Below are 141988 nucleotides of genomic sequence, written 5' to 3'. Positions count from 1 at the left end.
GTTTATATTGTATCCTCTGAATTCACTGGATGTATTAACTTGCTTGAATTCAGCCAGCAGAGGGCGCTGCATCATCACACATAAGGATCATGTGAAAACATCCTTTGCCAGTGATGCAGAGTATAAACATGCAGCACTTCGATTTAAATATATTTGAACTGTTAGCCTTTTTTGGTTTGCATATAAATGCATATTTGTTTTGGTAATTGCACAGTAATATGATAACATTTTCACTGTTATAAACAAGTAGATTGTGATCCCCTCTGCTTTTTTCCAGACGGTGGTTTCTGACTGTTCGTTTGTGGCGTCGCTCGCCATCAGCGCGGCCTACGAGAGGCGCTACAACAAGAAACTCATTACCAGGTACTGTGTGTCGCCGCTGTGTGTTGACTGGGAGTAGTTGAGGGCAGATACATGTTCATACTTTAAATTGAACTCAGTTCGGGCTGAAAAAAGTAAAGTTTTCAGTGTTGAACATTTCAAGTGTTGTTGGAAACAATATCATGTTGTTATGTCATCTCAGACACGAACTGAACATCTTAATAAAACAGAAAGTCTCCCAAGTTATTCTGGACATCATGTAGACAAACAGTAAATTTGACTTGTGTATCTACACACTCCATCTCTTCACTGCAGCTGCTCACCTTTGAATTCAACCTTTATTTAAATCTTAAAGATCTCAGAGAGCAAAACAAGCAGCAGAACAGTTTAACATTCAGGATTTCACTATTTTGGAATCATGGTTTTAAAATGACCTATTGGTGCAGTTGAGTTAAACTTTAATGTGTGTTGTTGTGTTTTCCCAGATTTTGTGTCTTAATACAAGATGCAATGATGAGTAAAATCACTGTCACCAGTTATGAATCTGAGGGGGAAAGTGATGAATTTGAAATATGCATATTAAAAATGATAAAAACCAAACATGAGACTTTAATTGTGTGTGTGTGTTTGTTCTGTTGTTACAGTGTCATCTACCCTCAGAACAGACGAGGGGAACCAGAGTATAACCCCTGTGGGAAATACATGGTCAAGCTGCACATCAACGGAGTTCCCAGGAAGGTAAAAGACAGACGACCAGCCAGAGTAGAAGACGGCACGTTATAAATGCACCTGTCATGACATTTTCAGTACCTGGCAAGTTTAACATCCTTCTTTCTATCTGTACAACCTCCCGTCTTCGTCTCCGCTGCAGGTGATTATAGACGACTACCTGCCGGTGGATCATAACGGAGAGCTCCTGTGCTCCTACTCCAGCAACAAGAACGAGCTCTGGGTCTCCCTGATAGAGAAGGCCTACATGAAGGTGATGGGAGGCTACGACTTCCCCGGCTCCAACTCGGTGAGTGAAGGTGGAGGGAACCAGGACAGGAAACTATTTTTGAATTAAAGTAAAAACTTTGAGCAGGGAGAACGATGCTGAGGGTGATGAGCAAATATCTGTGTGATTTAAATAAAGTTCATGTTGTGTCAGACAGGTTTGGCAAGTCTGAAAGTGTGTGATAGAACACATCTGATCACAACACCAGGTGTTTTGGAAAGTTTTGGAAAAAGTTTTCTGAAAGGGTTGGCGGCCGTTTTGTGCAGCAGACAAAAAAAAACAAAGTCTGTGTCAAGATAAAAGTTTGTGAAGGAAATCCAACTTTTTGTGTTTGTTCTCTGCTACAGAACATCGATCTGCACGCACTCACTGGCTGGATCCCTGAACGCATCGCCATGCACTCAGACAATCAGTCGTTCAGCAAGGACGACACTTTCCGTATGCTCTTCCAGAGGTGAGCAACACACACACACACACACACGCACACACAGACAGAAAAAGTTAGTTCCTCTTTTAAAACAAACCGTCCTTGTTTTTCTGTGATCATCTGGGTTTTTTCTTTCTTATCTTTTCCTTCCCTTTTTTCATCTGTGCATTGTGTCAACTTCTCTCTCTCTCTTTCTCTGTTGCCAGGTTTCACAGGGGTGACGTCCTCGTAACCACGGCAACAGGGGTGATGACAGAGGAAGAAGGGGAGCGATGGGGTTTAGTGCCAACACACGCCTACGCCGTTCTCGACATCAGGGATTACAAGGTTAGCATTAGTGTGTCATCTCGAGCACTGAGATTTACCTGAGAGCGAAAATGGAAAACACAAGCTCTAATGATACAGTGTTACCAGTAAATACAGGTGTTTCAGTTAAAACCTGCAAAGGGCTCTGAAGAGAGATCACATTGTTCCCAACACAAAACAGAAAACGATCCTTTGACATTATTCTGTAAGAACAATGACTAATTTGACACTCAGCATGCTGCACTATCAGCAAACTGAACACTCAGATGAAAGATGTTAGTCCGTCTGTTGACTCCACAGCCTGTGTGTCCGTCCATCATCTGTCGTGTGTTGTTGTTGTTGTAGGGAATGCGTTTCCTGCAGCTGAAGAATCCGTGGAGTCACTTGAGGTGGAAGGGTCGTTACAGCGAGCGTGACGAGAAGAACTGGACGCCAGAGCTCCTCAAATACCTCAACTTTGACCCAAAGACGGCACAGAAGTTTGACAACGGTATTCCCTTTATTTTCTACGGAAGCTTATTGCATTCACTTGAAAAAACTCCGGTTTTTCTGAGTAATTTATTTTTTGGTTTGTTTTTTTTGAATATTTTTTTTCGGTTTTTCTGACAATTTTTTTTTCCTTTTTTTCTGACTAATTATTTTTCTGTTTTTTCTGAGTAATTTTTTTTCTGAATCACCGCGATAATTCGAACTCCCGCGAGAACCTCTGTCCTGCAAGTGACGCCCATGGGCCTATAGTGACTCCTGCCCGCACATTCATGCCCGTGGAGCATGCCATACTGTCCAACTGATCCTGGAGAAACATTGCTATGTCTAGCAGATCTGAATGGGCTTTCCTTCTGAACAGCCACAAAGTCCTCAGGTGCCTGCGTAGAGTCGACAAACTAATGGTAATACCACCGATATGACTTAAAGACAGGACTATCTCCCAGTGTGTTAAACCCAGCTCAAAGTAAATCTTGATTAAACTAAACAAGTCGGTCATGATTGTTTCCATCGAGCTCTCAATAAAGGAATGAATATGGCTATTGTTTCAAATGCTCTCTAAACTCATTATTCAGAAAATCAGAAAAAAGATTACTCCGAAAAACCAACCATAAAAAAAAATTACTCAGAAAAACAGAAGAAAAAAATTACTCCGAAAAACACACCAAAAAAAAAAAATTCAAGTGAATGCAATACGCTTCCGTAATTTTCCTTGATGCTGTACATGCAGAAAAAACACAATTTGAAGTTGATATTGTGACACTTAAGTCACTTTTTGAGCTCCTGCTCTGAATGATAAATGAAATGCAATTACAGAGAGCATTTCTACAAGCTGGCATTCACTCATTCACACACACACATTCATGCACTAGTGGCAGGCAGGAAGCCAGCTGCTCGTCAGGAGCGATAATGAGCCACACAGACACTGATGAGCCCGGGATCAAACCACCGACCTCCTGATTAATGAACGATGTCCTGTGCCACAGCTTATCCTGAAATCTTTCATTATGTCTCAGGTTGTTGCTCATTGCGACAACAGCATGTCACATTATCGCCTGAAATTACGGAGCATCAATCAAATAATCACAAAAAGGTTACAAACTAAGCAAAATCTGCCTTATTAATGTACACAGCCTGTTCCTACTGTTGTGTTTCTGTTTGAAAATGTGATTGATGGGGCCTCAAAGTTGCACAGAGAAAAGATGAATCACCCACCGTGTAGTTGATGTACAATCCCCCGCAGCAGCGCTTCAGATGAGGCATGCCGCTCCGTCAAATGCTAATGATACATGTTACACATATTCCAGTGTTTTTCTAGTGTTTGTAGAAGACTTGGGTGAGTGTAGTTTTATATTTCTCATTGAGAATCTATGCAGTTAGACGTTCGAGTTAACCCATGAATTCTACTTCCTCCTATAGGCTGTAAGACTGCTCAGTTCACCCTCCACCGCAAATATGTTTCTGTTTTTATGGCTTTTTGTTAATAAACTGATTTATGCAGTTTAATTGTGCGAGGAGCATGAAGGGACTGCTTCTGACACTTTGTCTACAACCCTGTGTTGTGTTATGTAATGACTTATAAATGGAATCTCGTATCTTTGTGTGCTTTGCAGGTGTTTTCTGGATCGCATGGGAGGACCTTTGTCAATACTATGATGTCATCTACCTGAGCTGGAACCCCGCCCTGTTCAAAGATTCCTCCTGCATACACAGGTGTGTGTGTGTGTGTTTACTTGAAGTGTTTATTCATCATGTTTTGTGAACATCAAGATGGAAATGTGGGTGTAAATGAAATTCTCTGTACCTGAGGAGCTGGCAATAGATCAAAAAAACACTGTTTTTATCAGAGTAAACAGACTGTGAAGTGTTTGTGTTCTGGGTTGTGTGCCGTGTGCAGTAGCTGGGATGGGAAGCAGGGCCCGGTGAAGGACGTCTACAGTCTGGCCAACAATCCCCAGTACAAGCTGGAGGTCCAGTGTCCAACAGGGGGCGCTGCTGTGTGGGTGCTGCTCACCAGACACATCACTGACAAGGTAGAGCTGGGACAGAACGACAAAGTCATGGCATGATGAATTTGTGTTTTATTCACTCCTGAACAGCAGTGATGTTACGATGTGACGCTGTGAGGCTTCAATTTGTCTGATGACCGTTTCCTGTTTGTTTATTCAGGATGATTTTGCACAAAACAGAGAGTTCATCACCCTCGTTGTTTACAAGACAGATGGGAAGAAGGTTTACTACCCGGGTAAGTTCTGATCGATGCCGCAGGAGACTTTCTCTCTCTCTGACACTGAGCTGGTTCTGCTGTGGCAGTCTGAAGGCAACACTCTGTTATAACTTTATACCTGCCTGTCACAGTCAGGAGCTTTAAAAAAATATATCAAACCCACAACTTCTGTGATACATTACTCTATAAAAACAGGCAGTAGAAGAACAAGTTCATTGTTTTAGATTTACTCCCACAGTTTCACCCGTCTGCTGCTCTCTGGTTTGTTCACTATCAATAAACTCCATCCACAGCCGACCCCCCTCCTTACATCGACGGCATCCGCATCAACAGCCCACATTACCTGACCAAGATGAGGCTGACCAGCGCAGGGACACACACCTTCACACTGGTGGTGTCCCAGTATGAGAAACAGAACACCATCAACTACACACTGAGGGTGAGAAGGACTTTTGTCTGGTATTTTATTTTGTTTGTTTTTTTTACAACAAATTGTAGAGAGCAGCCACAAAAAAAACAAACGCATCCCTTTTTTGATTCATATCCACAAGTTTATATCCAATACTTGATATCTGGTGGTTTGAAAAGGTCTTAAAAAGCATTGAATTTAGTTTCCTCTAAACTCACGTGACTGATCAGCTGTTTCCGCTGCGTGCGTTATAATCATTGCATTTCTTCTTCGTCTCCAGCAGCTAGCATCACGGCTGATGCTAGCTGACATTGCAGAACAGTTACAACTTGCCCTGTTGAATGTAATTCCAGACTACCTCTCTCCATTTTGTTTTACCGCCAGCCTCTGTTTACTTCAATATCAACGCATCATGTAGCCACGTAGCCTACACCGCGTCATCCTCTGACCTTACGCCCTGTAGTTACTACAGCAGCTCCCAGCTCTCCTCTGTTTCCTCCGTCCTTGCCAGAGGATGTGAGCGGAGCTGAGCAGCGAGAATTTCCGCTCCCCCCTTACATGGGCGTTCGCTCCTTCGCTCCATCGCTCCATCGCTCAAAGTCATACCAGACCGCTCCGCTCAAAGACCGCTCTCCACTCACCTAAAATTTCATTCAGCTCCGGTGAAATCGCTCCACGCTCGCTCAAATTTAAAAGATGGAGCAATTCCTGACGTTGCACCTATATGACCTGTCTGCTTGCTTTTCAAAATATTCTACAAACTCCATCTCTCAACGAATGACCTCCTTGTGGACTTGTGCATGCCCTAGACTCGTGGAGAGCGGTATCGGAATGGAACTGGAGCGAAATGGAACCATCGCTCTGGCCTTTGGATCAAAACCTGCTCAGCGACTATATTTCGCGTGCTCCGCTACACTCACATGCCCTGGTCCTTGCTGACTTTAGAGTGCCGTCAGCTGATGTAGTTCACCTGGACCTTCTGGGCCATAAAAACCTGTCCATGTGCTGACTGTGTCTCACTCTTCCTCGAGCTGACACCCATCAGTCATCTTCCTTGTTCTGTCCCTCAACATGCCCGTGCACCGCTTGCATTGCAGACCCACAAACCCCCATTCTTCATTTACATGAACTTTTAGTTGCTGTTTTTTGGTCCCCAGTGCATCCTGTGACGTGGTGTTTGGCTTCATGTTCTGGCGCTGTCCCTGGAGGATTGGCATTCACCGCCTGCTTTCGTTTGTCTGTTCTGGGTCACTGTAGAAAGATGGCGGACTACACCACACATGGGACCTTTAACATTTAGTAGTAGACACCTAACATTAAAAAAATAAATGTATAAACCTGAAAAATAGTGAAATATGGGAATATGAATTATGTTTTTTTGAAGTTAATCTCTTTCAAGAAAGTCCCACGTTCCCTGAGCCAGTTTGTAATATCTTCTTCTTTATTTCTGTGTGTGTGTGTGTGTGTGTGTGTGTGTCTGACCCATATATATTTTTTTCTCATTTTTAATTCATGCCCTCTTCTTGCTAACTGCAGCGAGGTCTGTTTATACTGAACTCGCTCGTTAAAAGAAAACATGCAGCCTGTACACGTGTCTGCTGTATGTTTCATGTGTGTAACAGCATCTGAACTCCTGTAACAACAGCAGTCTCTCTCTCTCTTTCTCTTTCCCTTTCTCTCTCTCCTCTCTCTCTCTCTCTCTCTCTCTCTCTCTCTCTCTCCCTCTCTCTCTCTCTCTCTGTCTCTCTCTCTCGGTCTCTCTCTCTCTTTCTCTCATCATTGTTTCTCTTTGAAACTCTTTGAATAACTGATCGTCTCTCTCTTGTTTCGCCGAGTTTCCAGCTCAGATCAAAGCGAGAAACGTGACGTTCTTTGTCCCGATGTTTCCTTCATCAGCGCCGCTCTCTGATGTGAAAGCTCTGCAGTCATGAATAAATTAACAGCTTCTGTTTCAAAGCGTTTCACTTTGTCTTACAAAATTGCTGTTAACGAAAAAGTAATATTTGTTGGTCTTATTGTTTTTACTCCTTTTTTTGTTATTTACTTTTTAAACCAGCCAGATTTTTTTGTTAGAGCAGCTCGTGTTCAGTTTAAAATACCTTTTTTTTTTTTTTTTTTTGAGTACATTTTTCTTCTGTTCTTGCTGCTTTTGTTTTCAGCTGGTCGTCTTTCTGTTCTTTCATAATGACCCGGTTCTGTTTCCTTTCACAGGTTTACTCTGGATGCAAGTTCACCTTCTCCAAGATCCCGAATCCTTTCACTCAAACCAAACGGGTCTGTCATCCACACACCTTCATACATTATACGTTTGTTATTGTGTGTGTGTGTGTGTGTGTGTGTGTGTGTGTGTGTGTGTGTGCACTTTAATCTTAAATATTCATGTTTGTGTTTCTGCTTCTGTCCTCAGATTAACGGCCAGTGGAAGGGAGTCAGCGCTGGAGGTTGTGGGAACTACAAGGATTCGTACAAACACAACCCGATCTATCAGATCAACCTGGAGCGCTCGGGACCGCTGCTCATTGAGCTCCGAGGATCCAGGTGAGGATGATAATAACAAAAACATATAAACTGATATTTTAGGCCGACATCAGCCTTTAAATCATTTGTAAAATGCTCGAGCACAACCGTTCCTCAGGTGCTCTCCAGGGTCCTCTGACTGTCCAGCTGTTAAAATCCACACGAGGGACTTTTGTTTATTTAGCAGATGTGAAATGTTAAATAATTCCTTTCTTTGTATAAAGATATGATTCCGATGGTTCTGGCTTGTTGCAGAAGCAGCCTGATACAGTATAAGCTTTGTTAACAGCAGATCAGCTGCACAAATGAGTCACACACACAATTATTTCTTACTTACTATTATTCATTTTCGACGTGCATCACTTATTTTTTCATGCCGTCCTGTTAAATGATGCAACTTTCGGCGCTTCCATGGAACACGACATTGAAATGAGTTAATAAAAATACAGGAAACAACTCTCACATTTTTTAGGTGTTAAGACTTTATTGCGTCCCTAACTGGCCTTGTGTAAGTGATCTTTATGTTATTTTATATATTTTGAGAAGTCACAGAGATATTACCACTGATTGCAGGGAATATTTTAGTGATCTTAAACTTTGACTGGTTCCTAGTCTGAGTTTCCAAATGCTAAAAACATAAAATCAACAAAACCATTGAACGTTTTCTGTGTTCGTCACAAATAAACCTGTAATGTTGCTTATAACCTTAACGAATTCATATCAGTCATGTCTCAGAATGGCAGTTATGACTGTAGATTCTTCTTTCTGACATTTAGATGGTTGTAAGATATAAAACGGTGCCGCTGCTGCTTTTATTTAATTTCACCTCAGTTCAAATAAATCTGGCCGACTCATTAAATGACTCACTAGGAAGATGAATCAGTGACTTTTCCACACTGTGGCATTAACACTTAATGATTTATCTGGATTATTCTCTCCGTCTGTTTCTCACACACACACACACACACACACACACATTAGATGACTCAGTGAGTGCAGTGTGTCGGTCTGGTGACAACTCAAAATACTCTGTTGCACATTATATATTTCACACTGTCTGCTGTTGTGTCTGCGCTGAATATTTACACAACTGTCATTAACTGTCATGTCATATTAACATAAACACAGACTTCATGGTTGTTGACAAACGAGTCTGACTGTACAGTGAACTGAGGCTGTGACGTCAGCAGCATGTACAGACAGTAATGAGGTCAGGGATGTGTGAATGATATCTCCTTGTTTTGTACTTTGTAGCAGACATGAGACGGTTCTGAAATGATCACAAGCAGATCTTTGTGATTTCTGTCCTCTTTGTCTTCCATATTGACCGACCTACATATTAACCAGTGCCACTGTATGTGTGGTAAACATAAACACCATAAATCGACATTAATTTGTTGGTTCTATGCATGAATACAGCTCAACTTAACTTTAGGAGAAAGAAAGATTAACAGTGAAGAAGCAGGAGATTAATCCACGTTAAGTTTGATTTTAAATGCAGGATTAGATACGCTGCAAATGCACAAGTGAAAGTACATAAATACAAAATTTAACGATGGGATTTGAAAGGGAAGGACAAACAACAGGCTACATGTAAGGTTTTGATTTTTGACAACCAGCATCGGAGCCAAACGATGTGTCAAGAAACTGTGTGACTGTAACCTGACGCACGGCGGGATTTGGCCAAGTTGGACGTGTTCCCTGGATCAGCACGGCAACACCGGCACTGCAGTCTTGCAAACAAAACAAAAAGTAGAGCTCTTATATCATCCTCACACTTTAATGTTAGTCAGCAATATCCAAGCTTATTGGAAAGATTCCTTATTAGATTCACCCACAAAGCTTCAACCCTGCATAGCTCATAAAGCCACAGATCTGTGGAGGTGCTGGACAGGAAGATCACATATTAAAAACTTAAAGACAAGCAGTTAAGGATTCTTCAATTTGGTAAACTTGTCTTACCTCTGAAGAAGCAAAAAGGTATTTTAAAAGAAGATCAGGAGCAGCACACTGATGATGTCAGTTTTTCTTATCGGCTAAATCTGGTGTGTGTGTGTGTGGTGTGTGTGTGTGTGTGTGTGTGCGCGTGCGTGCGTGTGTGTGTGTGTGCGTGTGTGTGTGTGTGCAGGCAGTACAGCGTTGGGTTTGAGATGGTGATGGTGTCGACGGTCGGGGATCCAGGCCCGGCTGCCTTCCAGAAAAAGAGCAGTGGAGATTACAGGTACAGATAAAAAACACATTATAAAATGTCACAATATAGAAACATCTGCTGTGGAGCTGCCGAGGCGCTGGTCACAGATCAGCCATCAGTCGTTAAAGGCACAAGATCAATAACGTGAAATGAATTTCCCACCAGGCTGCACAGACACTGAACTGTTACAGACAATAATAGAAATGGTTTGTAACGAGTGATTACAGATTTTAATGCTTGTAGAGAAATCTAAACGAGGGCGTTCACATAACCCAGTAATTAAATTACATCATTATACAAGAGAGACAAAGTGCTGCTTTCATCAATGCATTCTTCAGATGTTTGCAGGTCGCTATTGTGGGTCATGAGGAAACTGGTTCATGAAGGAAGTCTGAAGAGTTTTTTATTTTTTATTTAAAAGTTTCAAACCTACGGAAGCGTATTGCATTCACTTGAATTTTTTTTTTTTTGGTTTGTTTTTCGGAGTAAATTTTTTTTCTTCTGTTTTTCAGAGTAATTTATTTTTATGGTTGGTTTTTCGGAGTAATCTTTTTTCTGATTTTCTGAATGATTATTTTTCTGAGTTTAGAGAGCACTTGAAACAATAGCCATATTCATTCCTTTATTGAGAGCTCGATGGAAACAATCATGACCGACTTGTTTAGTTTAATCAAGATTTACTTTGAGCTGGGTTTAACACACTGGGAGAGTCCTGTCTTTAAGTCATATCGATGGTATTACCATTAGTTTGTCGACTCTACGCAGGCACCTGAGGACTTTGTGGTTGTTCAGAAGGAAAGCCCATTCAGATCTGCTAGACACAGCAATGTTTCTCCAGGATCAGTTGGACAGTATGGCATGCTCCACGGGCATGAATGTGCGGGCAGGAGTCACTATAGGCCCATGGGCGTCACTTGCAGGATAGAGGTTCTCGCGGGAGTTCGAATTATCGCGATGATTCAGAAAAAAAATTACTACGAAAAACAGGAAAATAATTAGTCAGAAAACAGGGAAAAAATTGTCAGAACAAAACGAAAAATAATATTTAAAAAAACAAACCAAAAAATAAATTACTCAGAAAGAGTTTTTTTTTTTTCAAGTGGTATTTTTGATTATTGTGATATCAATTCTTGGAGTATCTATGAAATTATGTCATAAATTAGACTTTCTCATAAAGTAACACAACCTATTCGAAACTAAAGTCTGAGCTTTCTGTTGCAAAAAGAATGAAAGTTTCAGCTGTAACAGTTTTTATGTTAGATGTGTTGGAACAGGATCATGTAAACAATGTTTCCTGCGGCCATTTTGGGGCAATCCTGTCACGCCACTGCCCGTTATAACATGATTCCTTGGAAGCTGAAGGTCTGAGCTTACTGCTGCAGAAAGAATTCGAGCTTTAGCTGTTGTGGTTTTTATTTTAGATCGATATAAACAGGATGATGTACGCAGCACTCTGCACCAGGTGTGTTTTTATAGGGTTAAAAATGATCAAACCTGTCAGATACAGTTAGTCTGTCGCTACATGTTAATAAGATACAGCTAACATCGTATTTTACAGTCGAACTTCCGCTAACTAAAGTTTCTCTTTATGACTAGATGTGGCTTCTGCTACATGGAGGCGGAACACGTCCCAGCAGGCATCTACAACGTCATCCCCACCACCTTCTTGCCAAAACAGGAAGGACCCTTCTTCTTGGACTTTGCCAGCACCTCGCCCCTCAAGGTGTCCCAGCTTCAATGAAGGTGGAGCTGGGAGGAAGAGGAGGAGGAGGAGGAGGCGGGGGCGGGGACTGGAAGAGAGGTACTTTCAAGGACACGATGGGATTGTCTCTGGAACTGTACCGTGGATGTGACGAGGCCTCAGTGACACAAACTGGCAGCACCGACGAGTCTGAAACCTTCACTGAGGTACCGCAGGCGGACGGATTGACACGACTCTGGTGAAGGAATAACTTATTAAATAAAAAGGAATCTTCAAGAGGAACTTCAGCCCATCAACAGCCAACATGTGTTGAGCGGATTATAATTCAACAAAAATAAAACGGCCAAAAGACGAAGTAGTATCGGTGAGAGCCAAATAAAAAAAAATCACATACAGTATCTACAGCGCTGAGCTCGCGACCATCACACGGAATAATCAGCATCAACACTCACGCTCTGATCCGATACATCTGAGGGATTTCATGAAATTACAGTCAACAGTCGACCGCATCAGTAACAGAGTTAAAATGAGCACCAGCCAAAAGATAACAGCTGAAACGTCGACGTGAAGGCAGAAACTTCTTCTCAGGTTCTGTTTTGCTGCAGTGAGCACCTCAACAGTCCAGTGTCAGTGCGTCAGAGTTTACAGTAAACCTTTTTTCTTCTCATGGCTGTCAATATTACAGAATTCCAGCAATATGGAACAACTACAGGACAGGTTTTAGATATCTATATATACATAGTCGATGTTACACAGGCAATAAAACACACAAACACTGAGATCTCTCACACAAGTGCTGCAGAACATGTTGTCTGTCCGGTTGATGGTTGTTGTGCAGCACCAGATCGATGTCTACTCCATCTTTTTTACACACATTGCTGCTGATTTTTCTCAAAATGACGCCCCTGTTTACACAGAACATGCCCCTGATATGACGTTTAAAACCAGACGAGTGGCGGCTGTTACAGCAGCACCTAATATGTTAAACCTTCACGTATAGAAATGTTAAGATGTCCTCACACTTTTGGCCAAGTTGCAGATCTTTGTTGAGAGTTTAGAGATAACTTGACAACGTTTCTGAAACAGACACCTTGTTTTCTTGTCAGAAAATCAGATCAGTGACAGCTCAGTCAGTGGTGGATGATGTCTCAGTGAAACAGACACGTGTCAATCACAGCCGATGTGAAGTGACAGCTGTCTCCAGTAGAGTCATACATGTAGAAACGGTCGGGCTGCTCTTCCTGGTTGTCGCTTCAACTGTGTCTGTACGTCACGTTGTTGCTTCTCCACAGGGAGCAAGAAGAACAACTGTTCAATCAATCAAGCTGCTCCAAAGTATTTACACAGTCAAACAATTTAACATACTAGAAACTAGACAGGTGTATAAATGTAGGTGCGTGATGATTACTTCTTTAACAGGATTGAGATGCTCGTTGCTGCAGAACAGCCTGATAAGAAGAAGTTGTTTGATTCTTGCAGCCACAAAACACAACTTCATTTCGCAGCGTGGATGGAAAACGGTTCCACATGTTCTCCCGATTGGACTCGGCGACCTCTCGTCATTCAGTTGGTCTCCGGGGAGTTCAGCAGTCTGTCAGGTGGAAGTGACGGTTATTTTCCGTAAGTGACCGTGAAGGTGTTTCTTATTCTCAGGAGCAGTGCGGCGCAGCGGCACCACAGGGAATCCAGTCTGGCAGCGGTTGAATGATGTCATGTTGTGTCTGTATCCGCCTGGTTTACTGACAGGTGTCACACACACTGTTTGTCTTCTGCCTGAATGTGTGTGTGTGTGTGTGTGTGTGTGTCACCATCCACCATCTACAAGTGGAAATGTAAATGTATTGCCAAGTACACATCCTTTTGTTTACTGTTTTCTTGATATATCGCACTTTGTTTTATCGTTTATCATTTTGTTTTATTGTCGAACACAATATGTGGAAGTTATTGTCACTTTGGCAGTTTGAGCAGTGTGGAGATTTTCCAACCAATCAGCAGTCTGTCGTGTAGTTGCATCACTAATTGCTCGGCAACATCGTCTTGCTGGATTCGTTGATTCGCTGATGAGATTCAGATCCGTTGCTGGATGTTGGTTGTGGCGTGAGCACGTGTATCAGTGCTGCACGAGGAATAACTGTAAGCTTAACGCTGAAAACATGCGGATAATTTAGCATCACGGTCACAGCTGAGGGTCACATCTCCACAATGTTTGTGCAACTGACCAAAGAATATTCAGTTTATCTAAAAACACACACAAAAAAGCAGCAGATCACGTCTGAAGCTGGATGTTTTTGTTAATTTGAGCTGATCATCTAAATGAGGGCTGCAACTATCTGTTATTTTAGTTATGGAGTACTTTGTTGATTATTTAATCCTTGAAAATCTTCTAAAAAATGTGACTCGTTTTGTCCTCAACCCAAAGAGATTCAGTTTCACTGTCACAGGAGGAAAGAAACAAGAAAACATTCACGTTTGAGAAGCTAAATGTGTCAAAAACTGCTTGATTGATAATCAGAACAGTTGGTGATAGATTTCTCAAATAACTGTTGAAGCTCCAACAACAAAAGTCAATATGTTTATTTCTTCCCGTCGGCCTTTACAGTTAATTTATTTTGAATATTTGAAGTCATACGACGACTCGACGTGTCCGAAAAGAGTTTATCGTGAAAAACTGACATTATTACATCTGCAGTTTCTTTTCAATCCAGCTGGAATATTGATGAACTGGTTCATAATGAAGCTTCCAGGGTGACAGTTTCTCTCATGATCAGTGTAAACAGTGATTCATATTAAAGCCGGTGCTGACGGTCTAATAACGCTGATATGCTAAACTGTTGTTAAAATATTCTGTTTAGAGTCGAACATAGCTTTAAATATTCATTGCCAAGCACTTCTGTCAAGTATCCACATGTTGATTAATGATGAATCATAATTATTATGAATGCCACGTCTCTCTGTTTCCATACTCACTCATGTCTTTTTAATGTGCAGCGGGACGACGTCGCTGCAGCAGCCTGCTGTGTGAATGTGGATGTAATGTTTGCAGAACTTGCACTAAATGTCGGATAGACTGATGTGTTCAAATGTTTGAATACAGGAAATGAAATCTGCTTCTGCCTCTGCACTTTCATTTAATTATTAAGGGAAAGGGGGGGTTATATTTAGGAAAGAGCAACAATCACCATGTGATGTTTTTGTCACAGAAGCTAACAAAGGCTAATGCTACTTCCTCGGGTTGACATCTCTGTTTTTGCGCAACCAAAACAGGAAGAGGCATTGTTTTCCTCGGTCACCATCAACCTGAATAACTGTGGAAATCAAAACCACAATGCAAAAGAACAAGAACCCGCTGATGGAGGAAAGGAAGGTGAAGAGGTGATCGTCGTTCACTCGACGCAGAGCGCTCTGGTGTCGCGTCAGAGTCTGTTCCCCTGTTGATTCGTGTTTTCTCATACTGCAGGGACTTTAAAAAGGTTCAAAACCTGCCCACTAATTAAAACAATCAGCTGTTTCACTGTTTTCACAATCACGGCTGCTCAGACTGAAGCGTCTTTACTCCATTAATATTTATAGTTATTAGTGATTAATAGTGATTAACGCTGTATTAATACGCATTAATCTGATTTCCTAACACTCACTGAAACTACAGAGCACAAGGTTCAGATGTTAACTTGTAGACGTAGCGATTGTTTCAGACTTACTTCTTTCTCTTTCTTTTGTTTTGGGGGGATTTTCAGAATCTCACTGGACATCAGTCGATGGCAGTGATTCAGATCACCTGTGTGCAGGTGGTGAGACGTGCTGTGTCTAAATTCAGTGTCTGCATCCTTCAGAGGAGCATTTGAAGGCCAATTATGTCACAACGCCACGTGAAGTCTGTCCCCATCTGAAGGCTCCTCCAGATGCTCCTTCTTCTCCCTGTGTTTGGAGGATGCACCGCTACGATCCTTCGTGGCCTCACATATCCCAAGATTCGTTGCACACCCGAGAAAGAAGAAAGAAAGAGAGAAAATGGCGACATCGCGTAGCATAGATCGTCTCTTTCGCGGGCCTGGGCGGCAGAAATCGTGACTTAATCGTAAAACATCTGGTGACGCAACCAGGAAATGCTCCAAAGGCTAGACCGTCACATTTAACAACGGCTGACGAGGTTAACAAGGTCTCTCTGAAGGACTCGCCTTCAAAGACCAGAAAGACCGAGTCCTTCAGAGGAGGCAGACCCTGAACTGACACACAGCACCTGAGAACCTCGTCCCCTTAGACTGCCAGACAGAAACTCATCTGTTGATGCCCTGTTGAGTTCTCTTGGCCGCCTCCACGTCACTGAACCCCTCGAAACTCGAAGCCTCTAGACATTTTATTTCACTGGAGCTTGTAGGAGCTCATTTCAGTTTGATTATCCCTGAAGAAGCATGTGTTTATTGGTTTAATCACCGGGCATCCCCCCTCTAGATTTACATGTTTGTAAGCGTTTTACTGCCAGTGCCGCCACAAACAGATCGCAGCGAAACCATTTCCCAGTTTAAACACTGAATAACTGATAATTTAGTATCTTCCTGAGCGAGGCGGCACACTGTCGAGACACATGTTGATGTCACTATCCGTCTCTGTCAACACTGTCAAGAAAAAAAAAGGCTAAAGACAAAATTAAAGTGTGTGAAAATGAAGACGGTCATGGGAAAATCCATGAAAGGAAGACTTATACGAGTGTGTTAGTGAGCTGACCGGGCTGTTGGAAGCTCGAGTCTGACAAAACAAAACGCAGCTAATCTTCTGACAGGGAACGTCACACAAAGACCTTCAAAATTAGACATTTACAGTTTAATTTTCAGACTTCTGTGAAGCACAAATAGTTCTTAATACGGTTGTAAACTTTCTTCTGGAAGTGCAGCGGCTTATAAAGTCACAGGATTAATATGATTGAAACTTTTCTTTAGTGGGAAATTAACTGAAGAGCAGCTTGAGGATTTGCTTCTATCACGTCTTCTTTCAGACAAGTGGAGAGAAAATACAGAAGTGAGGCAAGTGAAGACTGTTTTTTTTGGGTGAAACATTTTCTTGTTGTTTTCTCTCCTGTGTTTATGACTTGAGAACTCGTGGATAAACAGTTTTCCCAAGATATTTTTTTTTATGTTCTTTTGATTTTTATTTCCATCGATGAAAAACAGGCAAAAAAAATTATCTTTTTTTTTTCATTCGGTTTCACAGAGGAAAAAAAAATCCCAATTTTTTTATGTTTTTACTTTTTTGCACTTGAGTTTTCCTCCTCGGAAAAAAGAATCACTTGGTTTTAGAAATGTGAAATTCAGTCTTTTATTTTCATTTGTTTTAACTCAGTTTCAGACAAAGAAAAAGAGAAATCTGTTTTTGTCACATGAAATTAAATTTAAAAAAAAAAAAGATTTCTTTCGTCCTGAAAAAAAATGTTCACGCTGAAAAAAAAAGAGAGAAAATTATCTGGATTTATTTTTTTACAAATTTGAAGAAATTAGAAAAAGAAATAAACGATCCTTTTTTCCCGACTTGGTTTGACACATGACAAATAAAGATTCTCCATTTTTTTCTGTTCAGATTCAGCAATCTGATTAATTTTTTAAAATTCTTTTGCACTCAGAATTCATGAAAAAGTGAAGTGTTTAAAAAAAAAAAAAAAAAAAAAAAAACGTGGAAGAAATTTTGAAAAATTCTCCCGAAATGTTTTTTTTTTAAGTGAAGCTGAGTAGAAATATAAATGAGAGAGAGTTGGGTTTTTTTGTTTCATTTAAATGTACATTTATCAGACGCTTTTGTCCAAAGCATTTTACTGATGGCGGTGGCTGCCGTGCGAGGTGCCGACCAGCAACATCAGGAGCAGTTCGGGGTTCAGTATCTTGCCCAAGGACACTTCAACATTCAGACTATGGGAGTTGAACCTGTGACCCTCCGATAACAAGACGCTGGCTCGACCCCTGAGCCACAGCCGCCCTCAGATGAGAACATTTCAGGAGACATTTTTCACACATGAAAAAAATGCATGAAAAATTCTTTGCCTGAACTTTTATTTCTCAATGTTTTCACAGATGGAAGAAAAGTTCAAGAGCTTAGAAACATCCTGGAAAATATTTCTGAAGTCATAAACAGGAGAGGAAATGGATCACGTGAACAAATTCTTAATCTTAATGACATTTTTACCCAGAATGGGGTCATATGAGAGATCCGACTTTCCCTCTGTTGACTCCAACAAGTCAACAACATGAAGGATCTGAAGTGTCTCCTCTGACATTTGAATGCACTTTAAGCCTGCAGCTCCTCGTAAATGCAATTTTATATCTGATCCTGTTGTTAATGTCAGACTCTTCGGCACCAGTCGCCGATCTTGAGTTCACAAGTTTCTGCACATGAGCAAAAGAAGGTCCTTTACTTAAGTTAAAATCAATGAGCACATCACTTCATCTCTGCAATGCATTTTGTCCTCAAAGGTCACTGTAAACGTGCCTTCAGTCTAAAACAAGTTGTGGAGTTTAAACCTCAGCAGCTCTGTGACGGCTGTCGTGTCTGTAAACAACTCCAGATGTAGGTCAGTGCCAGCAGAAGCAGAAGCAGCTCCATGTGATGAGATCAGTGCTGTTCTGTTCTTCAGAGCCCACTGAGCCTCAGTGTCTCGTCTTTACAGGACAAGACTGGTGTAATTCTCTGTTTGAATTATTTAGCCCATGAAAAGACTAACGCCAACAATCCTCTAATCCCCTAAAGAGACACTAGGAAATCTGGCCAAAAAAAAAGGATGTCCTTTTTATGTATGAAACTGGGACTGATTGGGGAAATAAGTCTGATAGAAAGAAGTACATCTTCTAGAATAAAAATAATTCAGATTTTTTTTTTTTCTAAAAAATTTGATTTATTTGCTAGGATGAATAAAACTTGTAGGAACAAAACTATTTATTTCCAAAAAATCATTTTCTTTCCTAGGAAGACACAAATCTGAAAAAGAATTGAGATTTTCTCTTTTTATGGAATTCCTTTTCATGTATGAAACTGGTACTGTGTGGAAAAAAACTATTTTCATATGAGGAAAAACATCATTTAGAAATTAAGAATTCTGATATTTATTTATTTTTTCGATGAGGAAAAAATTGAGCAAATAAATTCTGATTTTTTATTTTATTTTCACAAATTTTAGATTCCTTTTCTAGGATGAAAAAACATTGAGGAAAAAATACTTTTATTTCCAAATTTATTTATTCATTTATTTATTTATTTATTTATTCCTTGGACAAAAAATGTCTAGGAAAAAAATTATTTCTTCCCAAAAATTCAGATTTTTTTTTCAAGGAGGAAATCTGAAAAACAAAATCAGATTTTCTCTTTTTATAGATTTCCTTTTCATGTATTAAACTGGTTCTGACTGTGAACAAATTCTGATAGGAGGAATTACATCTCCTATTAAAATAATTCAAACATCTAGGAAAAACACTTAAATTTTCTTTTTTATAGATTTCCTTTCTATAATACAATAAATCTGATGGGTGTATAACGTTTTCCTAGAGAGAAAATAATTCAGTTTTTTTTTCTAGGAAGAAAAATGTCGTCAAAAGAAATTCCAATTTCCCTTTTTTTAATAGATAGAAGTTAAAAAAAATGTTTATGCTTGGAACTGAAAACTATTTTCAACAAAATTCTCCAGAATTTCTTTTCCACCCCGTTCCACAAAAGGTTCAAAAATATTTTTGGTTTCATGCATAAATCATTTTTTTTCCTCATAGTCATAAACACAGGACAGAGAAACTTGAGAAAAAAATGTATCACCAAAAAAAAAAAAGAAAATCTTCCCATTAGCACTTCTCACTTTGTGACCTCAGTCTCTGCAGATAAAGTTCATCATGAGCTCGAGCTGCTTCTTGAAGTCAAACACGTGAACTTGAAATAAAACCAGGACGGCGGTGAAGTGAACATCAGTTTATTTTACTCTTAATCTGAAAAACAGGCACAGAAGCTGCTGAGAGACGCTGCAGAGGACCGAACACACACTGAGCTACGAGAGGGAGGCTGCTCAGAGCCTCGGCTTCTAGATTCACATCAAAAAGTGACACAGATACAGAAAAATACAGATCACAGTTTGTTCACACGCACGATACACAGACTGGAAAACAGCTGCAAACCAACACTTGTTCCGCCTTTTGTTTCCTGACAGCTGATTCTACGACGCTGGTGAGGAAGAGGTTGAACACTTAGTTAAATCTCAGCCTGACGGTTTTTTTTCTGCTCTGTAAAGCTTGAAAGAGTTTATGATGATTTGTTTCCTTGATCACTCAGACTCACAACTCGAGGCCACAAACAACTAAATTGTGCTTTGTAAATACTGAACTCGCCCCTCCAGACAGCAGATAAACCTCGTCACCTGTCTGCAGATTCACAGGTCACGTCTGCTCATATCTGTATTTTCTTTTATTGTCAACAAATCCAATTTAAAGACCAAAACCACCAGTGAACAGATCCTACAAACAAGTATTGTCTGATATATCTTCTTCTTTTGACTCCTTTTTTTAATGAAACTGAATATTTGAAGTTATTTTTTTTTTCTCAAGATTTAAGTTCTCAAAGGATCTCATAGTCGACTAAACACATGATTGGTTTCGGTCTTTTAATTCTATTCGTTGACTAAAACAAACATATAGATTATTGCCAGCCTCGTCTCTTTAGGGCGCAAGTGGGGAATGTTTTTAGTCTGGTTTTATTTTCCAGCCTGATGTCTTTCAACTGCAGGAACATTTTGTTCATTGCTTTCCAAAAAAAAACCCTAAAATATTATTTCCTAATCAATTTCAGTCGTTACTCAAAACAAAATAATTCCCCGAAAACGTTGGCTATTTCAGTCACAAACATATCGTCCATCTATTTTTATTACTTTGCATTAAATCCACAAAGTGCATTTAGTAAATGTGATCTACATCAAAGTAATGAATTACACTAGAATATGAACTTCAGGACTGAAATGCAAAAGTCAACGTTTTAGGGAAATGATCTTTTGAGTAGGTGAAGCTGAGAAACTGAATTTACACCCTTTATTAAGCCAAATTCTTCACTGTTGCTTCTAAGTGTTAGCATGCATCCCGTCTAAAGTCCTCTGGAGATCTGGATTATGTCGGACTGTTCCTTTAAACACAAACTAAACACCTCCCAGCCTGTAGGTTTCAGTGGTTTCACAGTTATGCTAATTACCGTCTTCTTCTCTTAATTTGGCATCCGAACATGTAAGAAAAACAACAGTTACATTTTGAAAAAGTCAAATTATTCCTTTAACATCCAACTCAAAACCGTTTTTCATTCACCTCGATGTCAGAAGCAATCCTGTAAAACTTCAGTAACACAATCCATCGTTGATTTTAGAAACAATGTGTTTTTCTCTCCACATTCAGAAAACTCCTAACTTTTAAATCACGTCCAGAAACCTTTACAGTACGTGTCCGTCAGGTGACGTAGTGTAAAGTTCCAGAGTTGCGTCCTCGTAGTGCTTCGACTTCCAGTCCAGCTGATGGTGTTTTGTTTTTTTTTTTAATTGGAGAAAAGCAGAGAAGGAAATGAAATCCTCGGTCGTCCAGTTTTACAGCTCAGGTATCAGTTTGTGATCCACCTCTTCACTTTGTTGTGCAGCTAGACTGAACTGGGGTCAGTATTCTGAAGGGTGATCTCAACATTTATATTTTTCACATTTTTGCCAGAATGATGATTGATTCAAAATGTCACCACATATTTCGTTATACAGCTCAGGAGTGCTGCTGTCTGATAAGTCAAGCGGAGAAACTGAAAGTAAATAATTTTGCCTTTAAAACAGTTTTGAGATAGTTAGCATGATTACAGAAGCCCCGAGGGGGAAGTCAAGACATTATTCATCATTTTTTGACATCCATTTCTCCTTTTCATGTGTGAAACTGGATTTTTAAAAAAATTCTGAAGAAAAAAACTTTTTCTTCGGAAAAAAAAATCTGTTTCATATATGAACAACAAAAAAAACATTCTTTCACTCATAAAAGCCATGTATGTAAAAAAAAAATCTAAATAAATAAAATTTTAAAATCTAGAAGGTTTCAAGTGTGATACTGAGGGGGAAAAAATGTCAGGAGAAAAAAACATTTTTAATCCGCAGATATGAAACATACGGAAGAGGATTAGGGCCACATGTGATTTTTTTTTTTTAGTTCTGACTTTAAAGTCAGAATTCTGACTTTAATCTCAGAATTCTGAGATTAAAGTCAGAATTCTGAGAAAAAAGTCAGAATTCTGAGATTAAAGTCAGAATTCTGAGAAAAAAGTCAGAATTCTGACTTTAAAGTCAGAACTAAAAAAAAAAAATTAACATGTGGCCCTAATCCTCTTCCGTAGAAACAAATCGATTTTTTTTTCCAGGATTCGTTTTTTTTTTCCTGATTGAAACTGAGTGGGAAAAAAAAAACTTTGGCAATAAAACTTTGGCAATACTGCTCCAACAGGGGCGCGTAAAACTATTGTTATGGTACCCATGATTTAACAACAACAATTATTTACAATGTAAAAAAAAAAAAAAATCCACTTGAAATAATTTTTGTCTTCGGTAAAAAAAATTTAAAAAGTCACGTGTTTTCACTGACAGAAAAAAAAAAAAAGAATTAAAAAAAAAATTTGAAAAAAATTTCCACCAGTTCTAAAGTCACAAACATTGAACAGAAACTGGTTTAAATCAGATTAAATAGAAAATGGATCACCCTAAAACATTTTTTATAAATCTTAACTTGCCTCTCGGGGCTTCCGTACGTAACTGTATTGGTGAGAATTATAACAGCATGTTGGCAAAAGCTTAAATCAACCAGAGTAACACTGTTCAGAAGCTGGTGTGGAAAATAAACAACTTTCTAACTTCAGCAGGTCCATCGTGGCGTCACTCGATCACTTTACTTGCATAACTTGAGGAAATACAAAACAGTCACAGATCAGATACAGGCGCGTGTCGCAGACGGTTCAGAGATTTAAGTTATTTATTGAACATTTCCACATGTGTGACTTAAACTTTTAAAGTAAGCTGAACATCTGCTCTGCACGGCTCACAGCATGCCAAGTGCCATTCAACAGTGACGAGCGCCGGCAGCTACTCGTGTCGCTTCTAGTGGAACAAAAACAAAAATAACGGGAAGAAATTCCTCCATCTTTTCTCTTCCATCACCCTTTAACATTCCCAACATACCAGTGCTCTTTGTTCCTCAGACAGGAGAGTCCTAAGGTGCGATGTCCTTCAGAAGGGGAATGGGAGTAACGACGCTGCCGAGATGAACGGGACGTTTACGACACACCGACGATGACATTCAGAGTCCATCTGTGACCGCGGAGGTTGGAAATGGAGTGCAGTTGTTGCAGGTAGCTTATAAACAGCTCAGAACAGTTTGTCAGAGAGTTTTGAGTCAGAATCCCTCCGTTTGCTCCTCGGACTCATTTGACCAGGACCACAGTCTGCCCGGCCTCGGCCTTCTGGGAACAGTTGTCCGTGTTTTTGGCGTTGTCGGCTCGCGGGCGGCGCAGGTTCAGGAAGCTGAAGCGAGCCTCCAGGCTGAAGCTCTTCTTGGTGCTGGAGGCGGAGCTGCTGCTGTTGTTGTTGGCGGCTGGAGCGTTGTCCAGATCTCCCTCTGCACCTTCTGCCCGGTCACCTGCACAGGAGGAAAACACAAAGGATGATTTGTTGGTTTTGATTCATTAGTGTGAGATTGTTAACTGAATCTGATACAAGCAGCCGCCTCAAAACCCTCAAAAGTAGTTTGTTTTTAGTTTTAGTCCAGATGTTAAATTGCTAAATGCTAAATTCAACATGAAACCACATCTGCAGTGAGACAGCAGGTGGACACAAACACACCAACAGCTCACACTTCTTCATTAAAGCCAACTGAGGTGTGATGAACTGCTGCAGATGTGTTTGGTCTCTGCAGGTGAGGCGCCCGGCTCGCTGTCACTTTGACTAATAGGCTCCCGCGGCGGAGCAGGTGTGAGCCGAGCAGGTAGCACGAGATCGTACGTCTTCCCCAGAATAGATTCTCAAACATCATCCATCTCACTTCCTGGTTCACTTTCCGTCTCGCCTGCAGCAGCGCGTGCTGCACGCAAACGCTCCAGTTTACAGTCGACACCCGATATTCATTTATTTACCTTTTTAGGTTTCTGTTCATTGTTGTCGCAGTGATGTTTGAAAAGGTGAAGAGACAAGAAACAGTTTGTCTGACAAGCGGTTAAAATGACAAATTCTGTCTTTATATTTGTACCAGTGTCACAATTTGAATTTTGGTTAGCTACATAACCGGGACATGGAGTCGTCGTCTAGTAGCAGCTGCTTCTCTGTTTTTTCTCTCACACATGGTGAAAGCAGAACCACACCAACAACACGACCTCAAATACAGAAACACACATCAGTCTGATCAGGCACAACTTTGTTGTTTAGTCTTTTAGTTTTTGTGTTGAACAGTCACTTAAAATTTGGCAACATGGTGGTTATATCGCTCTTTCTACCACGTAGCCTCTTTTTAAAAAGGACGTTGGGAATGAGACTCAAAAATCAGCTTTTCTTACAAACGGGACCTTTAAAGAAGAATTTGAAAAGGTAAATGACAACTGTCGATCTGTTGGTCTTGCCAACATTGGCAGAGCTGTTAGCGCTAAAGAAAAATGTTTTGTGACCTTTAAAATTGAAAGTCAAATCAAATCTTGTATTTAGAGAATCCTGTCACAGCTACAGATTTGAGAAATGAGAGCAAATGATAAACATTTTTATTTATTATCATTTCTAGTTTTAGTATTTCTCTGTTGATCGATCAGCTGATCGCTTCAGCTCGAGCAAACGGCTCTTTGCACAGCAGTCTGTCCAGAAACACTTTATTATCTCACCTCTCTCCAGGTCACATTCAGGTGACGACGCTCCGCTGCACTCGCTGCGAGGCCCGAGCACCGGCGAGATGAGGCCGAAGTCCGACAGCGACACGGTGCTGGGAAGGTCCAGGCTGCAGGGCCGGGACAGAGGAGACGGGGAGGAGGAGGAGGAGGACGGGGTGGGTGACGGGGAGGCGGAGGAGGACGTGCAGGAGGAGGAGGAGCTGGCGAAGGGGCAGGGCGACAGCAGCTCCTGGGGGCTGCTGGGAGACGAGCCCAGGCTGCAGGTGGAGCGAGTCTCCGAGTCTTCCTCCGACATGATGCTGCTGCCGCCACAGGCCTCGTCGTCGAAACACACCGACGCCACTGCAGAAGATGTGGAGAGGAAAGAAAGTGTGTGTGAGCTAACAGAGACATTAAAACAACCGAGAGGACGTCACATCGCTCCCAGCGGAGGCGTTTCATTTTCCCCGACATGAATCGCAGCACACGAAGGCACCACGAGCGTCTGTTCTCACGTTCCTTCTTAACAATTGTAATCACAGCGTCTGCTTTTACATCAGACGCCGCCACTGCTCTGTTGGTTACCACGGTAACGCCGGCCTATTTATTTCAGAAGTCACGGCCAAAGTGATGCAGAGGAAACATTTTCATTGTATTCCACTGAACTGTTGTTTCTTCTCTTTCTGCAGTCGTAGTCTGTTCATCTGTCTGACATCATCTAGACCCCCAGATTTTATTTTAAGACCAGTCAAATAAAAAGTCTGAGACTCAAGGTCTCAAGACTGACTGAGTGCTGCACCTCTAATGCTAGCTATGTTAATATAACAAGTGGCTGTCTAACATTACGGGTTCTTACATCACTTTAAAATATAATGTGTGAGAATTCTGCATTTAAAATGTCTGTAGAAGTTTCTGCCGCTGAGTCTGAGACCTCGAGTGACAGAGTTTCAACGTGAGCTTTCCTGGTTTAGAAACTCATGAGTCTGTCTGTCTGTGTGTTTTACTTTCCTCCGGTCCCGTGTCATGTTTAAACTAATGTGAGGTTGATGTGTTTATCTGCCGTCCTCCTCTTGTTTGTCCTCCTCCGTCTGATTTCCTTCAATTATTTGACTCTTATCAGACTTTCCAAGAACCACAAACCAGTAATTCAGGGAAGAGCTCGCGGTCCGTCTGTGTTTTCTCAACGTACGCTGACGTAAACGCAGCTGCTGGAGAGTCCGTCTCCGCTTCACAAGAGCTTCCAGGTGGAAAACCAGCAGACCCTTTCAGAAGTTCATCTGTGCTTCAGGCTTTTGTTTGCCGCATGAGTTTTTCTCTCTAACATTTAAAACATCGTCTGTGTTATTCTTACAAAGAGGCAAATAAATCTAATTACAGCCCAGGCTGACATTTAGAGAGTCACCAGGTGTGAAGCTGAAGCAGCGAGATGTGAAGGTTCAACATTCACGACGCAGACGATCGTGCTGATCAGAGAAAAGGCCAGTTGCCTTTTCTCTGATCAGCACGATCGTCTGAGTCGTCCCTGAGCAGAGTTTATTCTCTCTCAGACGGGTCGTTCAGTACTCACTGGATATTCCGTCGGACTCCATCTTAAAGTTGGAGATGTCGTCCCCGGAGACGCTGTCGCCCTCGGCGCCCACGCCGCGGCCCCGGGGGCCCATGACGGAGCTTCGCCGTCGCTCGTGGATCTCGTCTGAGATCATCTCCAGGTTCCTGAGGGCCGTCTTGTATTCGCCTTTGGCCTGAGACAGTTTGGCCTGCCGCTCGTCCACGTTCTTCTTCAGGTTCTGGAGGGGAGACGATCAGAGAGAGAGAGAGAGAGAGAGGAGGGTGATGATGAAGAACATGAAGACTGAGAGACGATATTTATATTTAAGGAAAAGTTCAAGCAGATAATTGACTGAAAACATGATTGAGTTCACTGATGATTAGAGGACGACCACACTTGCATACTAATACACTACTGTGTGACATGGATGCTGTGTATTAAGCTCAGTTGTGGACAAATGGATGATTGTTTAAAACATGTTGAAGCACTGGATCAATAGAAGAGAAACAGATTATGCTGGCTAAATAAAGTTCTGACGCTGGGTCTGTTTTTTTTCTTAAATCGATATAAAAGTCGGAGCTTTGTGTTGCACAACACTCCCACTGATGTTTACAGTCAGGATGCTCTTTGCTCCCAACAGTGCTAACAGCTGCATTACGAGACAAAACAAATCCAGTGTGATCGCAGCCTTTAGCACTCAGACTCAGCACAGTATCAACACTGCGAGTCCACAGATTGTGAATGTTTGCGGTGAAGGTTTAATCGAGATGGATGCAGACACAGAAACCTTCGGAGCGGATCTGTGGGGAGCTAAATTACAGCCGAGCGTCCGTCACGTACCTCCAGCTGCAGATAGTACTTCGCCTTCATCTCAAAGTAGGGCCTGCGGAGGAGGAAGAGGAGGGTCAGGAGAGAGGGAGGGAGGGAGAGAGAGAGAGAGAGGGAAAGATTAGATCATAGGGGAGAAAACACAGAGTAACCCAGAAAAAGAGCAGCACCCACATCGTCACCATGGCAACCCGGAGGAGGAGAGGGAGATAAAGGGGTCGTGATGTCGGACGAGCGAGCGATGCAGAGCGGATTAACAGTCTGCCGAGGCGCCGCGCCGCGAGACTGCAGCTGATAACGCGGGCAGAACTGGATCCAGAACCAACGACCGTGAACAGAACCGAGTGCTGATAATCGCAGGAGACTGTTGAGTTAGAAGAAAGAAATTCTAGTTCTATATTTCACTTTTTCTTCATAAAAACTCGGCACCAAAACCGGCGATCAAGAGTGGAATGAAAAGTTCGCCATCGTGGTTCAGATCACAGCGCCTCTGTGTTCTTACAGTACGATCGGAGACACGAGTTCAAATCCTCAGCTACAATATTAACGAACGTCCACAAAATACATCCGGGGGTTCAGCTTCCTCAGCTTCCCTCGCGCTCGAGCTGCTGCAGCTGGACGTGCTGAAGGTCGTCAGGTTGAGTCTCGTAAATCCTGGCAAAACATTTTTTTTTATTTCTCACCAGTTTCTCGAGTCATAAAAACACTTTTTATCGCCAGAAAAACAGAAACAAATCCTTGCTGTCCCCTCAGGGCTTCTTTAGCAGCTCTTCTTCTATTCATCTTTTCCAGGAGAAATGTTTCTTTTCAAGGGTGAAAAACTGAGCAGAACTTTTCTTTAAAGCGGTTTCACACGTGATAAGAAGGCTAATTTTCTCCGCTTCTCAAGTCAGGGTGTTTCTGTAACAGATGAATGGGCTCGTTAGCAGCTAACAAACGGATCACCGGGTCAGAACGACGCTGCTGATGAGTCGTATTGGACCCACGTGTTAGTCTCGTGCAGAAATACTGAGAGGAAGTTAAACATATCGCTGGTGGGAAATCTGCGTTCTGGAGTTTTGATTCATAACATTTTTCATTTCAGATGTCACCTGAGACGTGACTCATTCTGAGGTTTCGCTTAACAACCACATCATTTCTCTTAAATGATGGTAAAACCGCCTCGTGACAGCAGCAGATGTAACCCGACTTCCTCTTTAACACCTGACTGCCTCAAATAAACACGCCGGGTCAGATGTGGTTGTGATGGAGTTTCACTGCTGGAGGGAGATGCCACTTTTACCAGAATAGAGAAGAGCAGCCTGCTTTTAAACAGATACAAGTTGAAAGGATAAAACTACATCATGGTTTGTTTCAACCCGCTTAGAAAAGCAGAAACGACATCGTCCGGTAGGAGAAACACTTTGACTTCATCAGAGGGAGGCTGAGATTTGTTGCTGGACAGAATTATTGTCCTGAATCTCGAGGGGTTTACGATCAATCCTCGGGTCTGTAAGCGAGACTCGATACTCTACAGATGAGACGGCGCTGAAGGGGATTTTACTTCTTCGTCTGCAGCTCAACATTTGGCTCGACACCACCCACCAGCAGTCAGTCGTGCTCTGACAGTCTGGTTCAGCAGCTCGGCGCCTCGCTGCGACCGCATGCTGCTCACAGAATAAATAGTCCAGGATAAAAACCGGGCTCCGGATCAGAACGCTGCTGTATGACTGCAGTATCACCACATTCAGTTCAGATTCAGATCTGTTCTCTGCTTTCTCTCCCTCTCGGTCTCATCATGAAGACGCAGCGAGACCTGACGAGCTCGTTAGAAGCCGACCGAGTTTCTTACTTGGACTTGTTGATGGTGCGTTTGAGTTTCTTCTCCAGCTGCTTCATGCGGCCGATCGCCGCCGTGTATTTGGCCGCCGTCTCCTTGTGCAGCAGTTCGCTTCTCGTCTTGGTGTGCTCCGCCTCCATCACCTGTAACGGCCAATCAGAGCTCACAGTTACTTCGGTCAGCCAGCGACCCTGAAGATATACAATTTAACAACAAGTTAAGAAATAAAATGCCACAAAATAATAACAATAAAAGACAGAATGAAAACAGATGATGAAAGAAAAAGTACAACTAAATGTTCAGCTGCTCCCCCTCTCCCCCCTTCCTCACCCGCTGGGTGGCGTGATTCAGCATCTCCTGCCAGGCCGAGTCAAACTGCCGGTTGTCCTCCTCCAGGAGCCGCTGCTCGGCCAGGGAGATGGTCTCCTTGGCTGCTCGGAGGACCTCGGTGGCTCTCTGGAAGTCCTGAGTGGCCTTCTGGGCCTCCAGCTGAGCCTGGAAGAACACAGGGAGACCGTCTGTTAGCAGAACCGCTGATGGATAATCTGTCATCAGTCGATTCGTTGACTATCATCTTCCCCGACCCCTTCGGTATAACACATCACTGATCAGCTGTGGAGGAGTTATTTGCAGTTGCAGTTAAGCCTCTTCTCATTTCACCGAACTCAACAACATCTCTACTGATCCGCTCAATAAAACATCCACAGAAAGCTTCCTGGAAAATATAACTTATTCTTTTTATGTTGAAACTGTTTTTCTCCAGTGGAACTTTTCAGCCAGCTTAAACTCTAGAATCTATTTTATCAGATTTATTCTCAAGTAAGAGCTTAAAACATCCTTTATCACTTACCAAGCTAAAATATTCATCCGTGCACAACATCAACTCATCCTTCAGTCGTCCATCCTTCTCTAAAAAGAGTTGGTTTAAGCTGACCGACTTGTGTGGATGCGTGTTTGGCGGTAGATGGCTGAACAGAGGTTTGACACGGTATGTGTGTAAAATCTTATTACTGCATGCAACAGGTTGCTGCTGGAAAAACAAAAACAGCCTGAGAAGAACCTGAACGTCTTGAATCTGCTGCGGAGGACAGCGGGTCAGCTGAGGAAACACCGTCCATACTCACTTAAAAACATGAGTGACCGTGATTTAACCTCTGTGGTGTTTACAGTTTCTTCTCAGCGTGGAAAATGCAAAGATTTTCTCTGGTATGCATCTCAGACACATTTTCCAGATAAACTCCAGAACAGGAAATATCACGTTTGAGGTTCGGAGGCGTCACTGCTTCTCGCTCTGTATGAAGTTAAATTCTTCAACCATCTGCAGACGTGTTTTAGTATTTATTCTGTCATGTGAAGGTGAGTTGTGCAGGGGATCATTTCATGCTGCGACCAGCAATTATTTTCAAGTTTTCCTGTGTTGTTGTTTGATCCCATGTTCGATAAAATGTCTGCAAACAGTGACAAATGTTTCCGTAGCTCATATCGACGTATTTAAATCACTTGATCACCGGTTCAAAACCGAAAAGATTCAATTTATCATCACAGAAGACGAAGAAAGATGTTAATGTATTCTAAAGCATTTGTCGGGAAGGCTGGAAATGAACCTGCAATAGAGGATGTGAGTTTAAAAAGATGACGACAGCGAGAGTAAAAGGTGTGAAAGAGTGGAGCTGCAGAGCACTGCGAGCCAGTGAGAAGCACAGAGAGACTGTAACGACTCAGTGATGCAGCCGTCTGCAGCTCTTCGCTCCAGCTGTGAGAGCGACGCGGCGGCACAATGAAGGATCCTGTTGTCTGTGATTCTGTGTGAGGAGATACAGAGACGCAGGCTGTGTCCCAATTCAGGGACGCCGACGTCAGAACGGGTCGACGCGACCGAGTTACGAGCACTTTTCAAGGACGCTCTGTCGTTTCGTCCTGTGCTACGGTCAGGACATTACCGCCGCGCTCATTTTAATGTTATTTTCTGACCTATATTATGATCGTAAATTAAATTACAGATTATTTTCCACTAAGGATGCATCAGAGCACTTAGAGTCTCCTCAAAAGTGGCATTATAAATACAGATTTTAGCCACAGTTACGGTCGACTCACACGCTGCTTGTAGATCAGATTGTGAAATGTTTGAACGTTAATTGGTTTAGAAATAAACAGTGAACAGAATATCTTTGTGTCGTGGACAAAACAAGATATTTAAAAGTCGTCATGCTGGGATTCTGGAAGCACTGATCGACATTTTTTGTAATTGTCTGGCATTTTAAAGACCAAACAACAAATCGATTAACTGAGAAAATCACCAGTGAACATAATCTTTAGCGGAAGCCCTAATTAACAGTTTAGTGCTAGCTTTGTGTTAGCGCTAGCTTTGTGTTAGCGCTAGCTTCACAGACTCCAGGTTCAGAGCTTTTATCACTGAAAAACACTGATGTGATGAAATGATGTGAACACTTTCCTGTAGCTGTTCGTTATCAACTTGATAACCACCAAAAATAACGATGCTAAAACTAATTTGTTTATGTCGACAATAATCCCGCAAAATCAGATATCATTTTTCGGAAAGAGCAACAGAGATGGCTTCACCACTCTCACAATTTAATCTGATGGTGGGTCCAACGTCAGTTAGCAGCTGTTGCCTCTTCAGCCATTATTTCACCTTTGTAAAGACATAGTTAATAATGTGATGGCAGCCTAATTAAAGTGGAGGCTCTTGTGGTTTGAAAAGTCTCTGGAAGTTAACTGGATTTAATCTCAAATAATTGCATCCGGTACATTTTCTGCAACTTCTCCGTCACTGAAACTGTAAAAAAGTGAACTGATTAGTGTTGGTTTGCATGAGGCTGAAGGCAGGATGTGCTGCGACCAAAACCAAAGAGTGTGTGTGTGTGTGTGTGTGTGTGTGTGTGTGTGTGTGTGTGTGTGTTTTGGATGGTGTCAGCAGCATTAAGCTAATCCTCCTCTCTTCTGATGTGTAAGCTGGAGCTGGCAGCACCAACTTTAACCCAGAACAAGGCGTTTTCCCGTGACAGAACGAGCGAGAGAGGAAGTGCGAGCGAGCGAGCAGCGTATGCAAATATAATGTACAGTACGGATGTGATGAATCATCACTGATGTGTTGCAGTAAACTCATCTTCCTCTCTCTCTGTGTGTGTGTGTGTGTGAAAGGTTGACTCGCGCTCCTGAAGTCCTCTGAAGTTTTGCAGCAAACACATCGACTCAGAGGAAGAGCTCAGCGAGAAGTGGGAGGAAAATAAACCAAAGCAGGCCAAAAGGAATCTGCACGCCGGCTCAGCGACAGCAGCTGAAGACGCTTTACTGAATATTAAATCAGACGCTGGCTGACCCAGTTTATACCCACAAACTTACTGTACAACTTTACTTTCCTGTAGTTCCTCAGCAGGGACACGTGTACAGCTGTTTTCCATAATTTTGACGATTTTCATGATTAAATCAATTAATAATTCAGTCTGTAATATGTGAAAGAAGTGTGAAAAACACTCATTACAATCTCAACTGGAAACTGGAAATGTTTGTTTGAAAAATAACTGAAACGATTAAAAGATTATCACAATAGTTTGCACCTTATATTCTGTCATCTAACTAATCAACATACATGTTTGTTTGTAAAATGACGGATTATTATTTCCACGTTTACAACATGACCGATCCATGTCGGTTTGTCATTAAGAATCTTTTAACCAGAACTGATTCCAGTTTCATACTTTTACTGTTCTATTTACACAATCCTGCGCTGAATGTACTTAAACAATTTGCCGTTTATGAGCAGTTTCAGTCCACAGGTCCAGCATCAGTCATCCATTCTCCAGCCTGCAGACGCTCTGACATCACCACATGCTCGCTCTAATTTCATTATCGATGCTCATCAACATGCCAGCACAGCAAGAAGCGAACAGCCTCTGCCTTGTCTCCGTCATGAGTTCGGCTTTGTGTTCCACGCCGTCTGAATGCACATGCTGCCTGAACGCTACAAAGAGCCGTGTGTCACCTACAGTAGGTCTGACATGAAGGTCCTTCTACAGCCGACATGTGTCCACCGACGACTCCTCGACCTTCGAAAGCGTTGCTGAGCAACAAAACTCGACTCATCACGTGTTTGTGTTCTCAAACAACGTGCTGACCGCTGGGTACGAGTGGTGACGTGTAGCTTAACGTTTTTTAAAAAGAAACTGCCAGAACTGATTAGGCACGCTGAGGCTAGCATGTCCAATTAGCATTTAGCTCAAAGTAGAGCTAAGACTCATGGGTACTGCTCTGTACACACATGCCTGTCTTTAATATGTGCTCAGGTTCTGCACAGCTTGAATTTAGTTTGTCTGTAGGATTGGGAACAATGGAGGGAGCTTGTTGTGGACTTGTGTCCAACAATAAACAACGAGGATCAAGATAGCATTGTATCATGCTAACTGTTAGCATGCTAAGATACCACAGCAACATTGTGTGATGCTATAAAACTGCATTTTTTTGCATGTTAACCAATTTTCCTGTGTATATTTGATGTTGGTAGGTGTCGACATGAGCTGAGGCCGTTTAGTTCTTCTTACGTACTTTTGGACAAAGATCTGGTACCACATCAATCATATTGACCAGAACCAATCCCTACTGGCTGCTGCTATACTTCAACCTAGCTTCCAGTAGAAGTATCTCACCATATTTCATGAATAATAAGATACAATAGCAAGTTTTTCTACAGCAAGTTTTGCTAAATAACATTTTGACATTTTCTGGAAGCCTCCCTCGCTTCTTGCCACTGATGTGAACTTCGGCGTAAGAGCTGCCGTCATGTTTACAGAGGAAGTGATGAGGAACTAGTCTGACATGTCCTAAATATATCTGCCACACAGAGGCTACTCTTTTGATTTAGGTAAAACTGTGACCTTTTATTTTGTCTGATCCAGAAGTAAAGAAGTGTTGGATTTCGATTCGTCATCCCACTGATGAAAAACAGCCTCACAGGGACACTCATGCTGCAGTTTTTAGTCTTGTTTTCCTCCTCTTCCTCCTCTTCCTCCTCCTCTCGTGTCACGTTGTCCAGGAGATTTTCATCCCACACGTGCTCACTCCCGCCTCTCACCCATCCCTCCCCTCCTCCCTCCTCCTCCCTCCTCCTCCCTCCTCCTCCCTCCTCCTCCCTCCTGTCAGCACCGACATTAAAACACTCCACTCAGGGAGAAATACAAACATATCAGTGAGCTTTTCTTTGGCCCGTCAGTTTGAATTCCGTTGTTTACAGAATAATTTAGCTTTCAGTCCAAGCTGAACGTGTGTTTATGTTCCTCGTGGTTGAGCAGAAAATAAAAGCACATGTGAAGGGAAGCGTGTCAGTGAAGCAGACAAACAGCTGAATAACAGCGTGCAGATAAAGCTGCAGCCTCTCTGTCCTCGTTTCAGCGACAGTAAAAACAGTGACACATCAAGAGAGAGACAGAGAGGCTGGACAGAGTGAGAAGAGATGAAAGATGTTAAAGTCGCCCTCATTCATATGTATGATTGTGGAGTTTGGATGTGTGATTTCAAAGCTGCTTTAACGGCCTTCAGTCTCCTGCTTTCAGTCCAGATGTTGAACCAGATGCAGAGATTTGATCCCGATCAGACACAAGAGCATCAGGTGCATTCCATTTCTTTATGGAGCCGATTTTAGCTGCGTACGTACTTTTAATACATTAAAGCCAACAAAGACAAGACAGTCGGCGAATAACAACCGTTTCCACCGAGATATTTTTAGTCCCGGCAGCCAGAAAAGGACATGAGACATCTGAGTAAACATAAAACGACTTCTGTATCAAAAAGAAACTGAGTCAATGATTTCAGACAGCTGAAGCTTCAAAAAGACCTTCGGATAGACTTTAAAACAACTTCACACGGAACAAAGAGTTTAGATTTCGTGTCAATCTCTTCCATTGGAAGATCATTTTAAAAAGGCATCTCTTTAGTCCCCCGAGGAATCTGCAGAGACAAAGTTTAAATTCCGCGAAGAGCAATTCTTGATTCCGCGGCAGCAATGTTATGCCTCGCGATTCTTGTTGTTATGGTCGTCTGTCTTTTCAAAGCAATGTCCGCGGGAGTTTCAATCTTTCGCTTCAGATGATTAGCGGAAGACAAGTGGTCTCTTATTGTTGAATTTCTTCTTTGATCCACGACTTTGTTGCATGGTGTGCAAAATAGCTTGCCCCCACCCTCGTGTAGTTCTTTATACTGTTTAGCTCTTTCAGCCGCTGTAATATTTGCGAGCTTGAAGTTACTTGCTGTCGGGGAGTTGGGTCGGATAAATCGCATTTCATTGAGATCGCTACCTGGTGGTCGCCGGTCGCTAACCGCGGCCGGGATGAAAACTACATGCAAAATGTGATATTCCGTGGAAGGTCTTTGACTCCGCGGAAGGTCGAGAAATCTGCGGTAATTTCCGCGATCGCAGAATCATGGATTCCTGGGGGGACCATCTCTTATGGTCAATAAGGAAAAGAGAAATGATAACAGCCAGCAGAAACTGTTTCAGTGCCCGTACAGGAAGATGGCTTTTGTTTAAAGTCAGACTCAATAAAATCTGTATTGTGTTTTCTAAGAAACGTCCAGAGAGTCGAGCATCAGCAGCAGGAGGTGACAAACAGACTGTTTTGGCAGGTTTTTATTTCATAAATGTAGAGTTTAACGAGAGGTTGACGAGGCATTTAAGCTCATCTTAGTTCAAGGAAAGAGAGAAACTTGATTTCAGAGGGTGTACAGTTGTATTCTTCAGTTTTGTAAGAAAATACGTGATTCCTGTCTGATTTATCGTCATCCCGTTCAGATAATACTGATCAACAGCTCAACACGAAGCACTTTAGTTGCGATGGCCTGAACTATACAAAGCAGACGAAAGTATAAAAAACAGGGCAGCTTATTTAAAGCTCGCCGTGTGGCTTCACAGTTCAGTGCCAGCAGCAGGCGAGCTGTCAGAGACGCAGCAGGTCAGTTCTGCTTTTAACTGCGTGTTCCCGTGCACTGCATCCATCTTTGAGCCGGCGTGACAGGAAAAATTATCTTCAAGTTCCCTATTTTCTAACTCTTTCGTCGCTCACTGCTTTACAATTCTTCCTCTCCATCTCTTCAGTCTCTGTTTCTCCAAGTCTTTCTTTTTCGACTGCCCTCTCATCTCTCAGCCTGTCTCTTCAACTTTGTCTTTCTCCGGCTCGGTTTCTATCTTTATCTACCCGTCTCCTTCCATCCATCTCCATCCCTCCCTCCATCACGTTCTCTCTGCGCCGTGCTGCTGCTTCATCCATCTCCCCCTTTCCTTTCTTTCTTCTCTCCTCTCTCTCTGTCACCTTCTATATTCCACTTAATCTCTCTTGCTTGCTAGTTTTCTGCCTTTCTGTCGGCCTCTTTTACATCTCTTTCCGTCCGTTTGTTGGCTAATCTTCCCCCTCTCTCCACCTCCGTTCTCAGCGTCGTCTTGACTCACCTCCCTCGCTCCATCTTTCTTCCACTCATTTGCTCGGCGACTTATATTTTAATCACTCCGCATGCGGCCCATGAAATTTTCAGAGAGACGATCCTCCGGAGGGAAGCCGCCGTGTAAGTAATGCAAAACTTCAGAAAGCGAGCTGCTCTGTGTGAAAAGGCAATTTGGCTCTATAGGCGCTTCAATTATTCAAGAACACTTAAAACAGAGAAAACACGCTTTGTTAACGTGTTAACTGAAAGAAGAATGGGAACAGATCGATGACGGCAAGGGGAAAAGGGATATATTATGTGTGACTTGAGCTTTAATGGCCTTCCAAAACCTGTTATCGGTCAGAGCCCGGCAGAGAGAGGAAGACATTAAAGGAATAAAGATGGGAGGACAGACAGCGAGGACAGTTAGACGTCTCATCATCAGTCAGAGCTGTCGACGAAGACGCTCCGGCGAAACGAGCCTTTAGATCATGAAAGACTTTCCGCTGACCTTCACATTGTCATCATGACGATAAAAACAAGACGCGCTCAGACTTCACAGTCAAATGAACTGAGCTGCCATGTACAACGTATCTTCTTCATCCGTCTGGGGAGGAATGGCTCGAAAACCCGTCCAAAGATTCATGAGAGACACACTGATCTCGGAGGACCATTTGTACAACAAGTCCAGTGATTCAGACAAACCATAAATCTGATTCTCTGCCACGATGAACACAGGAGAACGAGGAGGAGGAGGAGGAGGGGGTTTGGAGGAGACCGCATCTGTGTTCAAAGGGACCTGAATTGGCCATTTCTCTAGGAAATCCAATCTGAGGTTCTTTTATTAAGTATGCCAATTATTTTCCACCAAAGAGGAAGCATGATCTGAGACAATGGCAGCGATTGAAGGCCATAAACCTTTCTCTCCCAGCATGCCCGACTAACCCCGGCCTTCAGCGGACCCACATTCGGCGTCGGCGTGTATTCCAGGAAAGAGTCGAGCAAACTGCGACTGGCCTAGATATGCGAGGGAGCTTCAGGGTTGAACGAGCCACAGATGACTTCGACAGCAGGGAGGAATTCTCGGCCTCTGATGTCCGCGTCACGGTCCTTAATAGGGAAATTAACCCAGATACGTCCGGGCGTAGAAGTAGGACTGCTGCGGTTGTCAGTTCAAAGGGAAAGTTGAAGCGAAGACTCAATAAAAAGGGTTTTGTTTGGCTGGTTCACACGTTTGAATATGAATCAGATTATTGGAATCATGGGAAACAAGAGCTTTGTAACATACAGCACAATTTATATTTGCAGTTCTTACGGAGACTGTAAGGGGAGTATAACCACTCGGAAACTCTAAATTCTAGGGATTAAATTTTAGGAATGGCATTTCCCAGTAAAACACACAGACAAGAACTGGTTGGAGTTGTAAAGCCATCTGGTTGCATGAAGATTAAGACCAATCAGTGTCCTGTGAGGAACTACTGGCAGCTGGTTTAGGTGTGACGACCAGCGAGAGAGGCTGAACACAACAATGGCGGCCAATCAAGAGGTTAGAGTAGCTGGTAAAGCGTCAGTTAAATCTGGACTGGAGAGTATTTCTTGTTCGGAAGAAGAGCTATGGACGGCAAAGGGATAGATGGTTTCTGTCTTCTCTCAGCTGGATTTGGTAAGAGTCAGATTTACCGACTGGCTCTACTGGTGGTGTTTGGTAATAGTTAACCTGTGATAGACGGTGGTGAACAGACGGTTCGTCCAAAGTATGTTTTCAAAGTGGCTGCCCTAAATATCTGGAGCTGGTGAATCTTTCTTCAAATACGTTAACTTTGCTGCAAGGAAGACTCGAGCACTGCTGGATTTCTTTATGCCAATGAGATGCTGATATTGTGTTTACAGGACCAAACACACATTTTTAAAGTGGTTCGAAAGCATTTGAATATTAAGAACTGTCACCCAGATGTTTATAGAACTGAACTTGTGAGAGGGAACAGAAAGCCCGATCATATTTTGAGTTTGGATGTGTGAACAGGAAGGGAGGGCGAGTCGGACCACGTCGGAAAGGCACAACTGGCCGCACTTCAAGGCAGAATGAAAGCCGGCCTCATAAATTATAAAAGTATAAACGCATGAATGGTTTAAGTAAGGGGATAGCTTCTCAGAGTCTTTCCTGGAAGACAGCCAAAGTGTTGCACTTAATCAAAAGTGACAAAGAGTGGTGTTAAGAATGAAAAAGGAAGCTGAACTTTGGCGGAAAGTAGCAGAAACTGTTTAACACCGACCCGACAAGCAGTTCTGACAAACCACAGTTAGCAGCTTAAAACTCTGATTGTATTCTGTTTGTATTAAGTTTAGGGAAAACCGCTGAAGTGAAAAACCAGCATTTGCTGAATGGAAGCCAGTGAGGGATCATGTGATGTCACAGCTCCATCGACAGGTAAAGGTTGGATGTCTGCGAGGAAACGGGGTTTATTCTTTATTAATTAGGCTTCTCTCATATTAAATCCGTCAAACTTTGAGCCACGTAATGGTGAAAAACTTGAGTCTTACAAGCCAGAAAGAAAGGAAAAAATGACACAGGCTCACACGATCACGTACCATCGATTGTTCTCACTGAGTCATCGTCAAAAGTAAAGAAAGGAAACCTGCAGCCAGCCACAAAACGCTGTCAGAGCTGCAACAACGACACGCCTCCCAGAGGTATTATGCAACAAATGACCGGCCAGTGGCGAAACACACAATAAACACACACACACAGCGTCCCAGGTGGTCAACGCAACACCAGATGGCTTTGACCTTGCAGCAACTTCCTTTGCCTCGTTCACATAAATCTCCACATCCCTCCATCTTTCACTCCCATCCATCAGCGCTGTTCCCCGTGGCTAATGTCTGGTGTGACGTGCACTGCCTGCCAAAAACCCTTCACTCCAACAGGGGGAGGGGGGAGATAAAGAGACAGAAAGAGAGAGAAAGAGAGGGAGAGAGGGGAGGGATAGAAAACAAACTTGTGAAAGAAGAACAAAGAGGAGGAGAAGAGTAAGAGCCAGAGAGAGAAAGCCTGATTGACGGGGGAGAACATGAAAATGTCGTGTGATTTCTGGCTCGTTCCCCAATTTGATGTTTCCTAAATGATGTTATCCAACACTTATGTAACAGAAGCGGAATATTTTTCGGTTTGACAATGAACTTTACGGTCCAAAATGACACTGCTGCACTAAAGCAATAAACTCCACTGGGAATTCATGATTGTAAATTACCCCCGGGATCATTTTCTGGTAGGTTGACAATAAACTGATCTGTAATCAGTGGATTTGTTCACTTTTCGAGTTAATTTTCAAGTGTTAGTAGAAAACCACGCAGACCTTTGTAAATGAAACTGGATGATTCAGCTGTCAAACAAGAGAAGAATGGATTCCAGACAGAAGTCGATTGTACAAATGTGTCTTTTGTATAACTGTGGATTGATTGTACTGTTACAGGCCCAATGAGTTTGCTAACTGACATTTATAAAACTCGCAGGCCTTGGGAGCTTTTTCACTCTTCAGTAACTAAATTAAATGAACTGATGTTCAATCCTGAGAATTAAATGTCAGGGAGAGGAAATGGCTCCTGTGGCAGAATGTTCCCAGTTAGCATATTAGCCGTTAGCTCTCCAGCAGCAGTTGTTCAAGGACTTCTCGGACCCACCTTGATAAATTCAGCTGTGCCACTTTCTGATGTGACTTCTGTTGGCCCAGCACGTAATGCTGCCACACCCAAACCTCACCCCCATCTCCTCCCGGGCCACCAGACCTCACCCCTCCAATAAACCCATCTGTCATTTATGTGAGAGGACGGGTGACTGCACAGGTTCTGGCATCGACTGCTGACACAGAGCCAAAACAATCAAATTCATCAAGTGAAGCGTGTCCGTGCTGCTCTCGCTTTTCTGTCCATGTCTCACGTCTACCCCGTCCTTTTCCTTTCCTCTACCTCCTCGCAGCTTCCTCTTTCAACTGAATCAAATCTTCCTCTACAAATGTAGCGTATCATCATCCGAACAGCCGGGATTTGCTCGTCGTTCCCCCCCCCCTCCGCTTCTCTTCACTAATCCCCTGACATCTGTTCAAACTCAGGCCACCGTCACGGCCACTGAGGATTTCCTCGCATCCAACATCTGAGCATCGCGAGCAGGAGGTGGTCACGTGTAATGTCGACCCAAAAGAGCATTTATTCTATCACTCACAGTGTGACATTTCCCCAGGTTTACAAAATAAAATAAAATCATCAGCACTCAGTGGTGGCAGGAGGTCAGCGTTGGTGTTTGTTTGGTGTCCAGTCCTGCTGGTCTTATCTTTATTAAAGAGCTACACTTGTTAGTTTGTGTTTTCTTATCTCGACTAAAATATTCAAGGTCACATTTTATGTGCTGAATCTAGCTAGTTTATAGACTAGAATCTCTAGTTTATCTAGCTGAATGAATGGAAAGGAAACACTGCATTATCGATAAATCTGCTGATTATTTTCACTATTACTTGTTTGTCTATGAAAATGTCAGAACATTGTTAAAAATGCTGAATATCAGGCCAGATAAACGGTCTATCTTCAGTTGCCGACTGTCATTTCTCAGATGTTATAATGACCTGTGGATATCATATATATTTATGACGAAAAGCCTGAAGCAGCAGGTATGTTCGACGTTCAGGTAGACCACTGCACGTGTCTTCAGCAGACTCAGCCTGCATCTTATATCAGAGAACCGAGGCTCGTTTTGCATCACTGCCTCATCGCAAGAGATGTCTTTACCAAAAAATCATCCTCCTTTCTGCAGCTTTCCTCCACGCCTGCTTCATCCCTCATCCAAATCATGTGCATCCCAATCTCTAACTCAATCTGCCTTACTGTCTCTCAAACTCCCTCCCTTCCTCCCACCCTCCTCATCCTCCTCCTCTCTTTCTCAGCAGACATCAGCTAACCTGCAGACAGACACTGTGGTGCTGCTGGCTGAGCGGCTGCTGCTTTCAATCAGCTCCTGCAGTTGATGAGAAGGCACTGAGTCATCCACTCTCAGAGACCTTAATGCTCCACCCTAATACAAAACTAGGAGATTTAGAGTGGTCACTGCAGCTCAGCCCAATCATCTGACCCTCACACTGACAGAATAACCAGCAAGGACTAAATATAGTATAAAATAATGCCTCTTTCACAAACTGGGTTCAAAGGAAAGTCTTCAAATGTTTGTTGTTGTTTTTTTAACATTCCAGTGCATTAAAATGCAAATGAAAACACAGAAGAGGTGCAAACGCAAAAAAACGAACACACATAGCCTCATTTCCATCTGCAGCCTTGAGTCGTGAGAAGTGAAGTGGAACAAAAAGAAAAGTGAGCCCGATGCATTTTTCATTGCATTAAAAGAAAAAACCTCCTGCTGAGGATTTAAGTCGGGGTACGGCCGGCCTGCCTCGCTCCGTCCCACCGGAGTCAGCACTTAAAAACGTGCCTCTCTGAAGCGATGTGCACTCAGGCAATCACTCTGCTAACTTTTCTGCCTCGTCACCGTGACCCACTTCCCCCTCGACTGCAGCTCAGGTCATCGGTAAGTGCATCTCTTTATGTCTTTCTGGAAACACCTGACGTAGCTTCACCGGAGAGATTCAGGGACGCCGTTACAGACAGGTCGCAAGTTTGATTGGTGAAATTCTTTAGAGTTGTAGCCCAAAAGTGTCCTTGAGCAGAAGAATCCTGCTAGCAAACTCTCTGAGGGTTTTAAGGGTGTGTATTCACGATCAAAATAAAGGCAAAGTTTGGAAATAACGTTGGTCTGAGCAAAGACAGCAGAACCACGGAGGTAGGAAGTACGGAAGGCGATTTCAAAGATGGGCGTGGTGTGTAGTAGTGGTGAGTCAGAACAACAAACATGTGGACAGGCTCGTTAATCTGTTGTTCGTCACGACAAAGAGAAAGATTTAAGAGGCTTGAAACAGCAGATTTCAGGCTTCTCTGCTTGTAAAATTAGTTCGTTAAATGGATTATCAAAACTGTTGCCGATTCATCTTCTGCTACTCATTTATTATTCAACAAATTGTTTTTTCTTGACCTTGTTTCTCAAAACTAATTGGTGGTTCTCTCTTTTTTTTGTTCTTTTAGTGAAAACTTTTAGGTCCACCTAATATTCATCAATGTCCCGTCATCTCCCTCTCTTGCTTCATCTATTTGCATATTTCACTTATGGGCTCCTGAATCATTCATAGGTCGTATTAATATTCAGTGGCCCAACACATCACATGGACATCAAATGTGAGGATGCTGTGATGACTTTCTGGAAGATTCAAGACAAAAGCCTCCTTTATTACTGACTGTTTGGCAAATCAAGAGGAGCTGAGAACAGTCCACCTCCTGTACAACCAGCTTTTTATAAGTATTTTCAGCAATTATTTGAGGCCCAAATAGAACTGAATGGGAAAGGCTTGTTGTACTTGTGAATAATGACTGAATCACGATGCCTGATATGCAAACTTTATTATCCAACACTTACAAGTCTGTGTTTTATCGTTTATCTGGAGTCAAGGTCAAAGCAAATCGTTTGTCTCCACCCGCACCTGCCATCGCTCCCTGGGCGCCGCCTGCTGCTTATCTGCAGCCGCAAATAATGTGTTTCTTATCAGACCGAGCGGGAGAGCGATGGAGGGACAGAGGAGGGAACAAAACAGTGAGTCAAGCTAAATATTGTGTTCACAGCCGGATGATGTTGATGACTGTGATGTAACAAAACCGAGCTAAGTTCAAGAAATGAAGAAGAGGATGAATGCAAAAGGGAAAGGAAGAATTGGAAATGAAATGTACAAAGTTAACACAGATGGGGAAAATGAGATAGAAAATAAAGGGACTGAGGAGGAGTTTTAAGATGGAGAGGTAAAGAATCGAAGATTGATGAAAGAAATGCAAATGAAACAGAAGGTAAGAGGGGAAGAAAACTGTCAAGTGCACCAAGAAAGTGAGTCAGTAACAAACGAAAATACAATTAAAACACCAATAACATCATCTAACCTCTGCAGAAATCGAGCTGTGAGCCAGTCTTGTTAACCGAGTCCAACAAAGAGACCCGGTGTGTCTTTAAACTGAGATATTTTTAGCCGGCAAATCATTAAAGCAAATGACTTCGAGGCGATTTGAGTGAGTTCTGCCTAATTGTGTCAGGAGCCATTTACAAGATTCTACAAAAACGTTCGACACCCTCAATGAGAAGAGAAAAAAACATTAACGGCCTCCGACAAGCAACTGTTTTACTCAACATCAGCTCTTTCTATTTCAGTTCCAGAAGCCTCCATCTGTTCAGAAACACAGAATGTGTATCACAGTAAACTGGAAGGATTCCTTCTGAATGTCTAGGATTGCACCGTCTTGTTAAAGATCCGACTGCATTCAGGGGGCCAGCGACTCATTCATAGAATATAAATGACAAGGCAAACAAGACAAGACAGACGGATACTAAACACTGCGGAGAATTTCAGGGCCAATTTGTTCACGTTGAGCAAGAGAGTTCAGAATCCATCAGCTCTGAACGATCCTCCAAATCACACCTCAAACAACAGCAGCCCACATTTATCACAGCAGGAAGTGCCTTCACACAAATACCTTCATGAATCGTACTGACCAACAGGAGGTTTTTATTTTGAATCGAAAACCGATTAAAATGAGCGCTCCATTTTGACACTTGTATTAAAATGCAGTATACAGTATTTACATCTTCATCAGCACACTTATTTTGTTTTACCATCACCCTAATAATGTCACGCTAAACTGCACTGATCCCTGCCGCAACATTTTATTTTACTTTTCCACCTTCCACTGCAAAGCAATAGTGCCGGTTCTGCTTTGATATTCCATCAATACAGGACATGGCAACAGGATGGTTGTTTGCTAAAAACAAGACGGTTTGCTCCAGTCTTCCAGTATCGTTAACCACAAACCTGCCTGCTTCCCTTTTGCAACTATAATACCAAAAACATTTAGAGGTTTTCAGGTTCTCATTTAATGAATGAGTCAGAGGTTTGATGAGCAAAAACAGCAGACAATGTTTCTGAAAATAAAGATTTGCTGCTTTACTGTTTTATATCATCAATTGTATTTATTTGGGATTTGGATAAAAGCAGGTGTGGCCAATAACCATAAGATTGATCAACTGATAAGCAATATCCCAGTTGTAGCCCTATATATTGAACTCTGGGTGAAATATTTTGGGCCCAACTCTAACCCAGAACGTTCCATCCCCTACTTTGTGTATGCAAGGCCTCAGCTTGGAATGCTTAAGTGGTAGTGAAGCATTGAATTACTGCAGAGATCTGAGATCTCCACTGCAGTCTGTCGCCATCACAGAGAGGGAAAGACAAAAGGAAAAAGTGAGTATGAAGGACGACAGAGAGAGACGAGTGATGGAAAGATTGGAGAGCAGAACAAGGCCGGCTTACCAAAACTGACGTTAATCCTTCTGTGTTGATAAAAAAAGCAAAACAAACGCTAAATCTGCTCTTGGAGGCATTTGGAGAGCAAACATAGAGAAGTACACCAGATGGAAAATGTTTATGTAGGTTATGAAAGCTGGCTGTGATTTCAAAGTCAGTGGTTTCAAACAGCAAACCTGCTGAGAACACCTCACACAAAAACCAGCAAAGTGCCCTTGAACAAGATGCTTCGACATAAAATATGTCAGGGTAGAGACATTAACAGATTGTGTCAATTGATGGGGTGAGAAAGCGTATAAAAGGACATCACTACTGCTGTGGTTATCCACACAGAATATCCGACACTTTCTTTGTCAGGCAAGTCTCAATGAATCATCATCTGAGTCAGCAGACGTCAGACTATCAACAGATAATTGGCTCTGCTTAATAGATACTTGATCTGAGGAAACAGACGGGTGCATATTGAATTAATGTGAAGACGAGACATGTTGTGGAGCTCAGAGTCGCAGATTTCTCGTTGCAAGCACAGATTTAACACATTCATCCTTCATCTGGCTGCACAAGACGTTTCAAGGAAACATCCTTTCGAGGTAAAGCCAATGAAGATCATTAGGTGCAGATGTTCTCAACTTAAGGTTTTTCTGAACCTTTGACTTTCCTCGACTGTCTCCTAATGCTAATTACATTTTCCGCTTCACCAGCATCCGTTTTGACAATTTAACGATCCCCCAGCAGATCCAGAACAACAACAGTCAGGGAATCAGGAGGATTGGACCTGAGCCTGAACTTGCCAAAGGGTCCAGATCAGCTTCAGAACCGAACAGCATCCTTAGATCCTTTCTTAAGGACCCTTTAGCATGAAAGATGATTCACACAGCAGGATACTTTCCCTGTGTTGTTCGGTTAAGTCCCAGGAGATTCTCTGTAACTTAGCAAATATAGCAGAAGTGGGTCGTCTGAATGAGGAGAGGAGCTCAAATCTCCCCTTAAACTTCAACTTACCATTTTTGTCACACCAATTTCAAGCTAATTTAGTCTGTCTGGTCAAGCAGACAGCATAACTGTCAGCCAAGTCCGAACTGTGTTCATAAAGAACTTATCCAGATCGTATCCCTCAGAGTGTTCAAGAGTGATGGTGGGTAAAAATGTTCTGCTTCCCTGGAGGAAAACACGAACTGCCTCAGTCTTCTGCATTTCTAATTTTCTTCCCTCTCACATTTGTCTGGTTCTTATCAGTCCAGAACTACAAACCATCACCCTGGTTCCATTTTTATTTTTTGCTTGAACACCTCCGTCTATTTCTGCACTTCCCGACCATGAGTGAGACTTCTCAAGAAAGGGGGAAAACGTCCGTAATAAAGTTCAGTATTTTTATCTCTCTGAGCAGTCTAACCAAATCTTAAGTTGTTCCAGATACATCATTAGGAAGTGAAAGTAAATGTCGAGAGGAGAAATAGAATCAGGCCAGCAGGTGAGCTGACAGGTAAAAGGAACTAGAGCGATCACATGCTGAACATCCTCATCTCAGTTTCACAAATCGAGATGCGCACACCACAGGCATAAGAGACAAATCTGTCTTATTATAATTTACTCTGACTCTATTTTTGTCTTCATCTGCAAGCGATTTGTAGAGCTATTTTAATTGCAAAGCGATTCAAGCAGCATGCTTTGCACGAAGGGTTTCGCATAAATGGAGAAGCGACGACTGAATGGATTGTCTGATGACCTCATGGGGTTTTCTGATATTATCAAGTTTATGTTGTTCCTAGAAAAACATAATTTAATTTGGTCCTGGGCCATCACTGAAACTAAACTAAACTAATCGGGTCATACAGCAGCTCTGCGACTTGCGTTTTTTCCTGGAACATTATGATTCAACTTATGAAACGGCAGCAGAAATGCCCCTCTAGAACAAGGCCAACTTGTCTGAATCAAGTTTACAACTCTCATATCAAGGTCAAGGTTTCTATCTCATTTGGAACATATTGTTATACTGTTCATTTTTACTTTTTACACAAAGTTCATATTATGTTATTCTGGTCAATTTGGTTACGTTTAGGTAACAAAACTGCTTGGTAAGCTTTAGAAAAAAGACTCTTTTACAACATTAACGATACTAATCAAATATGCATAAGGGATCATTTCTCCCTGGTACATATTTGTCCGTTCTTTTTTTCCAAAGACACAAAGACTTGACATCACAAAAACACAATTAGTCAGAAGCAAATATCTTCTTGTGTGGACGCTTATGACCTCAAACAAAACCAAAGTATATGTCAAACTTTATGAGTTTGAATGTCATTGATATCATATTTTTGGTCACAAATGTGCTCAATCTCTCCTTTAACATTCCCATGTGATCCTTACTAAGAATAATAGTAACAGTGGCAACAGAGAACTTGGGTTAAAAAAGGACATAACGCTAAAAAAAAGGGGAAGTCCAACTGCAGTGTCACTTCACAGAAAATGCTTTCACCATTGCTTGTTTCTCCGCACACGGCAGAGAAATTACTCCTCAATTCACAGGAATTACATTTCTCCTTGTGAAAACCTGAACACGGCTGATAGCTGTCCTACACGAGCTCCATCAGAAGGTGGGGAGGCAAGAAAAACGACACAATGAAGCCTTTTAGAGGTTCAGTCGATCCCCGCACTTCCTGGGCTCTTACAGCTGTGTGGGCTCTTATCGAGACGTGCAGGTGGCTGCTTCCCCCTTTATTAACAGTGCACAAACACACACTAACACACACACACACACACAGCTGAGGCTGGGTTGAAAAGGGAACCGAGATGTGGTCTGAAATGTGTGTGTAGTTCCCTCACCAATTTAAGCTGTGGCCAGTTTCTGCATTTTACTGATCAACTAGACCATGAGTGATTTAAGTTGCATAAAAATGATCCTGTCTCTTCAGCGTGCAACTTCTAAAAGCTGGGAAAACATCAAATAGGAAGGCTTTTAACGAGATGTAACATGCATTAATAAATTGTTTAATAGATGGATCACAACACCTGCCATGATGGTCCATATATCACAAGCAGCTGTGGTACAACTTAGCAGAATGTAAATTAATTGTTAATGTGCTTTAAAGAAATAATAGTTCCATTTTCACCTCCTCCACCAATCATTTTGGAGCTTATGAATGACTGAATAGAACATAATAATTTCTTGTCATTATCATTTAATGGCATATTTTTGATACAAGCTGCTGATTTCATTAAATATTTGATTGATCTCTGCAGAGATAATGACCTCAGATCAGAGCTGATACTGAGAAAGCTTGTACCATTCAGATCCATGCAGGTATTGGACATGCTGACACACTGAGCCAAGATCTTTGGCAGGAAAACAAAATCTGATTAGAGTGAGTATAATAATTTGGACCTGGTGCAACTCAGGTCCCTAGTCATTTCCTGGTTCTTGAGAACAAAGTGGACATGGTGCTCTACATAACACCTGAAGTGAACATGTCCAAAAAGACTTAAAACCTGTTTCCCTTTCCCTCCAAGAACTGTTGACTGACCTGTCTGGCCAGCCTGCGTGCCTCCCAGTAAGGCTTGGACTCGTCCACAGCCTTGCCGATCTTCTTCACCAGTTCGTCCAGCTTCACCGTGGCCTCAACCAGAACCGAGCGGAACTTCTGCCTCGCATCCTGGGAGAGAGACAAAGAAAAGCTTCAGTAATTCAAGTCATCCCACAACAAAGAAAGGATACAGCATAACATGTTGAATTTTTGAGATCCTCTGCAAAAACCCCAATCACGATAATCAACAGTAAGCAGACAGCAGACAGATCCTGCTGCAAGCTACACATAGTTCTTGTTTTAATGATTTTGCCTTCTGCTTCTGAATGAAAACATGCAACATGTCTCGACAGGGTGTTGTAGCTTTCGACCCTTAGCCTTCATCTTAGTAGCTACTTGCAATAGTCAAGGAAATTAAAACTTGCTCTATTGGTGCCCCGTATGAGTCACAACCAATAAAAACTCAAATATTGCCAGTCTCAAGATAAAACAAAAGTAGGTCTAAATAAAAGGATAAGAAACATCAACTCCCAACCAATAAACTCAATCTAATCTGTGCAAAGTCTTCACATCATGTGCCAGATGAAGCTTACACAGTTTTTCTGAGAACAAGAGTGTCCAAATAAACACAGATTTATGGCAATCTGTTGACAGAGGCCTGCGAAAATCTATAATCCAATATAATTCTGTTAGCGAGCCGTTCCACCTTACACAGATTTGTTTGTTCATTCAGACTAGTGAAGGGGAATTTCTCAGGCTGATAATCATTCAGCTCCGGCATACCCAAATCAATGTCTAATTGGTGTGAAGGGCACAGAACTCTCAAAGAACAAGAACAAATACAGAAAAACAAGTCAGAAACTTCATGGATCCATGTAGGGAAATTCTCCTCTTTGCCAGGGTCAGTTACAAAAGATGTCAGGATGATTTGGTGGCACTGGGCTCGATCCAACATCCTGTGTCGGCAAATTAATTCCTTTGACCACGAAAGGTTGCATTTGATGCAACAGGCCAGCAGAGGAAATACTATTAAAACTCAAATGGCAAGACAGAGGAACCCATTAAGACGAGATTTAGATTTATAGAGTAAGTAAGAAGACATATACTTGTTGTTGGATATCTACAAATACTATGTCAGTCACAAATGGATTTGCCATTTTAGATGCTCATATGTTGCTCATTCAAGAGGCTTCTTCAGTACTTGAGGCTGGTGAGGAGTTCCAGACATGTTAATCTCTTGGGTCATAGGTTTCAGGAGATACTTGTTGACATTTGGAACAGGAGGTCAGATTCCTCCCCACCCATAAAATCTCTGACCTTGCTGGAAAGATTATCAAAAACAAGCTCAGTTTTCTAACATGACCCAGATCAAAAGAAGCGGCAATGGTAAGTTGATGAATCAATTACTCAATTGGAAGAAAGTTAGTTGCCAACTATTTTTATAATTGATTAATCCTTCAAGTCATTTTCCAAGCCTAAATGTCAAACATTTGCTGGGAGCAGCTTGTTAAATGTGAAGATGTCCAGCTGTATTTGGTCATTTGTGACAATAAATGAAGAATCTTTAGATTTTCGACTGTTGGTTGGACAAAATAAGCAATTCTAACGTATGACTTTGGGTGAACATAATCGGCAGGTTCATCAATCTACTGATGGCCTGGTTCCAGTCCTCTGAAACATTTCTGGGATTGGGCTCTGATTCAGTGTTTTGAGCAGTTAGTAAGAAGACTCAATAATGGGTTACCTAGTTATGGGTATCTGTTTGCTCTGAGTATATTTGCTGTGTTTGTATTCAGTTTTGATTTTGATAGTATCTCTGTGCTGGGTGATTTCTTTCACATTATTTTTACTCTATATTGTTGGATAGAACTTTGTAAACTGGGTTTAGAAATGTTTTGTATGAAAAGGTATACTTCCTTCTACTTATTACTAATGTTCCAACATGGCTACCTGACTATCTAGGCTACATCTTTAAAAAATAAACTACCAGATAAATGGTGAAAAGCATGGATAAGATCAAAGCAGCTGCTGTTTATTGAATCACATGCCTGTGTCACAAGTGCGGAGCTTTCTTTGACTCTTGAAACGTGTCAAATTGGGTGAGAGGAAATCTCATGTTGCAAATTTGGTGACGTCAATGTCGCCTTGCACATACAGAGTGCACAACTGCTGAATACCATATTGGTTTTCATTGCCTTTCTAATGTTATTGTTTGTGAATGAGCACTTGCATTATTCTTGTAATGAATAAAAACATTGTACATCTTGTCTGCTTTGTCTGTTTCCATCCAAGACAAAGTACCATCCTACTAAATGCTTCGACAAAATATCCTCAACTAATTAAGAACAATAGTACTGTTGTTAAGATATCAGACAATAACTCCTCACAACTTCAACCCCCTTTGATCATTATTGAGATGTAATCAGCCATCTTAGATCTGAAAAAAGTTCTGCAAGTTTGTTGTTAGCAACATGCAGTCCTTTTTATAAAACCCACAATGTCACACATATGTGATACTTCCCCAAACATGATGTGGAGTGAGAATACAGAGAAACAACTTGTGTGCTGAGGCATTTCACGTTCATGCAGATTGCGAAGTGTTTGTTTATTGCTCGAGGTATATTAAAAAATCTATTGATATTCGTTGTGGCTGAGAGACAACTGTTCTCACACTGTGTTAAACAACCTTTCGGTGAACTTTAAAACTCAGAACTGAGTAACCCTCTGAGGCCAGCGACTGGGGATCTCATTATAACTGAGACTTGAGACTTGATATATAAAGGAAACTGCATTTGGAGAAAGCGTACAGTATTTTCTTGAGGGTCAAATTGATGTGTGTGGTCACAAATCAAAGATTATATGATTTACTGCAACTTGTAATCGATGCTTGTTGACCATTAGTCATTACTGTCGTAGACTGCATATGCTTAGTGAAGGGTCCACCGGGTGCAGAACAGATTACTGTGAGTTGTTTACACAAATGTTTGCACCATCAGGCATTTTGCAATCCACTTTGGATTGGTTCAAAGGCTGAATTCAATCACAAGTGCTCAAAAACAATCTCCAGTTAATTTGTTGGGCGGCCTAAAAAAAGAAAGCTCAACCCAATTTATCCCTCAGGAGACCTCGGCCAAGGCCCACTTAAAGAAATCGCGTTAGTGTTTCATCAGAGTAACAACAGGCTGCAACTGCGAGGCTCTCAAACCCAAAAAATACTAAAGATAGCTGGATTTCACCCTCTGCTACATCAATAACTTCGATAGGTCTCTGTTTAAAACACAAGTTCCTGCGTCTTACTAGAAAGAAAAGTATTCTAGGAGTAACTGTGCAACCTTACAATATGCAGGTCCTTTTATCTGAGACCTAACAGAACACCTTCCTTGTGATGAATTTACCCAGAAGCCCCGAGGCTACGTGGTGCTGCTGCAGTCAGAGGTGTTAGATCCATGCAGACAGCTGAAGCCATCGTCACTGTACAGTTTGATTTCAGTCAAGTATGAAGTTTGGGATCTCTACTTTGATCGCATCCTGCCCTCCAGACTCCGACATCAGTCAGTCCTTTCGTTTCTTCACCAATTTAAAATTTGAGTCCATAGCTGATCTGTTAAATTGATGTTTCCACCCTTCATCTAACTTTTATCTCCATCACTTCTTCAAAGAGACACTCTGTTCCACCCGTTTATCTTCTTTTAACCTCCATGCATGACCTCCATTTCTAAGCCAAGTGATGCATTAATACTGCATCGACAAAGCAATTTGTTCCTTGACCACAGTGATGCGATGTCACTGTACTTTGACCGCATCAGTTCAGTCGAGCCTAAAACGTCTCAACAGCCATTAGAGACATTGGGCCTCATTCATGAACCGTTCTTACGAACAAATTTGTTCTTAAGTCGTACTTACGAAGATTTTACAAAGATTGTGGCATTCATGAATTTTTTCTTATCTAGGATTTTTTCTTAGGCAAGAACAAATCCTACGAACACTCAGGAGTGCTCTTACGCACATTTCAGTGCCGAAATGTTGGCATGGTTGTGTTTTCTTCTCTTGCGTAGTTCAATAAAATGCAATATTACAGTGATAATTCTGTCACATTTATTCATTTATTTATTCATTTAATATTTTTGGTAATTTACAAAGAATTAAAATGTTAAAATACATTAAATGTGCCAATGATTTAAGATAAATCAAGTAAATTGGAAACATGCCATCAATTAGTAACCCCCCCCACCCTATTTATACGTGGCATTTCTCCATCCAAGGCCCGCAAAACAATGGCATATATATTGCTCCTGCGGCTTTCATCAATGTAGGAACACAGCTGCGAACAATTCTGAGGCTTACGAACGAGTTGGTGAATCTGACGTAGGGTTTTCTTAAGGAACCTCTTAAGAACAACTTAAGAAAGAATCTAAGAAGATTCTTAAGAAGATAATGGTGAATGAGGCCCATTGTGATTAAAATACAGCACACAGAAGTAAATACTCGTGCTGCCCAGAAGACGGATCGTAGAGACTTTGATGATTTTCTCATTAGAGCTTCTTAAAAAATACAAATGTTTAAAACTGTGTAAACATTTTTTCTGTTAGTTGCAGCCATAGTGCTATTTATCAGATGTTAGCACATTAACACACTAAACTAAGATGGTGAACATGGTAAACATCCCTACTAAACATCAGTGCGTCATCGCTGTAAATACGAGCCTGTTGGCTAGCATCGGCATTAAGTGAAGATTCTCAGATTTGAGTTGTTTTGTTGTGCCCAACAGATAAAATCCAGAGTCATTCATTCACAGTGAAATAATCTTCGCATTTTAGAAGCTTGAACAAGTGAATGTTTTGCATTTGGCTCGATGTACGAGTCAAATGATTCAGCAAACCTCCAAATGATTGCTGACTAATTTCCGGCTGATTGTCTCATAGATTAAACAACTCAACACTACCTTACAAACACGAAGAGGAAACTAGACAGATTACAGTACAGTTGTTTTGGCTCTGGAGTCCTGCACCCTATGGGGGTTAAAGTGCTGACTTTTAGCTTTTAAAGGAAGGAAGGGATCCCAGCCCTTTTTAACCTTGGTGAATGGCTCACCGTTTCCACTCAGTTTGTTATATCTGGATGACAACACCCTCAAATTCAAGCTGAAGGCAGCAGTTTAACATCAATGTCATTGTTTCACTTTGACCCCAACAGGACTGTTGAAATGCTTAGACTTCTCATTATGCAACACATGAAATGTGACAAAGGTTATGAAGCGACACAAACAACAATTATGAGAAAGAAAGCTTTTAACTGAGTCATGAACACATATCCTCGTCCTCTCCTCCTCTCTGTCCTCTCCTCTGTTTCTCAGTGATGCTGATGCAGACTGCAGTGCAGAGTCTCCGACCTCCAGCTCAATAGTCGGACACTCACACTGTGACGCACTTCACCTTGTCAAGTCATGTATGTGTCCTGAGGCGTCATGTTTAGAACTTCTGCTACATTAAACAGAGTTTGCATCACTGCTATGACAGTGCATTAGGACACAACACTCCTCTCATCAGCAGCATGAAGGCTTTAAATCAAAAGCCTCTTTAGGTTGCATGATATGATGAGCTCACGCTAATGCTGCTGCAGACGATTTCAATCCCTGAACTAAACTACAGGGAGCTCCGTCAAAACTCAAGCGGAAAATGGGAAATTTGGAAAGGATTAATCCTGGATCCCCTGTCAGCTGAGGATTTAAGCACTCTGCATGTTTATGTGGGCAGCTGATGAATAAAAAGAGGCAGAGTTTAGCAGGAATATCAACCTTTTAGGTCATGCCACTAAAAGTATCTGTGCTCCTTCAGTGTTCCTGAGCAAAACACTAAAAATCAACACTAAAAGAAAAGTAAGGCTGCAACGAACATTTCCTTTCAGCATCCGTAATCTGCTAATTGTTTTCTAAATCCAAAAATTGGTGTCGGATTATGGCACAAAGGAAGCGCATCTGCCATTGTCCAACTAAAAGAGTCAGAGGTATTGTTTTCCCCGGTCACTATCCCCAGGTAATGATGGAACAACTGGAATAACTGTGGAAACTCTACACTGAAACAAACAAGAAGGTGAGGAGGGAGAGTGATAGAAACCGAGGTGAAACAAGAGTGAATGGACTTGCATTCACTCAACATAGAGAACTCGGGTGTTGTGTCAAAGTCTGTTCCCTCGTTGATATGCGTTTCCCCTTAGTAACAAAATATGACCTTGTGTTTTTCCTCTGCATTTTTCCATTGGTAGCCATGCTGCTAACGCTGTCTTTGCAACAGCAGCAAGAAAGAAAAGTTGTCCAATTCAGCTTTAAATAATCAATCGATTATCAAAATTCTTGCTGATGGAGTCTCATCACATACTATCCATAAAAGGGTTGATCTAAAAGTGCTTTGTCAATTAAGTGAAGGACTGCAACTAATGATCATTTTCATTGATCATAAACTGATTTTTCATTAGTCACATAGAGGACCAAGAAAAATGTGGTCAGGTTATTTTCTGTCCATAGACAATTCAATGTATTGTCTTTTCAGCTGTAAAAAATAGAAATTCAGTTGATTGATTCTTTGCATTTCTACTGGTTCTTTGTTTCTTTATATTTGGAACAAATCCTTCTTTAAGAGCATAACTAAGGATTTGTTTGAGGGTATTTCTTGATGTTGCTGCTGTTAGACTGCGTGGCGTCTTTACACTTGATCTTGGAGTGTCCCTGGAGAGATAACCATCAACAAAGAAAGACTCAGGGACTATTATTGGGCTGTTCTCCCTCCCGACAGTGGATGGTCATAGTCGTGTGGACAGTGGACGTCTTTGTCAGACATGAAAACAACTTGACTTGATTTTGCAATCAGTGGAGCCATAAAGAAAGGGCAGAAACAAAAATCAGTCACGGTTTAACAATAGTGTCGAATACATCAGGCACATGGCCGGTTATCTACAGGAGGGATGAAAATAGGTTCAACTGTCACGAAAATAAACACAACATAAGGGACACAGATGGAGGAGACTCTGTACTCACAACAAACCACGGAATATTCGATTTTGTCGGAAAAGTTATTTTCAGAAGTCCGCAAACACCAGAAATAGCAGCAGATAAAGCAGCGTAGGCTGCTGGTGTGAAATCTGCAGAGCACAGCTATGGTATGGACAAGATAATCCACCTGGACGTTTGTTGTTCACAAAAATCATTCATCATCTGGATCGTCTTTGATTTAAGACTGTCACTACCTCACTCGTTAGATAGCTCCATCATGTACAACGTGAGGCTATGTGCATTTGAAAAGGGAATATATTTAACCACACAGAAATATCCAAAGGGCCGAGGAACCTTAGGAAGAACTCAGTGTGTTTCCACCACAGGGACCAGGGTCTAAATTCATTTTCATTGATATTATTCTCCCCTGCAAAAAGTCCCCGCTCAGGAGGGTACTTTCCAAGAGTGCATAAACTCCGAGGACGGGACTTTCAGTGCTGAAGCATTTTATTTCAGCCACTATTTTTCTTTTTAATCTGCAGCCGCAGACGCATCCATTTCATGAACATTTCTGCTTTGACACTTGAATTATGGAGTCACAGGAGAAAGCAAACCAGTGATGGACTGAAACAAAGTCAAAGGTTGTACACTTGACGGTGAAAAATGCTAAATTCTTTAGCGATAAAGAAAAGACAACAACGGGCTGCAGGAACCTTTTTGTTCCTTGAAAGATTGTTCCTAACAACAGAAGCTTTGGCTAGAAGACGGAAGATCCGATCTGCTCTGGAAAAACCCCATTTCAACAAAAATAACAGAGAAATGTCTTGTTGAATAAAATACCTGTCATTCAGGGTAAAACCCTGTGCAGACACAAACTAATGAACTTGTGTTCACTTCAACCTCTCAGCTGCCTCATTAACACCATGTTCAACATGACAAGAATCTGGACTTTCACCTCTATAAAGCTGCATATTGCCGACCTACATATACAGTATGTCAGTCATCAGACTTTACTGGGATTTAATGGGATTCAAAGATCAGTTATGCGATCAGTGATGGCCCGAATAACTGTCTTGACCTTGCAGTGCATTACACTGTTCTCTGCAAGAGTCCATACCTTTATGAAAAAGTCATTTAGTGAGACTATAAACTTTGCATGCTTCGCTCTGAATACAGCAGCCAGTAAAATTCCTTTAAATACCCAAATTAGTTTATTGCCTCACAACATCTCAGTTTCTCTCACAAAACTAGATGCAAGCAGATTCCTTGAAGGTTTAAATCTGCTGACAGAGAACAAAATGTGAACTTTACGAACAGTTTGGCCTGGAGACGGAGCAAAGGTCCTGCTGTAATTCAGGAGAAAAGCTGCTGAATCTGCACAGTGATGCCTTCGCAACAACACGTAAACTGACAGGTTGATTTCACAGAGCTGTCAGTGAGCAGAGGATGTGGAGGAGTCTTATCTGCTGGCAGCCGTTACGTGACTGCGACTTCAGGCTCTATCAGTCAAACTGGTGAAAAAAAAACTGACCCACTGCTCGAACACACAGATAACCTGCATACACAGTCAATGCACAGCTCTGAACTCTGTATGGGACTGACCTCCAGCTCCGTCTCACATCTGTTGATGTCATCGGTGGACTGGTTGAGTTTCTCCAGCTCCCCCTGGAAGATATGAAGCAACACAGTGAGGGGGAGACAGGAATGTGATATAATATGTGATGTGGAGGTACAGGAGGAGGAATGAGCAACATCTGGAAACAATTAGAAGTAACACAGGACTCTGTGGAATTTGAAAATATTCATTTTTACCTCAGGCAACTGTCTGAAGTTTACATTAGCCCAAAAACAACTTCAGAGTTCAACATCAAATATCACATTAACTGTTAAATAAACTCTGACTGAGAGTACCGAGAGGAACTCATTGAATAAATACTGACTTTCTGAAGCAGAAACACTGAATGTGAACACTGGAGACTTCACTCTGGGCTCTAGTTAAGTATGAAGAACATTTCTCATATTTTTGTCTATTCATAACAGAATAATAAATAAAGCGATGATCCAGACAAGTCCTGCAATGATTAATCGATTCAATCTGCAAATATTCTGACAATCAATTTATCGTTTCAGTCATTTTCAAACAGTAATTTCAAACACCGACTGGTTGGGACTCTAAATTTAAGTATTTGCTTAATTTATTTGTCATTTAGTCGCAGGCTAAGTTAAGGGTTTGGGGGTCTTTGGTAGTGTTGCCAGATTGGGCAGTTTTGGGTTACATTGTGCAGTAAAAATGGGCTTGGGCAGGAGAACAGAACTCGGCCTATTATGAGTTGAGCAGAGTACAATGAATTATATTACAATTACATTCATAACGTGTTTGTATTAGTGCCTCAGAAACAATCAGTAACTCCATATTTGGTCTTTTTTGGGCAGATTTTTGCAATTATTGAGCTGGAAAGCATCCAGCCAACCTGGCAACACAGGTCTTTGGGGTTGTGGACTTTTGGTCGGGCAAAAGAGGGAATCAGAAGACGTCACCTTCAGCTCTGGGAAAGTGTGATGAGCATTTATCTTCTGCACCAAACAACCTTAATTACTGATATAAAACTGAATATGTTTAAGTTTTGGACGGTTGATCAGAATATTCAAATACGTAGAAGACATTCATTGATACTTTCGGACAATTTGTAGACTGTTCCCTAGAAGATTCTCTGCAGATTAAACCATAATAAAGCAAAAATACCACAATCATGAATTACCTATATAAGAGCGGATGAATCAATGAACATGCAACTCGCGATCAATCGATCAGTTTGGTGTATAAAATGTTGATCAACCCAAATATCCTGTTTTCTGTCACAGCGGAGGAAGGAAAACAAGAAAATATTCATGTCTAATAAACTGGAATAGCACCTGAAATAATTACTCAAAGCAAATAATTGATTATCAAAATAGATGCTGATAGATTTAATAATTGGCAATTAATTGCAGCCCAAAATCTTTATTTCTTTTTGTCATTTCTCAGAACCTGAAGTCATTAATACTTATTTTCGTCCACTTCCTAGTCCATTACATTACTCACTCTGTCTTCTTCACAGTGTTTATACTTCAGACTTAATATTATTCATCATTTTCATGTTTTTTACCACATTTTAATTTGTATTTTGGACAAAAACTGTAACTTTATATTGAAAAGCTTTTCATAAACACACAGTTTTGACTCATCTTTAACCCTGTGTGGATATTAAAATGTATAATACATTCATGTATGACTAACAATAATGTCTTCTTCTCTGTTTATATCCAAACTGGAGATTTAAGCCTCTTTTGTTTGTTTTTTAACAGCATTAGCATGAACCGAAGTGATTTCAACACATTTGCATCAGCATCAGATTCGCCTTGTTCACATCACGTACACCAACATCCAGCTGTCACAGCTGTGGGAGTTAATCCAGATGTAAAACAACATCTAAGCTAAAGAAATGTTGTTTAAAAGTTTATTACATTTAAAAAGAAGAGACACTGGTGCGTTTGAGGACACTGATGATGTGTTTGAGGACAGGCAGCATCATGCTAGGACTTTGTTCGCTGTTAGCTTACAGCGCTGCACTACAATGAGACCGGATCAATTAAAAATTAAATAAAAAACTAATCGATATCAGCCTGGATGTCAGGAGTAGTTACCTGGATTCTGGGGTCCACCTCCTCGTCCTCATATTCGGCCTCGTCGTCGGACCGGTGCTCCTTCTCCGGACGGTCCATTCCGGAGGTGAAGGACAGATGTCAGAGCCGAACAAAGACGCGTTAACGTTACACCGGCGGACTCACAGACGCCAGTGTCATCCGTCTGAGCCGCTCACCACACGTTAGATTCACCTATATTCACTTATATCACCAGCGTGAGGGTCATTTGTTCTAAAAGGAGGGTTTTAGAAGACGAGCATCCTGCGTTTGTATCCACCGAGGGGACCGAGCAGCAGCAGCAGTAGCGGTGGCAGCAGCAGCGTCTCTCCCCGCTCAGCTCTCCCTCCACACTGAGCCCGATTCTGAAATGACCGGAGCTCCGCTCAGACCGGGAACGCCCCCTTCAGAGAGGCTGTGAGTGTATGAGAGGTCATCAGTGACACGCAGGAGGAGGAGCTGGCTGTCATACAGGTGCAGCTAAAAACATTAGAATATCATAGAAAAGTTAATTTTTTCCCCTTAATTTTACACATAAGATGACAGTTTCATATATTCTATATTCATCACCAGTGTTGGGGAGACGTAAACAACATGTAGTTGAACTACATAGCTTAACTACAATTTACTGTAACTTGCTGGTATTTAAACTACATTCATATTTTGTGCTGCGTCAAGTAATTCAACTACTTTTTGGGTCATTTTTTGTAGTTTAACTACTCAATATACAAACTACGATTTTGACCGGTAACATGAAATACTTTTTATTTAAAAAAGACCTATACAATATACATTTTATGTTATTTTTCTTTGAAAAAAGGCATGAAACATGTCATGCCAACACTGCCTCTGATTGGCTTGCCCTGGCAGCACTCAAATACTGGCAGAGCTCATATGGCACAAGCATGTCATGGACAACCCTCCTGTTACCCCCGATGTGCTCCCAAACGCGCCAGCCTAACCACGGCCATATTTGAGCATGTACATGTTGGATATAGATGCATCTACAGACACGACCCACGTGTTCACATGTGAGCCCTGCAAGACAAAAACAACAAATATTTTGACTTTTTTCGGCTTTTTCCTCTCGAGTTGAGAGGCATATTTCTTCTGGTATGTGAATTTTTTGTAGGCTATTATATTTTGTTTCATATACACCATATGTTGATTTATTCAACACTGAGTTAAATGAGTATAATGAGTATAAGTAGTTGATAAAGCTACTTTTTTTAGCAGTAGTTTTACAAACTACATTTCTCCAGGGGTAGAAATGAATCAAAGTAGTTTCCCCAACACTGTTCATCACACATAAGGTGACATTTTTTAAGCCTTTCTTTGTTTTAAATTTGAATGATTACGGCTCACAGCTCATGAAAATCAAAAATCCAGCGTCTCAAAATTATTAGAATGTTACATAAATCAGAAAAAAGTATTTATGATACAGAACACACCATGTACTTGTAGTTTGGACAGTGTGGGGAGGTGCCAAGTCAAATCAAATCAAGTCAAATCAAATTCATGTTCTAGTATGCCACAGACTAAAGAAAATGACAGCTTCAGTTTACACGAAACTGGCAACATAGAGAGAGATGTGATATGTGTGGTTGTGGCTCACGGGTAGAGCCAGTGTCTTGTTATCAGAAGGTTGCTGGTTCAGTTCCCCTGGTCTGCATGTTGAAGTGTCCTCGGGCAAGATACTGAACCCCAAACTGCTCCTGATGTGCTCGACGGCTCCGTGCATGGCAGCTGTAAGATGCTTTGGAAAGAAGTCTCTGAAAAATTCTAATGGTGTTCACAGTCTGACAACTAAACAGATCCACATCAAATAAAAGAGAAATGTCTCACACAGGAATGTTGCCTTTATCTCCCAAAGAGGCATCAAGAGCAGTGGCATGCACAGACTTTTTGAAGGGCAGGGGCAAAAAGAAGGGCGCGTTTTGGCTCCCAAGAGGGCATTTTAGCACGTGTTGTGGCTCCCAAGAGGGCACTTTAGCGCATGTTTTGGCTCCCAAGCGGGCACTTTAGCGCGTGTTTTGGCTCCAAAGAGGGCACTTTAGCGCGTGTTTTGGCTCCGAAGAGAGCACTTTAGCGCATGTTTTGGCTCCCAAGAAGGCACTTTAGCGCACGTTTTGGCTCCCAGGAGGGCACTTTAGCGTGTGTTTTGGCTCCCAAGAGGGCACTTAAGTGCGTGTTTTGGATCCCAAGAGGGCAGTTTATCATGTTTCAACCAGCCAAGGGGGCAGTTAAGTGTGTTTAGCCAACCAAGAGGGCACTTTGGCACGCTTTTTTGGCTCCCAAGAAGGCACTTTAGCGCATGTTTTGGCTCCCAAGAAGGCACTTTAGCGTGCGTTTTTCAACAATTGGACCACAACAATTGGGCCCCCTTGTGCACATCACTGATCAAAAGGTTTGTTTTCGATCATTGGAGGCACCAGCGGGCTTTTATCCTGATTATACTGACAACTTTTATATAAAAATGCAGAACTTTTACTCACACCTGACCTTATTCACAATGTGGTATTATAATATATACATAAGCCATCAAATCAGGTCCAGCCATGTATGAATATATATGTATACCCTGTCACATAACACCATGTCACTCTAAGATGACAGGTATCTCTGTCACCTCCTCGTCCTGCCCTTTGGACTCACTGACGGTCATGTTGTCCTGTGTTTGTGTGTCATGTCCCGCGACACGTCTCTGCACCTCTGACAAGATAAACTCCTCAACACTGTCTGTGTATGGAAATGAATTCTTATCTCTGAGTAACTAACACATGAAATCCCATTAATTTGTGATGAATGCTGCCGTAACTTTTCCTAGAAGAACCGACACAACAATGTTGTTTTATTAAGTTACAGATCACACAGAGAAATAACATGTAATGTAATTATGGACGATGATTTAGTTATATGTAACAGATATGAGGCTGTATGCAGTTAAAGAGACTGACAGCCTTATTTGATGTGTGAATTGCTAAAGAGTTCCCCGTCAAAATTAGGCCCACATTGAGATCACTCTTCCCTAATTCCTAATTTAAGCAGCTGTAAATGTTGTTAACACAGTTTCCCAGAATAATCTGCAGTTTAACAAAAGTGTGTTTGTTCAGAGATGAAAGAGTTTTCTCTCTCTGAACAGCAAAAAACCCGGCGAACCCTGATGTTTTCCCAGGCAGTCGTTATGAAACTGTGAATTTAATCAGTTTTTGTCAGTAAAATCACGAACATCCGAGCTGAATGTTTGTTTTTGTTTGAGCACAGCTGATCATCACACATCAGAGAGGTCAGCTCATGAGATCGAAACTATGTGCACGTCTGATGTTGACAGAGACAAGCTGGAATTTTCGTCCTGCGCTGTAATTGATGAACTCTGAGAACATAAGAGATTCATCTTCAAACCGAATATACCAGAGTCCTCAGGACGGCCTCTAATCTGCTGTCAGATGGAACAAAAAACAGCCGAATCGCCTCTAAAATATTTCAGATATGTAGAAGGATGCAGGCTCTCTGCAGAGATAGACACACACACTTTCTCTCCTCACACTCGAATCACCTTTTACATCTTCTGTTTTCATTCCTCCTGCTCAGCAGAGGAGAAAGTACTGAAAGCACAGAGATTGAAAAGACGGCAGCCCGAGGTGACATTAAAAAACCGTTGCATAACCAACACAATGAGCCTGCTTCACCTCGAGGAGCAGCTCAGACAAGAAGCCATCAAGGTAGCGAGGCACTGAGGAGGGAGGAGACAAGCGGCACAGGAAACAAACCTGAAGTGGCTTCTCCAGCAGACCTGCTGTCAGATTTCTACTGCGTTCCCCCTGAAGGACGCGTCAGGACACAGATGGAGACTTAAACATATTCATCACCATCAGGTCTTTTGTAACAAAGCAGGAATGCGGCCTCTATTCAAGAGACCAGAGCGCCCACATCTTCTGTCCTTCACACACAAAACACAGTCTGTACAAATGATACTGGAACATTCACTGAACATAGAGGGTTGAAGGAGAACTTCGGTCGATTTAAACATGCAGCTTCATTGCTCAAGCTACCCTTGACTTGCCAGTACCGAAGACGCGAACACATTTAGTCCAACCATTACAGAGCTCCGTGAACGCAGATTTAGCGTTTACAGCTAACAGCATGGGGTCAGAACTTTACACTGTGTTTTAAGCATCTTAACATGCTCAACATCTCACACCAAAAGTTATGCAACAACAGCAGACACCTTACAACACAGCACTGTAGCGTGTATGACTCAAAATGAATAAAAAAGTAGTTAAAACAGCGTGTTTGTGCAAGGAGCTACATATCAGTTTGTTGACATCCGTGTGTTCCGGTAGCTAGACCAAACTAGTCAATCTGTCAAGCGTGCACTCAACAGGCTTAACAGGCTATTGTAAGGCTCATGGCTCATGACAGGCTGTAACATGGACATGTACATTATGAACAGAAACACGAAAATGCTGGATTACGTTTCCGTCTCCGCCAGTGAGGGAGTAAGTGCACGCTCGACGGATCGACTAGTTTGGTCTAGCTACCGGAAGACGCCGATGTCAACAGACAGGTACGTGGCTCCTTGCACAAACACACTATTTTAACTACTTTTTTATTCATTTTGAGTCATACACGCTACAGTGCTGTGTGCTAAGGTGTCTGCTGATGTTGCATAACTTTTGGTGTGAGATGTGGAGCATGTTAAGACGCTTAAAACACAGTGTAAAGTTCTGACCCCATGCTGTTAGCTGTAAACGCTAAATCTCCGTTCACGGAGCTCTGTAATGGTTGGACCAAATGTGTTCGCGTCTTCGGTACTGGCAAGTCAAGGGTAGTTTGAGCAATGAAGCTGCATGTTTAAATCGACCGAAGTTCTCCTTTAAAGGTCCAGTGTGCAGGATTTAGGAGGGTTTAGCAGCCAAGATGCAGGAGAAAAATGTTGGCAATTTATGTTTCTGCACACCACAGACACACATTTGTACAATAGTTGTCATATCACGGTCACGTTACATTCCCAAAAGCATCCGCACGAATTACACTGGAAACATCAGGGGGTGGACATTTAGTTGTCGTATCCCCATACTACATCTTTTTTTTTTTTTTTTTTAGTTTTATTTGTTAGTCCAAAGGCTGCAAAAATGTGTGTGTGCTTTCTGGGGTGTATCTGGGGGACGGTAGAAGGCTTCCAAGCCACTAACCACTGTTCAAGACTACGGTTCATCATTTGAAAGTTTGAAACCACTGAATATTTTTAACAAGCTTTTGGACATTTTGGAGTATCTGAAGCCAAATCGTGACGTTTTCTGATTCGTAACCGAGTGTTTTGTGCCTTTACCTACCCGGACAATTTCAGAACGAGATGTACGTCCTGTCTCGGAACATAAAGTCAGCTCTAAGTGTGACTCCAGATGCTTGGGGTTAAATTCTTCATGTCTTTCCTGCCCATACTATCTAATAGTAACTAATTTGGCAGCGCTCCCTCTCGACCGTCCAGGCATTTAGCTGACGCTCTTATCCGGAGCCACTCACAACGCGGGCCTCACGAGAGTGAGCTTAATTTAATTTAAACAGCTGCGATCTGCTTCTCTCCTGCTGTGAATACAACCACTGTCTGACTGCTACGTACCACACACAGCACACTGTTAATACTCCGCATTGAGTTACACTCGCTGTTTAGCCGTTTAGCTGACGCTCTCATCCAGAGTTAGAGCGGGAGCTTCGTGTGTCTCAGGTCGGCGACATTACGAGGCAGACACCAGAGTTAAGAGGCTGATCAGAAGAGAAAGACGCGTTCAGAGGCAACGTTCTCTGTGAAAGTGTGCGTTCATTATCACGACAGGATAAAACCTCCATGTTTTCAGTGGATATCAGGAATCTGCCGGCGTCGTCCAGCCCGGCTGAGACCACATGAGGGCTGGAATGTTTAAAATGTTATGCATATATGTGTCTTATTCTGCAGATAAATGTCATATCGCACATTGTTTTTCTTTTCTTTCTGATCTGGCTTTAAGATACGGGTGATACTTTACAACAAGGATACATTAATTAACATTAGTTAAGGCAGTAAAACTAATGTAACTAATGTTTGAAGCAAATTATTAGCTGAAGGTGTTCATGTTAACTAAGGTGAAGGTGACTTTTTACATGACGTATGAGTAAAATTACTAAATTGTGATTATTTATCTGTTAATTTATTCTTAGTTAATGCATATTACTGCAGACAGCTTAATGTGAGGCCTCGTATTTTATCCTGCAAATGGAAAAAGACTTTAATGAGCAGGAATCTAAAACTGTAATTTATATTCATATATTTAAAAATCAACATGTATGCGAGTATATATCATGTTTCCCAGCAGCCTGCCCAAATGTATTTTCCATACATCACTGTCAGTTTACTCTGAGAAGACAGATCCTCCTGTCTGGAGCAGCAATACATCACGCTGACAGTAAACTAATAGCCACACTCAGGCTCACACACACTGTGGTCAGGGTTGTGACCGAGGTGCAGGAGCAGCGAGAGGACACCGCCGTCCGTCTCCGTCTCCTCCTCTTTTTTTAAAAAGGCTCTGACACATCCTGTTATTCAGATAAATCACCGCCGGCAGCTCGAGGAGACACGCAACATGCTGATGTGACTCTGGATATCCTTCAGGGTCCGCGGGGCGGCGGTGGGCTGTCAGCAGGCGCGTCATTCGGGTTGCAGAATAATGTGGCGTGTCAGCAAATCTGCACTTTCACCTTCAGAGTTAAGAGGAGGCCTTTCAGGAAGTGCAACCCACCTGACCAGATCACCTGATACAGCATCATCACAAATCAAGACTGATAACTGAACCCAAAGAAATGTAACTCTGGTGATTTGAGTTGCGGCTGAGCTTACGGAGATTTTGTGGTCATGGCTCATAGAAACCATCGTTCAGTGTTGGTGGGTTTCTTCAGTGTACCACAGATTCTACATTATTACTGTTCAGGAAGTTACATAACAGCGCGGAGGCAGAAGTTCATGAGGTAGACCTCGATTCAAGGCTGAGGCACCTGACCTTTCTGTCCCCGTTTCTTTGACTTCCTCTCTGCTTCCTGACGACAGGAAGAGGAACTGAGGTGGTGCTGTTCTGGTCACGGACATCTCTCCAACAGCAGCTCATCAGTCTTTAAGCTTCCGGCTCAACCCGTCCAAGGCAACGTTAGAACCAAGCTCTGTTCTACTGGGTCTGGAGAGACTGTTTTTCACCCCACAGTGACGATGTTGGACAGGTAAAAGAGACTTTCAGGCAGGTATAAACAGGGACTATATGAGAGAGCAGTGTCAGTTTTGGAGCATTTTAGAGCATTAACGTTTCAGATGACTGATTCAATAAATTACAACGCTTAATAAATATTTGTATTAGCATTTTCAAGGCTCAGCTGTTGAGACTTCAATCAAGAAAACATTATATTTCAAGTTAGCCCGGGACTCAAGGATATGGATCTTCAAGATGACCTTCGGTGAAATATGTTGTTTTTGTAAGATATCTGTATCTTTATTTGCTCATCCCTGCACACGTTCAGGAGTGGTCCTCATACTCCGACAGTTTCACAGAGGAGGTATCTATGTGACTATGTTCCAACACCCTGCACTTACACGTGTTTTTATTACATATTTTAGCTTTAACAATTAGTTTAAAGACATCATAGGACCAATCCAAACACTGTTAAAGGAAAAATGCCACCATTAGTACACATCATCGTGGTTACAGGTCTCTACTGCATTTTAAAAAAGTAATGTAAAATCTTTCGTGGCACGTAATCTCAAAAATTGGACTCAAGTGATGTCACTTGGCTAAGTTGTATTGTGGGTAATGTAGTGCCGCTGGTCTAAAACCTTCAGTCTCCTCAGAGAAACAAAGAAGAATTACAGCTAAAGTTTTGATGTGAAAATCATCAGAATCAGAATCACAGGCTTGTCTGTATTTCATGGTCAAAGCCATCTTTATTGCCATGTTAGAGTATAAGTTAAACAGGATAATACGAAAGTGATACAAGACATATATAGTAAACTAAATGCTTGATGCGTGGCTTAAAGCTGCTGTAAGCATTGTCGCTGTTTCAGCTAACATCCCCTCTGTCTCCTCTCTTAGGGAAAGGACCGCCCCTTCATGGAGTTCTCTGTCCTGATTGGATAAAGTGGGCAGGGATGACAGAATAATGTATTTTCTCTTTAATTGCATGAGCAGCAGGAGGAGAGACATGTCTTCCAGACCAAATATAGAGCTATTTAATCCTTTTTTGATATAAAAAAATAACAATAACAACTTACAGCTGCTTTAAGTCATTTAAAACAATTCCAAAGAGTTTAAATTCTGTCTTCATTATAATCAAAAATACATTTCATTGAGGTTGAGGGTTTAGAGACATAATGATGCTCTGCAGCTGCTCTGTAGAGGACAAAAGTATCAAAATAACACCCTCTAGTGGTCGCAAGCTGTTAGTACAACTCCATTTGAACAAAGTCTTTCATGAATTAGGTATTAAAATAAAGCATCAACAATTACAACAAACAAAAGCCATGAATATATGTACATATTATATATATGTATTGTGTGTGATAGAGGGTTAGGCTGATTACAGATGTGTTTGTTGTATGCGGTCAGTTACAGATGTTGCGCTCACACATCCAAAAGCGCTGGTCTTCACAGCTGCCCAGGAACCAGTTGTTCCTGGATGACGAGTCCTTGTCAGCATATGCACAGTACTCATTTGGATTATGGTTGGAACGATACCGCTGATTATTCCAGTTTCTACAAAACAAAACACAAGACACTGTGTGGATTTGGTGAGAGTGGAACTGTGCAAGACAGACAGTCCGAGTTTGCCAGTATAACCAACACCTTCTCCAAATAATAATAATAATAAAATCAGAATGCAATCATTAACAATCTAACTGTGTTTAGTGAGTCCGTGTGGTAATATCTGTGACACAGTCGTTTGTTCGACAAAGCGGTGGTTGTATCTGTTTAAAAAAGTAAAAGTTTTGAACATTCAAGTCAAAATCAAACTTGGACGACGTTACATGAGACCCTTCCGCTATTACATCAACAACAACCCCTAATAAATCTCAGCAGAATCACCCAGGAGGGATTTATTTAATGCTGTGCAGTTCTAAAAGACGTCTGGATGAAATCTTGAGTTATTTGGGCTTGACAATTTGAGTGGAAATGTAACTGCTTCAAAAATGTGCTTGAATTTCAGAATATATTAGACATCACAGGAAGCTTTGTGGAGCACTGTCAAATCATGCTGGGATAACGTGACTTTGACACTATGTGTGGAGTCCATGCCGGACCGAGTGCATGCTGTCATTAAAGCAAAACTCTCGCCAAAAAGCAACCTAGGGTCTTTTTGTGAATGTACCTGAGTCAAACCTTCGTGTAAAAGTATAATTACGATAAAAGAGGCACTTTTAAGATTTACCGTAGTTTCGTTTTTGGGTCAAACTCATTTTCAATGGGAGTGCTACGAGCACTTTTACGATAGCATCAAAATCGCTATTTTTAAAACAGTAAGAAGTCTCGACACAACATGAAACTTTGCTGGTAGTATCACCAGGGTCTCTACACATGAACACGAGCATTGAGAACATTGTTTGTGTACACGGAGTTTACTAAAAAGAACGTTTTTGAACAACTCACGTTAGCAGTAGCTTGTTCTGCTCGCCAGTGGAGAAGTGTCAATCTCAGAATGGGACGTAACCTGGAGGACAGTTAAGGTGGAACTACTGTCAAGTCTGTCTGACAACAACTATCCACACGATATCTCGCGTGACTTTTCTGGCTTTTGAATTTAGTATTGTTTCTTATATGAGGCTCCTTTTTCAACTTCAAGGTCAATATTGTTTTTCGCGACAAAACAACTAATTATCCTGCATTTAAATGGAACTAAGCTTTAGGAGCGTTCCACCTTAACTGTCCTCCAGGTTACGTCACATTCTGAGATCGACACTTCTCCACTGGCAGGATGGCGGCGAGCGGAACAAGCTACTGCTAACATGAGTTTTTCAAAAACCTTCTTTTTAGTAACTCTGTGTACACAAACAATGTTCTCAGTGCTCGTGTTCATGTGTAGAGACCCTGGTGATACTACCAGCAAAGTTTCATGTTGTATCGAGACTTCTTAGTGTTTTAAAAATAGAGATTTTGATGCTTTTCGTAAAAGTGCCCGTAGCACTCCCATTGAAAATGAGTTTGACACAAAAACGAAAATACAGTAAATCTTAAAAGTGCCTCTTTCATCGTGATTATGCTTTTACATGAAGGTTTGACTCGGGTACATTCACAAAAAAAGCCTAGCTGGCATTTTGGCGAGAGTTCACTTTAAAGTAAAATGGGGACATACCAAAGACATACCAGACACCTTTCAAAGATTACAAATAAGACATCAAAATGTTATACAGCAAGCTAACATGTTGAAAGAGTACATCACTGTTAGTCAGGCTCATTCTATTCACAAACATTCAAAAAGTCTTACTCATAACGCAGCTGGCTTCCGTCCTCCAATGTCCAATCCCAGGTCTGGCAAACTTGTTGCAATCTCAAGCCAATCCACATTTCTAAACTGCATCCAAACATATTGACTACTGCCTGCTGGGAAAGAAGTGAAATTGTAAAACGTCAATCACTGTGGTTAGTCAAGTGGCTGCAGGGTAACACAGTGTACAAGGTTTATATAAAACAGCTTAAAAATACCTCTTCTGCTTGATTATTGAAAACTACCAAATGAGCTCCATTCGCCTCACAGTCACGTCTGGCATAATCCCAGGTGTTTGTCTCCGGGGAAAGCAGGTAACAGGCGCCCTTGTATGACCGCCATCCTGGAGGACAGCCTGGGGCGGTTCCCTCTGAAGAGGAACAAGCACAAGACGGGAAGCATCAGGACAAGATGGAACATTACAGAACAGGACGAGGTGGGACGGGACCAGACGGGTCAGCTATATGTCAGAAAATAAGGTGCAAATGCACAAAACTGATCAGAAGAAAAATAAAAACAGGACAGAACCAGAGAGCGGACTGAACAGCCTGAGCAATGACAGTTCAAGGTGCGGTCCACACCATCGTTGCCATCATCACCATGTTGATCCAGAACCATCACTGTAATCACGACCCTGAACAACAAGGACCGTAATGACCATGGACAGGTTGGTATATAACAATATTTGATAGGTCTATAGTAAAGTTTGATTATGTGCGACCATCTTGGGTTAGCTTCCATCTATTTTTGGAAAGCTTTGGCTCCATGTCATGTCACCATAATGGTTCAAAGTTAAAATCACTTTATTTACTGATGATGTGATGATTTATATGATGATGGTTCTGGATCAACATTTAAAAAATGCTCCACGGTCGACCTGGCTTTGACAATCACAGATCATTTAAGGTCATCATTTGTCTGTAAAACATTCCAAAACTGCTGTAAAATGTTTCTAATAACTGCCACATTAGAATTAACACCAAATGGACTGACGTCCAATGTCACTGCCTCAAAATATATGAATTAAAAAAACTCACTCACTTATTTGTTGTTTGCAGATCTTCTCATTTAACATCCTATTGTCTTCGATCAGTTGATCTTTCTCTCGTTTCAGTTTGTTATTATCTTGAACCAGATGATCTCTCTGATGGAGCAATTGATCTCTCTCCTGAAGAAGTTGATCTTTCTCTCGAAGCAACTGGTCTTTCTCTTGTTTCAGTTGGTCTTTATCTTGATTCAGTTGATCTTTCTCTTGAAGCAATTGGTCTTTCTCTCGTTTCAGTTGGTCTTTATCTTGATTCAGTTGATGGTTCTCTTGAAGCAACCGATCTTTCTCACATTCCAGTTGGTCTTTATCTTGATTCAGTTGATCTTTCTCTTGAAGCAATTGGTCTTTCTCTCGTTTCAGTTGGTCTTTATCTTGATTCAGTTGATCTTTCTCTTGAAGCAATTGATCTTTATCTTGATTCAGTTGGTCTTTCTCTTGTTTCAGTTGGTCTTTATCTTGATTCAGTTGATTGTTCTCTTGAAGCAATTGGTCTTTCTCTCGTTTCAGTTGGTCTTTATCTTGATTCAGTTGATTGTTCTCTTGAAGCAATTGGTCTTTCTCTCGTTTCAGTTGGTCTTTATCTTGATTCAGTTGATGGTTCTCTTGAAGCAACCGATCTTTCTCACATTCCAGTTGGTCTTTATCTTGATTCAGTTGATCTTTCTCTTGAAGCAATTGGTCTTTCTCTCGTTTCAATTGGTCTTTATCTTGATTCAGTTGATCTTTCTCTTGAAGCAATTGGTCTTTCTCTCGTTTCAGTTGGTCTTTATCTTGATTCAGTTGATGGTTCTCTTGAAGCAACCGATCTTTCTCACATTCCAGTTGGTCTTTATCTTGATTCAGTTGATCTTTCTCTTGAAGCAATTGGTCTTTCTCTCGTTTCAATTGGTCTTTATCTTGATTCAGTTGATCTTTCTCTTGAAGCAATTGATCTTTATCTTGATTCAGTTGATCTTTCTCTTGAAGCAGCTGGTCTTTCTCTCGTTTCAGTTGGTTATTATCTCGAACAAGATGATCTCTCTGATGGAGCAATTGATCTCTCTCCTGAAGAAGTTGATCTTTCTCTCGAAGCAACCGATCTTTCTCACATTTCAGTTGGCCTTTCTCTTGATTCAGTTGATCTTTCTCCCAAATCAACTGATCTTTCTCTCTTTTCAGCTGGTCCTTCTGTCGTTTCAGCTGGTCTTTCTGTCGTTTCAGTTGTTTTTTCTCTCGAACCAGATGATCTCTTTGATGGCGCAATAGATCTCTCTTCCAAATCAGTTGATTTTTAGCTAGTTTCAGTTGGTCTTTATCTCGAAGCAGTTGATCTCTCTCTAAAATCAGGTTGCTGATGTCACTATCTGACATCCTGGTGATATTGCTAGTCGAGTTGTGGTCTGAACTGTTAGAACATTCAACTGCAGGGAAAGAAAACAGATGAGAAGATAGTGGATACCGAATCAGAAACACTTTAGTGATTCCAGACGGGGGTAATTGGATTACATTACAGCTGCTCCACTCAGAAACAGAAATATCCGGCATAGAGAAATTATAAGAGAAGTATAAAATACGGAATATATATAACAATATATAACACACTTACATTCTTGTTGAGAATTCAATGAGAAGATCAGTATCCTGCCATTAGCACTGAGCGAGAATCAGGTGGTAGCCAAGCCAGGATTACCACGAATGAGCTAATCTGCTAGTTGACCACTGTTGTACAAGCTTTACTACTGTTATCTCCAGTAACAGATTATCACCAGGCAAGAGGAAGCATGGAAGTACTCATGGATGAGAGACTCAAAGACATGATGTAAACATTACAGGTCATCCTCAGCTGAGCCGGGACGTTAGCTTAAAGGGCTAGCCTCTAGATTCAAGCTTCTTCCTGCGCGGTGACACGGTTGGTAGGTGTAGTCGAAAAGACACCTCCTGTAACCGGGTCGAGATTTCTTTTGTAAATGTATGTTTGGAGCTTTGAGCATCACAAGCTGAGTGACATCTAGCTCCATTATATTCCAGGGAGGACCAATATTTCAACAGCCGATCACTGAAAAACTCAACAACTCAGAGGGGAAATGTGTTTTTTTCTGATTTTGTGGTGAACTGTCCCTTTAAAAATGATGACACACATCAGCAGGAGCTGAAAATTACCTATAGTGTCAATTTCCGGTGGAAGTCTTTCTGTGTTGTGTATTCATCTTGTGGTGTGATGTGGTGGGAGGTGTGGGCTGATACTCACCGGCTTGGAGCCAAACTGAAACGTTGATGGTGGTCTGTATGATGCACAGCAGGCTAAAGCTGAGTCCAACAAAAAGGAGAAGTTTTGACCTCCCTACAGGAAGATAAAAATACATACCACCCATCATAATTATATTAATAACATCGGGAGAAATGCAGGTGTAATAACCGCCTTTCTGTCATTTAGAGCCAACCCAGCTGTGTGTCTATAACCAATTGCATTTATTTCATAAACAGAGATGTTTTTTAGAAGATTAAACTCGACTGGACTGAGGTTTTGCAGAAGAGATACGACATCCTCAAAAAAATAAGAGGAAGTGGCTGTTTGAAAAGGTTTCTATGACTATTCCTGAAAATGGTACTGATGTAATATTAGCAGTAAGCTAACAGCTCATATTTAAATATCTTTACTTCAGCAAATCTTTAAAGTTTAAAAAAAAAAAAAAAACACTAGCGCTTTACAAGTGTATTCAGCCATCTATCAAATATTAAAATGAAGAGTTTCTCTAGACAAGCTTTATGAAAATCACTTACTAGAGAGGCTGCCTTCTAACCAACATGTGATGTGTCGGACATGGAAAGACAAAGTTAAAACTGTTAAAAACTCCAAAAAGAAGAACAAAAAAATGCATAAATCGCAGGTATATTTGTCTGTTGGGAGCTTTTGCTGATGGTTACAGTCTCTTCGCACTCACGATGAGCTTACAAACCAAACCAAAACATCGAAAAGTATAAAAAAAACAAAAAAACATTCAGGTAAAATATTCTTACCTGATGGAGAGTTTCCTCTCTGCGGCTCTCCATCGCTCTGATCACCAGCTGGTGAATTGATGTATGGGTTTATCTCCATTCAGCTCAGAGCGTCTTGAAGCTTCAGTCACCAGCTACCTTCTCTGTTATCAGTGTGTGAATGTATACGTTTAATCATTCCCTATTTATGCCTTTTGATTATGAGGCAATACCACAGTGACAGATGTGTCATCAACCACAGATAACGAAAAAAAAAGGTGCAAAACACAAAGATAGTTTTGACGGAAGCAACACATGCCTGTGGAGTACAATCATACTAACTGATCCCCCAAAAGACCGTTTCCACCTCGAGTATTTAAACCAGTCTAAGTGTTCAGTTAGTGTGTTAAAGTTCTTTCTCTAAGATCAATACATACAGGAAGTCATGCTATTTATGTGTTGTTATAATGGCAACAAACAGAAGAAGGAAGCGCTTGCTATTCAGCGTCACTTGTGGAAAGTCCTGGGAAAACAAACATGACGCAGTGTCTCCCATGCTGAATGACAGATCACAGATCAAATCAGTATGGTTTTCCTTGTAAGTTGTGTGTCATTTTGTTTTAATACATTAAAAACTTGTGGGCAGTGCGGCAGGAAGTTGTTGTGGCTTCTCCCCACGTAGACACAGAACTACATCCAGTGTTTGGACATCTATCCAAGATCTATCGGAGTTTTCATTTACAGCCAAATGTTGGCATGGTAACACATCAAATGAAGACGATCAAATCAGTTTTATTTGTATTTCCACAACCTGTATCGTGCACGATATCCTCTGTTCTTAGACCATCGACTTGAGTCTGGAAAAACTCAATCGCTTTGATAAATCGTCACATCATCAATAAATAAAATGATTTTTTAGTTTGAACCATTATGTAGTCAAAGCTGCCCAAAAATAGATGGAAGGTAACCCAACTCAATTACTTGACACCTCCATTTGGCTACATTTCAGAGGCAGGTATTGTACTTTGTAATCCATTACATTTATTCTGATCACTTTAGTTACTATGAAAATCACCGCGTCAGAGCCAAAGAAGTATATTTCGAAATGTATTTATACCATCAGTGTTCAGATTAATAAACAAACAATAACACTGATTCAAACAATCATATCAGTTCTGATTATAGGCGAGACTCAGCCTTTTAATTATACACATCCATATAAATATGAATAATTGACTTTTACTTGTACTTTTGATGCATAATAACATTTATTATCTTTAACTGACTCGTAAACACTTTCAACATGCTGCTCAGTCTCCACAGAGGGGAGCTGTTTGCATTCGTCATCAGTGAAGACACTGACTGCATGTCCTCACAGACGGTGACGACATATTTTACAGAATTTTCTTTTTGATAGTGGTTTCCTCTGAAAACAGCATCCACACCCACACACACACGACTACACACACACTCTACAAGTCAATACTGAACTGTCGCGCTATTTTAACTTCCCGTATGATTTCACATCCTGCGTTAAAAGTATTTAAAGTTCCCAGTTTTGCACTTCTGCTTTAGGGATGTATATTTTCTATGTTAATCCTACCACGCTTCCTCGTCAGTTCTCGTCTTATTTTTAGTGTTTTAATCATCATGTTTTGTGAGTTTATCTTCCTATTTTATCGCTGTTCTCCAGTCTCGCTCTGGCTCACTGCGATTTTATTCCGTACGTGGGCATGAATTCAATCATTTTTGCTCATTATTTCTTTACGGAGAATCAAATATCAAACAGACACTTCCAGAAATGATTTATTTTAAAAGATGATCAAGATCAGTCAACATTTCCTCAGTAGTTCGAGTCAAAGCACACAACATCACAGAAAAGGTTTTTGTCTCAGGAACCACAACAACAACTTTGTCAATTGACCGATTTACCTTTAAATGTATGAAATCACACACAAGTCATGATTTATATTCAGCAGAGGCATATTCTAATGAAAAACTCATTAAAGTCAACAAAGAATACAAATCACATGTCCACTATCATGTATATTTTGCGTCTTAGTGTGTAGGAGCGACTTTAGGGGACAGGGAATCGTCTTAATGGTTGTTATGTGAATGTTACTCAGGTTTCAGGTGTGTCACTTCAGTTCCTTCTCACACATCCAATGGTTTTGGTCCGTACAGTCAGTAGCATCCCAGGTCGATTCTCCAGATGGGAATTTTCCCAAATAGGCACAGTAAGGATGTGGTTTCATTTCACGCAGCTGAATCCTGCAGCACACAACATTTCACATATTCAGTATCATGTAATGTTAGCATATATTTCAGCAAACCACAGATACGGCCAAAGTTAACATTTATAGAAAGAAACGAGCCGTATTGCGCTCAAACCCTTCACCTATTAGCTGCCTTCCACATCAGAAGGTGGACGGGAAGGTGGTGACTCTATTAACGCACAAGGCTGCCAAACGGCCGGTCTCAGTTCGAGTCTGTCGGGACGTTTCTAGACATTTATGGGGCAAAAATAACTGGCTACTTTTCAGGGGAGGTTGGACCATCTCCAGACAGTTTTGTGGCGACCTAACAGGGTTTTTTAAAGAAGAAACTGGAACTTTTCCATCTGTTTTTGTGGCGACTAAAGTTGGTTACTTTTCACTGGAAGCCAGACCATCTCCAGTCGTTTCTGTGGTGACCAAAATGGGTCCTTTAAGCCAAACCATGATGTTTTCCAAATCATTACCAATTGGTTTCTATACCTAAACCTAAGCAGGGCTTAAGCACAACGTTGCGACAGCAGAGGAATAGAACATTTAACCTAAACAAAGCTCTACATTTTAATGTCTCTGTGGTTTTGCAGAAATCTACTTAGCTAATACCTAATTCGGTGTTTGGGTTTGACTTACTCCATACAGTGTTTGTTTTGTGTATTTGTAATGGCCTAACCAGTTTGCACATGAATGGGTTTAGAAAAATCATGGTTCCTTACGCGTCACTCAGCGGGATTCCGTCCAGCCAGGTCCACATCCTCCTTCCACGCTCTCGTTTGGCCCTCAAGCCGATCCAAATCATATAAGATCCCGAAGAAAGGACAATTTCCTGTTGGGAGGAATTTGTGATTTGATATGCTTTATTTAAAAAGTGGTTAATGAAGCCATTAAGATAAGATGGAAGAAGGTTTTGTTTATACTTGATGACATTACATGCAGTGGCAACGTTCTTGAGAAACAACCTGCTTAACTGGGATGCCGTGAAATGATAATGAAGATCATAAAAACCATTTCTGTTTCATCATCAATGATCACCAGATGACTGTCCTTTGCCTCACAGTCTTGTTTTGCGTATGCCCAGCTCTGTCTCTCAGTGGAGAGCTGGTAACAGCTGGACTTGTATGGCGTCCATCCCAGAGGACAGCACTGGGGTTTTAGTTCTGCTCAGAGATGAGGCGGAAGGAAACAACGAGACAGGAAGTGGCAGGACACATTTCTTTAAAGAAACTGGGAAAAATAACTGCAAATGTTTTAAACTTTGAGGCAAGAAATTGCCAAAAGGTGTCGTTAAAAAACAGATTCCGTATTTAGATAGAAACTCACCACATTCAACAAGCCTCTTTTCCAGCCTGTCTTTTGCATTTTGAATTTCCTGTATGTGATCTTGTCGTTGGCTCAGTTGGTCCTTTAATATCTTATTATATCTGATCAGGTTGATGTTTCCCTCCGCCAGTCGCTCGTTCTCCAGCAGCAGGGTGCTGACGTCAGCAGGTGACATCAGGGTGACATTGGCCGAGTGGTTGAGCTCAGACTTGTTACAAAACTCAACTGGGGAGAAAAAAGACAGAAAGACGGCAAGATGTTCCCATTTTTGAGTCAGAACATTTTGAAACTTTCCTCTGAATCGACATTGACTTCTCTTTCTGCTGTCGGATTACTCACATCCTTGGATCCGAAGACAGATGTTGATAGCTGAGTGTATGATGCACAGCAGGCCGAAGCCGACTACAGCCACCCGGAAGACCCGTGACAAGCCTACGGCATGACACACACAACGTACAAGCTGTGATGATTGTGTTACCTGCCACTTATTTACAGAGGCTGTCCTGTTACCATAAGTTGGAGGTATTAAAAGGACATATCTCTGTCAGTGTGTGCACTGATAGGGACTCTCCACAAACTTTAGTTCGTGTTTGTCCTGCTAACGATAAATTCCACTTTTAAACTTCCTGATAACTTTTCTCTTCTTCTTCTTCTACATAGTTTGCTCCTTCTCTCTTTCCACTCAGGCCTCTTTGCTGGGCCATCTACCATCGTGCAACCCCTAACTCTCTCTCTGTCTCTCGTGGCTGTTCGGATCCGGATCATCACCCTGGTCTCTTTCTAGTTTGCATTGTAATCCTGCTCTCCCTCAATATGTTTGTCTGTCTCTCTTCTGTATGAATGCTGTGCAGGCTGTCCTAGTTCCAGGTCTCCGTGTTGAGACGAGGTAAATAATAAATGCAAAGAGTCAGAGGCAACACAGATTTTAGAAACCTTAAAGGATGCAGAACAAACAAAATCATTGTTCTGACCTGAGGTGGATTTTTCTCTCTTCTCCGGACTGTTTCTCCCTTCAGCAGCTGGTGAGTTGACGTAGTGTCCCACATCCATTCTTCTGAAAACTCCTGTTAGAGAGCGACGTGCTGTCCTGCAAAATGTCCTGTATTTGTAGTCACCAGCTGCTTTTCTGGTGCTGGGGGTGGGTGTGTGTGTGTGCTAATCACTTAATCAAATGCCCATCTATGGTTAGCAATTTCACAATCACAGTCGCGTCACAAAACTGCGAATAAAAAATAAGTGACTCTCAGTGTTGCATCATAACTATCAGGATGGAAAAAGCAGAGTCGCTAAAAATGTCCAGTAGAAAGATGATGCAATCATCTCGGGAATGCTTTTGTTGAGTACTGATGTGATGCAATAACTGGAATAAATTACCACGTTTATGTTGAAACATCATGTTTCTTTATTTAGAAAATGTAGGTTGCAATTTGACTTTGTGTCTTGACAACTCTGTGCTTTCATGGGGTTACTATTGTTATCGTGTGCAACATATTGTATTGTATCATATCGTAGGGCATCATATCTTTGAGTATCATATCGCAAGACATCATATCGTGTTGTATTGTATCTTGAGACATCGTATCATGAGACATCGTATCTTTTTGTATCCAATTGTAGTGTAACGTAAGACATCATATAGTTGAGTATCTTATCCTAACACTCCGTATCGTATTCGGAGACATCATATCGTATTGTATCATATCGGGAGACATCGTATCTTGTTGAATCGTATCATGAGACATCGTATTGTGTTGTATTGTATCGTGAGACATCTTATTGTATTGTATCGCATTGTATCGTATCATATCGTGAGACATCATATCGTGACACATCATATCGTGAGACATCGTATCGCGAGACATCGTATCGTGAGACATCGTATCATATTGTATCGTGTTGTGAGACATCATATCGTATTGTATCGTATCGTGAGACGTCGTATCGTGAGACATCATATCGTATTGCATCGTATCATATCATATCTTGAGACATCGTATCGTATTGTATCGTGTTGTTAGACATCATATCGTATTGTATCATATCGTGAGACATCGTATCGTGAAACATCGTATCGTGAGACATCGTATCGTGAGACATCGTATCGTGAGACATTGTATCGTATCGTGAGACATCGTATCGTGACACATCGTATCGTGAGACATTGTATCGTATCGTGAGACACTGTATCATGAAACATCGAATCTTATTGTATCATATTGTGAGACATCGTATCGTGAGACATCGTATCTTATTGTATCATATCGTGAGACATCGTATCGTGAGACATCCTACTGTATTGTATCGTGAGACATCGTATCGTATAAAAACCCAAAAGTGAGTCACAGTGTGACAGTGTGTTTGCAATGAGCATTTTGAACCGCTTTGACAATAAATATAAACTCAAATTGTGCAGCAAAGCTTTGTGCACACCTAAACAACTTTATCAAACAAGACTCCATTGTGGGAAAACTGGTACAAAACTGTGCCCATCTAAAATGTAGTAAGTTGGAGTAAAGGTTCAGCAATGTAAAAACACACAAAAAAGATAAAAAACATAGGTACATGTGATACTCTCAGGCTTTTCCTACATCTATTAATCTAAATATCAACATAACAGAAGTGTGAAAGAGAAAATCAGGGCCCAAGTAGTTTAAAAATGTTTTAAAACTTTATTTCTATTGAACTTTGAAAACACCAAGTTGCCCAGATGTCCTCTGATTCACAACCAGCTGGTCAGTGAGTCAGATTTCTGCCTTCGAGGCAACATAAAATTGTTACTGTGTGATGGATTTTAGTACCAAACACAAACTCAAAAATGTAAAGGATATCTGTGAAAGAGGAAGAGGAAAGTGCAAAGTCTCTGGTGGTCAGGTCGAAGGGAAACACTGCTGTACAACAAAGCACAGAGATGCACAACGTATCCTCCACCCACACGTCTGCACACACACACACACTTACATCACACACACCAGTGACGGTGAAATCAGTACCTCCAGCTCGTCTCTGCCATTTTGAACTCGTGCTGCCGTCCTCGTGTTCATCTTCAGTGTAACCTTCTTCCACTGTGTGCTGGAGAATGACTCGGCTTTCTCTCTCTCTGCTGCTGTCGTTGGTGACTCTGTGTGTGTCGTCTGAAGAGGACAACGGTGAGCGAACAATTTCTGATTTGTAGGCCCCGTCACGCGTTTCTTTGAGATCAGACATTACCGGAAGAAAAACTTTGTGGGCTATTATAAGAAAACACAAGTTGCACACAGTTAAGTCCTAATTATACAGCAAAGCATATACAGTGTGACAGTTTTTATGGTTTGAGGGGAAACCAAGCTTAAAGCTAAAAATAAGTTTAAAGTATTTACATTGTGTGGTTGTTGAAAATGTGCAGTAGTTAAAGTTTCCTTTTAAAGAGTATTTGGTGTATCTGTTTTTACACTTTTGTTCAATCCTTTGTCTAAACTCAGTGTTTTATTTTCTTGATTAATGTACAGCTATCGATTTTTTTTTTACAAGATGGCGTCATGGCTAGAGTAGAACTACAGGTGAACATGACTTGCCCTGAGGTTGTTTATCAAATCAGATCTTTAATATTAAATTGTGATAAACAAAAATACTTGATGCACAACAATTATTCAAAGAGGATATCTTGTCATATTAGTCGCACTTTCATCGTGTTCGTCCTGAAATAGATCAGTGTTTTTGATCAACAACTCTGGATTGGTTTGGACCATTCTGGCACAAAAAACAGCTTTCATTTGATATCTACATACAATAATCACTTTCACCCAAAATGTCACGTATGTCACACATGCAAAAATCAGGTAAAATAAGTGTCTCCATTTGCTGGTTTCTGGGAAAAATCCTCTGCACCAAAATAGTGATGTACAAGTTGCCAGTTTGTGCAAATAACTAAAACCACATTAACATAATTTTGAAGAAAGAAAACATCACAGTCCAGTCCGCCTCGTCAGACTGACAGCTGATCTCTTGGAACAGCCAGATCCCCTGAGGATGAAATGTTGGATTTTTTTTTTTTTTTTAACAAAACGTATCAAATCACGTTCACATTACATGTTCATGACCTGAGTTTTGTATCCAGCGAGGGACAGGGAGGAGCTACAGGCGCAATCCGAGACTGCGTTTCAACAATTTTCTATGTGAAACTCAATATTTTTAAGGAAACCTCAAGATATTTCCAACCATGTTTGTGTGGACAGAAGCAGGTATTTTAAGCCAAAGCAAAATCTTTTAAGAAACCCAACCAAATGTTTCTTCTGCCTCAACTTACCCAGACCGTAATCACAACATTGTCAAAACATAAAATTGATGATTAAACCTAAAGAACCGTGAGGCTGTGACATAAAGAAATATAAGGTTTCAACATATCTGTGCGTCCTACTTTAGCTCACACAGCTCAGCAGTGTCTCCAGCCCAGTAAACCAGAAGTCCAGCATAGAGAGGCTGACTGAATGTGGTGTGGACTCTGTGGAGGAGAGTCATGGTGTCAGAGGTGTCAGAGACGCTGTAGAAGGACAGAGTCCCTGCACCTTGATCCAGGTACACTCCCACTCTGGAGGACGGAGGACCTGAGAGTAAAGTTCTGATACTGTTATGTCTGAAATTATAAGTAATGTCGAAACATCCTAACGCCCAGGACAGGTCATTGTTTCCAAATCCACTTTCACTCCCTGTCCTGCTGATCTCCTTGTATGAGACGGCGACTGAAACTCCTGCGCTGCTTCTCTCCACCTCCCAGTAACTACGTCCAGTCAGACGCTGTCTGCTGAGCACCTGAAGCCAGTCGGTGAATCTGTCTGTGTGACTGGAACATGATTGCTTTTCTCTCATTACGGTGGCTTTTCTGTTCCCTTTAGATAACAACAGCTGTGTGTGTGCTGTGTTTGGATCCAGTGTGATTTGACGGAAATATTGTAAGAATCCATCTCTGGTCTCGGGTTCTGGTTGTGGCAGTAAAACATCCACTTCAGTCACTGTCAGTGAGATCTTCAGCAGTTCCTCATCGAGGACGTCCTGTAGTTTGTCTCTGAGCTCTGACACAGCTGCTGTCACATCCTCAAAGTACTTGAGAGGACGGATCTTGATGCTGGATGAGTGTGTAGACTCACTGAGTGCTGACAGTGAGGGGTAGTTGTGTAGAAACTGGTTGTGATCCTCTGTGTGTGAGAGCTTCTTCAGCTCAGCGTCTTTCCTCTTCAGCTCAATGATCTCCTGCTCCAGCTTCTCCTGAAGCTCTTTGACTCGACTCACTTCAGTTTCCTGCTGGGATCTGACCTGCTGCTTCACATCAGAGCGTCTTTCCTCCATGAGACGGATCAGCTGGGTGAAGATCTTCTCACTGTGCTCCACTGCTTTATCAGCAGAGCCATTGATGGCCTCCACCTCCTGTTGAAGCAGCTTCACATCTTCCTCTCTGTCCTGGATTCTCTGCTGGATGTTGTGTCGACTCCCCTCCAGCTCTCTCTGCCTCTCAGTCCTCTCTGCTGCAGCTGACACTGTGTCGTGGCCTTTATGTTCGTCCACAGAGCAGAGATAACAGATACACTGCTGATCAGTGCAGCAGAAGATTTTCAGCACCTCATCGTGACGAGAGCAAAATTTCTCCTGCAGATTTTCTAAGGGGTCCACCAACTTGTGTTTTTCAAAGGCAGGAGATTCAAAGTGAGGCTGCAGGTGGAGCTCACAATAAGAAACCCGACACACCAGACAGGACTTGACAGCTCTCAGTTTCCTCCCAGTGCAGACATCACAGGCCACATCTTCAGGTCCGGCATAGCAGTGATCAGCAGGAGCAGCTTGGAGTCCAGTCTTCTTCAGCTCCTCCACTAAAACTGCTAACATGGTGTTTTTCACCAGGACAGGCCTCGGTGTGAAGCTCTGCCTACACTGAGGACAGCTGTAGGTTTTCTTCTCATCCTCTTCATCCCAGCGACTGTTAACACAGTTCATGCAGTAGCTGTGTCCACAGGGAACAGTCACCGGATCCTTCAGTAGGTCCAAACAGACGGAACAACACAAGGTTCCCCGGTCCAGCTGAAGTCCTCTCTGCGCCATGTCAACTCTCAGTGTCAGTGACTGTTTAAGTTTCACTTCCTCAGAGCCGAAACGAGTTTGAGCTCTGATCTGAACAACATGTGTCTGTGCAGTGAATCAGGCCTGTGAGCTCCTGCACTTCTCCACATGTTGTTTACAGCCGCGTTCAAACTGTAGATCTGAAGGGGAGGGAACCAGGAAATATATGGACCGAGTGGAGCCGGCTGTGTGTGAGAGCAGGAAGAAAAAGGGAGGGCGGATCGAGCTGTGACTCACTCCAGGAAGAAGAGCAGCCATGGGAATGTGAACTTTGCTTCCTCGTTCACAACAAAGCAAGTTTGTAGTTGCAAAACACGTCTTGGCTCTTCAAGGCTTTGATGATGGATCCATATTTGTCTAACTCTCCCTCTTATTCTGTTCACATTCATAATTCAACAGTTTCAAACACTGATGGTGATCCTTCTTCATAAATCAAGGGGAATACAGAAATGTATGATGTGTTCACTGACCTCTGGTCTCATTTGTCTCCATCAGTAATTATGTGATAAAACAAACAAGACATCAATTGTTAATTATTAACGTATCGACGTGCAGATAGGTAGATTTTGTAACCTTTGGACTGAACAAGTTATTTTCCCCTTATTCCAGTTCTTACACTAATAGACATAGATTTTACGAGTTTATAAGACTAAGACAGGTTGAAAAGTGTCCAATAACATTTTGTTTTTCCTCTGTGCTGTTCTCTAGCTCCTGACGTCGTAGAAGTCTTCTACAAACAGAACACCATCGATGCTCCGAGAGGCTCATCGGTCACACTCTCATGTGAGGCGCGTTATTACTTAAATCAGTGCGGCGACCTGCATGCAACATGGTATCAGGAAGGTACTGAGCTGACGGACCCCAGGAAGTACCTCACAACAGTGAGCGAGAGAGACGTCAGTGACATGAGACGCAGAAAGGTCGTGACAGAGATTCTCAACCTGACGCCAAAGGACAGCGGTCAATATCAATGCAAGGCTGAATGTAATACGGGAAGAGACTCAGCAATGGGACACATCATCACTGTCAATGTTAAAGGTAATCAATCAGATAACACATGGTTAGATATCTGGTGATCTTAGATTCACCATTTCTCAGCCAGCATTAAACTCCATCCTTGTTACAAAACATTAACAGTTTCTTCACCTCTGACAGCCTGGTGGAAAAATCCACACCGGCTCACAAACTCCACTTCGGCGCATATTCACTCACATTTGGAACAACAAACTACATCTGGTCCGACAAAAAGCATCACACATGTCAGAAACATCTTCAGTAACAAATGCACTGGTTTCATTTTTCCTCAGCTGGTCCAGAAGAACGGCATCAGGAGCAAACAGTTTCTGGAAGATCAGCAATTAAAATCATCTCCTTAAAAGAACGCCTCTCCAAAATATACAGAATAATGACACGATCAGACAAAGCACTTTACACACCATTAATAAAACTGGATCATCCTGGACTCCTGATGCCGATTTCTGGAACCAAATTTGCAAAAAAGCATCTACTTTCACGACATTAACTCCAGCGAACAAAATATGTTTTCAAAATAAGATCTTCAGTCAGAATCCGCTGGACAGTGTAGATTATGTTTTGCTCTACATGGCCACTAACATGGCAGTAAAGCGTCAAAACTTCTCTTCAAAAACGTTCAGTTTTCAATCAGTCATGAGCAACATGTGTTATCTCATGACACTGTCCACTCGGAGCAGGCGTACACCACACAGAAGCAGGCCAACATCGCCAACAGTGGCGAGAAAAAAAACTGCAGTTTAACAGACAGAAACCTCGAGCAGAACTGGACTCAGCATTTTTATTTCTGAACAGTGTAATGTGGAAAAGACGAATGCTGTTTTACTCTGAAGATGTTCACTAAAGACTGACTGTTCTGCTCTTCCTCAGGTTGATCATCTGAGTCGTCTCTGTTCACAAACGACCAAAATGTTCTGGCGGGTTGACAGAACCAAGCTACATTTTCCCCAAAGCATCTTGAGACAAACCTCATCGTTGTTCCTGTTTTAAGTGTATTGATAAACTGAACAGAGATTAAGTTTCACAAAGGTTTACTGCAGGTATATGTTTTACTTTTTATGTTTCATCATCTGTTGTCATTTCTTTAGTGGATTTTGCTCAGATTTTGATTTTAGCATGAAAAAAATCAATTTGTGTTACTCAGGATTTGCCAGATAAGGTATTTATGTGCCTTGGTGTCGTATTTGTTAATAAATCCTCAGTTAATTATCCATGAAATGTCTGCTGCAGTTCATACAAGATTTTATCCACATGGATCGCTCTTAATTTACATCAGTTTGCTGTTGTTTTTCCCTTTGGCAGCTAATCACATTTTATAAGGAACGTAATAATGTTATACAAGTTTTTCAAGTTTTATACGTTTTTTTGTTGTTTTTTTTTTATCTCACCTGCACGTGAATTTGACCTTTATTAATTTTGTTATGTCTGACCTTTCATTTACAAAAAAAAATGTGCACAAAATGTACAATCAAATAAAATAGACAAGATTGCCCAGATGAGTCGGCTCTGAGTGCAAACTAGCTTGTTACAGGGAACAAAGACCTGTGCACGTTTTTCTAAAGTGGCTGACAAACCAAGGAACTCATACCTGACTGTGTTTTGAGTCAAAAGCAGCTGCAGCTACCAGCAACTCAAGTTAGTATCAAGACTGCAACCTGTCTTTAGCACACTGAGCAGTCAGCCCTCGTTCTGTTTCAGTTTCCAGCTGGTTTCTGAGGCTGAACGACCCCAACTAGAGAGAACAAAGCCACATCTGTGGAAATAACAGCAGCGACAATGAGCACGAACTACTGTATGTGGTTATTTACAACACAGGCAGGCCGAGCCACAAAAAATGTTTTGGATTTTTGATCGTTGCTTTTTTTATTCTTTGTACACATCATTTCATTCAGCACACGAGCATCGACTGCAGCTGTTGAAAAGACGTAATAACTGAGACTGCAGCTGTGTGAAGTTGCAGACTTTATTCCACTTCAACATATGATTTGTTTTTCATCACAGTAGTGGAGGGCTGTTAGAACCAGACCAAACCACAGGACAGGAAACTGCATCGGTTAGAGTGCATCATTTCAAAACCCAGTTTACAGCAACATGCACGGTCAGGTCAAAGAGGAAAACCACGCAGCACGTACTTTTCATTGTTCAGGGTCTTTTGAAATGTGTAAACAATGTAAAATGACACTTAAACTAAAATCTAAAATGACTTTTCTAATAAGTGCTGAGTGGTCCAGGCAGCTTGCTGCTTGTTGTGTTTATCTCTCTGTGGTTTTTTTCACACCTTTTCATTTTCATTTGTGCTTTTGTGCTCAAGGTTTCACTCTGGTGGGTGACACATTCAGAGAACAGGAAGCCATATTGAGAGCACGTTGCAAAATTGTCAGCATGCAGCCTTGACCCACTCACACCACAGTGGGCTCACTTAACAGTAACATTTACGTACCATGTATGTATGAAATGCTGGAATTGGCATCAGTGAGTCCAAGCACTGATTCGCTACTACATGATTTATTTATTAGAAACAGGACGCTGCTACTTCCCATCACTGTCTTTTACAGCTGTTTCAAACTTTATAAATCTAATGGATCTCTGTTCCAACCAATCAAATCTCACTTTCTGTCCAAAATGAAACTGGCAGTCATGAAGAGAGTAAAACTCATCAAAGCAAATCATCAGACAACAGAGTGAAAAGTCTTTTTCGGGTGTCAGTCTCTGGAGCTGTTTCATGACTTTTACTTTCCCACATACTGACCAGGAGTTTGTGAACAACCATCATGATTGTCTTGTGAGCTAACCTGAGCCTGTTTACACATTGGGACCAGTGACAGTCAGTAATGCTGGCTGTGGCTGATGTTTTGTTTCCTCGACACTTTAACCTGCCAACAGCGCCCTCCTCTGGACGACCTGTGTAATATCAAAGACGAGAAAAATGAACATTTACGGATTGTGCAATTTCAATCTACACTGAATAGATTAGAGTTGTAAGAATGATCCATTTAAAAAAAACACAATTTGCACATCTGTAAATTTAGCTTTTTTAAAAGTTTGTCAAGGAAGAAGACAGCTTTAAATCATATCAGACAATCATCAGATGAGTTTAAGAACCTTGTCTCTGTGGGTTGGACGAGGAATTATCTTAAAATTGGACAACAGTCTAAATTTAAGACGGTGAGTAATTTTTCCTGAACAATTTTAGACAAAGTGTGAAATGACACAATGCAGTTAGACACTATTTTAATGTAAACAGGCAAAGATGGTGAAAAAGATTAAAAGGTGTTGGGTCAAAATTAAAAGAAGTCTCCACATTCAAAATGACAATCAAATACTGGTGTGAAGGTCATGAAAGGTCATGAAAGGTCATGAAAGTCTTGATGCTTAAGTTTGGTCAGAGTTTGACAAAAGCTTCAAAACGTTGTTTTAACTAATGTGGGCTGCTTCATACTGTTCACTGTGAGTCATGATTCATCCGGCTAATGCCTTTGCTGAACAATCGTTTCTCCTAATGGGACTTTTGTGATTTGAGCTTACAAAGTTCCACATCATAAAACGTCTGTATCGTTGGCAGAGGAGGAACATCTCGCTCATGATCTGAAGGATTCAAAACCAGCAGGGTGAAATCCACAAGCCCTCTTCGGTAGATCATCAACGGCCCTAAAGAATATATTACTCTTTCCCCTATTCAATATCAAACAGACATTTCAGTCTTCTGTTTCTCAGCTTCTTTTAAAGTTTGTGTGGTGACAGGAAATAGGCCAGATGACATCATGAGCTCTGTGATTGGCCCAGCTTTGTGAACTTGCTCTGCAGGAACACTCTGGGAACACAAAGTCCCTCCTTCTTGTTGACCGTCTCTCTCAGGACGTAGTCGTTAGCGACACACTGGAGGCCCGCCTCCTCACACAGCTCGGCCAGAAGCTCTGAAAGCGGAAGCAAAGAGCATAATGAGACTTCAGAGTGAGGGAACAACGTAGAAGAAGGAAGGTTGAGGTGTTTTCTGCGTTGATATGAAACACAGATAAATATCCTGGCTGTTATAATGTAACATTTAACTGCTGACTCTTGTTTGTCACTGCATCCTTCCCTTGTTGCAGTTTCTGTACATACTTCTGTATAATTCTGTGATTCACAGTTGACTTTAAATCATTAAATCAAGAGCTTGTGGGTAGCTGTCGCTATACTATTTTTATACAACAGCAAAACATCTATTAACTCTTAAAACAAGGGAAAACTAGCTTATGAACCAACAGGAATTGCAGTCTTAAACTTTTCAGCTGTTTTTGTTTTGGACTGGACAAAAATAGGTGCATAAAAAACAATAAATAATCCTGTCAACCTATCTGTCCTCAGTCTCAATGACACAAACATGAAAATAACTGTCCTGAATTCTGACCTTTAGAGAAGAAGTAGGACCTGGTGCCATCCTGGCGGACGTAGAAGTTCTCCCCCAGCTTGCTGCCAGCTTTAAATCGGAGCATGGCGTGGTCATACAGGCCGTAGTCCCTGAACAGGACGATGCCTCCGGGCTTCAGCACCTTTAAAGTCACATGTCTCAGACATTACACCATCTGAACCTGTTTTTATTAGCGCTGCCAATAACAGGATGGGGAGGAGGAAGTTAGTGTATTTTTATACATATCTATGTGTATATTAGACACATATGTAACTTATTCTGTAATTTAGAGAAGAAGAAAAAAACTCCCAAACAATTTAGAAAGCCTGTTGTGAGTCTTTCCACCTGGCTGTCTCTGCTCTCACCCTGCCGATGTTCTGCAGAACCAGCTTCATCTTGTCAGGGTGGACAGCCGACAGGACAAAGATGAGAGTGATGACGTCCACGCTGCCCTCGGGCACGTTGTCCCTCAGATCGTCTTTAGTTAAATCACACTGGAAGGCACAGCAGCGCTCAGGGCAGTACAGAGGGTTTTGCTGTGAACAGAAAAAGGTTTTATTTATTTTGTCCTGCTTCGTATCAAACTTCTACTTTGCTACCAGTCTCCTGCAATTATGATCTACTGCAGCAGCTCAGCCTAAAGGTTGGAGGCTTGAGATCAACAGTTGATGGTGGTCTTTGACGGCTGGATGATCGATCATCCAGCCGTCAAAGACTGAGTTTGTGGTGGTCGACTCAGGTTTTTCAATTTTGAGTGACTGTAAAGTAGCGTGTCACCACAAGAAATGCTCAGAAAAAGATGATTTACAGGTCTTGATATGAGACACACAATACATTTTATGTACGGATATCTTACTTTGACAAATTCAACAGCTCGTGGTGAGAAGTCACAGGCGTAAACAAAGATGCTGAGGTCGTCCTCCAGCAGAGGGAAGATGCAGTTTCCAACACCGCAGCCAGCCTCCAGCAGCACCAGCCTCTGAGACTCAAACTGCAAAACCAGACAGGAGAAAGACAATGACAAGGAAATACTTTGACACAGATTTATACCCTTTTTACCAACCGTGTTTTAAAAGGAGCAAGTTGAGAAATGCTTCTTTCGTAACTGGATAAGCTCTTACACAGTAGTAGGAGTAAGATGGAGATGCAAGGAACCAGAAACCATAAAGATCTTATACAAGAAAAAACATATGTGTTACAACAAGTTACACAGCTCCTTACATAAAGAAGTATTGTAGTAAAGTAATCACAAATTAGGTTTTAATAAGATGTTGGGAGTCCTCTCTTCCTTACCTCTCTGCAGGCTTTGAGCTCTTCAAATTCCCTGGTGGTCCAGTGTCTGTCCTTGAAGAAGTTCGTCGTGTTTCTTTTGTAAAACAAGTCCCAGTTTTTCTGAGCTTCTTTCTCCAACTTCATCTGCTTGAAGTCGGACACCAGAGCTCGTTCCCCGCTCAGCCTGTCCAGCTCCTCCTGGGTTAAAACTCTGGCGGCGGATGTTTTGCTCTGTCCGGGGACACACGAAGACATTTCTTCCCTTGTCGCCACTTCTTCATCATTATTTGTAAGTTTAATATCACCTGGGAAACTTTCATTTGTCGACAGTGCCATGATGCTGATAGAAAGTCTCGGGATTTGCCGCGTTACAGTTTCTGTCAGAGACTTTACTAATCGATATTTATTGAAAAGCGAACATTTTGAACGATTTTCCAGCAACTTCAGTGATTAAGCTAATAAATACAAACTAAAACAAACTCGTGGTTTTTAAAAATCTTGCGCCGAGTTACATTTTTCCACATTTGGCGGCCATCTTGTCCGTTACATAAATACTTCCGTGTAGCAGCTACAGTTCGATTCCGCGTCTCTCTTTGACGTCATTGTCATCGTATTGCGTTACCAACTGAGTAAAAAAAATTTAGTGCAGTTGTTGTAATTATTTAATGTGCGATTTTTTGATAAGTTCTGTTTTATATTGATCGGGGGAAATTGATTTGGTATCGTAATTTGTCTTCGGTGACATTTGATAGCCGGACCAAAAGCGGAAGAGGATTGTCCGAGTGATGCTAGGGATGTTTTGCTAACGGTTAGCTACAGCAGGCTAACTTTGTGTTGTTGTTGTTGTTGTTGTTGACTTCTTCTTCTTCTTCTTCTAATCTCCCCGAAGTTGCCAGATGCAGTTTGACTCTGTGGAATATTTTACATAAATGTGAATACTATTTTTGTATTTTTTTTTTTAAACACAAAGTGCGAGACATGAACGGGAGCACGAATCCGCTGCTGGACAAAGAGGAGCATGTTTTGAAGCTCGGAGAAAGCTTTGAGAAGAGGCCAAAATCTTCCTTTCACACCATCAGATGTGAGTGTGAAACCCCGCGTTGTGTGTTAAATCAGACTTTACTCCAGAAACGTGTTAAAGTGTTAAATTAACTGTTGTTTGGGGTTAGTTAGCTCACATGGACGGGGAGGGTTTCTCTTACACAACAGAGCCAGTTATTTGGATATGTAAATTAAGTGATTTGCCTGCCTAAATATCGTTACACCCTCTGCTTTATCACTTAAATATCCGGGGTTAATGTGTACATAACTCACATGTTAGAGGTAAGATAATTGGGAGGATTACTACCTGTTGTATTCAACCAATATGACATGAGCTGCACTTCAGCCTGGTCACTCTGTTTATGTGCTGTACATGTGCTTCTCTGTTGGAAGCTTCATGAAGGAAAACTCATTTGACTCCGGCTTAACAAAAAACAATACCACTCTAAATAGTTTGTATAGGTATAGATAGAAAAACTGCTTGTTGGACACAAAGTCAATTTAAAACCTGAGTGTTAATTAAAGGTTGTAGTGTGTTGTGTGTGTGATAATATCATGTAATCACAAGATCCTCATACATTACTGTGTAGTGATAACAATTAATCTGCACAACAGCCTCAATATTGACTTACTACAGATGTCAGTATATGTCTTATAAATCCATTATCTGCCAGGCTCTACATTTCAAACATTAAAAAATATATGTGGGAAGGACATTTTTAATTTTTGGTTCTTCTGCTGTGCAGGAGGGTTCGTTTTTTTTAGTCTGAATATTGTCTTCATGATTTCCATCTAATGGCTGTCCGTCCTCTTCAGATGACTTCAAACCAGCGTCGATCGACACGAGCTGTGAGGGAGAGCTGCAAGTCGGGAAAGGGGATGAAGTCACCATCACGTTACCTCACATCCCGGTAAGACTGACTGTTGTTCTCCGCTGGTTTACTGAGTGTTAACCCGCCTGTATTATACTCAATAAAACAGTGAGCAAATGTGTTTAAAGAGGTGCAGTATTAAAAAAGGATGACGTCTGGAAACTAACTCCATGTTTTGGATGTCAGAGGTTGGACTGCTTTCAATCGTATTAAAACGTGATGCTATTGATTTAAAAAACAAAACAAAAGTAATGAAGGTGATCAAATGTCCTCTATAAAGTCAGCCAGTTACGGAGAGAAGAAACTGAAACAACCAAGTTGTAAACAGAATCAGTGCAGCAGTCTGATCTCAGACTTTGACAGTAAAATAAGATTCATGTGTTTTTGTTTAGCTGTGAGAGTTTTGTGTGACATATGTACGATTGTACTTTTTACAGTGCACTTTAAAAGTAAACAATTAAATACATTTTTTTAAAAAGGTGTACACACATTACCTGCAGATGAGTGAAGTGTCAAACCTCTTGATTCACTTAGAATTAAATCATTTCAGCTGCTATAAGGTAAAGTAAGCCTAGGCAGTATATATTCAGATTGCTGTTCTCCTTCCAGGGCTCCACGCCTCCCATGACAGTATTCAAAGGAAACAAGCGGCCGTACCAGAAGGACTGTGTGCTCATCATCAACCACGACACCGGAGAGTTTGTGCTGGAGAAGCTGAGCAGCAGCATCCAAGTCAAGAAAACCAGGTGAGAGATTCAAAGCAAGAGAAAACATGTTGAGAGAAACGTGATTGTGTGACGAAGCGTTTGTGCTGAGTGGTGAAAGTGGAGCAGCCTGAGCGTTCAGTCTGTTGATGCTTCTGAACTGTGATCTTACGTCTTTGGCTCCATCTTTTGGATGTTGATTAATACTACAACATAATAATCATTTCATCCTGCAGTCGGGATTCAGGTGGATCAAGAATAACTGCTGAGGATCCAAAAGGACTAATAGTTGATACATCAGCTCTGTCTGTGTGTGTGTGTGTGTTTCAGGGCGGAGGGCAGCAGTAAGATTCAGGCCCGGATTGAGCAGCAGTCGGTTCGGTCCAGCCAGCCCAGCTCTCAGTTCCGGGCCCCAACTAAGCCCGGCACAGGGGTCAAGACCTCCCCGTCTCCTTCTAAGGATAATCCCTCCCCAGAGCCTCAGCTCGATGACATAAAGAGAGGTAAGTAACATGAAACACAGAATACGTTCTATGATGTGTTTCAGTGTAAATGAGGGAGGAAGGGATTGATGCAGCATACAAACCGTTTGAATCCTGCTGCTGTTGGTTGCAGAGCTGCGAGCGGAGGTGGAGGTGATCGAGCAGATGAGCAGCAGCGGCAGCAGCAGCTCCTCTGACTCGGGCAGCGCCTCGGGCAGCGGCGACGACAGCAGCAGCGACGGCGAGCACGACGCCCCCCGACCGCTCAGCCAGACTTCCCCCAACCGCCACCCCATGGCCAACGGAGGAGCCGACCGGCAGCAGGGCAACAACCAGCTCATGAACACACTCCGTAAGTTACTGATGTTATATTATTATTTCTCCTTATTCTTTGCCTCCACCTCTTTTGCTACTTTCTATCAGACATGTTCTCTGTTGTTTAAACACACTGCTTTATCATAACAGGCCTCTCCTTTATTTTCTGCTCTTTGTAGGAAACGACCTTCAGCTCAGCGAGTCGGGCAGCGACAGCGACGACGACTGAACTCTCTGCTGGTCAGTCTCCGCTCTCTCTACACTCCTCCTGCTCCTTTCTGCCTGGTTCACTCCTTCCTTTGCTGTGATAGCTGATTCCAGCTGTATATCTCGGTTTGACTGTATTTTTATTTTAGTATATCCTTAAAGCTGGCCAGCCTGGAACTTTAAGAGTGTATTTTTATTAGATGTATATTTTGTTTTGTATAGCAAAAAAAACTTTAGAAAAAAGAAGATTTTACTTGAGAGGTTTGGAAGATTATATATTAGAGTGCACATACATATTTTCTGTACTTAGAGCAGCTAGTTTTATCTACTTGTATCATCTGTTATTTGTTGGGTTTTGTCTTTTTCGGAAAAGACAGGAAGAGAATGTCCTGAACTGTCAGACCTCATCCTCTCACCTTGTCTCGTCGTTTATCAGAGAAGGTCGTGGGTCCCTGTTTTTATTGGTTTGCTAAGAATACAAAAATGTAATTATGCAGATACCCTGAGCAGCCTGCGCATGAGCAACATATCAAAGAACATGAGACATTCATTTAGTCATCTGCTTATCTAATGTGTTGAGTGGAGCACAAAAAAATGTGGCTGTTCTTGATCTCAATTTAAATGTCTCAGTCGCCGTTTTAAACCGCTGATTATTTTAGAAACAAATCTCACCTTCATTCTTTAGAATAAATGATGACTGGTTGATGTCAGATGACATTTATTAAAAGATAACGCAACAACAAATCCCATTAAAAGACCAAAACCGACAATTTAGACGATCCCTGAATGTTCTCTGACTTCCTGTCTGTGACTCTGTAGACAAATCCATAAAAACGGCTCGTAAATTAATAGTTTACATTTCTGAAATGCTCGTGAGTTTCCCCGAACAGCTGCTGGCTGTAGTTTAATCCAATTAACAGAAGGAAATGCTGCATTTGTTGGGGACTATTCAGCTGTGAATTAACCTTCATTCGATGCTCTTGTAAGTAATTGAAGCAGCAAGACAGTGTGTTCGCTGTGATGAACAGGAACAGTGTAACATGATGTGATTTTAATCAATTTTAACAACAATAGCACTGTGAGGCACAGAGGAGGGAGATGAATCAATTTGTTGTTGGTTTTGGCCTTTTCATGGGATTTGATTTTGTCCGTCTTGTTAAAGAGACATTTCACCCAAACATGAAAATTCAGATGCTGTTTACTCACCTTAATGCGAATGGAAAGTGAATTTTCGGAGTCCACAAAACATTTCTTGTTTAGCAGAATACTGCAGCTCTGTTTTGCTGTGAAGCTCCAGAAATGTTTTGTGGACTACGACACTTCACCTGACTTTGTTGATAAGAAAAATATAGAATTTTGCCAGTCTTGTTCTTTAAACAGTTTTCTAATTAGATGACTTTCAGATTTTTTGCAGTGTGAGGTTAAAAAGGTCGTTTAGTGACACGGCCTTGTTGGAAAAATGTAATGTAGATTTCAGAATTTTTAGAGGCAAGTTGCAGATGTTTAAAGCTGCATTCAGTGAATTTCTGACCACTAGGTGGCAGAAAAGACTTAAAAACAAACTCGAAGAACCAGAACGATGTATATCAGCCAATTGTGTTGTTACAGCTAAAGTGTTAGCAAACAGCTGAATGTAAGTCTAGTATTACGTATTCGTTTATAGCTCAGGTTTGGTGTCCAAAAACCTCTTGAGAGAAACATTCTGGTTACAGTTGCTGATGAAGAAGAAGTCTGTTTGTAGCTGGAGACTAAATAAAAATTAGCTGGAAGAGGCGAAACATCTCAGTCTACCTGCACAGGTGGCTGTCAGTGTTAAAACAGCAGGCAGCCATTTGAGTTTACACTACACGCTCTGCATCAAACACAGGAGGACTTTCTCCATGTGTTTGTGGGACTCTCCATCAGAACTTCTTTCCTTTTCATTCCTCTGTGAAGTCGCTGATAATCTCTCTGACTCGGAGCAGAACCACTTACAGTGTCAGAGTCATTTTTCAGAGAATTCCTGATGTCGTTAATCAGTTGAGTTCATCACAGTTAACAGGACGGTCTTGATTTGAGGTGTAGTCATAAATATCAGTGAATAAAACACCTGAAACCCAAATTAAACAAGATCAAGACTGGAAAAGGGAAGAATTCCTCCAAAGAGCTTTAATTTATTGTTTTCACAATGACCACTATTTGTTTTCAGTCTGTAACAGTCGTGTCATTGTTATCGAACGGAGAATGTTTTATTTTTTGATCCCACATTTTCATACAATAGTTATATAATAGGACCATTCCATGCCTTACAGCATCTCAGTTTGGAAATAAAGGTCGAATGTGTCATTTTCCTGAAAATGCCAAAGAGTTGAACAGAGAGCAGGAACAGCGTCGCGTCGGCGTGTAAATGTGTTTCATTTAGCTTTTTATCTGAGGCTGCTTGTGTTGTTGTTGTTGTTGGTTGTACAGTATAAAGCGTTATTAATGCAACAGAACAAACACAAGTGAAGAGTTTCATTACTAAATGCCAACATGGAGCGTTTGTAGTGGAGCGTTTTTCCATCCTCACAAATGTCAAATCAAGATCATTTTTCAGAGATTGGTGAAACAAATGTGGGGGAATTTACAAAAGGATGAAATCTAAAGGGAGGTTTATTCTTACAGATGAGGCAGCTAATTAGTTTATTTGTGTCCTGATCGACGAACAGATCTTGAGCTCAAACTGACAAGAAGCAAATCCTCACATTTAAGAAGCTGAAAACACCAAATGTTTGACACTCTTGCTTGAAAAAGAACCGAAAAGGATTCATTAATTATCCGATTAGTTGGCAATTAATTTTCTAAACCTCCTTCTTCTTCTTGTCAAACGTTCTTAAACTAATAACATTTCATTCAATATAAACTTAAACAACTGATGATCAAAACTGTGTTTCTCAGTCGGCAGCTTAAATCTAAAAAAAAAAACATTCCTGTTCAGTTGCTGTACATTTTTAGAGTCAGTAAAAGTATGAAATTGTTGGTAATCAAGGAGGCTAATAACCGATATTTGGAACCGATTTACAAATTGGAGGTACCATTGCCTTCTATGTTATACTTCCACTCAACTCCTTTCATTTGACAGCTTTAGTTACTATTTACTTACAGATTCAGATTATTCAGTGTTGATTTTAATAATAAATCAGGTCGTGTTGTTGGCGGGAGATCCGACCGATAATTGGAAAAATTCTAAATATAAGCCCCGATAATTTGTCTATTCCTATGATAAATTATTAACTAATGAACATTTTTTTAAAAATGCTTCTGTGGCATTTTGAAATGAAACTCTTCAATCGCAGATCAAATCCAGTTTGGGAAACGTTGTCGTGTTGCTACAATGATCTGCTGTCGTATCAGATGTAGCTGTTGTTGTTATTTAAGTTCACAGAGCAGAAACTGACATGATTGTGAGTTATAAACAGTTACTGACCCACCACACAGTACTACAACCATTACAGTTTTAAATGACACGAAGGACCAGTTAACTGTGGAAGTAAACCACCTGCAGGATGTCTGAGGAGACGATCACTCTGTCGACCTACATCACCCATCAGTTGTTCTTTGAGTCGTAGTTGAATCGCGGAGCATCTTTCCGCTCTGGTGTTCCCACTGAAAGCTGCAACACACTTTGTAATGGACTTTGTTGTTATTTGGTGCTTTAAGTTTTAGTGCTACGTTTATGTGAAACCTGTTTGTACAAAATTGAAGTGTATTAAAAGTGTGCAGATGTATTTAAAAATGGATGTTTTTCCACCTTTGTTGTGAGAATTTGTTCTATTTAGCGTTGAGAAATCTGATTCTCTACTCACCTCCATGCTGACGGAAAGTCAGGTGAAGTGTTCGTAGTCCACAAAACATTGTCGGAAGTTGCATGTCCATCAGGAGTCAACAATTAAAGGGATATTCCGGTGTAAGTTTAATCCATGGTCTAAATCACCGTGAAACTGTGTTAGACTCCCTCTTGAGAGATCAAGTTAGCAGACCGCTAATTTACGGAGTTTTATCAACCTCAGAAACGACCGCACGACAACAATACACTGCAGTAAATGGATCCAAATATAAACCGCCACCAAAAAGCCCCAAATAATGCTCAGAACAGCACCAAACTTCAGCAACAGTACAAATAGGGTCTCAGCACATAGTCCGGGGCATCTAACCTCCGCTAGCTTAGCTGGATTTCTACTGAAAAGCTGAGTTAATTTACCACTCTTCTGCAGCAGCTTCCTGTTGACGGGAAGTCCCGACGAGTCGATTACCGAGTGCAGTAGAGTTCCGCGGCTCATGGATGAAAATGTATGATTATGACTCCATGGAAAAGCAATCAAAGTTCATATGTGTCTTACCTGCCAGTTTATAACAGTTATTATCGAGAGCGGACAGGGAAAAGAACGGAATTGAGCATTTCTAACCGCACTCGGTAATCGTCGCGTCGGGACTTCCCCGACCCGGAAGCTGATGGAGGAGAGTTGAAATCTGTTTTTAGCTTCACAATAGAAATCCAGCTAAGCTAGCGGAGGTTAGATGCCCCGGACTATGTGCTGAGACCCTATTTGTACTGTTGCTGAAGTTCTGAGCATTATTTGTGGCTTTTTGGTGGCGGTTTATATTTGGATCCATTTACTGCAGTGTATTGTTGTCGTGCGGTCGTTTCTGAGGTTGATAAAACTCCGTAAATTAGCGGTCTGCTAACTTGATCTCTCGAGAGGGAGTCTAACACAGTTTCACGGTGATTTAGACCATGGATTAAACTTACACTGGAATATCCCTTTAATTGAAGGGGATTAACTATGATCAGAGAAAAGTCCAACACATGAGCGTAATTTTGTTTTTCTATCTGGGCCAGATTAACAAATTAAAGTCGAGTTCTCTGCTCAGATGTAAAAGAACTCCTTATTTTCTTCTCCTTCAACAATATCAGATTAACACTGAAGAATAAGTCAAGACAGCAGTCAGGAATGAACTTCGATAAAAGATTATATTGCTGGTCTTAAATAATTATCGTCAAATGAAACATACGGTTAGATGAACACCTTCAGTTTTGATACGAACCACAACAACCTGTACACGGATGCGTAACACAATACAGTACTTTTTCCCTGCGATGGTGCAACAACTGAGTCACATTTGGGCATTTTTCTCTTCAAACAGTAACACAAAAGTACACAACAAATACATAAATAGCTTTTTGTTTCCCTTTAAAATCATTTGTAACGCAATTAGATTCATGATTCTGGCTCTTGCTACGACGTGTCATTTGACCGATATATAAATTAACAACATCAACAACAAAATAATAATATTAATATTAATAATAATAATTAGAACAATAATAATATAAAAGCTGTCTGTCTTTCATATAAATCTGGCTAGCTTACAGTATGAACTGATGGAACTGAGATCACGAGGGCAGTTTGATGAGATGCATCAGTGTCTCTGCTCTGAATCTCCTTATTCCACAAGCAGATGCTCAGTTTCTCACTTATAGAGTGTTTGTGAGAGAAACGTGGGCGCCATGTTGGCTCAAACTGGAGTCCACCGGCCCAGATTGTTTCCTGAGGGGGTCCATGGCGGCGTGGAGAAACGTCCCTCGTTGAAATCTGGGAAATTGGGGCCCCTGAGTGTTTTTTCTTGGGAGTTCAGTTCTTCTTCTGCAAGACTGAGAGTAGCGCCTCTGGTGGTCGTGACTGGCATTGTGACGGTACGTGTTGTTACAGAAATAGTCAGAAGCTGAGTGTCTCTTCGGTCCATCACCGTAGTTTCTGTCTGTAACGTCACTGCAACCCCTCCATGCGAAGATATGGACCCTGAGTACCTCGTCGCATCTGCTCTGTCGACTTCTGAGTCCTCCCAAACATCTTCTCGCCTCGTTTGGCCCCCGTGTTTGTGATCCTATAAATGACCTTCCCGAACCTGCCCCGCCCCCCTCCCTCCTGGGTCACAAGGGTCACCGGCCCGGGCAGGATATGGGCTTGATGCAGCGTCCCTGGAACAGCACCAGGTTGGCGGGGCAGTGGCAGCCGGCCACGCAGGGCTTGTGGCACGGTCCAATTTCGTTCCAGTTATCGCAGGTTTTGGTGCAGCCCGGTCCGCAGGTGTCGTACACGGCGCCGTGTTTACACTGGGTGGCTGGAGGGAGGGTAAAAAAAAAAGGTGAAGGTTACAAAATAAGCCAATAATTTGTCAAATATGGGCAGAATTCGAAGGTAGCTCGGACAGCAACCAACATCTGCTCCTCTCTCCTCGCCACTCTTGACTGTAGCTTAGCTAGTTACCTCTAATTTGCTCAGTTAGCCTTGAAGCTAATGTCACTCACCCATACAAGCGGCGTCGGGCCTCCAGAGGACGGGCACTCCCTCCCTCTCGCAGGCTCGGCTGTAGGCGATGAAGGACTCACAGTAGCAGTTTTTATGGACCGGACACTCACACATGTCCGTCACACACGACCTACAGAAAGCAGGAGGACAGAAGATAAGATATATCAGACTGTGTCATCTATTCTGGCTGTTCTTCGCTTTCTTGAGGTGATAATTTGGGGTACAGACTTCAGTTTGGAGGTGAGGTTAGGAGTAGAAAAGCATAATTTATGCAGCTGTTCTCTAACCTGTAAAATGGGGCGAAATCGACCACACGGTGGCCCTTCTGAAACTCCCACGACTTCAACTTCTGGCACTCCCGGTGGGCGCGGAACTTGACTTTGACGCTGCCGGGACACAGGAAGGACGTCGGCCGTCGAGGTGGATGCTGCTGGGAGCAAACCTCGTTTCCCTCGACTCGCCACGACTCTGCAAACTCGTCCACGTCGAACTTGAAATGGCCGTCACCTCCCATTGTGTCGTCGCGCTTGTGGCCGTTGTAGTTGCCACAGAGGCCGCAGAGGCGTCCACGCAGGTGGGGAGCGGCCACGACCTCCACAAAACTGTCACCATCCCACGTGATCTCCAGACCTGGAGGACAAAGGATGTTAGCGTTTGATGGTTACTGTCTACCCAACAAACCAAACAGAGGTAAGAACATTTTCTCAGTTCCTGGCCTCCTCAAAAGAGATTCATGTGCTGACCTGCGATTGTGGTGAGTTTGAGCAGGTATCCGTCCAGGTCGATGTGCACCCCGGGGCCGTGGTAGGGCAGGGCGATCCGGGTGCCGTTCCTCCGGACCGTCAGGTGCTGGTGGAGGCTGAGGATCAAACCTCCGAGCCTGATCTCAACCGACTGGGTCCACGAGAAGGAACGAGTTCGCCTGGCGTCGTTCTTCACCAACACCTAGGAAAGAAAGAGAAAATACAGGTCAAACTAACTGATTTAAACGGAAATTTAAGAATAAGAACTTGGAGCAGAATCTAGCAGTTTCTCCCAGATTAATCTTTCTAACAAATGAACAGAGATGAAGATGAAGCATTTCCTTAAAATGCTGTAAAATGTCCCGAGCTTCAGTCCTACCATGAAGCTGGAGTCTGGGCTGTTGATGTTGATGTTATTTCCTGGTCCTCCAGCGGGGGCGCCGCCACAGTCACGAGTCAGTACGTACTGACATGTTCCCTGAAAGTTAAAGGTCCTGCCGTCGAAGGTGTTGTAGTGCGGGTCGCCAAAGACTGTGCACACACCTGGTTCTGCAGAGGAACAAAGGCAAAGAGGGAATGAAGACTGAGAACGACCAAAAGACTCAAGAAATAACTCAGGGGAAAAAATGTTGGAACTTAGACGGCTCAGAATAGCAGCGGTGGGAAACGACTTGTTTCTGTCGTCCCAGGATATCAAAGAGAGAAACCAAAATTCAGAGTTTTAAAAAGGAAACATGATGATGTCTGACAGCCAGCAGCAGAAGGATATTTTTTTATGATCAATGGGGAAATATGAGGCACTAATCCGACTTGTCTAAATAGATATTTATTCTCACTTGTGGTAAATCGTCGGCTTCACCAGCTGAGCTCAACTCTGCTTTTGGAGGAAGTGAGGTTTATGGAGCCTTTGTAGTCCTGGAATGGTGCGTTTACAGCCACTTTTGTTGACTTTTGCTGCAGGTCGCAGCCAGAAACCAAAGTAAAATGACCCGAAAACAAACCACAGTCTGGACTGGAGTTCATGGGAAATGCTCAGCAGAAGCTGGAGGCCGTACTGAAGGATGATTTATAGATTTTTACTAAAACTTCCTGAAAATCTCTCAATGAAAATAATCAATAACTAGTTCCAATTTTAACTGCTAACAGATGTTCATAAATATATTTATTTAGACTTGTTAGAGTCTCAACTTCAAGGTTTTTCTTTTGTTATTTAAGGATGAGTGAATTCCCTAAAAACAGGAAGCTGGGTGGTTTGAGAAGGACTTACTCACTTTCAGTGCAGACTGGACAGCAGCCGGTCCTGTTCAGGATCTTATTCTGCAGGAGACAAAAAAAAAGCAGAGACGCAGAAGAGTTAGAGCGATCTCAGAGGGATCACACACATCTAGAAAGGACGGCAGAGCGTCTGAACATCACGAGTGATAAACGGAAAAACAGAAAGTCTTTGACAGAATGCAGACCGACAGCGAAGCGGGTCGAAAACAGAAGAAACAACTGTGATTCTAGATTATTAAGATGCAAACAGAAACAGAATTGACAGCAAAAACTCTCGTACAATTCTCTGACATGCGGTGTTACAGTGTATACGTATTTGCACTAAATTGTTTTATCCTCCAGGTTTGTTTTAGGTTTGTTTTACTGATGGAAACAACCTGTGACATGAAACAAAACACACTTTTCCAGAGTTTTCCAGCAGCAGCAACAATTAAAAATGACAACAATTCAAAATGACAGTTAAGAGCTGAAAGGCGACCAGATTCTTTTAAGAGAAACACTCAACAAAATGCCACATTTTTCCACCTTTGCTTGGCAGGAACAAAGGTAACGACTGTTGTTCACGCCGTCATTCAGACGGAGAAGAACGTAGAGTGAATTTAGAAAAGAAAGAACGAAGGAGAAGTTCCCATTTTGACAAGTTCAAAGTCAAACCAGGACGACCACAAAGATACTGATACTCCAACTTCAACCGCTGAACTCTGTCTGTGTAACAGGAAACTGTGTGTGTGTGTTTGTGTGTGTGTGTGTGTGTGTGTGTGTGTGTGTGTGTGTGTGTGTGTGTGTGTGTGTGTGTGTGTGTGTGTGTGTGTGTGTACAGTATGTTTCAGCTTCCATCAGAGGTGCAGATCAGAGGACTCTTTCACACACTTAGTTTTTGTTGCCTCAGGGAAGCCCTTCATTCGCGCAAACACACACTTTTTTCCGCTGTCTCTCTCTCACACACACACACACACACACACACACACACACACACACACTCTACACTCATCTGTCATCACATACAGACGTTCTCCGTACTCTCAATACACACTCCAGAGTCCTAACCTCTGCACAAAGGGCAGTCTCTCTTTGAAGAGGGCTGCCTTTTGACAAACTGAGGACACACAGAAGCGCACACACACACACACACACACACACACACACACGGTGACAGAGATTGGTTTTCAGGGGCCTAAATATAGGGAACCTCTTCTTTGCTGTCACTCAAACGTCACACAGACAAAAGGCTGTTCGGAGACACACTGTCTACAAAGCTACACACACACACACACTCTGCCGACCTGTCGCTGACCGCAGCATGACGGCATGGGAGAGTGTGTACGTGTGTGTGTGTGTTTTGAGGCTGGAGGTGGGCTGTAGTGACCTCTGTGAGAGACTTACACTCATGATAACTTGGGACAGGTGTGTGAGTTTGTATGTTACCTCGACACATCGATACAGAGGAATCACAGTTTTTAAAATGTTTATTATGAAACGTGCAGCAGGTGAGTGTGTGTGTGTGTGTGTGTATGTGTATGTGTGTGTGTGTGTGTGTGTGTGTGAGAATCCAAATGCCGCCTGAAAGTTTCAGTTTTTTCTAGGAGCGGTCAGATACACAACACGTCCATCGTGCAAGCAGTTAAATAGTAAATAGTTAAAGATCAGAAAGCTAATTGGAAAAATGAAAAGCAGTGAGGAAATGGAATTGAAAAAGGAAGTTGCCCTTTTAATTTAATTTGTGAATGGAGTTATGTTCCGTTTGTCTCTTTGTTTATGTATGAATTCATTCGAGGCATCGCAGTAGTTACATGTTGCCGTCCGTTTAAAAATGTTTTTTCATCTGAGCCTTCAGGTCCCATCACTCCTCAACACAGCAGGTCTCTTATTGAGACAGAAGTGTATTTAAAGGCACCAGAACACTGAACACACTCGACCTTTAAGCTGTTGTTAAATACTTCTAAACACCTAAATCAACCCCAACATGAGTGAAACTGTGTCTCTTCACCGGAGACCACCTACATCTGACCACAAACAACAGGTGAGGGCTTGTTGTAACCGCTGGAAGCGTGTGAACTTGGACTTGCGCCGACGCCGCCTTTGACTGCGTGAACCGCCAGCGGCCGGCGGTATGCGAGGAATCCACTCCATCACCCGCCGGCCGACAGACGACCCCCGAGCGACCTCTGCGACAGGTGAACGCAGCACAAACCTTCCTCCTGCCAGCAAGTTCCCAGAGCATCTGACAGCCACCGCCACGCTTCAGCGAGCCGGAACATCGCTAATGTGCTAAACGGGGCGACTTTCTTTTGTAGAGGAGACGGAAAATGACGAGTTCAACACCGGCTGCGTGTCCTTTAGCAAGACACCGACCCCCTGCGGGGAAAGTCCATCTGTCTAGCAAACACTCTGCTCTCTAGGTGAGACGGTTGAATTTGACTGAAATCCTTCTGTGACAGCCGCATCACCCGTAAATCAGAGGAGCGTCGCTGCTATGAGACGTCACGCATGTGGCGTGTAAATGACGCAGTTAGTCACGGGCTGTAAAGTGTAGAAGTGTCAGACGGAAGAGACGGAGAGAGGAAAACAGATAAAGTGACAGACAACTGCGATAGCACGAGGAAAACCCTGCTGACAGGGAGGAAGCTGGTGATTGGCTGGCGGGCCCGTCACTCACCGAGGGGCAGCTGGTGATTGGTACACAGTGTTTGGGCCGACACTCGATGTTTCCTTTAACGCAGGCGCAGAGAGTGCAGTTCACCGACGACCACATGTCTCCTTCCTGCAGGACGGAAACACAGCAGGGTCAGAATACAACAGACGGAGGCACATCCAACCATCATCCATCCTCCCAGCATCCTCTCTGCTCTCTCACCCTGTAGATCTTGTTCCGGACTCTGCAGTACTTCACCTCCTCCACCTTCACGTAGGACAGACAGTCTTCGCAGCACTGGTCGCCTTGGCAGCTCCCCGGCCGAGAGCACCGCTTGTTACACACCACTGTGGAATCCTGGGAAGGAGAAAGACCCCCAGTGGCAAACAATTTATTGTTATGAATCGAGTCTTAGAATAAACGTTAGGCTCTTCATGCTGTTGTGATCGTGGTGTTTGACATCCAGGCCGGTACCTTGCAGGTGCAGGTGGTGCAGTTGTTGTGTATGAAGCAGGTGCCGTTCTCGTAAACTTCACTGTGGAACAGACAGCTTCCTAACAAGAGGTCGAACACCTTCCTCTGACCTGCAGGAGGAGGAGAGAGTCAAACATCATCAGTGCTTTTACACCTGCAGAGAGTTTTACATCAACCTCCACACAGGTAACAGGTCAGAAAGGTGATCAGCGGTCTTTACCGAGACATCTGGGACAGCACTGTCCAGGAGGGGTGTGGCTGAGGTGGGCGGGGCATGAGAGGACAGGACACACCTCCCTCATGCAGAGAGTCCGGCCTCCCTGAAACAACAACATACGAATAAAATGTGAAAAGATATTCAACATTAATTAGCAGTAGTGACATCTCTTCATGGATGACCCAAGTTTGGAAGTTTTGTTTGAGTGGCTGGTTTATTTTTGGGAAGCTTGTTTATGTTGTTTACGTGGAAATCTACATGAATAAAAGAAACTGCACTGATGTTTACTGACCTCACATTAATTAATTTAACTTTAAACTGCATATTTTCCACCTAAAGAAGTTATTATAATTCAGGTTTTATCCACATCAAACACCTGGATGAAAAAATAAAATAAAATAAAATGTAATTTAGATTCAGAAACAACAATTTTGCAGTCCGTCTGCCAGGATTAAGGTGCGTGGACTCAAAATAAAACATAGTATAGTCCTATCCCACCTGTGTATGTGTGTGTGTGTGTTAACAGGTCTGCAGGTCGGCCCGACAAGGTGAGAGCACGTTAATGCTGTAATGTGTTTATGGACGTACCTGTAGGTTTGTTTGTGTAGCGGGTGAGGAGGTGAGAGGAGGGAGGAGGGGGAATTCATCAGGTGGAGGATGTTGTTGTAACCAAATGTTAGTGACTCCCCCGAGATCGCGTGTGTGTGTGTGTGTGTGTGTGTGTGTGTGTGTGGACTCACAGTACAGGTGCACTTGATGCAGGGTTTTCCCTCCGGACTGAACTCCTCCTTCTCTTTGTACAGACGACCCTCGAAGATGCAGCCTGCAGGAGGACAAAGTTTGACTGAGTTTGTATTTTGTTCCAAACATGCGTCAGTGATTAGAAAAACATATTTTCAAAGTGGCTGATGCACAAATTCTGGTTTGAAGTGTCTAAAGTTTGAATGCAACACGTTTCATTTGTTTTTGTCGTTTGTTTCGTATTTTAAAATGATTTCTCTCCCTGTCTGTTCCTCTGAAAGTGATTAATGTCTTAATGGTTATTAAAAAACACTAAAATACACAAAGTTATGACTCAAGACTCGATGAGAGAATGACCTCAAAATATCTTCTGTCCACACACTCTTTACAAACATTAAAATAAGTATTTGATTGTCATAAAAAATCGAAAAGCTTTCACAGATTTTGAGCTGAAACAACATGTTATTGTCCTGCTCAGATGTAGCTGACAGCTTGGAGACCCACAGATAATAAGGACTGGTTCTGGACTCACTGGGGCAGGTGGGGCAGCACTTCTTCGGGTGGATTTTGGGGTTCTTGCAGTGGACGACACACTGGACCTCCGCCTCGGTGATCACACCTTCCTGCCACAAGCAGCCAGCACAATCACTTCTTTAGTTTCAGCATTTAAAGACTTTTTCCACCTCTCATCCGTCCTCCATGCTTTCCATCCTTTCATTTTGTTTCTTCATGTCCACATTTATTTCCTTCTTGCCTTTTTACTTTCTTCCATCTCTCATTTCTCCTTCTGTTTTTCTTGTCAACCTTTCTTTTTCATTTGTTTCCTTCCTTGCCTCCATTTTATTCCACACAGCCTCCTTCTTTCCTTCCCTGCATCTCCTTACTCGTTTCTTACTTCCCTGTCTCTTTCCTCCCTCTCGCCTTTTGTCCATCCTTCTTTCCTTGCTTTCTTTCACCTCCTACACCTTCGCTCGCCTCCTTCTCTCGTCCTGAATCTCCATCTTCCTTTTAACAACATGTTTGTGTTGTTTCAGGTCTGAGGTCAGAGGTTCCCACAGGATGTCTGAGCTGAAACAACACACTGTCTGCTAACACACACACACACACACACACCTGGCAGCGTCTGGTCACGCACGGTTTGGTGGAGCTGGTCCAGGACACGGAGCTGTTATAAGATCGTCCATCCAACATGCAACCTGACAAAGAGACAGAGAGAGACAATAAAGACTGTTCAGACAAAGAATTCATCTCAATTTTTTTAAGATTTTGAACATTATTAACTTTCTTTCAACCAAAATGTCAAAAAACTTCATCAACCTGAAAACTAATATTCAGTAAAAGCTGTTTTGTTTTTTTCTGTTTAGTATTTTTCTGTTTTAGACTTTAGTATTAGTCCACAATAACATTTAACTAACCTGGAATTTATAGAAAAGGATGCATTATATTTCAAAACAGTGCATCATCAATTGCAGCATCTTTTGTTCAATCTGCAGACTGTTAATAACATTTACGTATTATCTGCTTGTTCTTTGATACGGTAAAAACATGAGCAATCATCCAGCAGACACGGAGCAACATTAGCCTCAGTTAGATTCACGTCTCTGGCCACTTCATGAACATGACGTCCAAAATTCATTCTAATTCGTCTCTTTAGCTGCTTAAAGTTCAAATTCTGTAAGAATTGTCTCACTGCTTGGGGCAGCATATCACAAGAGAAGCTAACTGCTGCTAACTGTGTTCTGGCACGACTGTAGCTACTGTTAGCTTGTTAGCTGTGCAGCTAGCTGGAGTGGATTTGGATGGCTGGAAAAAAGAGGTTTTCATGCCTGGAGCTAGCTGGTTAGCATGCTAACATCAGTAGATATCTCGACAACACAACACACAGACGCTGGTTTTTCCAGCAGGGACAACGTCAAAAAAGTAAATCAGATGTACAATCAAAACTATGAGCTGGAAGATGCTAAAACTCCCTGTAGAGCTGGTGATAATTATCATTAAGTTGATTAAATGATTAACTAGTTTTTGGACCCATTGTTGCTATAGAAACAGTGATCAGTGATGTGAAGCACCACCAGGCCTCAGCTGAACTTCTCTGGGAGGTTTTTATAGGAAAAGTCCAGACAAAACATTTTCCTTTCAAAGCCCTAAAAAATGTACATTCAGCCCGTGAAGCTCTGTGAGGATTTAAACCGGGTCAGAACTGAAGAAGTGAAGGATTTTTTTGATCATCGAGTCCGTCAGTGTGTGTTTGGGTGTAACAGCTGCTCGGTAACTCCACACGCCAGCGACCGCGTCCACTCAGCACTAAATGAATAGCCTATTCATTTCATGGCATTTTACAGTAAGTGGTCCTCAGATCAATGTTTAAACTTTCCATAAAATGAAACCCGATCACAGACATTGATCTGCTTTTCCTCGCTGTGAAACAAAACCCCTCCGTGGAGCATCTCAGAGGAGGAAACAGATCAGACGAGATGCTGGTGAGTCCCGTCAGAGACTCAGATCCTGGATTCAGTCGACGCAGATTGATACGACACAACACGTCTTCATTCCTCTGGTTCACAAACTGGTCAATTAAAGCAGCTTTAAAGTAAATTGCTCCTAATAAACTGACCCAGTCTGCCTGTCAGTCTCTTTTAATTGTGTGTATGATTTCATGAAAAGTTTGAAAACAGCGATATGAGATGTTGGAGTCGGGCTGTTCTCCAAAGCAAAGACGGCACAGGGGCCCTAAACTTTAGTGACGGTGGCCGCGAGTCGACCGCACAATAGAAAACTAACACGGGTTTCCGTGGAGACGAGGGGCTTCCCACGTCCAGGTCCAGCTCGTTCCACTTCTCTTAACGAAGTGCTGCGTCGTAAAATAAAAAGAAACGGCGGACCGCAAAACAAAAGGGCCGCGCCCCTGCTGACAGCTGGGAGGTAGGAGTGTGTGTCTGAGTGTGTGTGTGTGTGTGTGTGTGTGTGTGTGTTCATATATTTCTTTAAAACAACTTAATAAGCTCAGAAGCAGCAGGGAGATCTTCTAAAGCGAGCACAGCTGCAGCGGTTAATCGACCAGTTGACGGCTATTAAATTAATCGGCAAGCATTCGGAGAAAGTTCCTACATGAAACTTCTCACAACCAGGTCTGTGCATCATCTCTAGCAGCCGGGTCGTGATTCCTGAAAATACACATCGCTGTTGAGTTTTTTCCTAATGCATATTTCTGCCATCTTCTTCCTCTGTTCTCAGTCGCAGAGGCAAAGATGTAAACCTGCATGTGAGGCAGCGAACAGAGCCGACGTGAGGAGAGGATGAGGATGTAAGAGATGAAGATACACCGAATGAGGAGGAGGAGGAGTTTCTGACTCATAAAAGCGTGTGTGTGTGTGTGTGTGTGTGTGTGTGTGTGTGTGTGTGTGAGAGAGAGAGAGAGAGAGGGAGAATGCCTATATGTGAGGTTAATAATATATCTTTACTCCCACAGGTCATATTTAGTCCTGGCTGCTTCGGCACTGTACATAAAGTGGTTCCTGAAGGGTGTGTGTGTTTGTGTGTGTGTGTTAAATGTTCAAGTTCAATCTTTTCAGAATAAGAGCACAGTAAGAGCGAGAAAATCATCTACAAATATGAAGATTTTGATGTAGTTTCCCGTCTCACCTTTGCACCTCTCGCAGCAGGCGCCGGTCTGTTTCACCACCAGAGCGCAGTCCTCCGTCACCAGCGGACATTTCTCCTGTTTGCAGTCGGCCTTCCCGTCCTGCAGCGCGGACAGAGAGAAGAGGAGTTAGTGTCGAGTTCTCCGGTGAAATGTACGCTGACACTGCTGCCTGTCAGTGTGTCACTCTGTAAAAGTGACGGGGAGGAAGCCAAGAAGCTTTTGAATTCACTCAATCATAGTAAACAAGTCAATTCATTGTTATACTTTTTGAATACGCTCGTTAATAATTACAGAAGCGTATTGCATTCACTTGAATTATTTTTTTTTTTTCAGTTTTTCTGAGTAATTTATTTTTTGGTGTGTTTTTCGGAGTAATTTTTTTTTATGGTGTGTTTTTCTGTGTAATTATTTTTCTGATTTTCTGAATAAAACTTTTTCTGAGTTTAGAGAGCATTTGAAACAACAGCCCATATTCATTCCTTTATTGAGAGCTCGATGGAAACAGTTTCGAAACGAGTTCGAAGTATCGCGATGATTCAAAAAAGAAAATTACTCCGAAAAACAGTAAAATAATTATTCAGAAAAACAGGAAAAAAAATTGTCAGAAAAACCGAAAAAATTATTTAAAAAAATAAATAAATAAATAAATAAATTACTCAGAAACACCTGAGGTTTTTATTTTTAGGATGCTGCAGGTAAGACTGTAAGTTTCTTGCATCAGGAAAAAGTTGATTTGATTAATACATTTTCAAGAGTTTAAACATTTACAAACACTGCTAATCTAATCAGGACTGTGCGGCTGTGGAATTATAATAAAGCCAAGAATAAACCTCTGTTTTTATCCCTTTAATGGTCATTATATCTATTAATAATAAGTGTGTAATACAATATACTGTAATACCGTGAAACCATGAAATATATATAAAGATTAGACAAAATTCTTGGTAGGATTTAGAGTTTTTAAAGTGTATCGTGGCCCCCAAAAAATCGCCCCAAACTACATTGAAATGTTTCCACGACAGCAGTTTCCTCCTGATCCCTCTCCTCAGCGCTATCATTTCTCAACCACAGGTCTGAAGTCTGCAGCTCGTGTTTCTCTCAGAAGAGAAAGTTGAGAGAAGAGAAGTGACCCAATCGTTCACAGTTTAGCTGTGAATTTTCACACCAACTCAACGATCCTCCCGTCACCTCTCGCGAACACTGCGCTCTGTATCCGTCATCACCACTAACTGCACCGTGGGACTGGACCAGAATCAGCGCTCGTTTAATCCGCTCCACTTTCACACCCCCGGCTTTTATTGCTGATTTTGTCCACACGCTGCGAGTGTGTGTGTGTGTGTTTTATTTTACACACTGTGAGGGTTTATAAAGTGGAGGCTGGCGGCTCTCATGGGCCTGTGGCACTGCGGCAGGCGGCTCTAACGAGGACGGATCAAAGGAGGGCGAAAATAAATCGGGGTGGTTTAATATAGCAGCAGCGCTCCAGCTAAACCCCAACCACACTGAGGACAGATGAAGTCATGACAGCAAGGGAGGAGGAGGAGGAGGAGGAGGAGGAGGGACGGAGATGGAAAGAGAAAGTAAAATAAGCAAGAAGGAAAAGAAATCAGATAAAGTAGAAAATCTCCGTCGGCTGCATCCAGAAACTTTCTGAGAAGTTTCATCTGCGTCGAGCCGAATGACACTTTGAACGTGAACCAGTCGTCTCAGTCCAGTTGTGGGATTTGTAACCTCATTAGATCCTAAATCTCTTCTACACTTGTGGGATTAAACAGCCGCAGGATCATCTGACCGCAAGGCCCATCCATCTCACTCCTGTTATAAATAAAAAAGAGCCGAGGCATCCAGACCACAGAGGTGAGAGTCGGGTCAGCTGAGCAGAACTGCACAGAACAGAACAGGAAGAGGCTGCACGGTGTAGAGATCCAGGTTCAGGGAGGAGGGCAACATGTGCCTCACAGCTCCAACGATCAGCCGATTAATCGATTAGTTAGCTGCTACTTTGATAATGTTTGGGTTGTGGGCGAGACATCAAACAGTGATTGGTATTTTCACCATTTTCTGACATTTTAAAGTCAAAACAGCTGATCAGTAACAGAAGAAAGTAACAAATCAATTGATTATAGTCGAGAACCGACAGCACGACATGTGGACGGAAAGATGGACGTCGGACAACTGATAGACGCCCAAAAAAGAGTGAAACGAGCACAAGAACCGAAAACGAATGCACTGAAGGTCCTGACTTTGTAGTTCCTGAGGTTTAAAGGACCATACCGGTGTTTTTTAAAGTTTCTTACCTACAAATCAGTTTAAGACTTTTACTCAAGTCCTTTTCACATATTACGTAAGTAAGTAATTAAGAACATGAGGTCAGCTTTACACAATCATGTCTCAGTAATGCAGTTTTACACGTTAATGATTTGTGAAATCTCTATTGCGTTACCTCATAATGATGACATAATGGAAGTGAACACACACTGTGATGTCTGTGATGTTTAGTGACACAACTCAAGCTGAAGATTCACATATTAACGTATCTGATCGTTGTACCCTGCTCTCCTCTGTCGTACTATCTCCTTACATCTGTACTGACTAAATGTGAGGCGTATTATACTTGTTTTCCTGTTCAAATGTTGTGTGACGGAGGATGTCGTTTACTGTGCAGGTTGTAAAAGCCAGCTGCGGCAACGTGATTGTGATTTTGGCCTATAGCAGTAAAACTGATTTGATTTTCACAACTTAAGAGAAATTCATAGAAACCAACTGTTGAAGTCTGTAGAAACAGACGCAGCGCTGTTCGCAGAAAAAAGGGTCACACTGCTGTGAAGTACATGTGATTTGTGTTAAAAGGGGGAAAAAAAACACCAGAATGATCCTTTAAAAAAGAGCCGTGGATGATTTGGTCACCAAGGTCACATCCTCTCTCTCTCCGTCCTGTTATCCATTAACACAAAGTGTTCGTACATGTGACCTTCACCTCCCTCCCTCCCTCCCTCCTCACTCTCACCCTTCTTGTCTCAGGGTCAAAGGTCACAGAGGGTCACCACGCCTTATAAACACTCGACATACCGACGCGGCACTGAGGCTGGTCGACGGGACGGCTGTCTGTCGCTGAGGGTGACGACCCTCCACAACACACACACACACACACACTTCTGAGCATACCGACGCTTAACCCACTCTGTGTGTGTGTGTGTGTGTGTGTGTGTGTCAGAGAAAGAGAAAGTGTGTGTGTGACTGTGTCCAGAGGCTACTGTACGAAGACGACTTACACTGAACATATTTGCATTTTCGACCAAAACAACCAAAAAATACTCCAAAACTCAATTAGAACTTTGCAGAATTATCTGTCAGCACTTCCTGTTAGCAGTGAACCTGTGGATGTTCAGACAACTATCACTGGATCACTGTGAGGTGAAGAAAACTTAAAAACGTGAGTTTTCTAAGGCAAGTTCTGCAAATGTGAGGAGCGTCTTTTTTGAGGATTTCCAGGCGGATTCATGGAGTCGTCCTCTCCTCCTCCTGATGATATAAAGTCCTCCTCTCCTCCTCCTGATGATATAAAGTCCTCCTCTCCTCCTCCTGATGATATAAAGTCCTCCTCTCCTCCTCCTGATGATATAAAGTCCTCCTCTCCTCCTCCTGATGATATAAAGTCATCCTCTCCTCCTCCTTATGATATAAAGTCCTCCTCTCCTCCTCCTGATGATATAAAGTCCTCCTCTCCTCCTCCTGATGATATAAAGTCCTCCTCTCCTCCTGATGATATAAAGTCCTCCTCTCCTCCTGATGATATAAAGTCCTCCTCTCCTCCTCCTGATGATATAAAGTCCTCCTCTCCTCCTGATGATATAAGTCCTCCTCTCCTCCTCCTGATGATATAAAGTCCTCCTCTCCTCCTGATGATATAAAGTCCTCCTCTCCTCCTCCTGATGATATAAAGTCCTCCTCTCCTCCTCCTGATGATATAAAGTCCTCCTCTCCTCCTGATGATATAAAGTCCTCCTCTCCTCCTCCTGATGATATAAAGTCCTCCTCTCCTCCTGATGATATAAAGTCCTCCTCTCCTCCTCCTGATGATATAAAGTCCTCCTCTCCTCCTGATGATATAAAGTCCTCCTCTCCTCCTCCTGATGATATAAAGTCAGGTGAAGTGTCGTAGTCTACAAATCATTTCTGGAGCTTCACAGTAAATCAGAGTTGCAGCATTCTGCTAAACAACTGAAGTAGCTTGAGACTTGATTTAAAACGGAAAAAAATAAATGAAATACTTGATTTAAACTTTGCAGAATTAGTTGTTAACACTTCCTGTTTGCAGTAAACCTGTGGATGTTCGGACAACTATCACTGGATCACTGTGATACTGAAGAAAACTTAAAAACGTGAGTTTTCTAAGGCAAGTTCTGCACATGTGAGGAGACACTTCTTTGAGTCATCCTCTCCTCCTTCCAAAAGTCAGCTGAAGTTTTAACGTGACAGTGACGAGGACACGTGGAGTTCATGAGTTCAGTGATGTTAAAGTCGCTGCATCTCTGAAGTCACAGCGACACGAGGTCGAGACGAAAATAGTCTTAAATCAGATTGTATCCGCAGTATTTTTAAATCCAATCAGTCCAATTCAATCATTTCTAACGTCATTAGTGAAGGTTAACGTCGCCCGCCATAATTCCAGCTGATGACCAGTTTCATGAGCTTTAACCGCTCAGCGTACGCTTGTGGGTTTTTTTTTTTCCTGCTTTCCAAGTAACCAGTAATCCACAGGAAATAAAGTGTTTCATAAAGAAAATATCCAAATCACATCAGTTACGTGCAGATAATGAAAGTCATCATGTGACTGCAGCGATTAATCTCGACTGGAAATGAGAAATTAGGAAGTGATTCCGGAGGCTGGGAGGAAAAAAAGATCTTTCTAAAATCTTTCTGTGTTCATCAGGAGGATGAAACATAAAACCTGAGGTTCAGATCTGATACGGACATTTGTTTCTTTACGGTTCTGTGGTGCCGCGAGTCGGAACCAGGTCATCTTTTTAACAACTACAAATTAAAGAAAGTCAAATTCTGGCTCATGTGATGTCATTTTTTATTGATTAGGTGGGATTTGACTGATGCTCACAGATATTCTACACAAGTGTTGAACTTTTTAAATCCAGAATAAAAGACAAAGTTAATTCAGATTCAGAGGAGACAATAATTACTCATATTGATCTTTAGGGGCAGTAATTACATGCTGACCAGGAGCTTTAGTGATCAATTTAACATCTTATCAGCATCATTTCCTCATTTATGTGACACTTGGCTGTTCTGCCACTAGGAGGCGACAGTGCTCATTATTTCTCCTCGTCAGTGATTTCTTTTTTTCCTCCCATCATCCATCACTTTCTCTTCTTCCCTTTCCATTAAATATCACCTACATCTCCTCAGCTCCTTCTCATCCTCTCACACTCAGTTTCATCACCGTCTCCGGTGTTTCAGAGCGTTTTACTCGCCTCCCTCTTCTTCTTTTCATGCTTTCTCTCTCCGTCCTGTGAAGGATTGATAGATGGGTCCGGGTTCTGTCAGCACAGGAGAGGAACACTCGACTTAAAGGCCCCTTTAAAGCCCTCGGACGTCGACCCCTCCCCTCTTTGCCACTGCGACCTTTCACCTTTCACCCTCTCTCCAAAACAAACAGGTCACGACCCCCCGCCGGAGAGCAGGAGCCACGGTAGCTTAGGGACGAGACGGGAGGAGAAAGACGCCGATGGGAACCAGTTTTTTCCCCAAAACTGTCTCAATGAGTCGTCTTTTCTGTAATAACGTCGCCCCCAGCTGGTCGGAGCGGAAGACGAAACGCAGCGTGAAGGTCGATCTGTTGACTTTACTTTGAGCAGGACGGCTGCAAATACAGTTTGACTGAACATAAAATATATTTCAGCCTCTTGAAGTCCAGTTTTCAAATTTAATAACCCCTCAAGTTGCTTTAAAGTTCACCAACATGCTTCCACACTCTCTGACGTATCATCTGATGTTTCCCCGGAGTTACACCGACGAGCGACCAGACGAAACGCCTCGTTACCTCGAATCAACTTGTGGATTTCTTTGGGTTTGAGCATCGTTGGAAATATTTGGCATAATGTAAGTACAGTAACGAACAAAATATAAGAAAGGTGGAGCTGTTCTGTTGAGAAATCTCCAAAGTTTGGGAAAGTTTGGGATCTCTGCTCACATGTGGGTTTGAACAAAGTTGGGCTGGGTTTGACTGACGGCAACAAAGAACCTGTGTCGTCTCACGTGTCCCGGCTAAAAAGCTGGACTTGAACACACCGCAAAGACTACAGCTGATGGCCAACTGCGTGAGAGGAGATGCCTCTCTGTACCAGCGGGTGGCGATAGTCTGTGTTGATGTCTCCGGCGAGGAGGCGGTGGTGAAAACGAAGGACACGACAGGCTTCGAGAGGCTTTCACTTTCCTTTTCTGTTTCTTTTATCGTGCACTGATTCATCGAGCTGAGCAGTGAAACAGAGGGATTTCTCTGCCACCAATTCTACACACTCAGTATTCTGAAAAGCCACCGACAAGATCTGACAAAGGTCAAAACGATGCGGGACGCAACGCAACAACAGACACTCAAATTAAAGCAATGTAAGAAGAAGTGAAAGTTAGCTCCTCACATTCACAAAGCTGGAACGAGAGAAAATATTTTGAATATTTGTTAGATGAATTATGATAAACCAAAAAGCCACAAGTCCTCATAAAAACTTCTCCTCTTCTCTCCTGAATTCCTGCATAACACTTTCATAAAATGTAGTTTTTGTGGCTTTTTGTTTTCTCTCATTAAAACTCTTCTGGCACTGAAGTCACATTCATGTTTAGTTCAGCTCATTATATTCCTGGGTTTGTTCACTGAGGCCGTTTCACCTTTACTCTCCTCGACTGACGCCGTCCTGCCTTTCACCTCCGTCTCTTGTTTCTTCTTCACGTCTTTCCTTTCAGTCTGCAGCAGAAATAAACCTCTATTCTTCTTCTTTTATCTGAGTTTTGCTTTTATTTTGAAACACAGGCGAAACGTCATTAAAGTTGACAGACTGTTATTTTCCGTGTCGTATGCGTTAGGAAACAGACCGGCGTAGATTAGATCAGAGCTGATGTGATGTCAGGTGATGTCAGGTGTTATCAGGTAAACCCCGCCCCCTCCGCTATTGATCAGCTACTGTTTGCGTTGGGACACCGACAGGAAACGACCTCTGACCTTCCTCTCAGATCGATCAGCAGATAGCGAGTGTAAAACTCCTCCGTGTGCGGCTCGTCTGGAATGTTTGTTTGATTGATTAACAGGCTGCTGTCGCCTCCGACCTCTGAGCTCCTTCTCTGATGGACGCTGCTTGAAACGTTAAGAAATAAAGAAACTGAAACTTGTTCTGATATTAAAGTTATTTTAAATCACAGAAAGATGACAGCAGCTGATTGAACGTGTGAACACGACGCTGACAGCCTCGTTAGTGCAACCGGCAATTCAGACGCGACTGATTCAAACAGATTCCAACACATTTTTATGCAAATCGGGGTCTGAAAAACAAAGTCAGAACACCGGCCACGTCAGTAAACAAATGTGAAAGGACAAATTGAGTTCAAGGATCACAAAGAGCAAGATAATTTGACACGTAGTCAAGCTCGTGTACCCGCTTCAAATTTGCTGCATGCTAACACTTTAGCTTCGCAGCTACCGTGAAGATTTCAGCTTAAAAAAATTACTTATTTTCAAATCATTTGAGGATTTTGGGGGTTCTGGACACTGATTACGCTGTACAGAACCAGTTTATTCAGTTATTCAGCAGAATCAGCTCCAGAAATATTTTTGTGGATGACGAAACTTCACCTGACTTTCCATCAGCGTGGAGGGAGGAGATGATGACAGAGTTTTTTACATTTTTGGTGACCCACTCCTTTAACATTTAGCTTGATTCACCTGTGTATGTTGTTACTATTGGGGCAAGTTTGGAGCAGTTTTAGCTCAGGTGCTAACGATATTATTTGCGACTTCTCCAGCATGTTTGATATTTTGGATTTGTTGTCTTTGCGTGAGATCAGAATAACAATTCCAGGTCAAGTCTGCTGATGCAAGACGTCCCAAACAGACTCCAGCTTTTGACAGACATTTATAGAGAGAGAAAATCTGAGTCTGCAACAAGTGATGGAGTGAAAAAAAAAGAAGAGGGCGAGTGGAGGAGGACGAGCCGATGAGAGAGTGGAAAAAGACACGGAGATGAACAGACAGATTGGACGAGGGAGCGATGGAGAGCGTGACGGAGATGGACCGACTCCCTCCGAGATAACAGATCGTCATGGCGACCGGCCTGTCAGTCAGTCTGTCAACCACATCCACTCCTGGCCCCATTACAGCGCTCGGCCTCACCCCGACTCACACAATGGCCCTTCTGTGTGTGTCTGTGTGTGTTTCTGTGTGTGTGTTCATACCCACAGAGCCATTAGCAGGTACTCTGACCGACTGGAGAGCAAAACCCCACCCGCCCCTCCTCCACCCTCCATCCCTTCATGTATGAGTGACACTGGAGCCCTGATGGCTCCCCAACCCCCTAAAGACAGGCCGGCGACACAGAGAGTCCCGTCTTCTGGGGGTTGGTGGAGGAAGTGGAAGTGTAGGAAGTGAAAAACGCTTTTTTTCTGTGTGCTAACGGCGAAGTTTAACCTGATTTTAACCTGGATGTTATCGAGAATCAGAACCTTTTTCCTCAGAAACGTCGCCAGAGTAAACAAGATTACGCTGCAAATCAGCTGCTGGAGCTCGAGGAGATAAACTCAAACTAATATTATTAACGGTAAACAGTCCAACTCTCTTCTGGTTTCTGCGTAATTTAAACCTTTAGCTGTTATTTAAAAGTCCAAGCTATCGTCAGTGACTCAAGCTTTTCTCATTTTTCGGCACAGTGATAAGTGATTGATTGAAACAAGCTGCTAAAATCTTTGTAAAGTGCAGATTTAAATGCTGATATGTGTGTTAGACGAACAGAAGTGTTGTAGAAACCTTCAATAATTCAACATTTGCAGTTTTTGTTCCTTGACTTTGTTGAGAAGTGAAACTGGAAACTGATATCTGACTGATATGTTTGTGCTGCAAGTAACAATAAGTAAAAAGCATCGTGCATCTGGGGTTTAAAAAGTTTTTAGGAGAAAAACAAAGACCAAATTCAACACAGATTGAACCCTGAATGTATGTTAAGTTTATGAGTGTGTGTGTGTGTGTGTGTGTGTGTGTGTGTGTAAGGGGGGGGGGGGGTTAAAGTAGAGATGAAAGGCCGGCCATTGCCTGCTGATGACTGATAGCATTCAGCAGGGCTTTGGCTGATGTCTGCCTGATAACACAGAGGACGGCTCAGTCAGACCGTGGGCCTCGCAGCAGCCAATCAGAAGCCAGCAGAGCGGATATAAGGTTGGATGTAACGAAGGTCGTATTTGCCACGAATCGGTATAAATACATGGAAACAAGTACATGGAGTCCCGTACAGTAATTCCAAATAAAAGCCGATCCAACCGTTGAACCACATCACCAGACTCCCTTTACAAATCGCACAATTTTGAGGGTTGAGCTGCGTGAGGAGAAACTTAAAACACTTTGTGAAACAGCAAATACAGATTATAAATAACCTAAGCTCTCTTCTAAATTCGGCATTAAATACAAAACATGAAGTTGTTTGTTTCCTTGTAAAAAGAAGACAATGTCTTAAGCCACTTTTTTGTCACGTGTGGAGAATTGGCCCCAGACTCCTTTAGAAAATCCTACGATTTTAAGAGTTGTTGAGTTGGTAGAAACTTTATAGTCATTGGGAAACACCGTCTCCACAAATTCTTAATTCTTTGGGCCTTCTTGTTAATTCGGCAAATGTTATAAAAAACATCACGTCTGTTTGTTCCAGTGATGTAGGTGTTTATTTGCATACAGAGCTGAGAAGTGAGCTCACGAGTGGAAACTCAAGACGCATGTCAGGATGCCTGTTAACGCCAGGTGTGAACTGACGGACTCAGATTAGACTAATGAGTGAAGATAGCGAGCGTCTGAGCCGTCCTGACAGCGCTTTATCTCACTCGCCAATTAGAAACAGGCATTTTCCGTGGACGTGTTATAGAAAGAATATGTTAAGGATGCAACAAACACACACACACACACACACACAACTTGCAGCCCTCAAGTTCACACCCGTGTGCCTCCTGCAGGGCGAACTCTGGTCATGTGACGCCTTTTTAAAAACACCCAGAAGCTCTCATTCAGCCGATGTGGAGGCAGTGACACAGAAAAGCCTCGCTGCTCCGTTCTCATCCCCTAAAACAAAGACCTCTACAGCGGTAACAGGAGGGGGGTGGAGGGGTGGTGCGGGGGTCAGGGGTCAAAGAGCACATGTTCCAGGAAAGAGTCGTCCCCGAACGTTTTGTAGGCTGGTTTTAATAGTCGGGCCGAGCCAAGACAGCGTGACGACAGGCATGTCTGTTAAAACAAACAATCCCCACTTCATGTTTCACTGCAAAGTTTGTTGTAAATCCTCCAGAAAACTGTTAAGAGTGGCATCATGAAGTGCTTCCCTGCACTCGCAAATCACTTAAACCGTTAAAAAAAACCTCCACCACAAAGAAACCACCACATGTTTTATCCACGGTATTATTTTTAGCAGAAAAGGTTCAACTAAAGTGGTCAAATGCATCAAATCAAACACTCCAACACTTCTCGTCTCAGCTTGCATTTCAAAGTCCTGTCGCAGTCTTACAAGTCTTTCCCAACCTCTCCGATAAGAAACGCAGCACACGGCTCGATAATCAGCTCGACAAATATCACTATCAGCGCTTAAGGAGGTCGTTTTTATCCTATCGACCTGAGTGGAAAACCTGAAACAGCGATTACAACGCTAAGGTGCGAAGAGCAAACAGGGCGGGTGGGCGGGCAGTCGTACAAATGTCACGGTGAAAAAACTGCAAAAAGATCAGACGGCGCCAGAACCAGAACAACTTACCAGACAGACGCAGGTGATGCAGGGGTTGTCGGTGATGTTGGGGATGTGCAGGACTTCTCCTTCGTTGTCGCAGCTGGCCGGGGTACCTGTGAAGGACGGCGGGAAGGTGACACAGGTGAGATGAGAACGTCAAACAAGCTCGTGTTAAATAAACTGTGAACAAAAACAAAGCAGGTGACTCATGAGCAGACGTAGATTAAACCGCTCACGTTAGCGATGAACACAGCGGCAGATATCTCTCTGAAGAGGCGGTGGAGGAGACCAAAAACAGAGCTAATAGAGGGTGATTTACGGATTCAGGGCACTGACGACTACAAACAACTGATGCTCGACGGCAACAAGCTGCACATGAACACACCGCGAAGACTACAGCTGACAGCTGACTAGCTTACCGTCAATCAAAGCAGCTTCTAGCACATTTTCACATCACGCTCGCTCACTTGAGAATGTGCAGAGGATTCTACTAGCTCAGTTGGCTGAAAAGTCACCGGAAAGGACCGACCAGTACCAACAGACGACTGTAGGACTGGTGAGTCCGGCCCTGAGAGTGATAATATGTCAGTGATGTGTTTACAGATTGTTCTGCTGCCCCCAAGTGGCCAAAAAATAAATTATTGCTGCTTTGACTTCTTGTTTTTTGGGTTTTCCTTCGCCCTGATTTTGAAGCTGTCCAGCCAGCAACAAACAGACGACCAGGTCATTATATTACAGCTACACCTGATTGTTCATCCAACATTAATAAGCTAATATTGACCCTAGTCATATTTTCAAAGGTGCGTTCAGGGCCAGCATGTTCTGAGCAGGTTCTACTTTGAGTCCGGTTTGTCCGTCCGGGTCAAAGCTGTGTCATTTAATCTGAGGTCTTAAAAAAACGCGAGCGAGTCGGTTTGTTACGAGAGCAAATGTAATCCGAACCAACTGCAGGAAACGACCCCAAACACAAGGGTTTATGGGTAGAAGCAGACAGATGTCAACATGGCACGGCCGGTAGTTTCTCCTGCAGTAGAACAGGAGCGAGGTTCCGGTCCGATGCTCCGCTGTGTGTTCATGTGCCGGCTCTGTTTTGACTCTCTGAAAAAGAACAACTTCCTTCCCAGGAGGAACCGGCAGCCGTGTAAACCCCTCCGCCCATCTCTGAGCGCTCTGAGTGTCAAACTACTTCCTGTTTCTGGTCATATATCCTCCAGCTGATCTTATCTCTGCTTCGGATCGTCTGTTGTGATGATGCAGTTTCTCCCTCGGGGGGAACGTTTGAGAGTTATCTCATCAAAACAGCGTAAACCTTCGACACCGCACGGCGATGAAGGATTTCTCATCGACACAAATTGAAAGATTGAGACATTTCTGAGCAACATTTGTTCAGACTTTTATCACCGAGTCTTCTGTGACCTCTGACCCTCGACCTGCTGACCGCTTGGTTTGTTGACATGTTGATAGTGTCTTTCCTGAACAAGCGCACTGTGACAGCTGGAGTTATTCAGTGTGTGATTGTGGGCTGATTCTCTCGTTAGCATGTCCAGCTAACAAACTTTCCACCAAGTCTTACGCACATTTTTAACTAATTCATGAAGCTAACAATATCCTAATCTTAAGATGTAATGTCATCAGTTAACATTCCTGCAAACTCAGATGTGTCAGTGGTTGATATTTGTTCCACACGTACACCTGTGGACATTTCCAGATGTTTTCATGGCATAAAAAGTGTGTTTTTTTAAGTCGGACGATCTCCAGCTGCGATCGTGGCGACGAAATTATGTATGTTGCGCCAAATTGTGATGTTTTCCAAACCCTAACCAAGTGGTTTTTGTGCGCCAACCTAATAAAACTCAACCTAAACAAACGTAAAGTTGCAACATAAAGAAATGTTCCGTTTAACCGACGTGAAGCAGCAGAGAAAACACATTCTCGGCTCGGAGCTGAAAGAGTTTTAATGTTTGATCTCCTTTAAAAACAGAACGTCTGACGTTTAACTCTTAAAATCAATCTATAAATTAGCAATGAATGAGACTCGGAGCTGAATAGACTCCAACTTGTAACTGGATCTAAAATGGAAGCGACTCTCAGAGTCAGACGGAGCGACCTCTAACCCAGGAGAGGTCACAGAGTCCCCCTGCTGTCCTTGAGCTCCGGCTCCCTGTTAATGACTCTCCGCCGCTCATTCTGTCCTCTTCACCTCCTTCCAGCTTCCAGCAGCTTCAGGTTGTGTTTGACTTTGATTACAATATAAGTTTGAAGTGTTTTTGCATGCAGAGGAGGATCTGTGTGGATGGACACGAGGTGAACACAGCAGCTGACAAACAGAAGAGGAAGGTATTTTGTCGGACTGAAGACGAGGCCCCAGAGACCTCCTCCCTCCTCCTCCTCCTCCTCCTCCTCCTCCTCCTCCTTCCCCGCCCTCACCCCCCACCACTTACAGCCCTGCCAGTTTAATTACACTCGAAGGCTGTAAATTTTACAGTGGTGGTGGAGTCGGCAGGGTTCGTCTGCTCTGCCAGAATCCACAGGCCAGTCTGTCGGCTGAACTCAGAGACAAGACGGCACGACTCGCTGCCAGGAGGATCCATTGTTGTCCAGTTTATTCAAATTCAGTCCATTACAGCCCCGATTCAAACTCTGCTCAGGTCTTCAACTCGGTGCCGTTTGACTCCCGGCTTCAAAAGAACGGAGCTGATTTCAACACCTTTTTATCCAACATCCAATCAAACATTTAAATCTGCAAGATCCAAATTTTTAGACAGCAGACATCTAAATACGCCTGAGTCTTTTAATCAAGATTCATCAATTATTTCAAGAGAAATACATGAAAAATGTGGGGAACGGCCTCGACCGGCGATGTTAAAGAAAGTTAGAAAACATTCCTGCATCCGCAATAAAAGTTAACAGGGTCTGTTCTGTGCCGAGACCCGTCGTCCGTCTGAGTTACGTGGGAATCTGTTCAGTAGTTTTTGTTGAATCCTGCTCACAAACCAACAACCGGACACTCTAAAGTAACTTTTATTCAGGGTTTCCTCACGTCAGCAGCCCCTTTTTAACTTTAAAGAAGTCAAAGATGAGTTTGTAAAGTGGATCTCAAACTCTGGAGAGAAACAGCAGACGGTTCTGACGAGCAACAAGCGTCCTGGAGCAGATTTAATCCAGTAACTCTGTAGAAGCCGACAGGATGACCTCTGTACCCGCTGCTCCACCTGCTGCAGGACACATTCAACCCGCTCCACTGTAAGAACTCAAACCGCCCAGAACCCTCGGGTCCTGTGGTCGAGCAGACAATAGACGGGATGATACTGTGCATATTTGGGATGCCAGGTGGAGGAATCTGATCTGCTGCCTGGGATCAGAACGGAGCAGCGTCCTCCAGCTGATACACAGAGCTGCTCCACTGCTCCATGTCAAACAGATACACGTGTCCGGCTGCCGAGAACCCATCTGGACCAGGTTTGGTTCCCCCCCACCCCACCCACCCTCCATCTGATTCTCATCTCTGTGTTTGCTTCAGGAGCAGAGATAAGAGCCAGGAGAGGGGGAAACCCTGATGATCTGACAGGATTCTTATCAGCGGCGGAGCGGATGTGCGTAAAAGTGATTCCTGTCGTCATGTTGAGGTCTGTGTTAATGTTTGAAAAGCTGGATCAGCTTCAGCAAAGATGTCTTCTCCTATTTGTGGATGAAAACCCGAAACTAAACAAAGAACCACAATCAAACCTGGTGCCCAGCAGAGGAGCGAGGTCAGCCGGGAGTCCCCGGCAGCACTCGGCTGCTGATAAGACGCACAAAGCGCGCTACACCACCACATCCACCTTTCATTCACTCGGTTTCTTTTATGCTCCGCGGCGCTGGAGGGCAAACAAACGATATCCTATGATGCAATGCGGCTGTCAAAAGGAGGAGCGGGCCCGGGGAGGCAGCGCGTCCAGCCCGGGGAGAGAGAGAAGCCAGAGGAGCTGCAGAACCAGAGCTGGTTATAGAAAGTGATTTACACGTTTACAGCCTGCTTTTAACTCAAAAAGTGGGTTAATTATAACTTCTGGTGGCGCAAACAACAATTTGAGTAAAAGATCACTTCTAATTTTACGCAGAGCTTTCATCCTAAAGATCTAAATCCGCGCGTAATCCCCCGAAAGTTGGATATAAATTACTTTGGTATTGACTCATGTCATCGTGATTTATGTCGGAGCAGAAAAAAAAAATACCTTCAAGCTTCTGCTGCAGATAACAAGCTGGATTTTGTGGTGGTATTTCTCTCCAGAGCAGAACTCCTGAGGAGGAGGAGGAGGAGGAGGGAGACCGAGGAGTTTTGCGCAGCGGATAACCCGGGTTAAACCCAAGACCGGGTCTAGTTTCATCATCCAGCACCAGAATCAAGATGAGGACGCTTTAAAGAAAATCAGCAAACTCGCCAACTCTTCAGACGTTTGATGGGAAACACATAAAAGGTGAAGCTGTGAGGAGCGTTTTTACGCGCTCTGTTGATTCCTCCCTTCCTGGTGATCACGCACCAAACTAAAGGCTTCACGCATTCTTCAGCTGACCACCGCGTTACCGCTTTGATTCAAGAACAGACTGAAGGACGCGCGGAGACGCTGCAGACTAAATAACCGTGTGTGGGGGGGGAGTTTGGGTAGATTTTTACGCACGGTGGGTGTTTGTGATGTGTCATTATGAAGCCGTGTGATCTTTAATCTTACCTGAAATTAGCGGAGAGCAGGACAGAGGCGTTTGGACCAGCAGGAAAAAGCAGAAGACAAACCTACAGGTGGACCAGGAGGAGGAAGGGTTCAAGCAGCGCAGCAACATCATCGAGCTGTTTTTTTGTTTTTTTTGAGTTTGGTGAAAGAAAAGAAATATAAAAAATCAATCCAGAAAATCAAGATCCACGTTCAGACTTCTCTTTTATTCCAGCCGGGAGGGAGAGAGAGAGAAACCTCCGGGTGTCAGTCTGCGCTGCGCTCAGCCGGACGCGCGGAGATCACACCGACATTAAAATGACAAAGACGCGCCGACCGGCAGGAGACAGCGCGGCTGCTCATGTCATGCGCGGAGAACACGAGTCCAGAGATGGACTAAAAACATTTTCAGTCCCACTAAAACAAACTAAAAATCCTGCAGATGTGGGAGATCCTGAGAGGAGCGGAGTGTTTAAAAAGGTTCTCCGGCACTCAAACCCAAAAAGTGTCCAAACACGCACGGCTGACACGCGGACTCTGACTCCCCCTGAAGATCCGCGACGCGTCTCAGTCGGAGTCCGTTTGGCACATGGATGCTCGCTGCCGACTGTCCGGGACGGAGGAGTGAACTCCAGCCTCTCTCTCTCTCTCTTTCTGTGTGAGCAGTGTGCAGATCGACCTGCCTCTCCTCCTCCTCCTCCTCCTCCTCCTCCTCCTCGGGTATTAAAGCGGACCTCTGGTGTCGGAGCGCACCACAGAGCCAGAAAGTCCTGCCTCCTCTGTGAGCGCCGGGACCTCCTCCTGCCTCCAGATCTCTCCAAAAAAAAAAAAAAAAAAAACCTCCTGCAAATCCTCCAGACCCTCTCTGGTCCTGCGCTCCAGAGCTGCTCCCAGTCCTCCTCCTCCTCCTCCTCCTCCTCCTCCTCCTCCTTAAGGAGAAACCCTCCTTTTGTTATTTAAAGTTTTTTTAATAATCACAGTGTGTCTGTCTGCTACTGAAGCTCTGTGCGCTGTAAAGCTGTGCAGGGATTCAGTTTCATTACGCGAACCAGGGGAGCAACATGTGCTCCATGTCTCCAGGTTGTAAATTTAAATGTTTTAATAGAAGAAGAAAAAGAGAAACAAAAGAAGAAGAGACAGGAGGACTGAGGTGAAGCCTGCAGGCACACTTTATAAATCCTCCGGAGTCTCCTTGGTGACTCTGTTGTGCAGACAAACATTTTATCTTTAATTTTAGAAACACAACAGAACTGTCATTCTTCTCTTTGTCTGAGTATTCTGCCGACTTTATTTAGAAACACGCAAAAAAAAAGCCAACAAGTATGTCGACATCGCTGCCTCCGTGTGTACTTTTGGTCTGAAGGAAAAAAACCTTAAATTCTTCTGCAAACAATGATTGAGACCAAAATATTCCTCCATTTTTGTGCCGTACAGTTTTGTGATTGTCTCGTTCCTGTTTCGACACGACAGCAACACAAAAAACAAGACCCACGCAGGATTGTGGTCGGTCTGCAGGATCCAGATCTCTGTTTGGGGTGAACTGGAGACCTGATCAACCCAAAGTAGAATAAATCAGTGTCGGACCTCCCAGAGGCTCAGAATGGGAGCAGATCCATGCAGCAGCGGGGTCAGCTGGACTCAGAGTGACGCCGTCATCGGTGGATCAATACACCAAGAAACAGAGTTCAGTAAATAAAGAACTAAAGACTCCAATCAGCAGTCGTGTTGTTGTGTCAGAGGACGAGCAGCAGTTTCTAAACCACTTCTCAGGAGAGAAACGAGACCCGATGTGGGCGAAGAAACACCAGAATTTCACTGAATCGCTGGAAAAAGTCGCTTGCTGCTCCGCTTTAGATCAAACTGTCACACCAGTAGAGTTTTGTGTTTTCAGTCATCTCACTCGTGCTCGTCAGAGTGAAGTCCACGACCCGACCGGGACTCTTTAAAGGGTCAAAGGTTCCCTACGCGAGGTCCTGGAGACCCTCTAGGGGACGCTGAGTGGACCTTGACTGGACCCGGGTCAGTCCAGAGGGAGTTCACTGTCATCACTCTTCATCTGACAGCAGCAACTTGTTCAGTCTCTCAAATTAGAAGATTTTAAATCAAGTCTAAACTGTAACCAACAACTGGATCGGTGCCGAGTAGAGTGCATACCTCCGCCAAGGCCCAGCCACCCAAATACAGCTGGTATTTTTCAGTAAGATTCATGAATTACTCCCTGAAAATGTCCAAAAACTCCCAACGTTACGATGTTAAAGAAAGCGAGGAAAACATTCCAGGATCCGTCTCCTTAATCTGGATCAGCACCAGAACTTAATGAGGTCTATTCTGGGCCGAGACTCATCGTTTGATGGAGATCTGTCGGGTAGTTTCTGTGTCATCCTGCTCACAAACCAACAAACCAACAAACCAACAACACCACCGTCAGACTAACGCAGCAGTTCAGATCGTCGGACGGTTTGCGGTTCAGTTTTCGTGCAAAAGGAAAACTTCTTGTCGTTGGACTCAACTCGTCACACAAACTCCACAACATTTCAGCATCATGTTCTCGTAAATCTGCAGTCTGGAGTCGACATTAAAGTCTCATGTGACAGATGAGGCGGGTTTGCATGACAGTGTGTGTGTGTGTGTGTGTGTGTGTGTGTCTGGCCTCTTTAAAGTGAAGCTCGTCAGAAGCTCAGACGGGGAGGAAAAGCGAGTCTTCAAAGAAATAATTAGGACCCACCCAGCAGCTTTTAACTGAGCGCTGATCTGTGCTGCAAACACACACGCACACACACACACACACACACACACACACACGCACCAGCCAGGCACGGCCCAGGTGTGTGTGTGTGTGTGTGTTTGTCAGTGTCGCAGAGAGAAATGTTGAGTGTCGAAAACAGGAGAGTGTGTCTTAGTCAAAAAGAGAAAATTAGGTTTTCCAACTAAGAGAGAGTGTGTGATGCAAAGAGCAAGTGTGTGTGTGTGTGTGTGTCTGTCTGTCTGTCTCTGTGTGCGTGTGTGTGTGTGTGTGTGTTAAAGATCGTCTCAGTGTGTGTGTGAGGTGACATGTCAGTAATATTAACCACTAGATGGCAACAGAGAGAGAGAGGTGACCTGGTCTGACCGCACACACACACACACACACACAAATGCAGAGTATTTTAATGACCTCACACACCGTCCAGTAACACACACACACACACACACACACACACACACACACACACACACACACACACACACGTTGGGTAAGAAAAAAGAGAGTAAACGTTTGACAGACGATGTTTTCAGGATCACTCGTGTCTTCACAGGTCGTATTTCCAACAGCTGAGGCTCCAGCAGACGTTGTCAGAGGTTACTGTTTCTGTTGCAAACCACAGAATCATCCATACGTACGTGTCGTAGGTTACGTAGCGTATCGTGTTGCCTCAGAACACGTCTGTTACCTGAGCTTCATATCAGCAGGTGGTGAGGAGGGAGGTGGACCGCTGACCGCAGCTCAAATCTGCGTTTTCTGCCGTGTCCAGCTGTGAGAGTTCTGGATGTTCCTGACGAGGGGACAGCGTCGTTTCAACATTTCTAAGTTTGGCCTGACTGGAAAGTTTTAGGAGGGCTGCGGGACAAATACCAGCTGTGTTTTTTAGCAACCAAAACAGACATTTTATCCCCGACCACGTGTTGTTTTTTTTTAGCCTAAACCCAACCAGAGCATAAACACAGCGTCGTGACAACAGCGAGGCAGAAGAAGAACGCAGAAGTTTGACTTCTCTGTGTTTGAGTTTACCAACTTTTATTCTGGCGGTTGAGTTTCCTTCGTGCATGACGCACAAAAGAGGAGAAGCAGAGTGTCTTCCTCACCGTGATGGACGGAGCCGCTGCAGGAAGGATGTTCTCAGAGGTGTTCGGATCGTCTCTGCGTCCTCCGGCCTTCAGTCGGGCTGCAGACGGGAGGCGGAGGCTCTGAGAGGTTCTGAGGGGGGAGGAGGTCCGACCCAGCTGTCTGAGTCAGAACAAACCAGCAGCTAACGGCCCATTTCCACCACAGCACGCTCTCAGGAACCGTACCTGTGTTCCACCTGGAGATCCAGCCCCTCCTCCCTCACAGCTGGAGTCCTGAAACAGACGGGACCAGCGGCACAAAGGGCGGAACTTCACAATAAAAGCACAAATTGAGACGTGTAATTGTTTGCATTTTTACATCCTTGTAAGAACATAAAGTGCAGATAGTTTATAAAGTTTATGGAGCTTTTTTTATGAACGTTTTCACAACAAACGAACACCCTGGAAACACACGAGGAAAACAGACGAGGGGTTTTCGGGGCGCTGTGTGTTTTTCAGGATGTAAAGAGGAGTTTCCATGTTTTTGTCAGAGAGCAGCAGAGTTAGTGCAGGACGTCTGCAAACTCTCCTGGGTTTTTACAAGCTTCTTACGGGGGAAGTCGGGCTACGAGGTAATCTCTCGGCGTGTTCTGCTGTTGTCGAACGGGAGTCTCTGCAGAAGGTCCGATCGCGAGGAAGGAATAACGGAATACTTCTCCTGCAGGTAACAAAGATCCCAGAGGTCGTCAAACTCACTCAGCACATGATTGTAAACTGTTAAACTCTGCCGGTACAAAATGAGAAACATGTTGGAGTTTTCAGCTTCTTACCTGCCGCTCTGAACCAGAACATAAACATTAACACGGCATCCTCTCCTCCTCCTGATGATATAAAGTCCTCCTCTCCTCCTCCTGATGATATAAAGTCCTCCTCTCCTCCTCCTGATGATATAAAGTCCTCCTCTCCTCCTGATGATATAAAGTCCTCCTCTCCTCCTCCTGATGATATAAAGTCCTCCTCTCCTCCTCCTGATGATATAAAGTCCTCCTCTCCTCCTGACGATATAAAGTCCTCCTCTCCTCCTGATGATATAAAGTCCTCCTCTCCTCCTCCTGATGATATAAAGTCCTCCTCCTCCTCCTGATGATATAAAGTCCTCCTCTCCTCCTCCTGATGATATAAAGTCCTCCTCTCCTCCTCCTGATGATATAAAGTCCTCCTCTCCTCCTCCTGATGATATAAAGTCCTCCTCTCCTCCTCCTGATGATATAAAGTCCTCCTCTCCTCCTCCTGATGATATAAAGTCCTCCTCTCCTCCTCCTGATGATATAAAGTCCTCCTCTCCTCCTCCTGATGATATAAAGTCCTCCTCTCCTCTCCTGATGATATAAAGTCCTCCTCCTCCTCCTGATGATATAAAGTCCTCCTCTCCTCCTCCTGATGATATAAAGTCCTCCTCTCCTCCTCCTGATGATATAAAGTCCTCCTCTCCTCCTGATGATATAAAGTCCTCCTCTCCTCCTCCTGATGATATAAAGTCCTCCTCTCCTCCTCCTGATGATATAAAGTCCTCCTCTCCTCCTCCTGATGATATAAAGTCCTCCTCTCCTCCTCCTGATGATATAAAGTCCTCCTCTCCTCCTCCTGATGATATAAAGTCCTCCTCTCCTCCTCCTGATGATATAAAGTCCTCCTCTCCTCCTCCTGATGATATAAAGTCCTCCTCTCCTCCTCCTGATGATATAAAGTCCTCCTCTCTCCTCCTCCTGATGATATAAAGTCCTCCCTCCTCCTCCTGATGATATAAAGTCCTCCTCTCCTCCTCCTGATGATATAAAGTCCTCCTCTCCTCCTCCTGATGATATAAAGTCCTCCTCTCCTCCTCCTGATGATATAAAGTCCTCCTCTCCTCCTCCTGATGATATAAAGTCCTCCTCTCCTCCTCCTGATGATATAAAGTCCTCCTCTCCTCCTCCTGATGATATAAAGTCCTCTCCTCCTCCTGAGGATATAAAGTCCTCCTCCTGATGATATAAAGTCCTCCTCTCCTCCTCCTGATGATATAAAGTCCTCCTCTCCTCCTCTGATGATATAAAGTCCTCCTCTCCTCCTCCTGATGATATAAAGTCCTCCTCTCCTCCTCCTGATGATATAAAGTCCTCCTCTCCTCCTCCTGATGATATAAAGTCCTCCTCTCCTCCTCCTGATGATATAAAGTCCTCCTCTCCTCCTCCTGATGATATAAAGTCCTCCTCTCCTCCTCCTGATGATATAAAGTCCTCCTCTCCTCCTCCTGATGATATAAAGTCCTCCTCTCCTCCTCCTGATGATATAAAGTCCTCCTCCTCCTCCTGATGATATAAAGTCCTCCTCTCCCTTCCTCCTGATGATATAAAGTCCTCCTCTCCTCCTCCTGATGATATAAAGTCCTCCTCTCCTCCTCCTGATGATATAAAGTCCTCCTCTCCTCCTCCTGATGATATAAAGTCCTCCTCTCCTCCTCCTGATGATATAAAGTCCTCCTCTCCTCCTCCTGATGATATAAAGTCCTCCTCTCCTCCTCCTGATGATATAAGTCCTCCTCTCCTCCTCCTGATGATATAAAGTCCTCCTCTCCTCCTCCTGATGATATAAAGTCCTCCTCTCCTCCTCCTGATGATATAAAGTCCTCCTCTCTCCTCCTGATGATATAAAGTCCTCCTCTCCTCCTCCTGATGATATAAAGTCCTCCTCTCCTCCTCCTGATGATATAAAGTCCTCCTCTCCTCCTCCTGATGATATAATAAAGTCCTCCTCCTCCTCCTCCTGATGATATAAAGTCTCCTCTCCTCCTCCTGATGGTAGTAAAGTCCTCCGCTCCTCCTTCTGATGATATAAAGTCCTCTCTCCCTCCTCCTGATGATATAAAGTACTCTCCTCTCCTCCTCCTGATGAGCTAAAGTCCTCCTCTCCTCCTCCTGAATGATATAAAAGTCGCTCCTGCCTCTCCTCCTCGCTGATGATATAAAGTTCCTCCTCTCCTCCTCCGGATGATATAAAGTCGCTCCTCTTCCTCCGCCGTGATGATATAAAGTCGTCGCTCTCGCTCCTCCTGATCCTGATGATGTAAAGTCCTCCTCTCCTCCTCCTGATGATAAAGTCCTCCTCTCCTCCTCCTGATGATATAAAGTCCTCCTCTCCTCCTGATGATGATATAAGTCCTCCTCTCCTCCTCCTGATGATATAAAGTCCTCCTCTCCTCCTCCTGATGATATAAAGTCCTCCTCCTCCTCCTGATGATATAAAGTCCTCTCCCTCCTGATGATATAAAGTCTCTCCTCCTCCTCCTGATGATATAAAGTCCTCCTCTCCTCCATGAGGATATAAAGTCCCTCCTCTCCTCCTCCTGATGATATAAAGTCCTCCTCTCCTCCTCCTGATGATATAAAGTCCTCCTCTCTCCTCCTGATGATATAAAGTACTACTCTCCTCCTCCTGATGATATAAAGTCCTCCTCTCCTCCTCCTGATGATATAAAGTCCTCCTCTCCTCCTCCTGATGATATAAAGTCCTCCTCTCCTCCTCTGATGATATAAAGTCCTCCTCTCCTCCTGATGATATAAAGTCCTCCTCTCCTCCTGATGATATAAAGTCTCCTCCTCTCCTCCTGATGATATAAAGTCCTCCTCTCCTCCTGATGATATAAAGTCCTCCTCTCCTCCTCCTGATGATATAAAGTCCTCCTCTCCTCCTCCTGATGATATAATGTCAACAGAACATCTTTCAGTCGTATTCAACGTTTTAAAACAAGTCTCCAGCTATTTCAGGTGTTCAGGAGAACGCTGCAACTCCATAAATCTGCTTAGAAATCCTCAAAAAAGTCTCTCCTCACATGTGCAGAACTTGCCTTAGAAAACTCACATTTTAAGTTCTCTTCAGTATCACAGTGATCCAGTGATAGTTGTCTGAACATCCACAGGTTCACTGCTAACAGGAAGTGATGATAGTTGATTCTGCAAAGTTTTAATTGAGTTCTGGAGTATTTTACTTATTTCTTGGTTCTCCAGCTGCTTCAGTTGTTCAGCAGAACGCTGCAACTCTGTTTTACTGTGAAGCTCCAGAACTGTTCTGTGGACTACGACACTTCACCTGACTGGATTTTCTCTTTTAGCTCTTATAAAATTAATTTCGTCCTGTAAATCCGTCTGTGTGTTGGATATTTTATCGTCTCTGACACGAGGCCGGACCTGAGCATGGCAAATCATTGAACGTATTGATTTTAGATAAAAAAATGTTCTCAACAGAATAAAAGAAGTGCATCCATGAGCTGAATAATAACCTGTAACATTCATTATACAACAGAAACACAATGTTTGGATATGAACGTTGCTGCTGGAGCAGAAAATCTGATCTAAGAATCTATTTTCTGTCTTTTTCCGCACAGAAGAGACACAAAATGTTGTAACCTCACTTTGGGGGGAAGCAGAGAAACGTGACGCGGCTCACGTTGCCAAAGAAACCAAATATAATTTCTGGTAATTTTCCCCGGGGATCTATTGTTCACACAAAAAAGAAATCCGAGCCACTTAAGTTCCCCCGTGGCGGAGGTGAAACGCTGCTGACGCTTCAAAATCTGCAGCGAGAGTAAAATGATGCGGCAATTATCTAATCCAGTTTGTTTACGCCTTAAACCCCAGAGAGACCGAAATAAGCCCCGAAATAAAAGCCGCACTGAGCCGGCTGAATCCAAACTCCACTTTTATTACGCTGCGTCCGAGCGGCTGCGGCCCGCTTACACTTTGATTGTTGGAGTATTGTTGTTTGATGTTTTTAACGGCTGGGTGTGTGCAGCCATGTTCGGCGGTTCCTCACATCAGAGCTGGTTTACTGGACCGAGGCGAGAATGAGGGAATCTGGAGAAGTGTTTAGAGTCGCTAAAATATACAAAGACACAAACCAGAGGAAAAAAAAAGGGAGGGAGAGAAAGTGAAGCTCTGAGAGAAAGAGGAGAAACAGCCGGCCGGAGGAGGAAGAAGCCCTGATGTGCTCTGGATGTGGCTGCGCTGCGGTGAACGTGTCCACTGGCAGGAAGACTTTCAGAGCATCCTGAAGAAGTCAGACACGTTTCTACTCTTGATTCCATTTTAAAAGCACCTTATATAACCTTTATTTCATCGTGAGGCGGCAGAGGACGATGGTGCACAAAGGATACACGAGTTAAAACAGTCGGACGTCCCTAAAAAGTGCAAAATGATGCTTGACAAACACTCTGACGACTGGACGAACGTCTCGTCTCCTTCGAGATTTCAACCCGGACTAACATGTCGGTTTGTTTGGAAACTTTCTTTTATTTCATTAACTCACACTAACTTGTTTCTAAAGACACTTTAAACGAGAAATCAGCTGAGCAGTTGCAGAATCCGCCTTCATTTTAACTCGTTAATGATTCGTTTTGTTGATTTTCAGGAGTTTTCAGAAGTTGCAAGTCGCGTTTGACTCCCCTGATTTGCAAAAAGTAGCTAGACGACTTGCAGATGAGTGAGCGAGAACAGGATGCTGCAAAATGTTCTGACTCTGAATCTTCGTCCCAAATTGGTGATCAATGACCAATAAGTTTCTCTGGGTCTGTAGTTCTGGAAGAAAACGTTCCAGTTGTTGGGGAGAGGAAGAGAAGAGGTGAGTACTGACGGTCCAATTTTTAGGAACGAGCTGATGAGTTTGTAACGAGCCTCGTTTTACAAATTGGACCTTTAAAATATAAAAGAAAACAACAAAGAGAGGCGGATAACTTTGTGAGGGTAGACTGCGGTTGAACTGAATTACGGTACGACGGGACAAAAGAGGATAAACTAAGATGGAACGAGTGACGGAGAGGAAACAAACAAGAGACAAAAACAGAAAGAGAAAAGATTAAAGTTTAAAAAAAAGGGAGGAGAAAGAGCAACGTGACCAAAGAGATGGAGAGAAAAGTCGATTTGTTTTTGGGAGGAAGGTGTCAAAGAGCGAAACGGTGATTGATGTGAAACTTCTAAATCTGGAGATGAAAGGAAAGAAAAGACCGAGGGGGATAAATACCTGAAGAGAAACAGAGGAAAGTTCTGATGTAACGGGGACGCGGATAAAAACAGATACGAGCTGAGGGAGTGAAACCAAAATATCTGAGTGATTGAGAAAGACAAACAGAGACATGGAGAGTGTTTTTGTGGGAGTGTAACTGTATCTGCCGAGCTCCCTCGTGAACGCACGGCGAGAGCGGCTGCCAAATTAAACAGCGGCGGTTCGGCTTTAGCGCCGTTACCCAATCTGCAGCTGACCGACCGAGCCGGCCGGCCCGAGCACCGAAGAGGAGAAAAAAAAGGAAATAAAACAAAAACAATCGCTTCAAAAGCCGTCAGACTGAGTTCTGTTCATCAACTCGACAGGTGTTCGGCTCACTTCTACACTTGTTGTGCGACTCTGAGTGGAAATGTAAGAGTTGTGCTGCGTTTGAGGGACATTCAGACTTTCCTGAGAGGGAAACATGCTGCAGCTCAAAGGTTTTTATGCAATCATACGTCGCAGTATTCGCTGAGGGGCAACACGCATCGTAGACGTACTGCAGAACCCTCGACATGGTGCGTCACGTACGTACGCTAACAGCTGCAACGATGAGTCGACGGAAAGACAATTAATTATTTTGATAATTGATTCATCTTTAATCATTTCGGAGCAAAAATGTCAAACTTTTGCTGATTTCAGCTGCTGAAACATGAAGATTTCTTCATCAGCCTGGTGTCTCTATTAAAAACAGCCTTTTATTAACCTAAAAGCAACATTACGTAGGAAAACATTTGTGTGATTTGGCGCCGCAAACCTTTCGTAAGTGCAACAACTGTCGTAAATACAAATCCAAGGTTTTGTGGAAGAATTTGTGAGATCACAGCCCAGAACAGTGACAGCATGCGAAGCTAAGCTAAGCTAAGCTAACGTCACCTGCTGTAACGAGCCACCTGCTTCACTCCTGCTGAAAGTAGCGAGTTGACAACTTTGCTTGCAGCCAAACATCAACAACACGAGACATGAAACTTAGCAACCGAGCTAAAATCACTTCCATCTGTCTGTCTGTAGTGTTTGTCTCAGCAAGCTGTCGCCACCGGCTGTTCTTCTCTTTCTTCTCCTCGGTTGAAGTGCTTTTCGGTCTCTTCACCTCCGTCATGATGGAGGCTGATGAGCCCGGTTCTGCTTCTGGTGCTCATTCTGGCTCTGGACCTCCGTCTCCCAGCGGTCCACAGCTCCTCTGATAACGCCGTCATCATCATCGGTGCGACATCGTGCCGTAGAGCGCGACACTGAGGTGTATATAGCGACAGAGGAGCCGAGTAGCTGTGATTACTTTAGAAATATGTCACAATTATGATTTTACTTACAGCTTCCGGGTCACTAAAGAAGAAAGAAGATCCAACATCGAACTCTGAGGGAAGAAAAACTGTTCAAAGGTTCATTTATATAAAATAACTTTCAATATGGAGGCTCCAAACAACTATTACAAGAAACAAAAAGACAATGAAGCACTTAACAACGCCGTCGATTACTTACAGTAGATTACTTTTATTACTAAATATTTCATAAATAAGGTTTATTTCATTCTCCTCGGTCGGGGATCTTCTTCTGGAATGAACTGTGTCTATAAAAGCAGACTCACATCAGGAGTCTGGTACACCTGAACAGCTAATACAACAGTGCAAAATCTACTCTAAGTTACAAACATTGAAGGTTTTCTGAAACAGTAACATGTAACGTTAGAACCCCGTGTCCAATGGGAACCTCTGGAACATCACAGACTCTCTAACTATCCTCCTTGGCGAGGATGAGCTGATACAATCTGTGCATAAATCTCCAAACACTTTAAAACTAAGACAAACACATGAAGCCATCGTAGATCTGAAGTCTCCCAGTGGACAGAAGGCCCGACGCTGATGGTGCAGACGCGGTGCAGACGTGCACAGAGCTGCTGGGATTGTCGTTTCGGCTGGCACAGCATCTATGGCTGAAGACTTTAAGCTTCCCGTCTGGCAGAGACACGACTCAAAGCCCCTAAATTACTGGAGGTGGGAGTGTGTTTGTCCAAAGCCTTAAATTTATACACTGACACAAGAAAGAAAAAGCATCTCAAACATCGACAGCGTCCAGTCTGTGAAACTGTCGAACGAGGACGTCGTCTTGAGAGAAAACTCCTCAAATGGCTTTTATGTTTCTTTACAGAATGAAGAGGCTCCTCACAGACTCCCAGCTCCTGATTAACATCAAGTTTTTATCATATTCTGCATATAAACTAGGCTGTACATCTGTGTGACACCTTTAAACCTGACGACAAGATTTCTCGCTTCATCAACCAACTCTCACTTCCGTCGTTTGGCGTCCAACCACGCAGATAGTTTCGGTTTGATCAGCCGGACGTTTGGTGACATCGCTCTCTGAAAACCTCTTTGAACGTTCACCGAGCGACTGGAGTGTAACCAGAAGACAACAAAGGGTCGACAGTGACGATGAAGGGTCATTTACACAAATTAAATGTCCACTAACTGAGATACTCTTGACTCGAACTGTAAATACAGTCTATAGATTGAGATTTAAGTCAGTAAAAAGCAGATTTAAGAGTCACTAGAAACCTGGACGGACATTTTGTGCCAACGTTCAGCACTTGACAGTTTTCAATAACTGATACCTCATCAGAACAGAAAACATCTGCATGGCTCGACACCGCTGAAGTGAGAAAACATGTTTCTTTGTTTAAATTTGAGTAAACTGAACCCTTTAACATCATTTAGCCCCTAAAACACAGATTTGAGTTCGAGTGCCGCTCATCTCATGGTGGCGTATCGAACCGTCCAGTCTGGAGCTGGTTAAATATCCGACACAGTGCGTTGGAGTGTCTGTAACGCGGTTGGTAAAGATGAGCGGGAGCAGCCTCGGGTGTCTCCCCGGCTGATTGCCACCCTGCTTTTTCCAGAAACGCCCTGTTGGTTTCCGCCGCACAGAAGCAGTCTCAGGTTCGACCCCACAGCGCTGCGATGACGCGTCCGTCAGCAGCCGCGCGTCCTTGACTGTCACAGATTTAAAAAACAAGAGTGGAAGAGGTCAGAGGGGGTGCTGGTGGTGGTGGTGGTGACGGAGGCGGCGGCGGCTGTAGGATGTGGCCTTGATTTACCCGGAAGCAGCGGGGCCTGCTGGACACGGGCGGGCGATGTATTCTTAGCGGAGAGGCGGGGAAGGCTCCGGCGAGGCCCGGTGCCACGCGAGGGGGCGAGAGGGCGGGTCCGACGTCACATCCAGAAGTGTGCGTGGGCGGGGGGGTGGTTTGGGGCCTGACTGGGATTAGGGAGAAGCAGGGCTGTGGGTTCAACTGCTGCTGAGGCTAGACGGAGAAGACGGGGAGGAAGAGGAGGAGGAGGAAGGAGGAGGAGGAAGGAGAGAGTCAGCGAAATGTCTGAAGAAGAGGAGGAGGAGGAGGAGGAGGATTTCGCCTTCCTCGTCGCTCCCAGTGGGATCAGACCTCACCACGGCTGTCCAACACACACACACACACACACACTACTGGATGTGGTTCAGCTGCAGTGTGTGTGTGTGTGTGTGTGTGTGTGTGTGTGTGTGTGTGTGCGATGTAAATATGCGTCTGGGAGGAAATTGCTTTGCTACTGAGATCTACGGCCTTGAACGAGCGTATTTACATGTAAATATATGTTTAGTCTGCACATGTGAACGCATGTGTGTCGCCTGTATATGTTCACATGGAGGCTGTATATACATATATGTGTGTTTACGCGGTGTGTATACAGTGTGTGCGTGATGTTTGGACATGTATCTTGTGTGTTGTTTACGTGTGTGTCTGTGTGTGTGTGTCAGCCCTCTCCGGCCTCCGGCTCCTTCTTCTTCTCTTTCACTTTTACAGACGACTTCTTGGACACTTTCTTGTCTCCTGACTCCTTGCCGGCCTCCTTCCCTTCCTTGTCTTTGTCCTTCTCCTTCTTCTCCTTCGACGACTCCTTCTTCTCCTTGGAGGAGGAGGAGGTGGAGGACGATGTTTCCTTCTTTGACTCCTTCTTCCCTTCCTCCTTGGGCTCTTTGCTCGACTCCTTCTTCGACTCCTTCTTCTCTTTGGATGACTCCTTCTTCTCCTTTTTCGCCTCCTTGACGGGCTCCTCTGCACCTCCTGCCTCTTCTTTCAGAGACGTCTCTGACGGCTCCTTGGACACGTCCTTCTTGTCTGAAAGAGAAAAGAGAAAGAAGAGATCGTTAACATCACAACTGACAAACTTTCTCCTCCTCACATTTTCAAAACAGCCTCGTTACTTTGATGCATTTCAGGTGAATTATGGATTATTGTTATTTGGCGTCAGACTGATGTGGACCAATCAGACGCAGCGAGACGAGACAAAGACGTAAAAGCCGTAAGAAGGCGTGAGCAGACAGAGAGGGAGGCTGGAATGTGGAGAAAAGGCGTGTTAGTGTCTCGTATCTGCAGAGAGTTTCTGATTTTCTCTCTTTGTTGCTGCTCGGGACGCTTTACCAACCCAACATGTGTCTATTTGACGTCCTGGGAATGAGACTCAACAATCAACTGACTTTGTGGTGCGTTCAGGAACAGCTGGGACAAATCCTACTGATTCTACCTTTAACTTTAATAGTCTTTGAATTCTATTAATATGACGTGAGCTTCAGTTAGCTTTGACCACAAATGTCCTTCAGAGGGAGACTTTTTACTCTGATACTCTGTAACGTGCTTCAGCCTCCTAAAGACGGACCGGTCGGCGTGTTAATGAGCCACATGTTGTCTTTACAAAGTCGGACTGCAGATGGGTCGTCACGCTGAGAGTCGCTTCATGAGGATTAAGTGACGTTTGAACAGTCGGCTGTGTTTTGTTCTCGAACATACTGATGCAAACACACCGCGGCGCTCACACGTCTTTAGCATCAAGACAAATTGAGTGACAACAGCACCTGTTGCATGACAAAGGACCCCCACTTAACCAAAGTACAACCCCCCCCAACACCACTGTCAAACACACACACACACACACACACACACACACACACACACACACACACACACACTCTGCAGCCCCGCCTCCTCCAGATTGGACGGGCTCTCTGATAAGATGATAACGGGACCGTTGTCTCCCAACAATGAGACGCACTTCTTATCTCCATGAGAACGGAGAGAGACTGGAGACTGCAGCCTGGTATCTCCCTGTGTGTGTGTGTGTGTGTGTGTGTGTGTGTGTGTGTGTGTGTGGAGACAGTAGCTCAGCCTCTAAAAGTGTCTGCACGTGTGTTGATGTATCTGTCTTTGCATGTACGTGGAGACCACAGACTGCTCAGTAAAAGTGTGTGTGTGCCTCCAGAGAGGAGCTGTAATCAGACGGCTCATCGTCTACAGAGACTCGAGTCGAGTGTGTGTGTGTGTGTGTGTGTGTGTGTGTGTGTGTGTGTGTGTGTGGCAGGCAGACTGGTGCCACACACAGTCCTTCAGTCTATAACTCCCTGAAAAGGGCTGAAACTTTTATTTTCGTCAACATTTTGATGTATTTGTTGTTGCAGATCAAGACGGACACGAGTTATTTTGAATGTTTGACTTTTAAAGTGACCAAATTCACGGCTGGAATTGATTTTGCATTGATGATGTATCAATATGACTGGTTTTAGTTAAAATCAAACACATTTCAAAAGAAAAAGATTGAGAGAGGATTTGTAAAGACCAATAGAACATTTGTTTTCTTGTCCTGACAACCCGTCCCTTCATTTTCTAATCCTTTACAAAGATGAGGGTGTTTTACAACGACCGCTCGACTTTATCTTGACGACTTTCTGCAGGTTAAAGTTCAAATAATAAAGAATCCAGAGTTCAACAAAAAAGATATTCAGATTGTTTCTCTTCACAAAGACATCAATGAAGCCGACTGTTCCGATGCTGTCGGAATAAAGTTGGTCAGTCGATCGTCTTCGTCCACACAGGATCACAGTTTAGTAATTTTCTTAATGCCAAGAATCAAAAGTCTCCTAGAGTTATAAGTGTTCTCAGTATGCAGGTTTGTTCCAGGTTTGAAGCTCATTTAATGTCCTTTGTTTGTCAGACTGCTCTCACAGGATGGAAAGTGGAAAAAGCAACGTGGAGGACGATTAAACATCAGCGGATGAGCTTTATGTTTCAGCTGTTTTAGGTGTCACGGTTTAACAGACAGTTTAATAGACGCTAAGTGAGGCGGCTCATTAAACCAATTGTGTTTTTCCGCCCACAGGCACTTTGTCTTCCGACCCGTCTCCTCCACACCCGACCCGGGGCAAATAACTCCAAATAACCACTAAACCTCAGAAAAGACAAGAATAAAACCTACACAACATGTTTCCGCTCATACAGAACAAGTGCGAACTGATCCGCTTACAAGCTCAAACACACCAACAACTGACCACAAATCGTGTAAAAAAGTTGTCCTGTAAAAAGTGCAAATTTACACGCCGACATGCAGCAGCGGCTCCGCGGCCGCACAACTTTTACAGTCCGACATGAAAGACACTGTGACTGAGGGAGTGTCTGAATCTGAGCTGTAAAACAAAAACTGTGTCTGTGTTTACAAGTGAAGATATGAACACGTCTGAGTCTTCGTGTGTGTGTTTTTCATTATCGAGCGAGAGAGCGGGTTAATCCCGCAGCGACAGTCTAATCCGGACTGGACGCTAACTGTCTGGTCATGGCTACACACTCTGCTCACACTCAGCAGCTGAGCTAACAGATACCAGGACACTGTGTGTGTGTGTGTGTGTGTGTGTGTGTGTGTGTGTGAGTGTGTGTGAGAGAGAGTGTGTGTGTGTGTCTTATGCATGCATGTGTTTTGTATTTGTGTGCAAACTTGATGGATCGATGATTTAAATCCAAACTTTTGGACTGTTAGCTTCACATGACTGGGAGCTCTTTGGAGCGGTTGTTGCTCGGGGGTCGAGCCAGCGTCTTGTTATGGGAAGGTTGCTGGTTCGATTCCCTTTGGTCTGCATGTCGATGAGTCCTTGGGCGAGATACTGAACCCCAAACTGCTCCTGATGTGTTCAGCATCTTGCATGGCAGCCACCGCCATCAGTTTATGAATGTACATATTTATTACTGAGTCGATTTGGACAAAAGCGTCTGCTAAATGTAAATACCGGGTCCCGAGGTCTTTGCGAGTGTATACGCAGGGACAAACTGTCTCACCTCCAAGTCCATTTAACACCGCAGCTGTTCTGAAGTTTTAACCAAATCAGACGGAGTTCACCTGCAGAGTTTGCTCAGTTGAAGTGAGATTGTTCTGTCAA

The 141988-nt window shown here is 42.8% G+C and overlaps 9 protein-coding genes across 12 annotated transcripts in view; 2 read left to right on the top strand and 7 right to left on the bottom strand.

Moving 5' to 3' along the window:
- Nucleotides 1–14690, top strand: part of capn7 (calpain 7) — a 19048-nt gene extending 4358 nt beyond the window's left edge. The window contains exons 8-21 of the mRNA XM_030394650.1: nt 278–363; nt 966–1059; nt 1193–1339; nt 1666–1772; nt 1952–2072; nt 2397–2541; nt 4151–4250; nt 4435–4570; nt 4707–4782; nt 5058–5203; nt 7385–7447; nt 7581–7711; nt 9819–9911; nt 11478–14690. Of these exons, the coding sequence (XP_030250510.1) occupies nt 278–363; nt 966–1059; nt 1193–1339; nt 1666–1772; nt 1952–2072; nt 2397–2541; nt 4151–4250; nt 4435–4570; nt 4707–4782; nt 5058–5203; nt 7385–7447; nt 7581–7711; nt 9819–9911; nt 11478–11622 (1590 nt within the window). The 3' untranslated portion in view covers nt 11623–14690. The remainder of the gene's footprint in view (nt 1–277; nt 364–965; nt 1060–1192; nt 1340–1665; nt 1773–1951; nt 2073–2396; nt 2542–4150; nt 4251–4434; nt 4571–4706; nt 4783–5057; nt 5204–7384; nt 7448–7580; nt 7712–9818; nt 9912–11477) is intronic.
- A 7855-nt stretch (nt 14691–22545) lies between these two features.
- On the bottom strand, nt 22546–59049 carry sh3bp5b (SH3-domain binding protein 5b (BTK-associated)). 2 transcript variants are annotated; one of them, XM_030395121.1, is made up of 9 exons: nt 58688–59049; nt 56606–56668; nt 48019–48147; nt 28968–29132; nt 28650–28828; nt 26831–26873; nt 26009–26228; nt 24457–24804; nt 22546–23231 (listed from the first exon to the last, which is right to left on the bottom strand). In XM_030395121.1, the coding sequence occupies exons 1-9, from the start codon at nt 58763–58765 to the stop codon at nt 23017–23019; spliced, it is 1440 nt and encodes a 479-aa protein (XP_030250981.1). In that variant the 5' UTR covers nt 58766–59049; the 3' UTR covers nt 22546–23016. The 2 variants fall into 2 exon arrangements, with proteins under 2 accessions (XP_030250981.1, XP_030250982.1); XM_030395122.1 differs by having other exon boundaries at nt 28650–28780.
- A 7599-nt stretch (nt 59050–66648) lies between these two features.
- LOC115566887 (trichohyalin-like) lies at nt 66649–72556 on the bottom strand. The gene is made up of 5 exons (XM_030392938.1): nt 72457–72556; nt 70223–71629; nt 69400–69551; nt 69182–69294; nt 66649–67455 (listed from the first exon to the last, which is right to left on the bottom strand). Exons 2-5 carry the CDS (start codon nt 71577–71579, stop codon nt 67305–67307), a joined length of 1773 nt encoding a protein of 590 aa, XP_030248798.1. The 5' UTR covers nt 71580–71629; nt 72457–72556; the 3' UTR covers nt 66649–67304.
- A 2421-nt stretch (nt 72557–74977) lies between these two features.
- Nucleotides 74978–78281, bottom strand: LOC115566719 (C-type lectin domain family 6 member A-like). Its single transcript, XM_030392670.1, has 6 exons — nt 77746–78281; nt 77114–77206; nt 76775–76999; nt 76460–76611; nt 76171–76280; nt 74978–75455 (listed from the first exon to the last, which is right to left on the bottom strand). The coding sequence occupies exons 1-6, from the start codon at nt 77822–77824 to the stop codon at nt 75323–75325; spliced, it is 792 nt and encodes a 263-aa protein (XP_030248530.1). The 5' UTR covers nt 77825–78281; the 3' UTR covers nt 74978–75322.
- A 2051-nt stretch (nt 78282–80332) lies between these two features.
- LOC115566718 (tripartite motif-containing protein 16-like) lies at nt 80333–83114 on the bottom strand. The gene has a single exon (XM_030392668.1). It carries the CDS (start codon nt 82838–82840, stop codon nt 81164–81166), a length of 1677 nt encoding a protein of 558 aa, XP_030248528.1. The 5' UTR covers nt 82841–83114; the 3' UTR covers nt 80333–81163.
- Nucleotides 83115–85834: 2720 nt separating this feature from the next.
- Nucleotides 85835–90086, bottom strand: mettl6 (methyltransferase 6, methylcytidine). Its single transcript, XM_030392649.1, has 5 exons — nt 89571–90086; nt 89134–89268; nt 88643–88813; nt 88278–88419; nt 85835–87804 (listed from the first exon to the last, which is right to left on the bottom strand). Exons 1-5 carry the CDS (start codon nt 89883–89885, stop codon nt 87650–87652), a joined length of 918 nt encoding a protein of 305 aa, XP_030248509.1. The 5' UTR covers nt 89886–90086; the 3' UTR covers nt 85835–87649.
- A 126-nt stretch (nt 90087–90212) lies between these two features.
- eaf1 (ELL associated factor 1) lies at nt 90213–96936 on the top strand. 2 transcript variants are annotated; one of them, XM_030394713.1, is made up of 7 exons: nt 90213–90357; nt 90520–90630; nt 91407–91501; nt 92072–92208; nt 92497–92669; nt 92782–93000; nt 93143–96936. In XM_030394713.1, exons 2-7 carry the CDS (start codon nt 90528–90530, stop codon nt 93190–93192), a joined length of 777 nt encoding a protein of 258 aa, XP_030250573.1. In that variant the 5' UTR covers nt 90213–90357; nt 90520–90527; the 3' UTR covers nt 93193–96936. The 2 variants fall into 2 exon arrangements, with proteins under 2 accessions (XP_030250573.1, XP_030250572.1); XM_030394712.1 differs by having other exon boundaries at nt 90245–90630.
- A 1205-nt stretch (nt 96937–98141) lies between these two features.
- On the bottom strand, nt 98142–125659 carry bmper (BMP binding endothelial regulator). Its single transcript, XM_030395263.1, has 16 exons — nt 124904–125659; nt 120222–120307; nt 109224–109323; nt 106695–106777; nt 106114–106204; nt 105581–105663; nt 104844–104943; nt 104624–104733; nt 104372–104506; nt 104174–104278; nt 101514–101559; nt 100622–100791; nt 100243–100444; nt 99787–100129; nt 99499–99629; nt 98142–99311 (listed from the first exon to the last, which is right to left on the bottom strand). Exons 1-16 carry the CDS (start codon nt 125013–125015, stop codon nt 99130–99132), a joined length of 2079 nt encoding a protein of 692 aa, XP_030251123.1. The 5' UTR covers nt 125016–125659; the 3' UTR covers nt 98142–99129.
- A 10569-nt stretch (nt 125660–136228) lies between these two features.
- The window catches only part of bbs9 (Bardet-Biedl syndrome 9), a 177929-nt gene continuing 172169 nt past the window's right edge, over nt 136229–141988 (bottom strand). For both annotated transcript variants that reach the window (XM_030395059.1, XM_030395060.1), the window contains one exon: nt 136229–138908. In XM_030395059.1, the coding sequence (XP_030250919.1) occupies nt 138544–138908 (365 nt within the window). In that variant the 3' untranslated portion in view covers nt 136229–138543. The remainder of the gene's footprint in view (nt 138909–141988) is intronic.

Source organism: Sparus aurata, chromosome 17, assembly GCF_900880675.1.
Source record: "Sparus aurata chromosome 17, fSpaAur1.1, whole genome shotgun sequence".
Taxonomy (NCBI): Eukaryota; Metazoa; Chordata; class Actinopteri; order Spariformes; family Sparidae; genus Sparus; species Sparus aurata.
This window is presented reverse-complemented; position numbering and strand designations above follow the sequence as displayed.

Coding starts and splice junctions, on each gene's coding strand:
- sh3bp5b (XM_030395121.1), bottom strand. CDS start 58,765: ATGGACCGTCCGGAGAAGGAGCACCGGTCCGACGACGAGGCCGAATAT. Junction 26,874..28,649: donor CGCACCATCAACAAGTCCAA/GTAAGAAACTCG, acceptor CCTCCTCCGCAG/GCCCTACTTTGAGATGAAGG. Junction 23,232..24,456: donor TGAATGTGACCTGGAGAGAG/GTGAGATAATAA, acceptor CCTCCTGTGCAG/GTGACCGGGCAGAAGGTGCA.
- LOC115566887 (XM_030392938.1), bottom strand. CDS start 71,579: ATGTCAGATAGTGACATCAGCAACCTGATTTTAGAGAGAGATCAACTG. Junction 69,552..70,222: donor GATCTGCAAACAACAAATAA/GTGAGTGAGTTT, acceptor GTTCCTCTTCAG/AGGGAACCGCCCCAGGCTGT. Junction 67,456..69,181: donor GGAAGCCAGCTGCGTTATGA/GTAAGACTTTTT, acceptor TTTGTTTTGTAG/AAACTGGAATAATCAGCGGT.
- LOC115566719 (XM_030392670.1), bottom strand. CDS start 77,824: ATGGATGTGGGACACTACGTCAACTCACCAGCTGCTGAAGGGAGAAAC. Junction 77,207..77,745: donor GAGAGAAAAATCCACCTCAG/GTCAGAACAATG, acceptor GTCATGCCGTAG/GCTTGTCACGGGTCTTCCGG. Junction 77,000..77,113: donor CTGTCTTCGGATCCAAGGAT/GTGAGTAATCCG, acceptor TTTTCTCCCCAG/TTGAGTTTTGTAACAAGTCT.
- LOC115566718 (XM_030392668.1), bottom strand. CDS start 82,840: ATGGCGCAGAGAGGACTTCAGCTGGACCGGGGAACCTTGTGTTGTTCC.
- mettl6 (XM_030392649.1), bottom strand. CDS start 89,885: ATGGCACTGTCGACAAATGAAAGTTTCCCAGGTGATATTAAACTTACA. Junction 89,269..89,570: donor AGCTCAAAGCCTGCAGAGAG/GTAAGGAAGAGA, acceptor CTGGTTTTGCAG/TTTGAGTCTCAGAGGCTGGT. Junction 88,420..88,642: donor TTCTGCAGAACATCGGCAGG/GTGAGAGCAGAG, acceptor GTGACTTTAAAG/GTGCTGAAGCCCGGAGGCAT.
- eaf1 (XM_030394713.1), top strand. CDS start 90,528: ATGAACGGGAGCACGAATCCGCTGCTGGACAAAGAGGAGCATGTTTTG. Junction 92,209..92,496: donor ATCCAAGTCAAGAAAACCAG/GTGAGAGATTCA, acceptor TGTGTGTTTCAG/GGCGGAGGGCAGCAGTAAGA. Junction 92,670..92,781: donor GCTCGATGACATAAAGAGAG/GTAAGTAACATG, acceptor TGTTGGTTGCAG/AGCTGCGAGCGGAGGTGGAG.
- bmper (XM_030395263.1), bottom strand. CDS start 125,015: ATGATGTTGCTGCGCTGCTTGAACCCTTCCTCCTCCTGGTCCACCTGT. Junction 106,778..109,223: donor CTGCTGCGAGAGGTGCAAAG/GTGAGACGGGAA, acceptor TCTCTTTGTCAG/GTTGCATGTTGGATGGACGA. Junction 106,205..106,694: donor GCGTGACCAGACGCTGCCAG/GTGTGTGTGTGT, acceptor TGCTTGTGGCAG/GAAGGTGTGATCACCGAGGC.